At 40.8% G+C, this 144,179-nt stretch overlaps 3 protein-coding genes across 5 annotated transcripts; all 3 read right to left on the reverse strand.

Annotated features, from left to right (window-relative positions):
• Window positions 1-32,985: 32,985 nt before the first annotated feature.
• On the reverse strand, window positions 32,986-64,712 carry LOC134630419 (homeodomain-interacting protein kinase 3-like). Of its 3 annotated transcripts, none has more exons than XM_063477692.1 (18): window positions 64,643-64,712; window positions 58,567-59,603; window positions 58,174-58,365; window positions 57,833-58,014; window positions 47,266-47,389; window positions 45,229-45,348; window positions 44,565-44,651; window positions 44,236-44,420; window positions 43,923-44,085; window positions 43,576-43,702; window positions 43,344-43,435; window positions 42,989-43,143; window positions 42,535-42,696; window positions 42,086-42,454; window positions 41,760-41,921; window positions 41,362-41,636; window positions 38,323-38,471; window positions 32,986-37,243 (listed from the first exon to the last, which is right to left on the reverse strand). In XM_063477692.1, the coding sequence occupies exons 2-18, from the start codon at window positions 59,599-59,601 to the stop codon at window positions 36,713-36,715; spliced, it is 4,110 nt and encodes a 1,369-aa protein (XP_063333762.1). In that variant the 5' UTR covers window positions 59,602-59,603; window positions 64,643-64,712; the 3' UTR covers window positions 32,986-36,712. The 3 variants fall into 3 exon arrangements, with proteins under 3 accessions (XP_063333762.1, XP_063333763.1, XP_063333761.1); XM_063477693.1 differs by lacking the exon at window positions 64,643-64,712 and adding an exon at window positions 63,115-63,463 and having other exon boundaries at window positions 43,576-43,699; XM_063477691.1 differs by lacking the exon at window positions 64,643-64,712 and adding an exon at window positions 63,115-63,463.
• Window positions 64,713-65,899: 1,187 nt separating this feature from the next.
• Window positions 65,900-75,277, reverse strand: tcp11l1 (t-complex 11, testis-specific-like 1). Its single transcript, XM_063477694.1, has 10 exons — window positions 74,991-75,277; window positions 74,478-74,627; window positions 72,146-72,278; window positions 71,948-72,068; window positions 71,633-71,853; window positions 71,223-71,359; window positions 69,717-69,886; window positions 69,431-69,612; window positions 68,026-68,198; window positions 65,900-67,920 (listed from the first exon to the last, which is right to left on the reverse strand). Exons 2-10 carry the CDS (start codon window positions 74,617-74,619, stop codon window positions 67,697-67,699), a joined length of 1,503 nt encoding a protein of 500 aa, XP_063333764.1. The 5' UTR covers window positions 74,620-74,627; window positions 74,991-75,277; the 3' UTR covers window positions 65,900-67,696.
• Window positions 75,278-80,040: 4,763 nt separating this feature from the next.
• Window positions 80,041-84,936, reverse strand: LOC134630542 (DEP domain-containing protein 7-like). The gene is made up of 12 exons (XM_063477892.1): window positions 84,870-84,936; window positions 84,347-84,532; window positions 84,095-84,236; window positions 83,903-83,998; window positions 83,453-83,634; window positions 82,839-83,037; window positions 82,547-82,749; window positions 82,309-82,470; window positions 82,040-82,182; window positions 81,763-81,888; window positions 81,080-81,155; window positions 80,041-80,252 (listed from the first exon to the last, which is right to left on the reverse strand). Exons 1-12 carry the CDS (start codon window positions 84,934-84,936, stop codon window positions 80,041-80,043), a joined length of 1,794 nt encoding a protein of 597 aa, XP_063333962.1.
• Window positions 84,937-144,179: the final 59,243 nt, after the last annotated feature.

Genomic DNA, 144,179 nt, shown 5'->3' on the forward strand with positions numbered 1-144,179 from the left:
GTCTATTTGGTGCATTTAAACCCCTGTTCCTCCCTGTCCTCATCGTCTGTTGTCTTCATCTCCATTATCAGTCATCATAATTTTACCCTCTCTGTGCAAGTCTGCAAATTTCTTTATTAAATCAAAGGATTCTTAAATTCATCAAGTCTCTCTGTGCCTGGGTCCTCATGGCAAAACATGACATGACTGTTTTGTACATTTTAACACAATTTAATCCCCCATATTTGTGAAAGAAAAGCAAAACACTTTTTTGAAAAGTCTGTAACAAAACCATCAAATCTGATAAAGGTTATTTAAATGCTGCTAAAGAAGAATGGATTGGAATTTTAAAAAAAATACACATCCTAACCTTAATTACTGCGGGAGAATAATGAATGATGCTCACAGTGAGTAAAAAGTAAACAGTGCATTTTTTGGACAGAGATTCACTTTTAAAGTGTGTGTATAATATAATACAGACACATAAAAAATACACTCCAAAAATAGAAGAGTCCTCGAATTTACAAAATATTATTAAAAAGTTTTAAAAATTGAGACACCTTGGCCTATGGTACAATGTATACAATGTATGAAAAGATCTTTAGTGCAGATACTACTATGGCTCTGCAGATTTTTTCTTTTATTTTAACCTATGTCGCCTCACCTTGAGGTTGGCAAATCTGTCTATCACATTTTGGTGGTCAAGTCTCTCAAGCATCTCTTTCTCAACTGACATCACAGCCAGGTGCTGGAGTCTGCTTTGACCCATGGTCCTTCTCAGCCAGGTATGGAGCTGACTTAAGACACTAAAAGACCTTTCACAGCTACAGCTGCTAACTGGGTTTGTTAGGGCAACCTGAATAACAGTTTTCAGTGTGGGGAAGATCTGATTATCCAGACGATTGTACAATGTTAACATATCTGGAATCGCACCAGCCTCACCCTTGAGCTTCAAAAAGTTTTTGGGAACCGTGACTTCCTCTGACTGAAGCTCAATAAGGTAATGCAGTGCCAGGGCTGACAACCCACTTTGTTTTGCAGATTCTGTATAGCAGCTTTAATATAGGGAGAACACAACTTCCAGATTGTATGAATAAAATTAGTTGGGGTTTTTTTCTTTGCCAGTTTAACAGTTTCTGTTTTGCCTGTTAGTATTCCCTGTCTGTTTTCTTACCTGGTTCTTCCTGACCTTGTACTTTATCCTCATGTTCTCCTCTTTCCTCTCTCCCTCTTTGGACTGACAATCATACACAAATAGATTGTATTCAATTAGATTAAAAAAAAAAAAAAAACTATTAAGATCACTGTTAAAGGATTTTTATATGTATTCTGCTCTATTGTAGTTAAAAATCCCTAGTTGTTTAGCTTCATTTAAATCTCCTATTTTACTGTGTTTCATGACAAAGCTTGCATGAGGAAAACTACCACAGAAAACCTCACCCTTGCTGAGATAAGCTTGACCAGTTACTATTTTTAACAGTTTGAGAATGTTTCATGCTTATCACCTTGTAAGGAGTCGTTTTACACACAGGGGCGCCGACCCGACATATTTTAGGAAGGAGCAGTGTATAAATAAAGAGGGAACTGATGTCTCAGTGTGAGTCTCCACTGAGATCACCCATGTATATACATGTTTGAGTTGTGTCTTTCTTTGCTTGCTGAAATGATTCTTTGACATATTTTTTGGTCCTTCGAGCCGGATAGGAAATAACAACTGTTTTGTTGTGACTCCAAAGCAGAGATCTACACTGATTCCTGACGCCGTGGGGAGCCCGCACTGAAGTCTGTCGACAGCCCTCTCTAGGTAGAGGTGAAAGTCCAGAAACGTTAAATTCGGGTTCTGGCCAGTGTTTTTATCAGTGGTCCACGGCGGTGGGATTCAGTGGAACGATCTAACGAAACCGGCTGCAGCGACGTTTCAGTAAGGTAAAGAAACCCACACGTATACACTCGCGTAAAACGTTGTTCGCCTATAGCACGGGCTGGTAGAAAAGTGCAGGGATCCAAAAATAGGTTCGCCACCGCACGGGCTGGTATAAAAGTGCAAGGATTCGCCCGCCTGAAGGGCTGGTAGACTGATCCGCTGAAAGGATCTGCGCGACTGTATATTAAATGTTTGTGTTTTTTGTATGTTAAGAGTAAATCATTTTTAACAGCACAGTACGCTGCTGGATTACTCTTTTGTTACTGTCATTTTGTTTCCTGTCAGTAGCCAACGTACTGGTGAGTAGAGGAGAAAGGTTGTGTTCATCACGTAAAACTGACACCGCTCCACGAATAGCGTAGGAGTAGAAGGGCGTGTTAGTTACCACTCCTGACTCTAATACCAGAGACGGCTCTGCAGTTTTGTTGTAATGGGTAATAAAGCTACAAAACTCACTGCTGACGAGCAGTGGCTAGAGAAAAAATGTCCAGGCGCCGGACAAATTAGTGCATGTAGATGGAGGAATCCAAAGAAAACCAAATGTCCCACGTGGGAAGGAAAATGTAGTCCCTCCGCATTAACGCAATTAAAAGAAACTCCATATCAGCAACAATTACAAAATGCATTTCTAAATGGCCTTCTGCCACCTGTAAAAGCGCATGTAGAAAAGTATTGGGTAACCATGAACATCGGATCATTGCCTGATGCATTGCAATATGCAGAACACGCTTCCCGTGTGCTAAAGAAAAAAGACAAAGGGAACGTTTTCTCTGTGGATCCTGAAACAGGATTCATAGCATTTGCAGGCGGATATAGGGGACCGAGGCAGGGACAGCAGAGGAACAGGGGAAGGAGAAGAGGAGGTTTTAGAGGTGAAAACAGAGGAGGCGGATACCGTGGAAAAGGAGAGAATGACAGGGAGAGAGATAATACTTGCTGGAACTGTGGCAAGGAAGGACACATTGCAAGATATTGTGAGGATAGAGGAGAAAAGCAACAGGATTGACTAGGAAAAGCAGAAGAAGAGGAACAGGCAGGGGGCGACATTTTTAACATAGAACAATTAGTTCTAGATTCAGAGTACAAACAATTATTCATGTAAATGGTCAGCCTATGACCATGCTGTGTGATACTGGTGCATGTCGAACAGTCCTACATGAAAAACCCAAAGGATTAAAATTTTCAGCAGACACTGTAGTTGTAAAATCAGCCTCAGGGCATACAAGTGTACAGCCCCTCACAGAACCATTGACATTGGAAGAAAGGAAGAGTGGTAGAAAATGCAAAAACCAGTGTATTTACGATCCATCCTGCCCAGTTAATCCGTTAGGAAGAGACAGTTTAGAAAAATTTAAAATAGGAGTAGTGCCTAGAATGAATAGAATGCATGAAACCAGATAATTCACACGAAAGTATATCAAATAATAAAATATATAAGGTATATTGAGGCTGTGTCATTGTTCAGCCAAGGAAAGTGTGTCTCCAGCTTGGGTAAGGGTGAAACTGCAGATCACCCCCAGCCCTTGATGGATACATAATAAAATATATATGAAATATTATAATAGACTATTGTATATTTGTAGTATAGTAGTATATTGTAATATACTATTGATGTTATATAGAAATAAGAGAAAATAATTAAGAGATAATAATATTAATAATAATATTAATAATGACATAATGTTAAATTTTTTAAGAGCAGAAGCTGCATGATATTAAAGCTCATACATGCAGCTGTCTGTGAGCTCAGTTTTTTTCCTCACACTTCTGCTTTGTTTCTGACAGCAGTTTTTTCTTTTTCTTTTTGTGTCCCAACTCATGTGTGTAAAGCGTTCATGCCATCAGCAATTTGTTTTTTGTTTTTGTTTGATTATTTTGTTGGTATGGGAACAAATTTGTGATCATACTTGTGGATCACAGTGACACATAATGATTAGGCATATGATTTGCTGATGCCTAGTTTTCGAGCTGTGAGCTATGAGCTGTAGGCAATGCCAAGTTTTCTTTCCTAACTTAAAAGTTTGAACTATGTAAGATAGGGCTGCACGATTTTGCATAAAATGAGAATCACGATTTTTTTGCTTAGAATTGAGATCACGATTCTCTCACGATTTTCTTTTCCAATATAAATATTTATTGCATTTATTAACTGCACATCAATTTCGTAACAGTTGAAACTGAACATAAAAACAATAAATAAACATAAAAACAATAAATGCCTGACATTTTGTGGTTGCCGCAAAATGTTGTACTGCTTGAAATTCCGTCTCCACCGTTGCTGGACACTGCGTGTATAGAGCAGGTAGTGCAACAACAGAAAAATAGTTGCGGGATGGCACTGTGTAGCGTTTGTCTGGGGTGTTGATCATTTTCCTAAATCCCTCGTTTTGCACAGTGTTGATATATCTTTGGTCAGGTGATAAGTAATAGCCTCCGTAACTTCTTTGTGCCTGCGGGAGTTCGACGTGTATAGGGAAGCGCTGTATAAGGTTCCCGTTATTGATGTTTGGGTGGTTGACCGGGACGAATTTTCTCCTGTCACTTTCTCGTCATCCCTGATGTGTCCTCCGTTGTTTTTTCCCTGCCAATTTGAGCATCACGGCACAGCTTCTGTATCACGTGGTGTAAGGCTCCGCCCTTGTCATTTGTTGAGCAGGAAGAGGGAGCGCTTGTTTTCATGCAGATTACGTCCCGGATCAAAATGCGGTACAATCGTCGTCGTCTTTTTTTTTCTTTTTCTTTTTTTTTAAATCGTTGTCATTTGGAAATGAGATCGCACATAAGTATGAATCGAGATCGCGATTTTTTTAACGATTAATCGTGCAGCCCTAATGTAAGATGTGTGAGATGTCTGAATTCTTTGAAGAATAGAAATTGCCTAAAATGCCTTAAGTAATAATGTAGTGTTGCATCTACAAAGAAGAAGAAGAAGCATACAGTATCTTGAAACTAGCATTACAGACAAAATATAAACATTCACACTGATAGCCAATATGTCTACTCTGCAGTACACCATTTTGCAAAAATATGGCAGAATAGAGGCATGGTCACGTCAACAGGACGCCCGGTACAACACGGAAATCTTCTGAAAACCTTACTAGATGTAATTATGTTACCAAAACAACTAGCCTTATGCAAATGTGCTGCACATCAAACAGATGTGTCAGACATAACTAAAGGAAACAACTTTGCAGACAAAGCAGCTAAAGCAGCTGCAAACAAAAAGTGGACACACTGACACTTGACACCCCCACACAAATTCCACTGGATGTTTTGAGAAATGAACAAAAATCGGCACCATTACTAGAGCAAAAGAAATGGTTGAGGTGTGGGGCGACCTTACAGGATGATCTGATGGTATGTCATGGAAAACCAATACTACCGAAGTCTTTACATAAAACAGTAGCTCTTGTGACACATGGAGTTACTCCTGTGTCAACAGGAGGGATAGTATAATTAGTTAAAATATATAGTATACTTTTCTATACTAAATTTTGACTTCGGCAGACTTCGGCAAAAGAATTTATAAGGCCATGCATGATCTGTCAAAAGCATAATGCACAAGGTAACCTAAGACCAAAAAGAGGTCATTTTCCTGCACCACCTCACCTATTTCATACTATTCACATGGATTTCATTGAGCTAAATGAAAGCCAAGGTTCAAAATACGCCTTAGTGATTATAGATGTGTTCTCAAAATGGCCAGAAATTTATCCTGTAAAAAAGGCGGATGCCATCTCTGTAGCAAAATGCCTATGCAACCATTTTGTTCCAACATATGGCATACCGTCCCTAATAAGATCAGACAATGGAACAAATTTTGTAAATGATGTGATTAGCAAGGTCTCCGAAGCATTAGGATTTAGTATAAAAATCACTGTGCCTACCATCCACAAAGTGCAGGGCTAGTGGAAAGAACAAATGGCACTATCAAGCAAAGATTAAGGAAATGCATGGAAGAGACAGGGAGACCATGGCCTGAATGAATAGATCTAGTGAAAATGTGGATGAGATTAACACAAGGTTCACAAAAATTGACGCCGTTTGAAATAATTCATGGAAGACCTTTCCCCCTACCAATAATGAGTGAACCAGTAAGCAAATCAGCTAGAGAGACCACTCTAGCAGAGTGGATGGCAAAGCTACTAGAAAATAAAGACATTGTGTTGAACAACAAATTGCCGCATGACTCTTCTCCAGTATCTTGCAGGTTGAAGCCAGGTGACTGGATCCTAATCAGGGTACTCCAGAGGAAAAATTGGAGCTTACCCCGTTGGGAAGGGCCATACCAAGTGCTTTTAACCACACCGACTGCATGCAAGATTGCAGAAAGACTATCCTGGATTCACCAAAGCCACTGTAAGAAAGTAAGTGAGAGCATAGACTAAGAGACGCCGGCGCCCCTGCCCTCTGGTGATCCGAAAGGTGGAGGAAGGGCTGATTGGGTATATCCCGCCCTTTGCTTCTTGCCTTTGGTCTACTTATCAGAGGGGCCAGGTGCGCCAGGTCATCATGAAGCTGCTCCTGGTCTCACTAACCCTAGCGGTGCTGGCTGCAGGATGCCTCCTACTATTCGATCTGGATCGCAGACGTCACCAGAAGAAAGCTTGGACGCATGATAACTCACACCACTATACAAAGACACTTCCAATGGCACCTGTTGGATGCAGCGAATGGCCTGGCTATGTGGTCAGCGGGCCTATTTCACTCTCCCTAAGAACTGGACAGGTACGTGTGCTCCGATCTTCATGTCCAATCACACATTCAAGATAACCACCGACAACCAATCATACGCAAGAAGGAAAAGGTCAACCAGCTTATCAGCTCCAACAGCACATGACCCAATATGGGGCTCTGACATCCCACAGGAATTCAAGCTTTGGACTACAGGACAGAAAGTGCTGCATTCACTCTTTCCGTGGGTAGGCACAGGGAAAAATGCGCTGAGGATCGAGACATTGAACTATCGATTTGGATTGTTCCTGAATACATCATGTCGAGTCAATGACCAGCAAAACGAGGGGATAGATGCCCTGCGAATAATGGTTATGCAACATCAAGTGGCGCTTGATATTGTGCTGGCTGAAAAAGGAGGATTATGTGTACTTTTTAACACCACCTGTTGCACTTACATACCTGACAACATACATTCTAGGAACATGACGGATGCATTAAAAGTTTTAAAACGGCTTCAGAATGTGCAGTCAAAGGAATATGTAGACGGGGGTACAGATTGGTTGAGATGGTTGCTAAGTGGCTCGTGGACTGCTTTGCTGTATAAAGGTCTAATATTCATAGGACTCTTACTTGTATTATTCTGTGTATTCTCCACATGTATTCTCCCTTGTCTCAGGAAGATGATTTCTAAAATGATTTCCACATCATTGACAGCTTATGTTTCTGTACCAATGGATGACAAAAATGATCTGAGTAACAGTGAAGATAACTTTGAAGACGAAGATGTTTATGTGTAAGAAGAAAATCTTAAAGACGACCTGTAAAGCTAGATTGCAATATAAGTAACACATAATGATGATATGTTTGAAAATGCTAGGAGCAAGAGAACATGTTCTGAAACAAAGTGTGAAACGTGTTGAAATGAGCTAAAACAGGAGGGAATGTTAAAGGATTTTTATATGTATTCTGCTCTATTGTAGTTAAAAATCCCTAGTTGTTTAGCTTCATTTAAATCTCCTATTTTACTGTGTTTCATGACAAAGCTTGCATGAGGAAAACTACCACAGAAAACCTCACCCTTGCTGAGTTTGCTGAGATAAGCTTGACCAGTTACTATTTTTAACAGTTTGAGAATGTTTCATGCTTATCACCTTGTAAGGAGTTGTTTTACACACAAGGGGCGCCGACCCGACATATTTTAGGAAGAAGCAGTGTATAAATAAAGAGGGAACTGATGTCTCAGTGTGAGTCTCCACTGAGATCACCCATGTATATACATGTTTGAGTTGTGTCTTTCTTTGCTTGCTGAAATGATTCTTTGACAATCACATAAAAAAAAGTCCTCTCTCAGTGTACCTTCAACCAAAAGGCAAATAAGCAAACCACATGTTCATCTAATAAAGGATATAAATAACATTATCCTTTATTGATGGATCATTTGATCTTACACTTTTACCTGAATGTGGCTCCTTTTTTTGAAAAAACTTCCTCATATCCATTATGAACCTGGCTGTCTCTCTGTACACACAGACATACACACACAACAGGAGCTATAAGGTTAATGGGCATCCAGTCAGTTAGCTAGTTAGTACCTTGGGTTCAATATCGGCACATGCACATATGACAAAATAACCAGTTTCTCTCATTACATTTCAAACAGGACAGTGGTAACAGCACCAGGCTACGGACAATGTTAAGTTTTAGATTTTAAATAGGCTGTATAAATTTCAATGGGACCAACAGGAAGGTCAAATATCGCTGATTTTACTACAAAGCAGGATTGTAGGGTAGCAAACATAGTCGGGAAACACGTTTTCAACCCAGCAGGTTACCTGGATGCAATGTTTTTCAGCTAAAAAGAAACATGGCCTGACTCCTACCTAACTATATAAAGACTAACTGAAGGTTAAATTGAGCTAATATGTCCTGTTTTAAGCCAGACGCTTCCACCTCCGCTCCGCTGTGTCTCAGCCACCATCTCTCTGGCTGCAGCGGAGCTAGAGCCAGAGCAGGGAAGAGCCGAGCTGGAACAAACCATTTTGGGAGGGAGGGGTTATCTATACTTTTGTTGTTAAAATGTTCCATCTCAATTACTGTATGCTTTTTATATTTTTAGTAGTGTGTCACACAAACAGCAAATATTGCCAAAAAAAAGTAAGAAATCTTTGGGGGTGCTTTGATTCAGCACCCCCAAAAATGGGCTAAAATTGCCCCTGACTCAAATTTAGAAAACACAACTTTCTTTCTTTTTAAATAAAGCTCTGACTTGTATTATGAGTATGAGTCTGTGGTCTGGGAGAGAGTCCTGTAACTGTCTGAAATTGAATTCAAATCCTGCTGCTCACATACAAGTTCTTAAATAATCAGGCCCCGTCTTATCTTAATGACCTTGCAGTACCATATCACCCTATTAGAGCACTTTGCTCTCGCACTGCAGGCCTACTTGTTGTTCCTAAAGTATTTAGAAGTAGAATGGGAGGGAGAGCCTTCAGTTGTCAGGCCCCTCTTCTGTGGAACCAGCTTCCAGTTTGGATTCGGGAGACAGACACTATCTCTACTTTCAAGATTAGGCTTAAAACTTTCCTTTTTGCTAAAGCATATAGTTAGGGCTGGACCAGGTGACCCTGAATCCCCCCTTAGTTATGCTGCAATAGACGTAGGCTGCCGGGGATTCCCATGATGCATTGAGTTTTTCCTTTCCAGTCACCTTTCTCACTCAGTATGTGTTAATAGACCTCTCTGCGTTGAATCATACCTGTTATTAACCTCTGTCTCTCTTCCACAGCATGTCTTTATCCTGTTTTCCTTCTCTCACCCCAACCGGTCGCAGCAGATGGCCGCCCCTCCCTGAGCCTGGTTCTGCCGGAGGTTTCTTCCTGTTAAAAGGGAGTTTTTCCTTCCCACTGTCGCCAAAGTGCTTGCTCATAGGGGGTCATATGATTGTTGGGTTTTTCTCTATACCTATGAAGCGCCTTGAGGCGACTTTTGTTGTGATTTGGCGCTATATAAATAAAATTGAAATTGTCTGCAAAATACAGGATATAAAGACCAATGTTGGGCAATTAATTATATAATTACTTCTTCAAAAAAGTAACTGAGTTTTGCAAACAAAGTTTTTTCCAGCTGTTTACCTAAAAAGGCAGCCAAGGCGGGTTTTTTAATAAACATTTCAAAATATTTACAGAACAATCAGCTGTTCTGCATCAAATTTGATGCCACACAAATTATTTGTGCCGCTCCGAAAATAATTTCTGTCCACTATGAGATAAAGGAGAACAACAGCCTGATACCTGCAGGCCTGACAACAGGAGATGTATCACTCCTGTAACACCTGTAACATTCAGCAGTCGCCTCATTGTTCTGACACACACAACAAAACTATTGACTACACTACACACTAACTACACAAGATTTGCGCTAAACGTTGCGAATCTCTCACATCTCAAAGCACCGCCGTCACTCCTAAAACTTCCCCCCCGTTTCTTAACAACTTGCCATATCGTTTTTTTGATTGGTCGACATGGTACTTTTTTCGACCAATAGGAAAGGGTGGGGTCTTTTGGTTTTGTTTTTGCTCACAAGCGGAGAGCACTTTCGAGCGTTTTTTCTTACAGAACGTTTCTTCCCGCAGTAAATATAAACAACGATAGTATTCAGAAAGAAAACCAAATATTGCAGATATTTTTTATCATAACTCTGGTTTTACGTGGCCTATCAACACAATTTAAAAACCTGTATAAAGTCCACACTTTTTCCGTCAATTGTTACGTCTGTCCTGCTCACATCTCGGATGATTGTACACGTTGTCATTAACGTGGCTTCACTTCACATCAGCAAAGCCGCTTTGCTAGCTAAAACACCGGTGTCGGCACATAAGGACGCTGTCATAACCTGTCAACCACGTTGATTAGCTGCGTATATACGAATGTGAATCACATTATTGGCTGGACTATGGGATAAGGTGGCATCGTTCTAATCCCATACGGGAGCAGCCAGTCACTTACTGACTAACACTGCAAAACAGAATTGTTGAAATTTTTTATTTTTATTTCAATTCAGGTTAGATTTTTTTTTTGTGCGCAACGCAGACTTTCTGTGCGCAGAGACCGTGCCAGCAGTGCGCAATTGCGCATGTGCGAGGGAACATTGGCAAACACACAGCCCATCTGAACCGCAGTTTATTGTTGGTGCTCACAGCTCCATGGGTGACATTTGCAAAAATGTCAAATGTCCTGTCGCTTTCCAGGAATAATGAGTCAGTGTGGCCAGCCCCAGTGAGAACAGTATTAAAAATATCTTTTCAAACTTTCAATTAAAGTGACTCAAGAATAATTATAATAAATATGTCAGCCTTCTGCCAAGATGTACACTGTAGCAGTATCTGGGAAAAGACAGTTTAAAAAAAAGATAAGGAATAAATGAGCTTCAGCTTAGATAAACTCATTTTCCTTCTGAGGTACCAACCATATTACATCAGACAAATACAAAGTGAATATGCTTCTTGTTATAATTAAATGCAGCTGCAAATTTATTAGAACTGTATTATTCATCTGTTCATATTTGCCATTATGGAAAGGGAATAATGTCCCATGAATATTACAATATAAAGTAAGCCTACTGGACACGATGCCAATGTAAAAGCCCCAAAATGCACTGCAGTGGTGTAATAATGTGAACATTCAGTGCAACGGTTTGGTGCGGTTTCTGTGTTTGAATGGCAGGTTTCCCTGAAATGTGGTGCAACAGCGGGCAACAGGCATGTAGTTGTTATTTCTCTGCTTTAGTGGCTACGTAGGAAGTGCTACACAAGTAGTGCCAACATGTATATAAACCCTAATTTTCATTTACATGGCTCAGGACCTAATGAATCAGATGCCACTGGTGCAATGCGTGGGAAACGACAGAGTGCACCTCTGTTTCTGTATTTTGTACAAATGACAACCTCCAGGTCTAAAAAGCAAAGGTAGCACTGAAGCACCAAAAACTGCAGTTCCTCTAATGGACTCTTGAGGGTGGCTCCAAAAGTGAGTGGGGAAAAAACTCCTGTGGGAAAATATTAAATGTTATCTTTAAAATGTGTGTTTTACAGCGTGCTACAAAAACACAAGACAGAAATTCTTTTACAAATAGAACTTGTATTTTGTATTTTTGAACCTCTTCAGCCGCACTAAGTGCTGGATTCTCCATCGACTCGATCAAATACTTTTTAATTATCTGGGTCGTCCAGTTTTTTAATACCGGGTCCCTGTCTTTTAGTAACATTATCAAATGTTTGTCTTCACATAAAAAAAACATAACTATGATAAACTATGACAAACCCATGACTGACAATGATAACTAAAGGTAAAACTATGACTAGATGACATGAGGGAAATTGGCAGATGAACAGTAAGAGACAAAGCACTTAAATACACACATGAGGTGATCAGGGAAAGTGGAGACACGTGAGGAAACAGCTGACTAGGATGAACATAATGATGCACAGGAAATGTAAATAAAACACAACCACATGAAAACTGGACTTTCAAAATAAACAGGAAAACATGACAAGACACAGGCATGACAGCATTAACCAGGCAGACCAGAAACATGACACATAAGACACGATAAACAGCAATGGGAACTTTAACACATGGGAACACCGCTGACACACATGAAGGGAAACTAAATACAATGAACAAAGAACATATTGGACACTCTCAAAGTAAAACAGGAACCATGGAGACGTAGACATGACACACAGGTGAACCTGATAAACCATGAACTAAACTGCAAACTAAACATGGCTGAATAACTAGATAACTGAAAAGAAACTGCAATACAGATGAAATAACAAAACAACATGAAACTCAGAAACACTGGGTCGCATGACCCAGGACCATGGCAGGTAAAAGGTCTCATGGAGAACATTTAACTTCTTTTTTTATCTATATACAGGTCTTTGATGCGGTCATCAGACACCACGTTGCCACGTGCTCACACACTCTTTAACGTCAGCAAGATCTGTTACTAACACCAGATGGTGATTTTTCCTCCGGTATTGGAGATATATTATCCTTAAACTCCTGTAAAAGTGTTTGGGAGATTTTTTTTTTTAGTTTCTGGTGGTTGGTCTCCATCGTCTTGAGTTTTTCTTCTTTCCGAAGAGGCGATCTTTAAATATTGAAATTACCACTTCTTGGTGCGGCTGAGCTACTGCTAGCGCAGTGATGAAAAGATTGGGTGGAATATCCAGCAGTTTCTTAATGTCTTTGAAAATTGCTTTTTCAAGACTTTTGAGCTATGAAGCTATGAAGAGTCGCTGTTGAATCTCCTCGGATGGCAACACCTTTTCCTCTCTTGAGGCGCGTGCAATCACAGCATTTATGAGCTGTTTAACAAGCAGCTGTTGTTCCACCAGCAGAGGTTCCACAGTTGCATCATCAGAAGGGGCAGTGGGCTCACTCTCACACACCTCAAACTCCAGAGAGGAATCATTCTTTTTGGAGTCCTTGGTGGGCTCAGCCACTGGTCCACACCATCTAAAGCCAGAAAGCTTGAGTTCATTTAATGAGACCTTGTAATGAGAGTTTTGTACAAAAATATTTTCTGCTGTTGAACACACACTAACTATTCCCAGCTGCTCTTCAGCAGAAAAAAGGAGCAAGAGTTATGACAACTGCAATCCCCACCATGAATTTATCTGGACTGCACTGAGGTGGTGTACATTTCCATATTGCATTAACTCCTCCTTTAAAAACATCTCACAGGAGTTAGTTTTACTTGCATTACTTGTTTGTACTTACTAAGTACTTCAGGAAAATCTCTGTTGCATCCACTCTGAGGAAAATGGGCAGGCCTCTCAGTGCTGCTGTCTTTCGGTGGGACACAATGTCGGATGTCTAAAGAGTATTCAGTGGAAAACAAGCATTTCAGTTAGTATAGTAGCGTGGTGTACTTATACACAGTGCAAAATCAGAACTCTTATAGTAATGAAAATAAAACACAGGTCAGACCCAGCAACACGTAAACCTTAAAAAAACAACAACACCATGTTAACATTTTTTCTTTCTTTTTACAAATTAAATAAAATACTGCCAAATAAGAACAAAGCAATGACTGATGACATTTATTTTTACTGACATATCCACTGATGTGTTTTGGCAGAAGCCAACATCTTTTTCTGTTTCTGTTATAATAAAAGCATACTCTCCTCTAAAAATGTCAGGTAAAGGAGGACTTCACTTACATGTTCATCAAGTTTGTCCAGGAGGTCTTCCATCTCCTCACAAAAAGCTCCCTTCTAAGACCGGTACAGTTTCAGCAGGCCAGGCACAAATTTGTCAAGGGATGCAGTGAAGGTCCCCAGGAGGTCTTTGCTTGTGATCCGATGAAATTCTGCAAATATCTAAACAACACAATCACCAAAATATTGTCATTTATTTAGCACAGAAAATTCCTGCGTAGCTGTCTTGTGCAGTCTGCACCATGTTACATGCCTGACTGTTATCAACAACAAAACCTACTTCAAAAAATCTCTCCTGAATATGTATTTTGCACAGGAATAGAAACACCCTCCACAAAACCCCGTATCAGTATGCAAATACATACTATGTTTTAAGTTGCACCGAAATCTGTGACCAATCAGATTATTTCCCTAACCATCTCAGTCTATAGAAGTTCTATTTCCAGCACTAAAAGAAAAAAAAATAGATGCTAAGTCAAAATGATGAGATTGACTTTTTGTTTCACAATTCCGATTTAGCATGGAGACTCTTTTCTTGTACTGGCAGAAACATTCAGGGTAAGAATTTCAATGTAACATTGGCAAGGGCCTTGAGTGGAGTGGTAGCACAAGATATAAGAAAGTTGGCTAATGTGTTACAGCAGCAAATCCTGTACTACTTCAATAATAGTCAATCTAGTATAAATCATGCCCAATTTGAATAATAATTAAATTATAAATAAATTAGGACACTCTTACCTCCTCAGAGGAAAACAGCGCAGGCCATCTCTCCTGGACCTCAGATATCATACGGTTGACACTCCATGACCTCTGCCTGAGAGAAAATGTTTGCAATAATGAAACATTTCAATATAACGTAGGAAAAAAACGAAAAACCGTGGAATTGTACAAAAAATCAATACTCCAGCAACAAAAAGGCTCTCAAAACAATATAATACTTTCCACAGGTTTGAAGGATGGGTCGGGTATATCCTGCGTGGCCCACCCTATGCCAGAATTCATAGCACGGCTCAGCCGATTCTAGTTTCCAACAATGGCGGCAGACACTTAGTTTTAATATTACTCTTATTAATCTTTCTGGGTCACAAAATAAAGTTTTAATATATTTTCAGGCAAGAATGTAGCTGTGCAAATTTCAAATACCTGCTCTTTATTAAGACACCACATATTTGCAAAAGTGCTCCTACTTTTTTGGGGACGTCTGTTACCACCAGCTCGATAGCTAGCTGGGGATTCAAGGCTCGCTAGAGCCGGTGTTCTGATTAACTGGCGTCACAGATCAACTGGCGTTGGTCGAACAGATGTGTGGCAGACTTGTTTTTCAGGAGCTGCTACCGACAAAACAGTAAATAAGCGGGTAGAGGGAGGTTTGGAGTCTTCTCACACCCCCGGTCTCTGCGGCCTGCTGGAGCGGGGGGGCTAGGAGGAGGAGTTGGCCGTCCGACTGGGGTCTGGGGTGTGGGGCCTCCCTGCTGCTGCAGAGTCGGGGCAGTCTGCTTCTCCCCACTGCAGGGAAAAGGGTAATACCACCTGGGTCTGGGTGCAGTTTCCCCCTCCAGGGGCAAGGGTACCTAGACCCGGTTCTTAGAGTACGCTTGGGGAGTGTGATTGTGTGTACAGCGTCTCTTTATGTCTGTCTCCACGTTGGTTGAGTGTGGAGTAATTGCCTATGAGAGCATGAGGGTGGGAATGGATGTTTGTATTTGAGTGTGCCTGTATGTCTGTGTCTATATGTCAGGTTGGGTATCAGACGCCACCTCTCTGGGGACATCTCAGGCCCTCCAAGGTTAGGAGGCCTATCTCCCCCCACCACTTCCCCTGCCGGTGGCAGACGCCCTCAGACATTGATGCGTTGGTGGTTCTTTGTGTCCGGGGGTGGGCGTCCGGGTACACACCGGCTCACTCCTTGGTGGCTGCTTATCGGGGCCTGGAACCTGGGGCTCGCTCGGGCCACTTCGGGGGTGGGGTGCCCTCGGCCTCTCGGCCTGGGGCTCGGTCACTCAGGCACAGCTGGCTGCCAGCGGAGCTCACGGGCACGTCACTGCAACCCCCCCTGGCTTCTGCTCCGCGGCTGCTGAGTGATCCCTCATCTGGGACTCTCCTCAGCTCTTTCTGGGACAGTGGCGCGGCTGCCCCTCTGTTGGTCTTCCTTGGTCTCTTGTGTTCTGGGCGCCTCTGGATGTCTGGAGTTTTGATCTCCTCCATACCTGCTTCATGCCCTGGAGGATGGGACTGTGGCCCCCCACACCCTCTAGCAGATCATTACATTAAGGAACCTTTTAAATACAAGCGCGCTCATGCTCACAGGTGTACACACAGGTGATCACACACACAAACTACACCCTTTTTGGCTCCTACCTCAAAGCACACTGTGCGCTGTCGATCTTACGTGCTGCACAATAATGTTTAATATTAAGTATGTAGTGTTATATTCCCATATATCATTGTGATGTTGTTTATTCTATTACTCTCGTTTTCTTCTGCTTGTTTTCTTTTTTCTTTCTCAACAGGTGATCCAGGTGATCGATATATGTATTTTTTGTCTGCTTATTTTGTTGGTTTTTGTTTTTTGCCCTTTATCCCCGTCCCTCTTCTCCGCTGTTTTTTTTTGTTTGTTTGTTTTGTTTTTTCCCCTCTTTCTTTCTCCCTTTTCTTTTCCCCTGTCCCGTATCTAGCAAGTAAAAAAAATAAAATAAAATAAAATAAACAATAAAAGGTAAATCAAATGGACCATTACGGCAAGGCTGGGATGGTCCATTTGGTAAAGTAAATCCGTTGGGCATCTTTCTTCGCCTTTAGACAATAATTCTGATGGCAAAAGAACCAAACGGGACAGGTTTAAAAACAAAAAAAAAAAACAAACAAAAAAAAAAAACAGTAAATAAACACCAAATTAGGGCTGGGCGATATGGCCTAAAATCCATATCAAGGTATAATTTGAAGTATGTGCGGTAACCATATATATTGCAATATATTCTTTTCTTCTGTATAACGCATTTTACACACTATAAGGCACACTTAAAATCCTTTAATTTTCCCAAAAATCGACAGTGTGCCTTATGTATGAATTCTGGCTGTGCTTACTGACCTCAAACCGATTTTATGTAAAACACGGCGCGCAGAAATCTGTCAAAAATGTTTTAGTACGACTTTGGTAAGCTATGAAGGCGCAACGCTTGATGGCTTGCCGGAGCATTACGGCTGCCGTAGTCAGGAGCCTTGTGAAGTGATCTGGGTCCAGAACTCTGTCTGCTTCAGGTTCCAAAGGCAAAAGAACACTGCAGCATCACTGAGACCTAAAGACTGTCTAAATCCTTTCATCTTTAATAAAATGATCAGCGTTGCTGCTTTAACAGGGGTAACAATTAAATTTAACATTCAGGCATCCATGAAAACAGATTTATTAAATTCAACTGAGTTAGAAGTTAGCAGGAAATTAGCTCGCTAGTTTCCACCTAAACATGATATGCCATGTTCTGACTGAGAGATTTCTGAAAAAATTAAAACGTACAGTAGTGACATTTCTAGGGTTACTGAAGTCTGACTAGCTGGTATATAATGATATCCTACATTATGCCCAGGCATTGCATCTTCCAACATGTTTGTGGGTCAAGTGCCATAGGTAGGGCTATGGCACTTGGCCACAGGTGGCAGTAGTGGACTGAACTCCATTTGAGACTGCTCCAGCTGCTATGTGATAGTCAGATCTGCTAAAAATTGCAGATCATATGCACGTTTTGGAAATAAATCAACTTAACCTTACTTAACATTAAAAGTAAACATTTCTAGCAGTTCTCCAGACTCAAAAACAGATGACAAACCAACCGACACACCTGAGTCACTTTCTTAAATGCACTCAGTCTCACTGGCTCTGTTTATTACTAATCACTGTGTAACTGCTGTAAATTGACAGTAACTGCCATGTCTTACAAATGTTTGTGATGTTATTGAAATCATCATGAATGAGTGGTGATTTCTATAACTTTGTGTATATAATCTGGCATTTCTCATTGATGTAGGCCAAACATAAATACATAGTACCATTACATTTATTTTAAAGGTTTATTTGCAAGACAAAAACAGACAAAACAAAGTTCCAAATGTATTGTGCATGAAACGAATTCAAACGTGGCGTTAGAGCCAGGTGTAGATGTGCGTCACAAGTTAATCTGGCTATGGCATTTGGCCACAGGTGGAGCTAGATGACTCGACTCCATTTGAGTGCACACAAAGTAAACTGCACGCTTTAGTTGTGCAGTGAAAACGCTGTATATAACAACCAACTCTAAAATGTTCGTTTGCAGAGAAAAGACACAGGCAGACTATGCTAACGACATGTGATGTTACAACACTAGTGAAATATTAGTGTCATATATTTGTTCAAGATGTTTTTCTTATGGGCAAAAATATTAAAATCACGATGAACAGGGGTGGTGATTCCTATGGCTTTGTGTATATAATTTGGAATTTTGTACAAATGTAGGCCAATAATAAATACATGATATAATTTCATTCATTTCAAAGGTTTATTTGCATGACGCACAAACAGACACAATTGAAAGGTACAAATGTGTTTGTGCATGAAACGAATTCAAACGTGGTGCAGAGGAGGTGTGTCACCAGTTGATCTGGCTGTAGGCTATGGCACTTGGCCAGAGGTGGCGCTGGTTGATTCGAGTCCATGTTAGTGCACACAAAGTAAACTGCACGCTTTAGTTGTGAAGCAAAAACGCTGAAACCGGAGAAATAAAACGTGCGAGGGGAACGATAACGACGACAAGAGTCTCCGGATCGTTTACTCTTGCTGTCCTGTGAACAACACCGGCGTGGAGTTAATTGTTTGCTGTTTTCGCAATCGCGTTGTGCATGAGGATATCGCCAGGTAAACTCGCCACATTTTTAAACATGCTGTTGTTCAACAGCACCAAGACTGACAGAGTGTTTAACTCTCATGACTCACATCATGAGATGTGATGCAGGAGAATGCTCCGTTCTGTTGTTGTTGGACCTGACCTCCGCCTTTGATACTGTGGACCATTATATTCTGCTAGATAGGCTGAGACACTGGGTGGGTATATCAGGGGCTGCTTTGGACTGGTTTGAATCCTATTTGCATGAACGATCCTTTTCTGTGGCTACCTCTAAGTACAGTTCATCTTCTACTTTTCTTGCCTATGGTGTGCCACAAGGTTCAGTTTTGGGGCCTTTATTGTTCTTACTGTATTTACTTCCTCTTCAACACTTATTGAGCACTTTTAAGGACATTTCGTATCACTGCTATGCAGATGATATTCAGTTATATATCTCCTTTAAGCCCCATGATGTTTCCAAGCTACAGATTTTGCATAAGTGCATAGACTCCATTAGATGTTGGATGGCTGGAAACTTTCTTCAACTAAATGAGGAAAAGACTGAAGTTCTTGTTTGTGCTCCTAAAAATTTTGTACCTAGTGTTATGGAAAACTTGGGTCCACTTGCTACATTTGCAAAACCGTCTATTAGGAGCCTTGGTGTTAGTATTGACTCAGCTCTGACTTTGGATGCCCATGTAAAATCTCTGGTTCGCTCCTGTTTTTATCACTTGAGAAACATTGCTAAGCTGAGTCCCATTGTATCGCGCTCCGAATTTGAAATTGTCATTCATGCATTTGTTTCATCTCGTCTGGACTATTGTAATTCTTTGTTTACTTGTTTATGTAAAGCCTCTTCGGAGCATCTGCAAGTTGTTCAGAACGCTGCTGCAAAGCTTCTGACCAAGTCCTCCAAGTACTCCCTTGTCACACCCCTGCTGATTCAGCTGCACTGGCTCCCCGTTAAATTCAGAATCCAGTTTAAGGTTTTGACCTTGACTTTCAGGGCTCTGCATGGACAAGCACCAACATATATAAGTGAACTTTTACATCCATACATTCCCAGCAGGTCCCTGAGGTCATGTGACCAGGGCTTGCTGGCTGTCCAGCACACGAGGCTGAAAACAAAAGGCGACAAAGCTTTTGTAACTGTGGCCCCCAGATTGTGGAACTCTCTCCCTTTGAGCCTGAGATCTGTGGACTCAGTGGTCGCTTTTAAAAAACAGCTAAAAACTCATCTTTTTAAACTTGCTTTTGGTTGATTTTTATTTTTAGGTTTTAGCTTCTGTGAAGCACTTTGTGATTTTTATCTTGAAAGGTGCTATATAAATAAAGTTTTACTTACTTACTTACTTACTTTAAGTTAACCTCACAAGTGTCACAGATGACAGATTTGGCGGGGTTTTTTTGCTGGTTTGTCGGTAGCAGCTCCTGAAACGCAAGTCTGCCACACATCTGTTCGACCAAATCCAGTTAATCTGGAACATTCGAGCCCCCGCCGTCCTTCGCTTCTTAGGTTAAACATGATATATAAGTCACTTAGATAACTTAAAATTATTATTGTTTGACTTTTTTTAGTGTTTTACTCGGTCCATCCTCCCGGGTCCTCCGGAGGATGCAGCCTAGGTGCTTGTAGAAAATCTTAATAACACACGTAGTTAGCTTACCTGCTAGGGCAAATGGTCGGCAGCTCCCGCAGCTGTCCAAAAAACTCGTCAAATAATACACTCCAACTGCAGACCAGGTGAAAATCTGTAATGCTCGGAAAATTGTGATTTAAATCCAACGTTAGCCACGTTTGTTCAAATTTTCTTAGGCGGTCTCAGTCCAGAACGCATCGACAAACCACTATCGCACAGCTCACGTCTTCTCAGGCTCAGTCGAAGGTCCGTTTGGTCCAGTTCAAACTTGTTCAGGTCACATGTGCCAGTCATCTACGGGGTTTCCCGCTGCTTCCCAATTTGACTCAAAAAGTTTGCTCAAAAGGTGATAATCTATGCTCTCTAGACAGTCTTAGTTAGAACAGCAATGGAAGAACTCTTCCACGGCATGCATTTTTAATTTCTCTTTGATATTTGGGCTGATTGGGACCCGATGAATGTAAAAACAAAGAATTACCAGATTTTTCTTTTCTTTTTTTTACCTATTTTTTGTTTTTAAGAAAAATGAGAGCCACATATGAAGATATTCATTTAAAATTTCAATAGAACAGTAGCAGTATAAGCAGTCGTAAGTGGATATCAGGGCCTTGTAGTGCCAGATCTTTATTGGATGACGACTTAATTTCAGAATTTAAGAAACAATGCATGTGACTGAGGCCTGATATCAGCTTGGCATCCTTTCATCTCTCTAGCCTTTTTGTTAATTATGCCTTACCAAAAACGTTTACAACAGAAAGCACAATCTGTGGTTAGACATTGAAACAGCTGTTTACTCCCCAGATGTTCCTGCGTTCTAAAAGAAATTCCATTATGATGTATGTGGATGTATTGTGCAGGCACTTTCTCTGCTTCGCCCTCTTTGCTTGCTTTATCTGAGAACATAATCTGTTTTCTTTTAACTTGAGGATTTGTGTAAATCTGGTATACAATCCAAGTGTTGTCTGCCCCAGATTGAGAGTTAAAGTTTGAGTCACTGACAGTAGTGCTTTTGTCTGAATTTGTCTGTTTGACTGATAATGGACAAGCTGTTTGAAAATATGATGTGAAATCACTTAATTAACCTGCTGGATTTGCTAAAAGTTAAAATATTTTTACTACTCTGGCTAATGGGTTTTGTACATCACTCTTAACTTATTAAGTGGCTATTAGTGAGGGTCATGATAATCAATTCAGTTGAGTAATGGGTTGATTTCCAGAAAAAGAGAAAAAGTCAGTGAATACATCCGTAGGTTTGGGTGTAGGCTTAATCCATTTCTGAGAAAACTGGAAAGCAGAAGTGGTTATGGAGCTTCACTGACGTCTGACTTGGATTTATCCAAAATTCAAGTAATTTCCAGTCTGTTCAGCCTGTTTTTGTGTAGCACCAAGGTAAGCCTGGATGTGCTTCTGGGTTCTACCTCTAATGAAAACAGATGAGTGTAAATTGCAACCATTGTTTGTAGTTTGCTTCCACCTACTGAGTGAAAAAAGAACTGAAGCTGTAAAAAGCAAACAGACAATAAAAATGGTAAATGGCCTGTATTTGTATAGCGCTTTATTTAGTCCCTGAGGACCCCAAAGCGCTTTACACATTCAGTCATCCACCCATTCACACACTGGTGATGGCAAGCTACATTGTAGCCACAGCTGCCCTGGGGCGCACTGACAGAGAGGAGGCTGCCGGACACTGGCGCCACCGGGCCCTCTGACTACCACCAGTAGGCAACGGGTGGAGTGTCTTGCCCAAGGACACAATGGCCAAGACTGTCCAAGCCGGGTCTCGAACCAGCAACCTTCTGATTACAAGACGAACTGCCAACTCTTGAGCCATAATCGCCCAATAAAGTCAGCATTCCTAATGATAGGCTTTATTTTGTTCAGTTTCAGTTCACTACACAGCTCATCACTGTTTTCCCTTTACTTTTTGATATAATAGCTTTTTAGTAGTACTGATACACATATTGTTAATTAATTACTGCCATTTTCTTCCATTAGAGTAATTTTATATTTCTTGAGCTGTGTAACTGGATTTGTTCAAACATAGAGGTTTAATGACTCAACAAAGGTCCTGATATTGGTAACCTGTCAGTTGTAGGTACTGAGGGTCATTCAGATGATTTCCAAAAGTAAATAAAACATGTGGCAAATATAACCACCATGACCTTTAAAACTAAAGAAATGTACACAATAAGGAATAATAATTTCACTTTCTTGTCCTGTTCTCATGTCCATCTGATATGCATTTTTATGCCCATTTACTCATCTGTCATTTCAATAAACACACCATCTAGAGAGGTTTTAAAGGACAAGCTGACATTAAAAAGAAATGATGAGTTTGTGCTTGCAGGTCACTGTCCTTGTGTTGATTTCTTTCTTTTTTTTGCGGACTGATTTACCTTTATTAACATTATTAATTTCCATTTTAAGTGTATGCAGTAAAACAAGAACACCTGTGTGTTTTATTTTTTCCCTTATCTTTACCTTCTTTGTTTTAAATACAGGACAATCTAAGTGTGGGACCTGAACCCAAATCACCAGGTGGGTACTGCACATGTTCTTTCTGTATAACTTTTTTCATTGTACTATTAAACTACGTGTGTTAAGCCTTGCTGTTCAGACAGATCAGATTTAATCATATTGTACTGTTTTCTGAATTTTAGTTTTGCAACCTAAACTTTTAATCAGTCTTTGTTAATGAGTGAGAAAAATACATTTTGAGTCTATTTATGTTCTCATTTGTGCATTTAAACTGCTTAACTGCATATAGCTCCATGCAAACAATGAAATCATGTAATATCTATCACCCCCGGTCTTGCTGATTTGCATTGGTTACCCATAAAATATTGTATTGAATTTAAAAAATTGTTGCTCACCTTTAAAATTATAAATAAATTAGCCCTTAGCTATCTTGTTGATCTCCTTGGTCCATGTGTCCCTGGGCGAGCCCTCAGGTCTTCAGCCCAATTACTCTTGGCTCAGCCTAGATCCAGACTTAACTCTAGGGGTGACTGTGCTTTTGCCCTGGTTGCACCTAACCTGTGGAACAACTTTCCCATCGCTATCCATGCGTCAGACTCCACTTTATCTTTTATATCCTGTTTAAAAACTCACTTATTTAACCTAGCTTTCCATCTAGTTAGTGTCCCTATTTTATATTTGGCTCAATTTTTTATCTATGTACTTTATCTTTTAGCTATATCTGTTCTTATATTCCCTTTTATTCCTGTATAATTGTGCCCTCAACCTCCTGACATATGTGGTACTTTGTTAATAGTCTTTTATTTAATCATGTCTTTATTTTCCTGTTTCTATTGTAAAGCACTTTGGTGTACTGCTGGTTCTTTAAATGTGTTATATAAATAAAGTTGTATTGTATTGTATAGTCTCAATAAATTGTCCTCCATCTCTGCATTTTTTTTACATTTATTAGTTTCACTTACAATCAGAATGAGAATCAGAATGAGAATACTTTATTGATCCCTCTGGGGAAATTATTTTGGTTACAGTGCTGCAGTACAAACAGTAACAAAGACAGAACAATACACTGAGTAAGAAATAGCACTATATATATATATATATATATATATATATATATATATATATACATACATACATACATACATACATATATACATACATACATATATACACATATACATTACAAAAAGGGTGTAGCTATTGCAGTATACAGTGTGTTAGATGGAGGAGTTGTAGAGGGAGATGGCCACAGGCAGGAATGATTTCCTGTGTCGCTCAGTGGTGCTTTTTGGTAATCTCAGTCTCTCACTGAACGTGCTCCTGTGACTGACCAGCATGTCATGGAGTGGGTGGGAGGTATTATCCAACACTGTTTTTATCTTGGACAACATCCACCTCTCCGACACCACCTTAAGGGAGTCCAGCTCCATCCCCACAACATTACTGGCCTTATGGATCAGTTTATTGAGATCTCAAATGTAACAAATATGCGATTTAACCCTCCTCTGTTAGTTAGTGAAACAGACTTGAAAATGGCAGGGCTTGTGGTGTCTTAATTAACGGAAAATAAGCTTTTTCTTCTTAAAACATCCATGAGTCAAACGACCAGCATGGAATAGAAGTTAAAGTTAAAATCTTTAGAAATGTATTTTGTCTTTAGGGTTTCTTAGCTTTCCATAATTCATATTTTACTTTTCTTCAGGACACTGACAGTGTTGAACAGTGCATCTGTTGCCATCCTCACCATCCTACAACATGACGATGCCGATACGTCTGTGCGAGTCTATGCAGTCGTGTTGCAAGGGGACATCGTGCTACATAACATTCCAGACCTCTCTACTGCCTTGGCACACCTCTTTGGCCTTCTGTATGCCCTCAACATTGATGATCCAAAGCAGATGAATTATACATTTGAAGCAATTCAGGCCATCTTTTCTTGAGCTCAGTGGCTCTCGATGCTCACAGCGCACAAGGTCTCTGGAAACAAAGCTTTTGCTGTGACTGTTAATGGGGAAGCCAGACATGACTTTAACTTGTGTTCTTTAGCCTGTTCAAGTGGATTGTTGTTGAGAAACAGAAACAGACCAAGAACACAAGAAACAAAAAAAAATAACCTGGATCCCAAACAGGTGCTGAACGGGCTCCTTGAACCCTCCAGCTGACGAAGCGAGGTTCACATGACATCGTACAGTTATCAGTCCAGAAGCAAACAGGTGTTAGATGTCCCGAGGCAGGGGCCAGTTCATTTACTTCAAGACTCATGTTGGCTGCCATAATAGGCTTTAAAATAGAAAGCCCTGTTTCTCCATTCACAAAAGACTTCATCCTCCTCCTTTCAGTCTCAATCAATGACAAATCTTTACGGCCTAGATAAGCTGGGTCAACCACAGGGAAAACAAGGATTACAATATTGCCCACAAAAACATGACTTAAACCTTCATGGATAAGCTACTGGGCGAACAAGAAATATTCAGGTATGAATCTGGTTGATAACAACTGAACAGCATGATAGCGGTAAGTGGTACATTTACTTGGAACCATGCTTGAAGTGGACCGTAACTTAAGAGTGTCATTGAGAGTGTATGGAGAAATGGGTACAGATAATGCTGTGCTAGCACCCTTAGCTGAGACAAGTGACATTTCAGGCTGTGTGCTGGTGGTAACAATATCCTTTGAATTCAAAACCCTGTCTAATAATGTGCTCACAGAAACACAGGAGAATTGTGTCAAGTTAACTCCATGAGGGGACAACATGTTCAATAACAGTAGAATTGGATCCCCTGATCTCAGCCACAATCTTCTGATTGGAGGTGGCAGTGCTGGAGGTAATCAGTCCAAAAACACCCTGCTTAAGATTCTGAGGAAAACAGAATTCAGGTTGGGACATTTCACAGTTCATGTTACCATGATTTGAATCCATATTGTCATCTTCAAGTTTCAACTTGAGTTCATGATCAGCATTTTCAGTTCATTGAAAATAGGAACAGCAGGCAAAATGTGATCACACATCATCTCACACTCAGTCTTTTCATACTTTATTTCATGACCTGCCTCCTCTGAAATATCCTTACTTGCTATGAAAGCACAGGGGCCTTCTTCAAGTAGCTCATTGGTGAGCAGAGCAGACTCATGAAGGGAGGCGTTAGCCACAGATAACTCAGTCTTTCATGGAACCCCAGGCTTTGTTGCGTATCTGATGGACGAAAGCTAAACCAGTCAACATCACTGAAGTTGCAGCATTTTTACAAACCAATTCTGGTTCATCCCTTTCATTCAATGATCCGCTTTCGCCCTTCTCTTTCTCCGTCACCGCCATGCTTTTTCTCCCATGCGCGCACGAAAACAAAGGCACTGCGCATGCGCGTTTTACCCATATTCTATCGCGATATTTCATTTTCTTATCATTGCCTAACATTATACCAGTATTACCGTGAACGGTATGATATGGCCCAGCACTATCTACAAGGTTACTAGGTTTGTCCATGATCATCTTTGAAGCAAATTCTCTTGGCTATGGCTCGGTTAGCAGTGTATTACTCAGCCTAATGTTAGCGCTGGCAAATTCTGAAACTGCCTTTATTTTCGCTAACAGAAACACATGAAACAGGGGATTCCCCGGCCGGCTTAGAGGCTGGACAGTCAAACACCTGTTCGGATGTCGGTGACAAGAACACAGGCTGAAACTCTCCCGTGCGTTCCGTGTGGGTCTCACTCCTTGTTCATAGAAGCCAGACGAACAGACTACACCATTCTCAGTACTAGAGTCAGCCATCTTCACACTATGAGTCTCCTTTAACTTTGACTCTTGAATCTGTAATTCTGAATCTAGTTCAGCTTCTAATGTTTCAATGGAGGCTGGTGATGAAAGACTGCATTCACTCACCCATTCATTCACTCATTCACTCATAATACATCAACATGGCTGGAGAGCTGATGGTAGTCATATACAGTCTGTATAAGTGTGGTTAATCCAATAAACATTTGTAAGGACATGGCAGTTACTGTCAATTTACAGCAGTTACACAGTGATTAGTAATAAACAGAGCCAGTGAGACTGAGTGAATTTAAGAAAGTGAGTGACTCAGGTGTGTCGGTTGGTTTGTCATCAGCCACTGGTTCAACTTGATGGAAATCTTTTGGTGCAACCGTAAGAGAGAGATCTGCATAAACAAATACACCTAAACTTCAATAAACTGAAGAAACACTGTAAAGAAGAGCCGAAATTCCTCCACAGTGATGTGAAACAGTAATGAAATCATACAGAAAACCACTGCTTCAACTTACTGCTGCTAAAGGTGCTGAAAGTTTCTCTGTGCTGCTGTTTTACAGGAGTCACTTGGGGAACATTTTCAGGACCAAACATCTTGACTTTCAGTCCTTATTGGCCATGCTATCTATGATAGAGATACAAAATCTATAGTGTTGCTGGCTAAACCTGAACAATCAAATTGAAAATCAAATGTTCAAAATGTAAATTTGGTGACAGGTTAACGGAAAGCTTAAAACATTTATTCTGACAGGGAATTCGTGTCTGAGATTTGAATATTTACCCTTAAAGGGCTGTTTTCATATATGGAGGCAACTGGATTGTGAAACTGAGTTTCATTTTTGGTTAGTGCATCATCATAATTATTCTGGCACCAAGCAGCGATGTGACTTGTGGACTACTGCAGGCAAAAATAAAACTTCCGGGCCTTCTTTCAAAGTAAAAGTAGTTGTGGGAACCTGGCAAATGTTTTGTTTCCATCACCATTGGACAAAGCTAAAATAAAAAAATGAATAAAAAGAGTGGATGGTGTGCTGAATGAATGATAAAACCACTCTGTGAAGACAAAACAAAGCTATAATAAATGTCCACGTGCACAGACATGCACACAAAAACTGCGTGACTCCTTGCTGGCTGTAACTCACCGCGCGTGATCACCTGTAATGTTCTTTAATAAGACAGACATGTGACCATTCTGATAGCCGTCTGTAACACAGAATCAGAATCAGAAAGGGTTTTATTGCCAAATGTTGAGCAGGTTTACAACATTAGGAAATTGCTGCGGTACTTAGTGCAAACATACTGTTATACAACTCTTAAATAGACATAAAAATAAGAATTAAAAGTGCTAAGAGGATAGATATGTACATGAGTGCAGGTGGTGATCAGTGCCGAACATGGAATGATGCAGTGAACACAGTGTAGGGTCATGTGTTAGTGGTGGGAACAGTCATATGGTTATTGTTCATGAGTCCAACAGCAGAGGGGAAGAAACTGTTCTTGTGGCGAGAGGTTCTGGTGCGAATGGACCGGAGCCTCCTGCCTGAGGGGAGCAGGTCAAACAGACTGTGTCCAGGGTGAGAAGGGTCAGCTGTGATCCGAGCTGCACGCCCCAGTGTCCTGGAGGTGTACAGGTCCTGCAGAGATGGGAGTTTGCAGCCAATCACCTTCTCAGCAGAGCGCACAACACGCTGCAGTCTCTGTTTGTCCCTGATAGTGGCTCCAGCGTACCACACGGTGATGGAGGAGGTGAGGATGGACTCGATGATTGCGGTGTAGAATTGCATCATCGTCCGTGTTGGCAGGTTGAATTTCTTCAGCTGCCTCAGGAAGTACATCCTCTGCTGGGCTTTCTTTATGACGGAGGTGATGGTGGGCTCCCACTTCAGGTCCTGGGTGATGGTGGTACCCAGGAAGCGGAATGAGTCCACAGAGGTGATGAGGGAGTCAGTCAGGATGATGGGGGGGAGTGGGGCTGTGTGCTTCCTGAAGTCCACAATAATCTCCACACAGTGGGGCTCGCTTCACATTCTAACTTTAAACGAAGGATTTTTAAAGTATTTTTAAAGTATTGAAAGTATTCGGTGTGGGTTAAAGCAGCGCACCAGCAGGCCACAAAACTTTCACTGAATCACAACAACTGAGGATCGTCGCTGTGCACATAGCGGTTGCTAGGTAGCGTCATGTCGCCGTCATCCCGGATGTAGGCGGAGCTCAGCGCTAGAATCCCTTTGATCCTTTGATGTCTTACGTGACGTCGCGTTAGAAAATTCCTTAAATAGCGGTTAGTTACCCATTTAGTTCAGTAAGAAGAATTAATGTTTCGCAGCCGAGCGCATCTGCTAACAGAAAGCATCAATACAAAAACAGACATGAATCCTTTGAGTGAATGTAGGGAAACTATAAAATCCAAAATTAGGGACTTCTTTATGAACATATCAGAAGACCAGTGGCGTGCACTGAAAACAGGGTGCTCAGATGAAAACACCAAGCAGGCACTTGGCAGGTTTGCATCGGAGTTGTTTAGTATCACCATAACTGAAGTCATTCCGATGATTAAGGACTTTGAGGGTGGTGTCGACACAGTGGAGAGTGTCAACTCGGTGGAGACAATTTTACAAGGAGTCGGGGAGAAACGGAAGCACTGTGCGTGCTGCCCCCATTCGTGCACCCAGCAACTGAATCAGGAGGATCCACAGTCAGCTGGTCTGGAATCCGTTTCAGAAGTAGCAGAGGGGCCAAAAAGTGGACCAGTGGCTGAGCCCACCGAGGACTCCAGAAAGAGTGATTCCTCTCTGGAGTGTGAAGTGTGTGAGGCTGAGCCCACTGACCCTTTTGGTGATGTGACTGTGGAGCCTCCACTGCTGGAACAACAGCGGCTCGTTAAAGAGCTCATAAACGCTGTGATTATACGCGCCTCAAGAGAGGCAAAGGTGCCGCCGTCTGATGAGATGCAACAGCAACTCTTCATATCTCTGTGGGCGCAAATTAAGGAAAAAACTATTTACATAAAACGAAATACAGTCAAAAGTCTTGAAAAATCAATTTTCAAAGACATTCAGAAGCTCCTGAAAATTCCACCAAATCTTGTAATAATTGCGCTAGGAGTAGCTCAGCCGGACCAACAAGTGGTAATTTCACTATTCAAAAATCGCCTCCTCCGAAAGAAGCGAAACCTACTAACAAGGTTATTCGCATGGTGTAGAAAAACTCAGGACGATGGAGACCAAGCTAAAAATATCTCCCAAACACTTTTAGAAGAGTTTAGGGAAAATATATTTCCATTACCGGAGGAAAAATCCCAATCTGTTGGTAGTAGGACATCTGATGATGCTGAGGTTAAAGAGCGTGTGAGCACACTAATTCATGATGTGCTCTCACACGCACACACGTCCCACTACAAACCTTCCATCAAACTGCACAAGCAACTCTTTGACAACGTGGTGTCTGATGACCGCATCAAAGACCTCTATATAGGCAAAAAGAAATTAAAAGGTCTCGATAAGGCCATTTACCAAGAGCTCCGCGACAAAACATTCTGTGAAGACAAACATTTGATAATGTTATTGAATGACAGGGATCCGGTTTTGCAAAACTTGACGATCCAGATAATTAAAAAATACTTGATTGAGTCGATGGAGAATCCAGCCCTTAGTGCGGCTGAAGAGGTTCAGAAATACAGGTCTTCTCTGGAAATCTGTATCGAGGACTTGGTGAAGCATGTCGTCGAAAATGCCGACTCACCCTGCTCTTCTGAAAAAGCCGATGCCATCGCCAAACGGCTGCTCAGTAAAGTTTGGCCTCGAATCAAAAGAATTCAAATCCCTGCCAAATATGTACAATTGCTCAGTAACATGGTCTACACGTCTCTCATAGAGAAATGGAAAGACCCAGATGTAATTCTGACATTCATGTCATTTGACCACAGATACATTCATGAGCTCATTATTCAGGTCTTCAAAGAGAATGCTGTAACTATACTGGAAAGCCAACCTTTCATCAGAAGCTTCTTTTCCTCTGTGGGTCGAGCTACGGGGTTCGCACACAGACAAAACAAAATTAATGTTGTGTAAGCAATCCATCAGGATTGCCTGTAAATATTTGTGTAAAATCATTTGGACAGTTTAAGTGTATTAGTTGACATCAAACTCTTTAAATTGGCTAACAAGTCATTTTAAAAACTCCAGGACTGGCCGAGGCAGATGGCCGTCCCTCACTGAGCCTGGTTCTGCCGGAGGTTTCTTGCTTTTAAAAGAAAGTTTTTCCTCCCCACTGTCGCCGAGTGCTTGCTCAGAGGGAAATGTCAGATTATTGGGGTTTTGTTTTTTGTCAACTAATACATAACTTATCTTATTGGGTACTCTAAATTGAGTCTATTAATTTAGAGTGCCCAATAAGATGAGTTTTTATTAATTTTATTAATTTAATAAAATCCTAAAAAGATTATATTGTGACTATTGCATGTTTCATTGTCACACAAATGTCTACATTTTTATTTCGTGTGTTTGTCATTCTACTCAAAATCACACATTTTAGTAGCAACTATTGTACATGGCAGATGTTTTACTCTGATTGCACAAACCTTATGTAGGAGTAGGTCACAGATAATAGGTATTCATTTGTAAATTTGACTTCTGACCTCGTATTGATACAGAATGACAGGATATTTGTATGTAAACTATAATGTGATATGTAGAATCCACATATATTGGTATATAATTTCCCAGATGTTGCCAAAACAAACAATGGCAGTAAGGAACATAGCTCTAAATAACATTAGGATCTTTTAGACCCTCACTATAGTTTAGATGAGAAATCAAATAGACAGGTCAGAGGTCAAATGTGGCATTAAATCCTAATGCGGTACATTCTTATGTTGACAATACACACCACATTTGTAAGAATCAAAGGTATAAGTTAAATTATAAGGCTTTTTATATGGTGTTTCTCTAGGAAAACAGTTAAGATCACATAGGAAGGCTCTTCTTTGTATCTGCCAACAGAGGCGTTATGGTCACACTTTCCTTAAAGCAAGAGGTTCAGCTGCTGAAAGCACTTGAAAGCACCAGTTTCTGGATCAGCACCCTAAACAGAATGATCAAACTTTCAATAACAAAAGAAAGTAAAGTATCTGTGTGATATAATCTATAGCAGACAATGGTTCCCATGGGTATATGGTGCAATTCCTGGGCCTGCAGTCACTGCACCTGCCCAAAGTCTAAGCCGAAGCCCCCCAAATAAGCCAAAGGTAGGCTGTAACATTACCTTCCTTTCACTTTTTGACTTGTATTTTATGAGTTGCTGAACATTTTTATTCCATGCCTGTGAAAAAAAAGGACTCTTCAGTGAGGAATACATAGCTTTGCGACAGGCAGCAGGTTTACTAAAAAAGAATGATACAGTCTTTTTTACATTAAGGCATGAGTCACCATTTTTGTAAATCATGTAATGCCAATGAAAGCTGATGGGCTGCATCATCAGCAGTTTTGGCTTGTGTAAAAATTACCGTATCATGAGCATACATATGAAGTGCCAGATCTTTATTGGATGACCACTTAATTTCAGAATTTAAGAAACAATGCATGTGACTGTGGCCTGATATCAGCTTGGCATCCTTTCATCTCTCTAGCCTTTTTGTTAATTATGCCTTACTAAAAATGCGTACAACAGAGAAACAGCAGGCTTAAAGGTAGTGTTAGGGACTTTGTTTCAGAGGGAGGTGGGCGGATAAAGATAGCATCAATACCAACATTGGCATTGTATCAGATTGATACAAGTGTGAGAGGATCAGTACTTTGATTACTTTCACTAGAGACAGGCACATTTACAGTCCAACTATCCATCTTCTTCCACTTATCTGGAACTGGGTCGCGGGGGAGAGGTCTAAGCAGAGAAGCCCAGACCTCCCTATCCCCAGGCACCTCCTCCAGCTTGTCTGCGGGAACACCAAGACGTTCACAGGCCAGCCGAGAGATAATCTCTCCAGCGTGTCCATTTACATTCCAGTCTCCAAAATACCCATTTTTAAGATACATGAAAATCTGTGATTTATTCAAATGTGTTTCGAATTTGCAAACTAATGATGAGTAATCTGATAAATCACGACACACTGCTCTCCCCTACATAATCGGTGTAAAGTATCAGGATCAGCGCTGGAAATACTGGCCCTGTGTTGAATTAGTATCGGATCAATGCTGCAGTATTGCTCTGCACTAATTTCAGACACTGGATGAGCCAAGAGGCAGCACAAAGGCCAGTATAGAAGAAATGAGGAATCCTGTCAGTCAGGCCAAGCCTTTGTAGTACAGTTCAGGGATAAAAATATGGAACTAGAAATGAGCACAATGAGTGCACTTTAATATGATCCCAACAAACACATTTTGTGTTTTAATCCCTTTAATAAACTTTCACGAATCATCAGTGTACAATCAGAGGCAGACACAGACTGAAGCAAAAGATTTCTTTTTTAATTCCAAGTGAATCTTGACATGGTACACCATCATTTCATAATTTGACACTCACCAATAAGAGTCACCAAGAAGGAACCCGCTTTTTGTGACAAAGTATATACGGCTTGGTCACACTGAAATTCACTGAGAACTAGAGGAGGGGCGAGGGGCAGGAAAACGACTGCAAACTGGTAAGACACACATAATTATAACCAAACAATTATCATTTCCCCAGTCCTCAAATTGATGTATATTGCACAGTGCAGTTGCTACATGTCACACTAGTGTAGCATTTAAGATAAAAAATAAAACCAAAATGAAAAATCAAAGCCACACAAATCTACACACATTTAGAACAGTAACAGATTCAATTTAGCAATCATGTCTACATAATTGTGTCCAAGTACAACAAATGTTTACCCGATAATTTCATAGGTGCCGTACAAAAATTCATGAGTTCACACTGCTTATTTTTCAGTCCATATGAGACATTGAGAGGATGTTTGGTAGCTTTGATATAGCGCCAATAAAGGCAGGCCTGGGGGTCCAAATTTTAGTGTTAAGAGTGGAGCCATTTTTTGGATTATTGCTTTTTTGGTTTTGTTTTTTTATCAGAGGGACTCGTTAATTACAATGCCTATAGGAGGAACTCTGTCACAGAAAGTTCAGCTTTCCCCTTGTGTTTTATTGGTGTCCGAGCAGTCCTCAGGCCTGCTCGAGGATGCTGAGCACCAAGTGCTTTTGGATCCTGGGCTGTGCAACCCCTCTAGTGCCTTTGAGATTGTTAACCTCAAATGGAGAGGGAGGGGGGGTTGTGGCGTGCGATGTTGCTGAATTTGGTACATCTCATCACCTGTGCGTGGCTGACAAACAATACACACAGGGGCTGCACGCCACAGGATTTAAAAACTGATTTTCCTTGGAGTGGAGTACATGTTTCGGTGCAGTTGCACTCCAAGCCAAACTGCGCACCATTGCGCATCACTTAAAATTCATCAACGCGGTAGAATAGTAGACAAAAAAAACAAACAGGATACACCCATTAATTAAGCAACATAGCAAAAACCAATATGATGTAATACAATAAGCAGATCAGGGTGGGATAACTTTGGAGCTAAACCTTTGAATATTAATTGATAGATAAAGCCTTTTGAAGGAACCCCTGACTGAAACACATGATGTCTGCCTATGGTAATAGCTGCATATCAACATCCCAATCACAAAAAAAAGAAAGAAAAAAAAAAGCTGTGCAGCCAGCAGAAATGCAACAACATTTGAAAACCACAAACAGATGTTGAGTTCCACAAATACATTCACTGTTTGAGAGTAAAGCTTTGCATTTGTGTATGTTCAGGCCCTATGTTCTGGAGTACTGCACAAATACGGTGAGCACGATGAAACATTCCCTGACTTGAACCTTCTTAGGATTCTGTGAAAAGAGGGATTGTTTTTAGACGTCATGTCGGTCTAACAAACAAACTTTGGATTTTTTTTTCTTCTTTTTTTGTGAAAACAGGATCTGATCCCGTTAGAAAGAAAACTAGTCTAAATGCGTGACTGCTTTGATATCGATGCGAGACGTCATCTCTCAGCCACTTGTATGAAGAAAGGCACTAGTTGTACAGTACAAATAATTGCGAATACAGTCCGATAACGCAAATAAGAAGAAAAACGATAATACGTCAACAGCACACAGAATCAAAGAGTGAATCCAGCCTACGTTTGAAATACTGATGCTAAATACATACGCACAAAAAACCCCAAACACACACACACACACACACACACACACACCAAAAAGCAACTGAATTTAAAAAAAAAAGGGAAAAAAGAAAAGGAAAACTCATAACTTCCATTACAGCAGTTTACAATCACTTCAAAACAACAAAGCCAATATACAGAGGCACTAGCATATAGAGTAGCATTCAATATACTCTAGGATCAAAATAAACCCCACTTCTATTGTATCTAGCTGTCAGAACTACAATACAAGAGCGAGAATGCAGGCTAGAATGAGATTAATCCTCGAAATTCACAGCTACGAAGTGGCAGATAATCAGTACATAGCAGCTTATTATCTAATACATTCCAAAAAACAATTTGCCAAACACAGCTCAGAAAAAAAAAAAATAATAATAATAATAAAACCTCAACCGAAACACTCAAAATAGAGATCTCACAATATATTCCAATGTTGACAACCGCAACAAGTATGCTGGAGGTGAAAAAGAGAGAAATATCGTCGACCATGCTTCAGAAATTATTGAAAACAAACAGTCTTTGGTGCTGATTGGAGTAAAATACCAGCTGATATGACGGGTAAAGACACAGCTCTACTACACGGTGGGGGGAAAAGAAAGTCGAAAAACACTAGACACACACAAATCAAGGCTATGCATCCACCCTGAAGGAATGTATCAAATCTGACAACAGGCTTCAATACATGGACCAAAAAAAAAAAAAGAAAGAAAAAGGTTCGCCTCACATGAATAATTTCAAACGATTATAACTCTAATACTCGATAGCCCAGCAATGATACTGTAAGTTGATAGGTTATTTCAAACACTGAAAAGCAGTTTAAAGTAAAAACATAAAAATTCATGTTTTTTTAAAGTCTATGCCACTCCCAAAATCTAGAACGTAAAATGCATTAATGCAAGTCTAGCCTAAATGCCAAATAATAAAAACACAGCAACCCAGAGTCTATCTAGATTGTATTGCAGTTACAGTAAACAGTGACAATACTGTTATGAATTAAGTATTATAGTGAATAGAAAACGATTATCAAAATATCAAATCACTCTTTATGTACATAAAAAGCTCATTCAGTCAAAGCCCTATGTGTGCAGCCTCTAGCTAAAAGAAATCCATAATCTGACTTAGAAAGCACACCCAAGTCCAACGTTTGCCAATATTATTACATAAAAACAAGGATTAACCTCATATGTATCCAATAAGCCCACCTTATTTAAACTCTGTAGGTTAAGTGCTGCAAGACTATTTAAATGTACAATCTACTGTATAAGCTCCTGAAGTAACGTCAGAGACACTCGTTTTAAGGCACTAAGAGAGGGCAGCAGTACAGTCTGCCCGAAACAAAGAGGGGGTGGGGGGCTATCAGCGGTCGTCAATACACACTGGGATGGCTTAACAAACACAATCTGACCGGCTTGCACATGCTACAAGGCAATAAGGATAAAGGGGGAGGGAGGCTGGGCCGCCTGACAGCAACAACTACTGATTTCCAGCCGTGAATTAGATCATACTCTCTGAACAACAACCACTGATGGGAGGTAACATGCAAAGGACACATTCTTAATTAAAATTTCCTTATTGTCATATGAATTAATTCACTCCCGTTGCGCTCTCTTTAAAGCTTTGCGGTTTTAATCTATTATTTCCTCCGTTAGTCGATTTCACGGAAAGTCTTTCAGAGCTCAAGATGCTCCGACAATCAAAACATAATCAATGAATCGGGATTACAGGCTGGGAATTTCTTTGTCCTCCGAACTTTAATGTCATCTTCGGCATTGTTACTTTTTTCTTACTCGGTCTGCTATGATACGTTGTTTTCCATCTTCCCATCTTCTTCTTGCTCATCTTCATCATTACATGCGTCCATTTTGTGCTCTGCTGCTAGCTCTCCCGGCCCAGGTTGATGCCCCTGTCCACTTCCCGTGGCCCTTCCTGACCAGAAGGTACTGCTGTGGCCCCGCCCTGCTCCTCAGATATAAGAGAACTGGGGGTGGTGGCTGAGCTTGGTGGGGCTCAGAGGGAAGCCTGTGTAGGCGGCTGGGGAGGCCATGTAAGGGTGAGGAGGGGGCGGTGGAGGAGGGAAGGGAGGTTTGAACTGGTGGGGGTGGGCGGCATATCCAGGCTGGTGGTGCGGGTGGATGGTTGGGGAAGGGAGGAGCCTGTGAGGGTGGGGAGCGGGGTGTCCAGGGTGGTGAGGGTGGGCGCTGATGCTCAGGGTCACCTGGTGAACTATAGCGCCTCCTTGGGGGTGGGAAAGACCGTAGCCATGCTGGAGGAGAGGGGGAGGAGGTGGGCGAGAGGGCAGGATGGGGTGGGGATGGTGGGCGGTGGTGAGTGGGCCGCTGGGAGGGTAGGACAGCAGAGTGTGGGGGGCGGCTGAGGTGTGTGTGGGGCTGAAGGTGTGCGTGTGGACAGTAGGGGGAATGTAGGCGTGCGGCCGCAGAGGCCCATAGTTGCCGTTCCATTCTTTGGTGCTCTGGTTTGAAGCGTACGGCTGCACCTGAGGGAGAGGACAAACAAAGAAGACTCATTTAACACCAGGCGCAACTCACACAGGAGCAGTTTGAGACTTCTGATATATGCTCAATGCTCTTCTCTCTCAGAGTAAGACAAGAACACTGACATTACTCGTGTCTCTTGCTGTGAACATGAGCTCATAGCTACACAGCCTAACGGTGCTGCGTTTTCCACTCCACTAAAAACCTCTTGTTTTACTTTCAACTGGCAGCAACAAAAATCAATATTAGAGATTACTGATTTAGCTTTTTGATTCACAGGTGAACTCTGGGTGATATCTGGGCATGTTGGAAACCATTACTGGCCTGAACGGACCAGCAGCCAATCAACTGGCTCAACAAGTTTTTTTGCTGGCCCTAAGCCACTGGTTAAGTCATTTCATGAACAGAGATTGGAAGAGCTCAGAAAAGGGAAACAAAAACTTTCAGCACCTCTTTAAGTAATCCATCGCAGACAAAGTGTATAAACAACACATTGTCTTTTAATGTAATCTATGCTGTGAACCATTTCTTGGCTGAAAGCAGAAGCGTTCAAGTTTTTGCTGGTACGCGGCGACGCGACCCCCCCCCCCCACACACACACTAAAGCTTCAGAGATGCAGATTATGTTATCGCCACTCAGAAACAGCAGTTTCCTGGTAAACAGTGGCAGCATAAAAGACAGATTCTTGAGTATAAACATACAGCTGACTGCACAAGCTGACAATATCAGAATCAGTATATGCCATTAATCCTTGGGGTGGGTTGTTTAACTTTGTAACATGCACTCAATTCAAATCGGGAAGAAAATTGAAATTTACAATTGACTTAGTAGTCAATTAAAATCTGCCTCACTATTCCTTTGAAAGTTCACTGGCTTCTTACAAGTTAGTCCTGATCCCTGGTTTTCCCTTCCAGCTGTTCACTGTTGTTACAGTCAGCCTCATAGACAAACACACAGTACCACATACAGAGTGTGGGAAACACAGAGTCCTCCTGGAATGATCTCCTCTAAGTAGAAGCAAACCTTAGTTCAAACCTGTTAACGGTCTATATATTAACAAGAGAAAGGACACAAACTGACCTGTCCAAAGCCCAGGGGGTGCTGCTGCCCAGTCACCTTTTGCTGTCGGGACAGCAGGGGGGCGGATGGGAGGAGGGGGATGGAGGAGGGAGTGCTCTGTTGTCCTACGAAGCTGCATCGCCCTTTGGACCGGGACCAGGACTCTAAGACTGGAAGAGACAGAAGACACATTATTCAAACAAAAGCATATACAAAGCCAAAAACAGACTCCAGGTTTAGTCTGTGTGACTAAAAAGTAACAGCAACAACCACAATGACTTCAAACAAGAATGCACACCAGAGTGACAGTAGGTTTACTCTGTTTAAAGAACATGAAACTTTTGGCATCTCAAAATGTGACCATTACTAATTTAAGTTAACATGACATATTTTAACCTGTCATGACTCAAAATGTTAAAAAAAAAAAAAAACATACAAAAAAACCCTTACTCCTGGATATATGTAAACAGCTGGGAATCTTCACATACAACACAGAACCATTAAATAGATAAGAAAATCCATAAAATCAGGCAAAGGGAATAAAAGACAATGGACACTCAGAAAATGTCATCTGAGCAAAGTTGATCCTCAGACTCTGATCTGTATCAGTTTTTAACTCACTGCACAATTAACACATTTATAATACATAATTATACTATGGGAATAGAAATTGATCTGAAACTGATCTCATGGCAGTGTCTTAGGATAACTTTTGCTGCACAGCAAGAACCAACGGCAAAAACTCAAGCTCTGGTCCAGTACCAAACCAAATGCATCCTCCTTTCCCCCTCCGTACGTAGGATCCAAAAGAGTATCCTGTCCTGTCTTTATGTAAACCTTTAGAGTCTACTGTAATATAATGTGGATCACTGATGGAAGACTCTACGCAGATTTAAAGAAGAAAAACTTTTCTTGAGGAACGTTTCAACTCTAATGGAGGGAAAGCCATAACAGAGGCCAAGGGCGTAGATTTGGTTTTGGCATTGGTGGGGACGGGTGTTTCAACCACCGAACCCCGCCCTGTTTCTTTTTTTTTTTTTTCCTTTTCGTCTTTGCGTCTTGATAAAAAAGGAGAAATATACTTGCCTACATATGCTATTCTACATGCTATTAAACCATTTAAAATTACAATTCATAGTTTTATATGTGAATTATATAATGTTAAATTACTATTAAACAAATGACTGACTAAGTATTTTAGACTTTAGTTTACTTCAGCCATATTCCACATAAATCAGGTATCATACAAAAATAAAAATAGCTTCAAATACAGTCAAGACAATAAAAGAATATAACTTTAAGGACTTAAATGTGGGATGGAGCGATTTCGCAGGTCTTTCCTCCCCACTGCTGTCAGACTCCACAACAAAGACTTTTGCAGCTGATCAAACACACACATGTGCAATAAGACGTTGAAAGTTGTATTTTTACTCAGGTGTATATAACATTTGTATTCTATTTTTATCCTAATGTATATTTTATTCTATTCTGTTCTGTACAGTTGTGTACAGTATATTATTCTTATTGTATTCTAATTTTTGCTATATAACTTTGCACTGTCCACTTTCTGCTGTGACAAAACGAAAGGTAATCTTATCTTAACACGATTACTTCAGTTATAGTACACCAACTTCTCTTATACATTAGCTCTAAGGGAACACTAAATGAACTGGTGGTTTTTGTCCATAAAACTCATCTGAGATGACCACAAAATTATTATTCTGTGCTTGATGTGCCTCACCTTTGGCCCTGGCTTTTCCCCTCTGACTGGACTAGGACATATTGCCTCTTGATAAAATAACACATTGATTCGTGCCATATAAAAAGTGAGACAATTCAGATTCTTTGTCAAATCTACACTAATCAATCAATTTACATCAGCAGCCAAACAATTGTAGTGCAAACTGCACTACAAGGTGGAATATTTGCAAAATCATGACTACCTCATGATATTTTGTCTCAAAAATTAACCCTATGAATATGTCAGTGCCACTGGGATGAAATTATTGTGTCACCAACATTTTAACGTTAGACATAATTTTAACAGCCTCTGTAAACTAATATCCTGGCTTGCTCGAGGCTGCCGTTTTTTCTGACAGTTTCAATCAAAATTAGAAATGTTGCTCTGAGACTGGGAGAACTAATAGTGCTGCTTGTTGTGCAGTTAGTGTCCAAAAGCCGTAATTCATGGTTGCATACAATTTTAGACTGATGTGGGCCAAAGCCTAGCATAGCCTGTAACGTTATTATGACGGACACATTTCATGAGCGAACTTGGCTTTAAGTGACTTAAAGGTTTCTTTGAAAAATACTTTCTTATATGCACGTTCTTCCTCTTTGCTACCATCCTCCTCTCAGCGCAGGTTTGCCGCTGCTGAAACTAAACAGAGCTCCCTTAAAGGCACAGCCAATCACATTGGCCATATTTGTCACATGAGGTCGGACTCCAGTAGAGAACGTAATTTAACTCTTTCTGAACCGCTGGGTGAATGAGACGCTGACAGATCCTTTTTTTTCTTTCTATTGTTTTTTTTTTTTTTTTTTTTTTTTTACAAGAAGCGATCAAATTATTGGTGGGGACAATTCAATAATCGCTGGATATTGGTGGGGACGTGTCCCCTCCGTCCATGCCAAATCGACGCCCTTGACAGAGGCAATGTTAGCATTGCCTACAATGGATGCATCTTTTGAGGTCTTAGACTAGAATAAAGTCTTCTGCTGTTGTCTCTTGATCACCTGTTAAAGCCTCTATGACCCACTAGGGGGCGGTAAGCCCCTACTGCTTCCAAATGACCTGTAAAGCAAACACCACCAAAGCACAGGTGACAGACCACACAACTGGGCCAAAAACATGACCACCCCCACCCCACCACCACCACTATTTCAGGTGGGTTGTTTAAAAACTCCACTTTTATACACTTTTTAAGGAAAAAAAACAGTTCAAAGCTCTCTGCACTTGTAACAAAAAACAAACAAAAAGATACAATAAAACAAAAACAACCTCCGATTATAATTATACACATAGACAAACTTCGCATTGAAGAATCAGTTTTCACTGACCGTTTCTCTGGACACGCTCCTCTATCCCCTGAGTGTTGTTATTCTGCACTCTCATTGGTGGAACTACCATTGTCTTGATGCCACGTGGGCTCCTGCCCTGCACAGTAGGCGAAGGCTGTGTCGCTACTACAGCAGCCAAAGACGGGTGGTTGTTGTGGTTACTGTTGTCAAGGTAACGATAGGAACTGTTGCCGCGAGGGGAAGTCGACGTGTCGGATGAGGGGGAGCCTTCCACTGTGTCACAGCCGCTCTCGTGACCATCATCCTCAGACATGCTGAACAGGAGGGGAGGGACAAACAAACATAAAGAAGATTCAAGCAACTGCTACTTAAAAGTGTTTTCAGTGTTTTTCTGTTGAGCAACTTTTTTTTAGTTACTGAAGGATGTAAACTGCTACCTGTTGGCTCTCTTGCATGGTGAGACTGAAGGGCTGGACTGAAGAGAGTTGGAGGCAAACGAACTGGTGCTGAGGCTGCTGTCGGGGCTGCTCAGTGAGCACACTCTCTCCATAGACAAACTGGTGTTTCCGCAAGCCTCACACACACACTTCTCTTTGCACCTGAGGACACGTTTTTAAATTTTTTTTAGTCTGAAATAGCCAAATTTAGAGGTAGTCTCTTGTATAATGCAGGGACTTTCACAGAATGTTGTACATGAAGCTGACATGTTTTCCCTCATAAGCAGGGTGAGCTTGAACGAGTTCATTTTCCTGATTATACTCACTCATTCAGACGGCACCTCAGTGGTTGTTCCTCCCCACCCTCATCCTCTGCATCTGTCAGATCACTGCGGATGCTGATAATGCTGGGAGTGGGGCTCCCGTCAGTGTCGGCCATCAGAACCCCCACATCTCGCTGCCTGAGCAAGTCCGACTCTCTATTAGCGTTCGTCGCCACCTCTTTGAAGCAGCTCACTTCCTCCTCTGCATCATCATCATCCTCATCTGTGTTTTGAACTTCTGGTTGCCTGGTTTCCACTAAAGGCACCTCCCTTTGAGGCTGCTCCCTTCCTGCCACTGCCTGTTCAACAGCATCAGCCATTTTGGGGGTCCGACATCCAGTGATGTGGACGTTGCTGGAGTGAGACAGGTTCCTTTAAACAGAATTATTTCATAAATGTTTAATATATCAGTGACAGAGAATTTAAATCGTGCACAAGGAGCAGAATCCAACCTGTTGTGAGTGTGCCTGTTCCTTTTATTGGTTGGCTGTGGCCACACAACGTGAGCTATGCCGATGTTGATCGGCTGATGGGCCGAGAGCGCTGGCATCTGATTAGTCAGGAGAGGTTGTTTGATCACTGCGTTATAGTGGCTGTTGTGTGGACGCACTTTCCTGTTACAGATTTTAAGAGTAAAAGGTGTAAGAGAAACATGAAACTCCATATTTGGGTAAAAGCATAAAGAGAATAGAAAACATGCTGTGACATGATAAGAAAAACAGTTACAACTCATGACAAGAACTCCAATAATGATATTTCAACCCTGCTTTGCACATGATTTGGTAATTCCCAAAAATAATCTTATCATTTTTGCACACATGCCAATAAAGAATTTGACAGAAAAATGTTGACCAATATAAGTCTTGCAAGCAGGGACTTTCCCCAGACTAAGTCTTTGTGACTCACCCCCAGTCGCTGATCCGCTGCGGTCCAGCTGTGGTGTCGTTGGTTAGGGAGGATGGTGGTGGTGGTGGTGGGTGAGAGGGAGGAGGCCCCACTGGAGTCATCTGCTGCCAGGCTGCTGGGACAAGGAGCTGCTGCCCTCGGTTAGACCAGGCCTGCTACAGGGACAAAGGAGTCAAATCATAGATGTTATGTAATCTTCTTTTGATCTCCATTGGCGTCAGAAGTGGTTTTTGAGGAACTGAAGCTTTTACTCAGTGACGCATCAGCAGTAGGGCGACGGGAGCTGAGTTACTCAGGGTGTGTCTGCCACTGCTTCTTTAACAGTTCAACTTATTGTTGCATGTACAGAGCTTACCTGAGCTATTACACCAGGCCTCACAGGTAAGGGTTGTATAGGTGCCTGAGTTGCCATGGGGACAGAATAACCTGCTGGCTGATTAAGGTTGCCTTAAAAAACAAAAAAATTAAATTAAATTAAACTGTTACACAATAACTAAATTTTATGCCATTTTGGTAAAGTTACTTCTTAGAAAATATAAAATGAATGTTGTGTAACTGCCAAAAGAAGCTATAAACAGTCGATATACCTTGCATGGTTGGAGGACAAAGAAGGAGGGCAGGTGGGAATGAGTCACTGCACCCAAACTGACCATTTCCGGTTGTCAGAGCTATCCCCGGATGCAACACTGATGGAGCCGACTGGGTGATAGCCTGCTTCAGATACGTGTAGTTGACACAGACGCAAAGGCAGAGCAGAGAGCAGTGGGTGATAGACAGAAATCAGGTGAGAAGGTAGAGGAGAAGAGAGGAAATGAAAAGGAGCGGTGACAAAGAGAGACAAAACAAAGGTTAGCCATGAAAAGAAGATAATGACAGCGGTGCCAGTGAAGTCAATGTGACAGAAATATTTAATCCCAACATAGCACATTCTCACCTGAGTGTGGATTGGTATGTTGCTGTAGCCCAGGAGGCCAGAGGAGGCAGTGGGAGCTAGAGGTGGTCTTGAGAAATGAATGGTGTTCTGGTTGAGAGCGTCAAAAACTGCATTGCTGGACCGAGTGTGGCACATGTCCATGATGCGGAAAGATGACTGCACACTGGTAAGGGTGACAAGAGAAGCTGTATGTTTGTGGTTCACGAGTACATGATGTATTTTTACCATGCCGGTGTGCTCTAAGTTAGACAGGAGAAAGGAAGCACACAGGAATGTGAAAATCAACACATCTTGTGAGCTGTCGTAGCCTTACTGGTTGCTGTGAGGGTAGTCCAGTAGATGAGTCATAGTGAGGAAGGGGTGACTGAGGACACTGGTGGGAACAGTCCTGTCCTCGGCATCGATCAACAGCATGCTCTTAAGCAGAGACACAAACTCCCGCCTGTCTGCCTTCTCTGCTTGCATGTCAGCGTTATCATGACTCAGCACCAAGTTCACCTAATTGACAGAACAGTCACAGCCACAAACTTAGGTTTAAATATATATTTTGTGAAGGTAAGACTTGTATTGTATTGTAAGGTGTTTTATTTGTGTCTGGTGTGGTTTGAAACGATCCAAGTGATTTGGTTTATAAAGACTCACGTGGGCTATGTCATCCAGACAGCTGAAGATGTACTTTCTGGCCTCTTTGGATTTAAGTCCTGTCTCTTTCTCATGCTCCTCTGTTGTCTGGAGGATGAACAGGAACATGAAGATAAATATTTCAGACACATAAATGTAATATGTTAAGACTTTTGTATAAGCAGGGGTTTGCATCTCTGTGTTTTGGAAATTACCAGTGGATTTGTTTCAGAGATGAGGGATGAAAGGTTGGAGTATTAGACAAAGTATACAAGCAGGGAGAGCAAACTATACACGTCAGCATGCAAATCTGGATGCGCAACTTGTTCCAACTGAGTTTTGCTGGAAAGTACACGTACAGATAAACACTCGGCTTACATTCATTTAAACTGTATTTAGAGTCAGCTCAGCAGGTAGTCTAAACACAGTTTCACATTTCCTTCGGCTTTCCTCCGGGTTTGCCGGCTTTGTTCTGTTTGGAAAAGATCATGCAGCTGTTTCCTATTGGGAATGTACTGCCACTTCTTATTTTTCCCTGACTGCAAGGATCTTTCACTTGACTTTTTTTTTTTTTAATTGTAATGAACAGTTACTGACTTTTAATGACGTGTAGTTGGCAGGAAGAGGCAGACATTGTGTTTGTGTCATATATGTGTCCATTTTTGTAGGATCTGAATGCACATACTTTTAGTCTCCACGATGCATAGGGAGAATCTGATTCTTTGGAGAAGAAACGAGAGGTCTTGGTCCCCTTGTTGAGCAGCTGTTCGGGAGGCAGGCCTTGAGTCTGAGAGATGTACCGGATCTGAGCGGTGCAAGAAAGCAGACAGGACGCAGTGAGGAAGAGTCAGAGGAAGGAAGAGGAAGAAAATAACAGGAAAGTCACAATCAGTCACAACAACTTACATAATCACAGCATAAAACCACACAACATGATCATCATGAATGTAATGAATTTCACCCAGTTTCTATATTAGTTTAAATCAGCTGATGCACTTTGATTGTGTAAATATGCATATGACTGTTCTTTAAAAAGAACATAAGGTAGACTGAAACACTTTCTCCAACATGTACCCCATAGTACAAGTTGGAGAAATGGTTGGAGAAACCATTTTATTAATAACAATCTTCACCCACAAAATGTAGTCAAAGGCTCAAATGTTAAGCGACAGATTCAAATGTTCTCAGTCCATGTGTAAGCAAGGATGGCCACCGTTTACCCTTTTCGTCTCGCACTAACAAGTCCAAACTTTCTTTGTAGTTGACTGCAAGAAATCACAAAGTTTAACACAGCTGAATCATGTAATTTCACAATGTTTTTATTGGGATGTGCAGGCCTCTATCTGATGTTTATTTAATGAGCATGAAAATCCATTTCTATTTATCAGCCCATGCTTACTTTTACTAATTTGTGAGAAATTTTAAAATGCCACTGAAGGTGGGATTACCTTCACAGTGTGATAACAGAGAAGTAAACCATCTTGCCCAGATGTAGGCTGTCTTTTACCAAGACTGGTTGAGCTGACCCCCCAGGCTTGATTAAACATCTTAAATACTACGATACTCCAGAAATTCCATGGAAAACACAAATCCTACAGTAACAATTTTACAGTGTGTATATGTGTACATGTCGTGTCTACGGCCTAGAACAAATACACTGACTTGCCAGAGAGCACTGGACTGAGAACCTGCTGATGGTGCACTGAACGCCAACCACACTGTCTATGTGTGCACAAGTGTGTGTTATGTGTGCACGTGTGAGTGTGCGCACTTGTCTACCATCAGGCTTATGTTTATAAATACATTTTGCTGTGTAGAGTGGAACTGCAGTGAGCCTTGGCATAGGACAGCATGCTTTTGGGGACTCGATGTGCACGCGTGAGTGTGTGTCCTGGCATGGCCCTGTGATACAGAGCTGTCAAAGCTCAGCGGAGGACTATCAGCTACTCTCTGACTGATGACAGTTCAAAGCATTAGCTGCTTCTAGAGGAACAAGGACCTCCAAAAACACTGAGGAACACACAATAAAGCAGGGCCGATTTTAAAGAATCGATTGCTTTGTTTGGCAACCAAGCAATCGATTCTTTAAAAAAACAAAAAAAAAACAACTACATTTGATTATTTGATGTTTGAAATTCATGTCAAAACACAACGATGTCCAACTTTTTTCCCTTCAAATTTCTAAACTTATAATGGCCTTCATTCTGGACCTCGATGAGTTGACTATGGTCAAATGCTGGATAATCCTGCACTAGTCTGTGAATGTGTTATGGGCCTGTTCCCATGCTCCCTCTCCCTTGCCGGGGGACTCCATTTAGGGTCCCTGTTGTATAGTTTAGATCGCCCAACCCTGTGGGAAGATAATCACACACTGCCAGGAACAATTTCCTGATTCACTTAGTCCAGATTAGTATTAGGTGGATTTCATCAAGGATTTGTTGGACCACAGTCATAAAGCAGGAGAGAGATTGGGAAGCAACAACAAATGAAGTTTTAACTGTGTAATAAAAATACGTTGGGCTCCTGGGAAAACACAGCCAAGAATGAATTATACACACTAAATTTATTTTCTGCAAAAATGGGGTTTAATTTTATTAAAGAAAGTCTTATTCACCTTATTCCGCCTTCATTTATGAAAGGTCTCCCTCTTCAGGCTTTCTGTCCTTGAGAGTGTGCATGTGTGTGCGCGTTTGTGTGCGTGTGTGCGGGAGGGGAAAGTCACCTGGTCGTACTCCAGCGCTCCAGGGTAGAGAGGCCAACCCAAGAAGAGCTCAGCTATCACACATCCCAGCGACCACATGTCTATGGCCTCACAAAATGGCAGGCCCAAAATAATCTCTGGAGCCCTGCAGAGAGAAAAGAGAAAGAAAAGGTTACGCCTGGGAGTTGGTCACCAAGTATAATCACAAACAGGTCATACTGACACAACCCAGAGAACAACAAAATAAGTATGGATTGACAAGAGTGGAAAGGCTGGGACCGCTGCAGCTTTTGTTGGATGGAGCTCAAAAGAGGTTGAACAGGAATGTTTATGGGGAACAAAAAGGTAAAACAGCTCAGCAGACACCAAGCATACACCCAGGGCATTAAAGACAGCCCAGGGACTAGTGGATGAGAAACTTGCACTTCTGGACTTGTCTGTTTAGTTGCATAATTAACCGTTACATTTAGAACACAATGAAATGTTCTGAAACTAAGACTGTTGTGGCAATGTGGGAAGACAGAACCATGAAAACCATTCAAGAAAAACAGATTATTGTAAGAACTTGGCGCAAAATTGTTATTTGTTTGGAACAATTTTCTGGTATTTCAGCAAAAAGATCTCTTATGGCTGGTACCCATTTTTAGCATCATTGATGACAGAACTGACCTACAGGATATAAGGACAAAATCTGATTTGCCCTGGCATGTTTAACTAAGACATGGTTAAAAACTTTGTTTCAACAATGAATCTTTCTGTATTATACATAAGGAACATTATGAATACCACCATGCTGCCTGGTATATGACTGTCAAAAAGGAACCAGTTACTGTGTTGTCAGCAGGATATTCTAAGAACTTAAACCAAATACTACATCCATATGACGTGCACTCATTCCGGCAACAAAAGAACTAAATCTCTTTCAAAGAATGGACTTTGCCACTTGCGCAATTTACTGGGTCTCGTAATCTTGCAGTAGTTTCTTGAGCCGGTGGAGGAAAACAATGCTCTATCAGGCCTGGACACAGCAGCTGAGAAACACTGCTGCAAACAGCAACCACTGCTGTGACGACCACAGGGAAAATGACTGTTGCCAAGCAACAACTGGACGCAGGACAATAATGTAACTGCATTACAGGGTGATAAATGGGGCCATCAGTCATCGCTCTGTGTGTACATGTCTGTGAGAGTGTCTGCTTGTGTGTAGACACACAAATGCATATGTCAAGTTCATTTTTACAGAGCCCAGGCTTTCTGCCCTCCTTGGCTTGCAGGAAATTACACTTTGCCATTTCCCATTGCTCATTCAGGAGGAAGAAGTTCAGTTATGCAACACCAAAAAGAGCCTTGGGGCAGATGGCCTCAAACATTTACAGAACAGTCCTGTAGCAGGGACTAAGACGGTGATTGTGGGTTTCCTTGTTCTAAACATGCTTTAAGTGGTTGATTTTATCTGACAAACCAAAAACCAACCATTTTTCAAACAAACAGAAAGGCTAATAAAATACTTTTAAACTCTTTACTAAAATAATGTATTTTAAAAAAATGATTCACACTTATTAAAACAACAAATAAAAATAGATACATAAAGTCCCTTGTTGAGAAACTGCAGTCATAACATAAGACAATGCTGGCCAGCTGCTCAAGATTACAACCAGTGTATTATTCTGATGTAGGAAGAGGAAACAGTGGTTCTTGTTTTAACTGTCATCACACCCATTTGCTCCTGCTGTTTCCTTAAAGTCAAGAACAGATCACACGGTAGCAACTCAATGCATTTAGACATGTACACACAGTCAAGTTTAAACTGAGCACCAGAAAGGGGAAGAAAGCAGAGTTTAGTGACACTGAACGTAGCAGTGTCCCACAGCTGGTCTACTGGGATTTCCCCCAACACAGCCATCTCTAAGTTTTACAGAGAATGGTCTGAAAAGGAGAAAGTACCCAGAAAAATGCTTTGTTAATACCAACAGAGAAAAACTTCCAGACTGTTTCATGCTGATAGGAAGACAACAGTAACTTTGTATGAACTCACCAAAAACTAGACAGTACAAAAACATTGCTTGGTCTCCTGAAATCTTAGTTTTTGCTGCAACATCTGCACAAGCAACATGAGAGTGTGGTGCCATCCTGCTTTGTATCAACAGGTCAGTCCAGTGGTGGTGTAATGCTGTGAAGGTTATTTTCTTAGCACACTTTGGGCCCTTTAGTACCAACTGAGCATGTGCAAATGTGTAAATGCCTACTTGGGTATTGTTGGAAACTATGTCAACAACATAACCATCTTCTGATGGCTACTTCCAGCAGGATAATATGCCACGTCACACAGTTCAAATCACCTCAAATTGGTTTCTTGAACATAATGAGTTCACTGTACTCTAGTGGCATCCACAGTCACCAGATCTCAATCCAATAGAGCACCTTTGGGATGTGGTGGAACAGGAGGTTCTCATTATAAATGTGCAACAGACAAATCGTCACCAACGACAGCTTGTTCAAACTATGCCACAAAAACAAAACAAAACCAAAAAAACCCCAAAAAACAAAATCAAGGCAGTCCTGAAGGTAAAAGGACTGGGGTGGCTGTAGCTCAGGTGGTAGAGCAGGTCATCCACTGATCGGAAGGTTGGTGGTTCGATTCCTGGCTTCCCCTAGTCTACATGCCAAATATCCTTGGGCAAGATACTAACCCCAAATTGCTCTCCGATGCATCCATCGGAGTATGAATGTGTGTGAATGTTAGCTATGAAGCACTTAAAAAGATGTGCTTGTGCGAATGGGTGTGAATGGGTGAATGCACAAGTTGTGTAAAGCGCTTTGAGTGCTCAGATGAGTAGAAAAGCGCTATATAAGAACCAGTCCATTTACCATTTACCATCTGTAAAGGTACCAGTAAGTAACTGAAAAGTCTGTGGTGACTGTATATATTCTTAGCTGCTATAAAATCTAGAGTCAGTAGTAATGATTTACAGTAATTATAAACTACCCAAGTTTTGATACCAAAATGGTATGGTAAATGGGAAAGACTCCATTACACCTGAAAGTGATTCCTTGAGGCTGGCATTTTGAAACAGAAGAGTCAGTTTCAAAACTCAGTTCAGCTGTGCATTACAGGCCTATAGCAAAAATAAACAGTCCACATGCATATGGTCAAGGGAGAGAGGGACACACACAAAAATAAAACTGAAGAGAGGAGCGTGTATGTGCGCGTGCATGTGTTGTTGTTGCCCCCAGAGCAATAGCGGCAGCCTTACAGATCTATAAAAGCTCATCACACAACACACAGCTGACACTCCCGCACACACCCACAGGTGTTTGGCAGGCAAACCAGGTTCCAGAACTAACTAGTCTCACTAGAGAGCAGCAGCTACGACACGAATAAACAGTGCATACAGTATGGCAACACACTGCTGCTGTGTTCAGAGAACAGAAATAACTATGGACACACACTCTCTCACTCTCTCTCTCTCTCTCTCTGGACACGTGTTTAATTGATGTTGATGTGATGGGACTTGGTACAGGACACGTGAACCCTGTGCTTGAACAAACTGCAAGCAGAGCTGATTCATCATGATTACATATCAAACAACTCCAACCTGATTACTAAACCTAAAGCGTGAGGCAGCATCTCATGTTGCAGGAAGCACGTCAACCAGAGCATCAACATTTGAAAGGAATGATCACCTGAAAGGCCTGAAGCATGTCTTTGCTTTCTGTTGCATTTTCAAAATGTTTGTAACAATTCCTTAAGACTAACCGATCTTTGCTTCTAATTTGTAAAAAACCCAACCAAACAAACAAACTTGTAACTAATATGAAGGCGACTCAATGAGTTCTCAGGCCACACCTATTTACAAACATGGATGCATGCCTGTGATTCATTTGTGACAACAACTAACACATGCTAACATATTTTTGCTACTTCCTCCTTCCATCAAGCATCTACGAGGCCATATTTGTAATACATGCACACGCACACTTAAAGCCATACTACTCACACAGTTGCTTTATCCTACCCTAGTGACAATATGTACACAATTTCTGAACAAATGTGTGGATTGGTGGGGAGGAAATTACCCGACGCTGGTCAGATCTTGGACTAAAAAAAGTTGGCTCAAACAAAACTGACAATGAGGTGATCTGTGGCCAATCCAGTACACTGTGTACTACACCAAATGTCAGCAGCACAGAGGTTGCTAGAGGGAAAGCTAATGCGGTATAAAATAAGCTAATGAGCAAAGTGACAGCAGCTTGGAGGCATTTCACTTTAGCTACACCAAGTTTTTATTTGTATTTTGTAGGAGTTTTTTAAACTGCAAAACTGTGGTCAAATGAGTTGACATGACTGACTGGTACTCGACATAAGCAGATATCATCAGCCATGGTAAAGGTGTGGTGACTTTATGGCAGACTACATTACAGGATTAGTAAGGAGGAACAACTAACAAATAAAATGACAATTATATTATTTAGTCATCCAGATCAGCCTCAGATGTATTGAATATCGTCTCAATGGCAGCTACCTGACATTTATTTACCTGTTCACATGATTACATTTCACTGCTTTGTAGAATGTAACCACTATCATTGTTTTACTTCATTAGCATATAAACACCACACTAATTTGCACTTTGATTTTGTTTATTATCTACACAAACTGCATTTGTATGTGGCTGATTATTATAACGCTCACACTAACACAGTAGCCAGTGTTTATAATAATATCAATAGCCATAACAACAAAACTGTTCTTATTAGCTTATTAGAAATATAGTGTAACAGTTTAGTTGTGTTTAAGTGTAGCTCTGGACACACCAGTTTCAGATTTTTGTACAAACAGCTGCTTCACCACACAGTAGCATAAATAATCCATCTGGAGTCCCCAGAAAAATCCATAAGCTTGCCACACAGACACACAGCTACGCAGATTAGGTGTGTGTACTATCATATCATATAATACAGGTGTACAATTTTACGTGATAAAAAACTGACATATCACGAAATCAGTGTTATAGAAATGCCGTGTGTTTACGTTCCCTAGTATCCACAGAATGTGATAAGCCCAGGCATGTCAAAACGATGATTTAATACCGAAAAAGGCAGCTACTTAATCAACCTCTAACAAAGCACAGTACTTTGCAAAATATGCAAGAAAGCCGTTACTGCTAAAGGAAGACACAACAAATTAGTTTCAACGAAGGCTAGAGATGCTGGCAGCTGGTGATGCGAAACCCAAAAGTAAAGAAATCGCTTAACCAAGCATTGCTGGAGCTGGCAGTCCATATAACAGGAAGTGGAAACGGTGGACGGAAATGACTGGTTAAATGGTTAAAATAACTCAACATATGGATACTGCATTTTGAAAAGAAGCTCAAGATCTGCCCAGGACTCTATCAAATTTGACCTCGACGAAGACACATCTGAATATCTACATGTACAAGATGTACGACACTAGGCGCCAAAGTAAAACATCACTTCTGTGGCAAAGACATCACACCTAGCTGAAGGAAGCCTACACACCCTGCCCCGATCTGTAACTGTGCTAAGATGATAGCCGTCTTTACTTCTACCTGAGCTGCTTAGCTGAATTATTCACATAGCCCAATGCTCCATTTTCACTGTGGGAGGTGGTTTTACGTCAACAACCCCCACAGCACAGAACAGTCACCTCACCAGGCCCTGCTGTGTCATGCTACTATGGCAACACCACATAAGCACATGATGAGCACAAAGGTTTCAGCTACGACTGTCTAGTTACAGAGCAAGGCTTAGGGGAAATCAATAAAGTTCAAGTTCATACCATCACCCTCTCAACTCGAGCACGGTGCTCACTACCAGATAAACCCAAACTATGTTGACGCCGACAGTGAAAGATGAAATAAAATGTACACACTCACAAATTATGTAAAATTGATGTGATAATCTTTATAAGAATATAATTTCCGATCCTATAAAGTCTATCCAACTTGAATGCATATTCCTTTACAGGCTTTTGAACATGCAAACAGGAGGATCAAAAAACCCAACCTTTAATTACTGGACATGCTACCACTTGAACCACAGATTACCCAGTGAGTCATAAGTTTTGGTGAAATTACCAACACAATTAGCAACACCATCCAAAAGGAAGTTCAATGTAAATTTACACAAACATTGCTAATAACGGCCCAATATAATATCTCAAATCACAATAATCTTCCTTTACTTGTTCAAAAGTCTCTGTATAAGGTTAAGATGGACAACACTGAAACTATGCTATTTTTGTCTATAAATGCTTGTCCGTACAAATTTAGGCTAATCAATCATCCTAATCAAATTACATTAATGACTTGTGTCACATCATTGTTTGTTATGCAACATTCAGGAAGGATCTAAACTGGAGCTGGGCGATATAAGATTTTTTCATATCACGATATGTTTTTTTCATTTCAGGCAATAACGATATATAACGATATAAGCCAAATAACTCTATTTCTAAGATTTAAATGTGCCGTTGCTCACAAGTAAAATGTGAAATAATCAGCAGCTTGTTTTGATTTAAATATTTATTTCCCATAATAAGTTCAACAGGGTAGATGTACTTAAGGAACATGAGACTTTCAGATAAATAAAGGCAAATATTGCAAACTACACAAAAGGCAGCCGCTAAAGCGTTTAAGTTTCAAAATAGAACAAACAAAACAGACTACTAAATTGTCAATTCCACTTAGAAACAAAATTTTAATTCTAAAAATAAATCTTACTTTGTTTTACAGAAGAACAGACAAAATTGACTAACTTTTGTCAATATCAAATAAACTGAGAACTAAAAGGAAATTCTCAATCTCTCCTTGTTGTATAGCTTAGCTTTTCAAACAGTTTTAACAGTGACTTTAGTCTGACAAAAGCCCAATGACGAATTAGCGCTTTCAGTCAGAGATTGAGCATGCACCGGTTTATTGTATTTCCAGACTTGCTTTCGGCACAATTTACAGTGCGCGCTACTCTGTTTTTTGTCAGACTTGAAATAGCCGAAATACCTTCACACTATGGAACTTCTATGGCCCTTCCGTTCGTCAATCTCTCCGGAATTGGAACCATCACCTGTTTTCTCTTCGGTAACCTTCGGTCACGCTCTCGGTTGATTATTCTCTAGTCGGCACGCTCATTTCCTCCATTACCGGGGCGGCACGGCGGCTGGCTGCTTCCCAAACAAATACACATGTGCGGCTTGGCACTTGTGCTGTACGTAACAATTCACGTGACATGACGCTGCGGCTGTGATTGGTTCGGCTCTGCGCTACTTAATTTGGATTGGCTGTTCTTCTTCTTTTCTTTTTTTTTTTTTTTAAGAGGACAAGAGAGACAAGGCCTATCGCAATAGTTTAATTTTTCTATCGAGAAAAAGGTATTTCGCAATCGTTCTATCGCCCAGCTCTAATCTAAACTAATATCCTAAATGTGATAATTTAATATATTAAAAACTCAATGCTAGGGTTCTTTTTGGGGGGGATGTCCATCTTTGGTTTTCAGTCAGCACTGTGGAACTTTAGCTCTGTTGACTGAAATGATACTGAATATTAAATAAGCTAGTCACAAAAGGCCTTAACTTTACATTTAAACAAATGTACTTATACAAGCAGTTATGGCTATGCTATTTGTCTGCCCTCACTTTGACATTAGGTGATATGTGAATGCCTTGAAACTGTAAGTTCTTTTCAGTGAGTGTCTAATGTGATTTATGGTCAGTGCTCTCAGCACTAGAACTAGACAAAACACCAATCTGTTCATTTTTTTGTGGATAAATATAGACTCTTTGTCATGCCAGTAAACACCAGGAACAAAACATTCATACTGGGCCTCATTAAAATGCCCTCAGTTTTACTGCCATTTTTGGGGTTTCTTTGTGTTTTAAAAATCTGAATTCTCATCAAAGCCACACTGTTGGCAATGCCATTATCCACGGTGCTGGAAAATCCAGGGAAAACCCAAAAACATTAAGCAAAAAAGCAGAAAAAAGAAAAATCCACCCAACCACTGTGGTGAGGCTGTATCTATTAAGAGCTTCGCTATGGTAACAATACAGCACAGGCATTATGTAACATGAGCATGGGAGATGATACACTATATCCTTCAAACCACTCTCCACATAACCTCACTTACAAACAACGTAACACTCGCACAGAGTGAGCTGACTCATTGAACTGGGTCTTGTATAACAGCAATAAGAAGCAACAGCTACTTTCATCTGCTCCACTATTAACACGTATAGGAAACAAAATGCACTGCAAAATATTATTATGACATCTCAGTTTGAATACAGACAATTCCCCCAACCAAGCTGACATACATGCTTACCAGTGCACAGTGCACAACTAGCATATGCAGTACCAGCTATCATCATGGCTAAGCCAACTCCTCCTCACACAAGCCCACTATGGAAAGGAGGTGGGATATACAGCAAGAGAAGAAAGCCATGAAGTACTGGTTTATTTAAAAATAAGACTTCTGTGTCTGGAGTCAGCATATTCTTCAACCATACACCACCAGCTAAGATAAGGGTCAAGTTAAAAGGTACAAATCTCAACATACAAACGTTGAATACTCAGCAAAGCCCCTCTGTGACATTCATGTGGCATTATTGTTAGGCATGTTAGGGCACATTTTATATCCAGGCTCAACAGCTGTTCTATAGACGGGGCACCACATAGGAACACACCCAGACACACACAGGAATGTCTGAATGTTTTTTCCTGGATCTAAATGTGGGTTTTCACATACCACATTCTTCACTGGCCTGAGTGACCTCTCTGAAATCCACCAGCAGCCCATTTTAACTGCACTATGATCTCACTTTTGCTGCTTCGAGACGAAACACACACACACACACACACACACACACACACAATGAACGCACGTTCTACACAGTTAAACAGGTCAAATGAGGAGCAAATCCTTTATGTTATGTAACAGCTGTAGCTCCACACTAAACCTCAGCTCTGGTAGAGGAGGGGGCTGGGGAGTGGCTAGATTTCTCTAAAATAGAGAAGTTGCACAAAGCTATTGGTGGAATGTTTGTGCTCTAAGGCTCACAGTTTTACATTTACATGTGCGAAGTTTCTTCACCTCAGGAAACCCAGACTTTTGTATCCCCATTTCAACACCACTACCAGAAACGCTTCTGAAATAACTGATAATGTGCTACGTTCCTTACAGGGCAATAAAATCAGAACTGCAGAGAGTGTAATGTTGGGTGTGTGTGCTCCATTAGCTGCTGACATACCCCTTATCCCAGCAGCCTCTGAAGAATTGCACAATGAAGAGTTTGCAACAGTTCACCCGACCCAAATGACCTGCTTGCTGAAACTTGCTAGTCAGAGCTGTGATGAATGAAATTGCCAGCGTTCTGTCCCGTGATAACAAAAAGGAAATACTTTTGCTTTGGAAACAAGCTTGGATATCATTATACGTGTCACAAACAAGCCTACGAGTCCACAATGAGACGGCTATATACCAAAGAGAGACAAGGTTGTTTTTTTAGTTGACCTTGTGGTCTACTTTGTTTTTAAGTACAGAAAGTCCTAAATTTATTGTGTCATAATGGGAGCATATAAGCTTACAGCTTAACAATTTAATTAAGTTCTAGATTTCAGTTCAACAATGCGTCCTGAGGTTGGGAAAGCTGTTTCATAAGCACGTTCTTGCTTTCACCGAGGCCAGAAAGACAAGCCAAATATTTCATGACGCTGTTCCTCATATAAACATTTCAGTTCCTCTGCACATTATGCAAGATCAGCCAAGTTAAGGGCGTGATGCACTGAGAACTACTCAGATGTACATCCAGGCATGTACATAAAAATGCATACAAATAGAGAAGGGGGAAAACAGCTCCCAAGACATGTCAATGAACTCCCAATGAGAGTGTGCAGGTTGTTACAGACCACGTCATATTACATAACAGAGAAGGCCTAAACACACAATGCTCAGGCAAGACCTCACTAAGCCCTGTGAGAAACACGGAGAAACACACAAACAACCATTACCCATGGGAATAAGTCAAATCACTGTGCTAGCATGTTATGAAGACAAATACCATGACATTTCACCTCGTGACATATCTGATCTTCCTAAAAATATTCTACCATGTGAAGCTTATTCTGAACACTTTGTACCACTGGAAACCAGCTGGGTTCAGTCTGATGCATGCACTGATAGTTTTTTTTAACATATTTAGGTTTTTTTTTGACAAATGTGAGTCCTATTCAAAATTTTTAAAAGCCCATAATTACAGTAAAACTAAAACTTTAATTGTCACATTACAGGAAATAAAAATGTTTACCATGAACATTTGTCTCAAAATTAAACATCATGCTTCTCTTAGAATACGGCAACTGATAACACTGCATTAAAACTACTGGGAGTAGTGAAGGCTGCATTCTGATCTACAATAACAAAGCAAGTTTACACAGCAAATTATTTTAGAACAGCTTCAAAATGTCTTTCAAAGTATGAACAGGAATGCCTATCATATCACGCCACACCCATTGGTGAATGACTCCCATGAGTCTTGATGAATGATTCAGAATTGAGTGAATGTGAAAGCACTCACCTGTAGTATCTGGACTGCAGATAAGTGGAGCAGACAGCCTTGGAGACATGGCTGGCTGAGCCAAAATCAATGACTTTGACTCTGTAGGGTTGTCTGGATGGGTCAACCAGCATGATGTTCTCTGGCTTCAGGTCGGCGTGAATCAAACCCAAAGACTTGAGCTTCTTTAGGGCTGTTGCCACCTGTAGGAATTAACACAAATACAAAATATGATTCAATATGGTGCTCTGCATTTTTTAGCCCATTAAAAACTAGGTGTGCCAGCTCTAAAAGCATCATCATACAGATCATACTATATGTCCTGTATCTTGTGTGTTTCTATGCCAGAAAAGCTGTTTTACCTGCTGCAGAATAGGCCTGATGATTTTGAGTGGCAGTGGGCTGAACTTGTTCTGTTTAAGAAAGTCATACAGATTTTGCTCCAACATCTCAAACACCAGGCAGGTGTGGCTGCGGTGCTGGAAGCACTCCAAAGCACGCACCACATTGTGCTCCTCTGCATTCTCACTGCTCAACCGTGCCAATATCTCAACCTGGAACAAAAGGAAATAACATAGGCTCAGACTATCAGCTGTTAAAAGATTATGAGAGAGAGGAAAAAAAGCCAAACTGAACTGTTTCTGTTGTTCGGTTTTGGTGTGATGCTGCAACAAAATTGTGGTCATGCACAGAGCAACACAGCAGCAGATTTCAGCTAACACACTGACAACAGACAGTAATTCACAGTTCCTCACCTCAATCTGTCCCTGACGCGCATAAGACGGATGGTTCTTCAGTATTTTAACAGCCACCACTTCACTCGTTCCCCTCTTCCAACACTTTACCACCTGGCCAAAGGTGCCACGACCCAGAAACTCCAAAACCTCGTAGCTGTTCTTCTGGGAACACAGAACCTCATGCTGAACTAACTGGTAGTCACCATCTCCTGACCCAGCTCTAGTCACTGTAGCTCCAGCCACTGCCTCGTTACTGCCATTTGGCCTGATTTCAGTTCCATCCACCCTGATTCCAATGTCTGTCACACCTTCCACCCTGTTGTGTTGAGCAGGCATCCCTCCACCTCCTAATCTGACAGTGTCTGCAAAGTTCCCAGTGCTGGTTTGCAACATGGCCACCGGAGGAGGAAGTGAAGGCAGAGCAGATACCTCCTCCACTATCTGCATGGTTCCGACACAGTTGTTTCCGTGCAGTTGTTCTCCACTTTCACCTGTCTTCTTTTCACATCTCTGGATGGCAGCTGTGTCTAAAAGTTTGGTGTATCCTCCTGGCCTCGGTGCTCTTCTGTTTCTACCACCGTCCTCTTGCGTTCTGATACAGGCCCTACTCAGCAGCCCACAGTCCAGGCCTCCTCCTGCTGGAGTACCACCACTGTCCCTATAAAGCCTCACTTCCTGTGGACCTCTGCCTCTGCTCTGGCAAAGAGACTGCTGATCCTGGGTCCGAGCTGGACCTTCTCCTAGGTTCTCTTCACTCTGTATTCCTGCAGTCTGCAATGCCCACAGCCCCCCTTCTCCGAGTTGTATTCCTGCGTGCAGTCTCCCTGAATCAGCCCCGACTGAGGATGGGACAACGTTGTTGGGATATGCAATACCGTAGTTGACTCCGATCACATAGGTTTTGGGTGGTGGTCGGTGCTGAAAGGCTCTGCTGGTGTTATTACTGCGGTGGGCTTCACCTATATGTCTGCTGGTACCACTACTGCTGGTTCCTAAGGCACTTGTTTGAGCTGAGTGCATTTGTGATGGGTAGACCAAGACTTGTGAGGCCATACCTAAAGAACAGAAACACAAGCCACATGAATCATTTAAAGCATGGCAAAACAAACTCACACCAAAATGCTACATTCAAAAAAGTAAAGAGTAAAGAGTAGAACCAAAGTTTTTTCTTCTCCTTCACCATTCTCTCGAGCCAAGATTTTAAACAAAAAGAAAAAAAATACCAAAGGACACCAGAGCAAATGCACATTAACTCATCATTTCACCATTACAGGAAAGGGGAACTGGCCTCCTGAAATGAGAGACGGGGGAAGCCCGCTGCATCTCTGGCCTGTCTCTGCATGCTATACTCAAGGGTCAGTTTCACACAAGCAGAACCACACTGCAAGCAGTACTGGAGGGGAAAATAATCCACCATAAAGGCACGATGAGTTATCAACCAGTGACATTTTACAAATATGGCAATGATACTGAAGTAACAGTGCTTATTTAGATTAGCATCAAAACCAAAATCAGAAGTAACACCATCTGTAAAAGAGGACGCTGAACTGTAGTAGCTTCTGCTTTACTTTATGGCCTTTGCAACGCTGTAGTCCAAATGATCTAACAACGACTCTTCGATTAAGGCACACCTCACTCCCAAATCCTAGAAGCATATTATACCAAAACATGCATTCAAGCAACTTACACGATGCAGATACTCATTTATACTGAAGGTCTTCATGTCAAGCACTCACTTTTCTATTCAGTGCTTTCTACTTTAGGTAGTTGTCTATTACTGATGTTCATGTATTAATGGAAACATTTGTTCAGCATACAATGTGATCTAAGCTGTAAAAATGTAAGAGTTCACGTTTCTAAAGTCAGAACACTGTGGTATCACACCAGGTGTATACTAGCTAAAGTGTGATAACATGGTTAGAAACAAATGTGACACAGTGTGGGGGTCATGATAACCGTGTATTGATAGTACTGAAGTATTAAATATTCATGTCATGCCTATAGCACAAATAGGCTTTCTCAAACTGTTTTTATGCTTTTGTAGAGTTACAGTTAGACTCATCACCTCCATCCACTCGTATTTCAATTTTAATTTCCCAAAAAAAGACAACAAACACATTCAGTTATAGAGCCGACTAAAAGAATACTGACTTTTTTCTTAAAGATTTTCTACAGATATCTTTTTTGGTGAGTTTCTTTTTTACCAAAATAATTGTGGAGTGAAAATTTAATACTGTGATAGCCCCGGAGCACAGTCTAAAATGTTTATTAATGTTAGATGCTTTGTTGAATTGGATTACATGTTTTAAATCACAAATCACACTGACAGTATAGACCAAGGTTTAGGCCAGTTTTCTCAGGTGACAGTTCAAATCAAATTCAAATTAGATGTAGACCTATTCAAACAACATGGATGTGCACTCAGTGTTCACAAAAAGACAGAAAGGCAGTATAATTTTATGGAAATCTAAAGCATAAATTTCACTGGTGGTTTTTATTGGTTAACTGAATTTATAAGAGATGGGGTATGGGCAGGAGGCTTTTTTGGGGGGAAAAGTAATTCAACTTGTAATTCAAGTTGTCTTGATAGAATTAGGACTGTTCCATGACCACTGGGCTCTGACCAGCCAGTATCAGGTTTCTTTTAGACTAGATCGGGTGAGCAAGGACTAACTGGTGGAGCAGTAGAATAAGAAGAGGGTCTCACCACACTGAGTGGGGTTGAAATCAACCAGGTAAGACTACTGTGGCTTGGTCCGTTTTCATATCTGAAAACAAACAGCAATCTTTTATTTAATCCTTTATTTTCTCTTCCAAGCTGGAAAAGTACCTAATGCCCCCATAGCTGAACAGGGATTTTTGTTAACCCCTAAACTCTTTTAGGTGAGCAATGTCCATCTGTCCCACAAAACGGTTAAATCATTGACTGGAGTGGACACATTAGGCCGAATTATTAATTATTCAGACCTTAATGAAGTACTGCTGGCATTACTCACATCTCCCTGGAAGTTAGGAATATACAAACAAAGGAAACTGATTATGCAGCCAAAGAACAAAAATGCTTGATTTACTTTTACACCAAATAGGATATGATTAGAGAACAGTGTCAGCCATGATGTAACATACACATTTTTTAACATCCCATTGTCTAATGCTACACACTACTATAAAATATTTGCCTTCATTTATTCTTTTCCTGCAACTTTCCTTTCATTGCAGCAAGTCTGTACACCGTGATAACAGGCAGAGGCAAAGACTGCAGCCATACTTCCTGAGTGCCCGTGTTTGGCTGGGTTACATTGGGACTCAGGTGATTCCAGTTTGACGCTCATGAAGCCGGTTGCGTTAAGCACAAAATTTCATTCCAAGTGCCAATGTTCACAGGAACGCAGGTTGAGACAAGCAGAGGGGTGTGCCTCAAAGTCAACATTAAAATAAAACACACCTCTTATTACCAGCAGGGCTGTTGTGTTTCACTAGAAAACTGCTGATGGACAGTAACACTTGCAACCACACTTTTCTCTCTCAATATAGATCTGTATTCAGACTCTGGTTAACAACAATATTACTCAGAGCTGAACTGAGCTGGCAAATAGCTGTGGAGTGTGGCTGTAATTAAAATTCTTGCTGACATCATTGTAGTCTAAAACCAAACCCATATTTTTCCACTGCCTCCCTCACCGCTACCTTTCTTCATTCAACAACTACAGCAGCAAATTTAGCAAACACTAAAAATAATCTGATGGTGCTACAGAAAAAAAAGGCAAAAGGCGACACCACCATATGGCTGATGGTAACATCTCCACCTTCCTATGCTTGCCAATATGTCATTCCAGTCTCTGGGGGCCACCGACACAGCCAGTGCTGCTCTGCCTTCTCACTGCCAGGCTTAGGTAGCCTGATATCCCCACAGGATGACGAGACCCAAGCCTGAAATAGAGAGCCACGACACACAAGTGTTTGCGTGTTTGTATGTGCTCACGGGTCCAGCTAGCGTCCTTTTACAACACCCCACAGTTTGTTACTGATCAATCTAGAGAGGCATGTTAGCACACGGGGAGGGGTGATGTGTGCCTGGCTGTGTGTGTGTGTACGTGTTTGGGGGATGGGCAACACCAGCCGAGACACCTGTTGGAACTTATAAACTGACAGGCAGCAAAGTAATTTACTCAAACTCACTCAAAAATACAAGTGCGAACTTTTACATGCGTTATAACTTTACTAAGGGACAAAATGTGTCAAATAAAGTCGTTTTTTCGTACATAACTTTTTCAAGTTAGCATAAGTTAACACAATGCATAGCTAAAGTTACTTAAAAATGAACACACATAAAAGGGCACACTAAAACCACACACCTGAATAGCTACCGTGTGCCCTAGCTCTAATTAAGCACGTTTTATCGCCAACAGTTTCCAGCTACAGGGGACAAATCGAAGTTAGCAGCAGTTAGCAAACAAGCTAGCCATGAGCGAAGTCCTGTCAACGTTAAAGGGACATAAGAAACAAACACCAGCGCAGCACACAAAGTCCATTTGACGCCCAGCCTTGCCAGATAAGGTGACATACCTTCAACAAAACCAGTAAATCGTATCGCTCAGGGTGTGAAAGAGCTGGCTAGCAACGAGGACCTGCACCACAGTCGATTCCTGCAACGGTGCTGCTCCTGCTGCTGCTGCCATCTTGTTCAACGACGAGGACACACCGAGCGACTTTTCGCACATTTGAAGCACTAAATAACGCAAATAACTAGCTATTGCGAGAGCCCGACGTGACCCATGGTTTCCACAGCCGTCTCGGGTTTCGCCGAACGTCACTCTTTTGCCTGCTTAGGACAAGGAATCCGTGTTTCTAAACTTTTGCATGTTAATACGCCTCGTCCCCGACGGAGATAGCTGCTGGCGGGCGGCTAGCTGTTGCTGCTGGTTCGGTAGCTTGTTGCTTCTCCGCATGTGTGGAATGTTGGGGAGGGCAGAGGGAGGGGACAGTAAAATAATAACAGTGCTGTCTCCATGAAACACTGACTGAGCTGCAACGTTTGATTTCTGTTTAGATATGCTAGAATTAACACTTGTTTTTAACAATCTGTTCATTTAATCATCTTTTGAACTTTATTACAGTACTATAAATTTGTATCCACTCAAAACAAAGATGCTTTGTTTTTACACGCATGGCTTCATCAGCCCCCATATTCACCACAAGTCAGTTGATAATGTTTATACTTGTTTTAGCTCATTCTAGCTCACTGTGCTGGCATGATCCCCATGTCTAAATAAAACACTCTCTACCTGAGCAGTGACAAAGAAAATGGCACAAAGGACAGTCGGTGGCATGTAATAACACACCAACACAGGAGTACTGGTTGCTTCTGGTTCTCTGGTCCTAAATTAAAGTTGCCTTTTGTGTTAGCTGTGATCAGCTGAAGCTTCTGTGTGCTGCTATTTTTGAGTCTCTTTAGGGAATCAAACTGAATCGCTCATCGGTAATAACTGGATTGCACACCAAAGTGATAAACACAACACTCAAAGATGTTTAATTGTTGTTTAATTCTTAAATAAAATGTAAATCCAAATGTTTTGTTTTCTTCTCCATCACATCCACAGTTACTGTGCATACAGCTGGGGGGGGGGGGGGGGGGGGATCAGATCACATGTATATTGATGCAGAATAATTGAAAGCAATAATTGCAAGTGTCATTTTGCACATTACTTCATAATACTTTGCAGAATGTAGCTGCTAATATGTGGTATTAATATATTATTGGATTTCAGCTGCTTTGTTCAGTGTGGTCATGGAGTCCAGTGAGTGTAACCATCATATTAGGTACACCTGTTCAACTGCAAATATATAAGCCAAATAGCATTGCATTGTAGCAACCTGCTTTTCAAGCTGAGCATCTGAATGGCGAAGAAAGGTGATTTATTAAGTGACTTACTAAGAGTGTGACGTGGATGTGGGTGCCAGAGGGGCTGGTCTCAGTATTTCAAAAACTGCTGATCTACTGAGATTTTCCCACAGAGCCATCTCTAGGGTTTTGGTAGAACGGTCCAAAAAAGGGAAAATATCCACTAAGCAGGAGTTCTGTGAGCAAAAATACCTTGTTGATGTCAGAGGTCAGAGGAGAATGGCCAGAGTGCTTCAAGCTGATAGGATGGCAACAGGAACTCAAATAACCAAGCCATGCAGAACAGCGTCTCTGAATGCACAACTGTCCAGCCTTGAGGCAGATGTGCCACAACAGCAGAAGTCCACACTGGGTGCCACATCTATCAGATAGGAGCAAGAAACAGAGGCTACAATTTGCATAAGCTCAACAAAATTGTAGTTTCAATTTATGCTGTGACGTTCAGATGGTAGGGTCTGGATTTGGCGTAAACAGTATGAAAACAAATGTTTTTGACTAACTTTTAGAATATTTGAATTTAATTCAAATATTGCATGAACTCTTTGGGAATGTCAGCCCTTTTCTTTCGTTAGTCCTTCCTCTTGAAAGGTTTAAAAGAAACTGTAAAATCTAAAATCATAGTGTATAATTTTAGATATGAAGATTGTTTTTAATACATGGCTGAAAATCCTTTGCAGTCAATGACTGCTTGAAAGTGGAGCTCATGGGCATCATCCAAACGCTGCACCACCTCCCTTGATATGTTCTGCCAGGCCTGCACTTCTGTTAACCCCCTTAAATTAAAGCTGAAAAATTTTAAAAAATTATAATTGTCCAATAACGTTCAGAGCTTACTCTATGTAGATTTAGTAGTAATTAAGATTACGGACAAAATGGCAGCCAGACAGTCATAATATAAGTGAGACAAGTATTATTGGATTAACCAAAACACACCCCAGTGCAGTTCAGGACAAGACAATGCATGTTAGCGTTACAACAGTGCGAACTTAGTCAGCTCTAAAGCATTCAAAGTGCATGCTCCCATCATGCTGTTGCACTTATTTCTTGGTGTCTTTGTAGACATGTTCAAAAACATTAAAATAGTGGTCATTTACTGAAAATTGCAAATATAACTTAATTCAAACACACGCTGTTTTGAAGAATAAGTACAAGTCTCCCTCTGGTTAGAAACTGCTCTTATGCAAGTATTTGATTGCACGCTCTTTATTGCACAAACGCAACGCCTTGTACTGGTTTTTAAATTGGAGATCTGGCGCCACCTACCGCTATATAAGTGCATTGCATGCAAGCGGCCTAGCGATACAGAGACGAATGCACCAAATCTTATTGGAGTTAATAAGGAGAGCTATATTATAAAATCTTTAAACGTTTTATTTCCCTCACAGTGTTTTTGATGAACGCAATCAAGCTCTTTGATGTGAAGATGGATTCAAAAATAAACACACAGACTGCTGTGTGGGACGTAACGCTTTATTGTCATGTTCAACGAACATTCAAAGTGTAGTCAGTGTGATCAGTCAGTGTGTTATTCATTTGGGGAATGGCTGACGTCATTCTGCCTGGAGGAGTGAAACAATGTTACAACCAGCTGTGTGGTAAGTTGTAAAATATGCACGAGAAAAGCCAAACCCCAACGAGAAGTGCTTATTAAAATGAAATGTTCCACCTTCTTAAAAACAATCAAAAAATCAATACGTAAACATCAGTTAAATTAAAATAGTTTGAGTTGGTCCACAACACAAGTCCCTTAGTAAAAATCACAGTACAACATATAATGCAGGTTATTTTCATTTTATCTAATATGCTGGAAACTATCTCACTTACTGCGGGTACAAAAAGTCTACACACCGTTATTTCCAACAGATAAATGGATCCTTTTCTTTTTCTGTGAGCAGGTATAGAAGAGATTCAGATCATCTTTTTGTTTGTTGGTTTTTTAAGTCCAACCTTTGGATTTGGGGCTGGTTCTGGTTTATCATTAAAGGAAACTAATTTACTTTATAGTGAAGAATTTGTTTAGCAGGGTTGTTGTACGTATTTCTGAAGCTACTGCAAGGAGTCCCCTGTCTGTTTAAAAAAAAAAAAAATCCACTAGTACTTACAGATGCATGAACTAAATGCTACAAAAAGATTAAGGTGTACAGTTTTTGTACCCTCTGTATCTCTTTCAGTTCCAGTGTAAAAGACAGCATGCAGGCATTTGCTGTCTTGCTCATTCTTTTACTTGTGTGAGCTACACAACTGCTTAGAGTGCCAGTTAAACGGTGCCACGAGCAGCAAGTTTAAAAAACGTAACGTACTGATGCTTTCTAAATACTTTAAGGCTTTTACCCATCACATATCTCACTGAAGGGGTCAGCTTTGTCAACTCATCAAGAAGCTCTCTGCCAGTGTTTTAGAAGAGCTCCATCTCACCTGTCAGGAGCTGACAGGAAGGAGCATTCAGGCAGATTCACTAAAACACTTTTTTTTGCCACGAATTCATTTTAAAAATGCTCGGTGACTTGTTTATCCTGAGTAAACAGATTCCCTTTCAAATATACTTACATGACCCTTTATAAGCAGAGATTGTGGCTTCTTTTTTTGAGAAATGTAATAAAGCAAACACATCTGTGAAATACCATAACATCTCCTGGCAGCTCCTGACAGGCGGGGGCAGCACTGGAGCTTGTTGGATGTTGGGGCGAACTTCCTAAATTAGGAAAAAGGATTGTGTAAGAACAGGAGACCTGGGGGTTCAATTGTAAAGTCAGCAGTTTAATTTGCTGGTAATGACAGCAGCTAACTTCTTTCAGATCCTATAACTTCCTACTTTGACACACTTTTATGATACATACGTTGACACTTTATCTTCCTGAATTCTTTTTTTAATTAAATATTGCGCAAACTAAGTCACAAGGACTCTACCACGTATGGTAAAGATGCAGAATACCCCAAAATATTAGTTCTGGGTATTAAACTATTCTGAATGATACCCTGCCGTGCTATAATACTGAATACAGGCTCATCCAAGACAGCTGCTAATAGGTCACAAATATGAGGTTTGACATTTTTCCAAGCAAACAACTTTGTGGATTAATGTAACTGAGATGTGAGTCTATTTTCTAATCGACTTGGTTTACGGTGCATACTTCTCTGGGCACCTCCCTTGACTGTTTTCTTTAAATCTTAACCGTTACTAGTGAGGGGAAACTGCAAAAAACCACAGACCGCTCTCCACATTTCTCTTCTCCCACCCTGCAGAGTTTATGTGTCTGTGCCGGGACTCTCCCCTGGTGCCAGTATTTTCTGCAGGGTCTTTTGGTAGAATGGGGAGAAGACCAGCTTGTTGTAGTTGACAAGGCGACTGAAGTGAACAGCAAGCTCTTTTAGCTCCTTGCTGACTGGAGCCAGACCTCCTGGGAGAGGAGGAGGGGTCTTATGTTGGCTGGACTCGAGGGAAGCCAGAAGGTAGTTGTGAACCCGAGATTCTGAGAGGAGAGAAGAGAGTTTAACTGTCGCTGACAAACACCTTCACTGAACTGTGCACCGCTGATGTTGCCTCTAAGGAAGTCATCATAAGTAAGTGCTCTTACCCATCAGTATGCGGACTGTGTTGTCTGGTTGGATGGCGGCGGAAATTTGCCCCTTCAGAGCGCTCTTTCGGTCAGCTGAGAATGGAGAGTAGCCATGCTGGCTTAGACACTGACTCAGCTCAACACACAGTTTCTCCCCAATGGTCGCCAAGACCTCCTGTGCACTAAATGAACTTAGGACAGACCAAAAAAAGCTTTCGTTTTATAACAATGCAAGTTGTTAAGTTAATAAGCGTCACAACAAAAGCCAAGCTTTATGCATCGTCAATCCATAGTTTTCAGTCATGTAACTGACTCGCTACCCTAGTGTGCAAAACCTTACTCCATTATGATGGCTAACAGTGGACAGTCGGTAGTATTGTGGGACAAAAAGTGCTTTTTTTCCCCATCTGTCTTGAGCCAAAACTTCTTGGATTTTTTTTTTCCAATAGAGAAAAGCTACAACCTTTATTATATAATAAACTTATTTTACTGATACAATTAACTTTACAAAAAAAGCTGTATGTAATCAGTACTTCATAGCCATCTATCAAACACTATGCCAGGGGGTTCTCAGAAAATTGTAACTGCTTTGGCCTCTTGCTCTCATGTTCATAAATTAAGCCAATTTAGAATAAATAATTAACACAAAGCACATCTTTTAAAACTGTTGGAAAACACACAAACTCACAGAAAGGTTCCAGTTGACCAGAAAGTTTAAACAGAGAAACTTTTTACACTAAAGCACGACCTCAATCTCACCCAAAATACTGCATTTTTTCATTTCTTACTGCAGGGCCAGGTACACTTTTTCATTAAAGACTGTCACCTAAAGGTGAGAATTTTAATAAAACTAACTACATTCTGATTACAAATACCTCCTTTAACGCTCAAGCACAGGCCTGCGTACTGTACCTGTGTACTAAGTTAGATCCCTATCCCCCCATCTGTCATGTCTATAAAAAACCCCCAAAAAACCCTTAACATAGTGACAGCAAAGTCCAAACTCAGTGTATTAAAAAAGTTGTCCAGAAATTAGTGGTCCATCTTTTATATACAATTCGTGGAAACAACACTACTCTTGTCTAAATGAGGCTAAACTAGTCACATCACCACATCTGTGAAACTGATGGAATCTACAGTGTCTCTTTTTATTTTTGTTGAATTCAGATCAGGCACATTGCAGAATATGTCAGCATGGGACCTTTCCAGAGAAAGTTACCTTGAAATTCAAACTAATCCTAAGTCATTCAATTTACGCATTAATGCAAGTCAAATTAAATCCACTCTGGCTCAGTCATATTTATCCACCTTTGTTTATTCACATAGAGAATATTTAGTGCTTGAGGAAGTGAACTGAAAGAAATGAAGGCAAATTTGGCCACTGTAACTTTAAATATATATTAAAAAAAATCTTTATGCTTACGGTGTATGCATGTCTGCAAGCAAGATGTTAACAGTGTTTTTGAGGGTCTCCATCAGTCCTGGCAGGCCTGAGATGGCCTCCCCAGTTGTAGTGTAGACAATGAGCAGCACAGAGGAGAGAAGAACCAGCTGTTCAGCCTCCTGCTGCATCTCCTGGAATCGAACCTGATCCATCAACACCGTCTGTAGATAGAAGTAGAGGAGAATTTTAGGATGAAGAGTACAACACAAGAAGTGAAATCTAAACAAGCACTGAGATACAATGAACCAGGATTGATTGAGTTTACCTCCGGGAAGGGGTCTGAGTCGTGGTCCCACCTGAGAAGGCGAAGATAGGCATGATTATGAACACTGAGGGGGTGGAGTGAAGAATCAGATGCAGCACCACCTGTTGCTGCTGAGTCTTGCAGGCTTTTTACTGTATCCTCAAGCCATTTCTCAGTGAAGTCTAAGGCATCTGAAGGAGAAACGATCATTGTTATTATTCAGTATGATAATAGCAGTACTAGTCAGCAGTATTACATCATTATAGAATATAATACGGGAGTCTATAAAGATATTTTCAGTTTTCTGTATTGTTAAATGTAAAAGGTTCAGACTACACTAGACAGAAGGGCTAACATACAAATATTTTGAGTAGATAGGGGAAAGCAGAGATGCACAGTGGTATAATATGAATTATTTAATCTATGTGTAAACACTGCATCAAATCAAAGCTGTTGCGTGTTGCTGAAATTCACCTGATTTTCAAAAAGTAAAACAAAGAAGTGGCATTCACACAGGAGTGACTACACCCCTGTGCATCACGTGCTTTTTAAAAGCATTCAATCGTTGTGTAACTTATAACTGCAGTATTCGTAGGTTGACAGATTGAGTATTTGCCTTTTGTAAAAAATTAAAAATAAATACGTTAATAAAGCAAACACTCAAATTTGAAGATGTTTGGTTACAGAAAAATACAATTTTGTATCCTTTCTGATCTTTGGATATCTCACAAACAGGAATGAGCAATTAGAAAACAATGGACACCACAAACTGCATATATAAAACACGCATGTAACTGTCACAATGTTGGCTTGTGAAGTCAGATTGCAAAGCCTCAAGCGTTTGTTCAGGTTTTGGCGTCCAGATGCCAAGACCCTCACTGCCTGATTCTGATGAGGAGCATAATGAATAAAATAAAGATGATGTTGTATTTAATAGGACTGGAACCTAGATGTTGAGCTGATACAGTCCTGAGTCACAGAGCAAGAAAACTGAGGGCCATATTCCAACAGAAATCCACATAACCAGTCTTTTTGAGTCACCCATTGCTGGCCAATAAAAAGAATACAACCTCAGTGGAAAGTCTGACTTTGCTTCACTTTTCACATCTGGAAGCTACATCCATGCTTTATACAGTCTGTAGTACATCTTATTAGAGCTGCAGTGGCCTTGGAGAGCATGCAGCTCCTACAGTCATGTTCTGAATGACAAATGGGCAACTGTTTCAGTCTTGCTACAGAGGTAATCAGTAGGTATCACAGTACTCAAGATGGTGCAAAGGACATTGCACAATGTTAACCTCTATGGAGGTGTCCAAGAAAAAAAAAGTAATTTATAGTTAACAACAATAATACAAATGTACCAGCTAATGAGAGATATGTTTTGGGGTTCTGTATTTCATATTGCAGGTGATTAGTCTGAATACAGTAGAATTAGACACTGCGGGTTTTGTGCTATTTAAATAATCGTATGTAATGTTTAATGCTAATAATGCTCATAACAGTCAATATGAAAGTTATATCCCTTACTTGGTTGTTTCTCCAAAAACTCCTGGAACTTGTTCCTCTCATATTCAACAGACTGTTGCATCAGATGTGGTCTGATGCTGCTCAGGGCAAAGTTAGCCATGTCCACCTTCATCAGGTCCAGCACTGAAAATATGGCCCTAAAACATGACAGATGGAAAAAAAGGGCAAACTCTAAGCACCGATGATGAAATATACACATTTCATGACAAGCCAAACTTTTAATTCAGTCTTGGTAAGTATGGATCTGTACTAAGAAGTTGTTAATAGTGCCTTGAGTTATAATCAAAGAACAGTCGCTCTTATACAAGCTGAGAGCTGCATGGTCTGATGGGAATGAAATTACACAATCTAAAAATAAACCACAGCCTGGAACATGCAGAGCTAATGATGACCTGTCTTCCATGGCTTACTTGAGCAGAGGCACAACTTCGGTGATCTGCTTCAGCTTCTGGATGTCCTCGTCTCTGCTGGGGGCGCAAAGTGAGCCCATCATCCACACAATGAACTGGGACAGACGACCGATGTCAAGAGCTCCATTTTCAGCTTGCTGCTGGATCAGGGGCAAGTCCAAAACCTCCTCAATCTGAGAGCGCAGACGACCGTGGCCTGGTAGCAAGAAAGACAGCAGTGTCTAAAAGAGGGGAGACGAGAGGTTAAAAGAGGTTGGTTAAATCTTGAGAAGGCTGATTGAAGAATACAAATTAGTGCAGGCTTCAGCAACTCACCTCTTTGATCTCAGCCAGAAGTTTGATGGCGTGTTCATATGACGGTGGATCCTCCTTCAGCTGGGCTTCCAAACAATCCCAGAATGCTTTGTGCATGATCTCCTTCACTCTGCGCTCCAAACTGTTCCAGAACAACATGCATGCTTTTATATCTGCAGCAAGAAAGAACTCACACTGAGGAAAAGATCCAGTCCTCACCTTCCTTCAGGAAGCTCCGCAGGTTTGATTTGAAAAGCCTGGTTCACCATTATTTCATGAGCCAAAGCCATGTTGGTGACTCCTTTAGCCGTCTCCATCAGCTCCTCCACAGAGACAAACCTGGGTGGGCTGGCTAGAAAGAGAAAATGTATATATTTTGTACACAATTACATGTCATTTTTTTAAAAGATAAAGTTTCCTTCATCTGGAGAACACAGAGCTCTTCCGATGCCAGCAAACTGGATATAAACTCATTTACTGAGCGCATTATCTCTCACTTCCAAATGGATTTAGTGTGAATGTTTTACAAGCAGGCAACACTAAGTGCAATAAGCGTTGATCTCCTCAATTCATCAGTCAGAGTCTAAACAAAGCTCTCTGTTCAGCAGCACACCTGCCTTTAAGCAAAGCCTCTAACATTGTGGCTCACGGCCATGAGCAAAAACAAAAAGTCACAATGTTCCACTCTCGTGAAGTCATCATCTGCACAAATCTAAATCTGGGAATAAACACATGAGAACATTTTCTACATCAGAACTGACAAAGTTAATCTTTTTCCGTCTTATACAAGTCCAAGCTGTTTTTAAGTGGACAACAATGTGTCACATATTTAGTAGTACTCATGTGGATATATGGCTTTGGAGGAGTGTTTTGTTTTGAGGTTTTTTTTTTTTACATTTTCGAGGGTTAGCATCCTCCACAGCTGGAGCTAGAATTGATGTTTGGACTTTCCAGACCCCTTTACAAGGTTTTTCATGTACACCGGGTCACAGTTTACTGTGTTCAGCACACAAACCAAATAATATTACCTGCCAAGCATCTTAGAAAGCATGGCATTTTAATACAGAACGCACAACCAGGCAAAGTAGTCTGACAAATTTGGTGTGTCCAGGTTTAGGAAACCTACCAATCAATTCATAACCAATTAGTTGTCATTACTGGGAAGGTACAGCTGAATCTTCAGAGGTGGATGGTGTATATACTGCATGGACAGTGCTATAACTGCTAATTGCAAATGGTTGTATACATCTATCATTCTGCTTCTTTTTGCAACCTACATTTGGCTACCTCTAGATAAAAATCAGTCAATCAGTGAATAATAAACCCATCACACAGCCTCACTGACATGAAGTGTCTCTGTACACAGTTCTCACAATTCTACATATTGACTCACTGGCAGTGACTGCAAGAGTCAAATTGGTCAAAACAAGCAAGCACCACAGACAAGAAGATTTTATCTGCCAACGCTTGAAGGCATGTGCCTGTGAACTGAAGCATTCATGGTCTGACTCCTGTGGTCAAAAACAGGGCGAAGATCACATGTTTGAACAGAAGAACTGAGCTGTTCTCACAGCATGCAAGAAGAAGGGGTCAGATCCCAACTCCAGCCAGACTGCTACACCATCTGTGCTGCCTCTTTCAGGACATATTCTCACATGTATGTAGAAGGTCTCACAGCCAACATGTTTATGGATGACCTACCCTCAGAAACACAGGCCTGCAGGGGAAGCAAAGGCCTGAAATGACAGTGAGCAGCAGGAACCAGTAAATCTTTTTTGAAAACGTACTTTTAGGTAGAGATGGGCGGATCGATCCAAATATCAACAGTATCGACACCAACGCTGGTATCGGTATCAGAGCAGTGACAGGGTCGATAAATGTATGTATATATAATTTTTTAATGAAAAAATACACCTCAAACATGCACTATGAACAATGTCTGAACCTGTGTGTTGATTGTCACATCTATTTATAGCCTATAGCACATTCAACCAACAGAAGCTGACCCAAAGTGCTTTACGGGTGGGCACATTTATATTCCAGGTTTCAAAGTACATGAAAAGCTGAATAGTGTTTTTTGTTGTAATTACTAATTATTGCAGTACGTAATCACAATCACAGTAAATCACAGTGATTTAACAAATGTGTTTAAATTTAGCAAATTAATGATGATTCATCTCATAAATCACGACACACTGCTCGTCACTAAATAAGGTGCCTTTACAGGTTTAAAAGTATCGGCATTGGTATCAGCATTTACTTGGTATCAGATAGATACCAAAATATGCAGTATGACAGCACTACTTTCAAGGCTGTGCTATTGTTCGGTTTTCATTTCAGTCACATGACAGGCTGTGACACATTTAATCCAGATCACATTCATGTGTTTAGCCAGTTTATTCAGTTGAATTAAAACAAAGTTTCACAGAAATTAACCAGGAAGTTTAACAAATCTGATACTTTTACAAAGTCTCTGTTATACGATCATGATCTCATTAGTTAATGAGCAAGCCTGCAGACAGTACTGAACAGTTAAAATAAGCCCGATCACCTTGTGGAGTGTTGCCTCTGTGAGGACTCGGAGTGTTCGCCCGGACCCTCTTCCTAACCGTCTCCCCAGAAGCCCCCTGCCTCTGCTCCTCCTTCGACTCCTTGTCTCCTCCATCCTCGATGTGGTCTGCCTCCTTTGGCATTCTGGAGTCTGCAGGAAAACAGGTGACATGGAGATTTGAATGTGCAGGGATTTGAAATCTGAGTCTGCTTTCAAGAGCCCAATCACTATGATACAGCCAGGTCTTTGTAGAAGGGTGTATAGCAGGGCTACACCAGGAAGCAGTGGCTGTCATGTGAAAGGACCTCACTTAAGAGCACAAAGAGAAAGAGATGTGCAGATTTGTTTCTGTGGTGCTCAAATGATGACATCATCTGGACTGGTAGAGGATGAGAGAGGGGAGGGGGGGAATCCGTGTGGCAGTGCGATGCTAAGACTGAGGAGGTGAAGTAAACAGAACAAAGCCTCATGGGTACTGTGGCTGTCCTCGCAGGCTTCGGTAACGGTACTAACCTTGTCCTCGGCAGCCCCGGGGGGAAGAGACGCGTCTGATGTGGAGCTCAACTTATCTAACGTTAGCTTTATAGTCAGCGTGAACGCCGCTTTCTGTTCAACAATAACAACACAACAACAAAGCTTTATGACACCGCTACTCCTTCATAACCCAGACACACGTTTATTCACAACTTCACCGCCGCCAGGCACCGCGCTCAGGAGAAGAAAGGCTTTGGTTTATCCTCGGAAACTCCAGCTTTTTTGTTTACGTCGCAGCCCTCCTCTGACGGGTTGCCGCTAATCAAGAGACGCTTCCTGGATTGGGTGGGGCTAACGTGACGTAACGGCCGAGCCCCCCTCCCGCACGCACACACATACGGACACAGCGGCAGAAACATTACATTTATTAGGGCCCGAGCACTGAGAATGCGAAGGCCCTATTGTATCTGCTCCGTTTCTTCTTAGTATTATTGTTATTTCGGCAAATGAATTGGCTTTTGGAGGGCTTTAACATGCTCAAAAACTCATGAAATTTTGCGCATGCGTCAGGTCTGGTGAAAAACTTCGTATTTTAATCGTTTTACATATGAGCATTGGAAAATGGCTCTGGAGCGCCACCTACGCGTTATTAAATGAAGCCCTACGAACACATAGTTTGAGCTACATGTATGAAATCTGGCACACACGTGTATCATGCCAAGACGAACAAAAAAGTCAGTGGGACCACTGACGCAAACCCAACAGGAAGTCCGCCATTTGGATTGAAGCTGACATTTTGGCTCTAATTTTGCCATTTCCAGGCCTCGTACTTTTGCGAACTCCTCCTTGGGATTTGATTGTATAAGCTTCATATTTGGTCAGTGTCAACTACACACCTGGGCCATGTTAAATTGCGGAGCTTTTGAGTTTTCAGGATAGGGTGTGACCGTGGCGCCATGGCGAATTTCGATGATTCGCCATGAAAGTTTTATTGCCTCTCATTCTGTCATACATTGTCCGATCTGGACCAAAGAGGACACATATGATAAGGCTCCACCCCTGAACATATTTCAACTGCCATATTTGACATCAGTGACAGCGCCACCTAGTGGGAACAGGAAATGTCATGTTGTCTGCAACCTCAAATTTCTCCAGGAAAGCCTTAAGGAGTTGGTCTTGGGTTACAGTGAAAAGTGTGAGTTTTCGTGAAGGGTGTGACCCCAGCAGCATGGCGAGCATTGATGTCTCGCCATGAAGTAAAAAATTAGTATAAGTCAAAGAAATCCAGTCTGATCAGTACCAAACTTTACAGGCGTGATGACAGACCTGCCCTGAACAGATTGATGTGCCCATTGTCAGGAATATGCAGAGCGCCGCCTAGTGGGAACAGGAAATGTCATGTGTTTCACTTTGATATACTGTTTTTCACAGGTTCATCAGGTCCACCTCAAAAGAGGTGAATATTAACATCGGTCCCTCATGATGCTTCAGTGAGAAAATTATGAGTTTAAACTGAATGGCGCACCCTGGTGGCAAGGCGGTTCACCATGAAAGATGAAGTCGCTGTTGAGGAGCTTGGAAAGATAAAAAATTTGGCCAACTCCTCTAATGTCATGAAGGCTTTCTTGTTATGTGGTAATTTTCATGGAATATTGCAAAATGGCTCAACAGCGCCCCCTACAACATTTAACCCTGGAGAACCCATGGGGTCAGATCCGACCCCATTGGTTTTCTAGGGAACCCATGGGGTCAAATTTGACCCCATGGGTTCTCCAGGGTTAAAAACATCAGTCCCTGCTCTGTGTTTCATCTATGATTTTGAAACCTGGTAAGCTTATGTAAGACATCAAGATGTACAGAAAAGTCTCTTGGAGCAATATCCCAAATCCAACAGGAAGTCAGCCATTTCAAAATTAAAGTGTGATTTTGGCGACATTTTCCCCTCTTTTCAGGTCTCGTACTTTGATGAACTCCTCCCAGGGATTTCATCAGATTGACTCGATCTCCAGTGCAGGGAGTCTAAAGACCTTTGTGATGCGAAGCTTTTTACATTCAGGGAAACAGGGTGGTCATGGCGGCACGTGGAGTTTCAATCACTCGCCAAAAAGCATTAATCTGTCACTCAAAAACAATGTCCAATCTCTCCAAAACTTCGTATGCATGAGTCGAGAGCCAAGCTCGGAAATATTTGATATGCCATTTGTCAGTAATGGTTAGAGCGCTACCTAGTGGGACGACTATAATCATCATTGAACGAGATGAAATTTTAGCTGGTGGCATGAATTCCATCAACGTGACATCAGACACATCGGACATGCTGGGTGTAGGTGATGGGCGTGGCTCGATGCCCTGGGGTGCGAGGGCCCTCATAATGCTGCTTGCAGCTTTAATTTGATTGTAATTGTCTAGCTGCTCAGATGTGAAGAAGAAGAAGAGTTTCCTTCTTAGACGTTTCCACATGGATTTGATTTCAAAAGAACAAAAGTAAATTTTATTGGATTTCTTCTTCGGTAGACAATAACTGGCCTTCCTATACATTCCTATATATGGATGGTAGAAATACACAAGAATGTTACAAAATATCAGAGAAAGGAAGTGATGAAGTACAAATATTTTGTTACTGTACTTAAGGGGAATTTTCAGGTATCTGTACTTTACTTTAGTAGTTTTTGTCAACCATCTTTTTACTTTTACTCCCTACATTTTTAAACAAATATCTGTACTTTCTACTTAAAATTTCAGAACAGGCTCGCTACTTTAGGTTCAAATGTCAAACTGGTTTGAGCCTAAATGGGGGGGTCTCACACAAAGGGATGAAAGAGCAAAAATATAATTTATAACGCTATATAAGACCTATGTTTTACTTACTTTGAGTACATTTCAGGGCTTGTACTTTTTCACTTGAGTAAAGAAGTTGAATCAGTATTTTAACTTTCACTGGAGTATTTTTTAACACAAGTATCTGTACTTCTATCCAAGTAAAGAATGTATGTACTTTTGCCACATTTGCAAAAGATACACTTCTCACCTCATTGTTTGAAACACCTGTTCAGCTGATATATCTAACTAGCCTGCACCATGGCAGCAACTTAATGCTTTTAAGTATGCAGACACGGTGAGGAGATGCTGCTAAAGTTCAAACTGAGCATCAGAATGAGGAAGAATGGTGATTTAAGTGACTTTGAATGTGATATGGTTGTTAGAGCCAAAAGGACTGGTTTGGGTATTTGATAAACTGTGGATCTATTTAAATGTTTCCCACATTACCATCCATTATATCTAATATTATATCCAATTTGCTGCACAATGCAGTGGAATGCCTTTTGGAAAAGAACAAAAACATACATGCTGATTGATATCCGACGTGTTGTGTTATGTTATGTGTGACAGATTTACAGAAAGTGAGCATTGTTTTTGAGCAGGTTATTTTAATGCAAACGCACTTCATTGTTATGAAAGTTTGAAACCATCCCCTCAGGTTTTCAGTCAGAGAACTGATCTACAGCAGAGAACTGAGGAGTGTGAATGAGTGGTTTCGTTTTTATTAAACTCTGTAACTGTGTCAAAGATTAAACAGTGTTTAACCTACAGCTAGACTAACAACTGAAAGAAAAAAAAAAGAAAAAAAAAAAACCTCTTGAATTATTTAAACAGCTTAAAGTCTAACAAATATGATGCTTTCCCTGAGAGTAGAAGTTCCCAACATGGCCACCTCAGGCTCTCTTCCAGAAACCAGGGCCCGTATCCCTAAAGAATCTTTGTGCAAAAAGTGGCTCCTAGCAGCCAAATTCTAAGAAAATTCTCAGAGTCATGACGTTTTTTTTAGAATTTCCCCTAAAAGTGACACGATAATCCCAGTTAATATAAAAGCTATTCCTCAAGATTCCTAGCGCTTAAAAGGGCTCCTAAGGCGAGATCTGCTAAGAGCAGGGAAGAGGACTTTTAGTGGCTTAGGAGTTCCCCTAAGCAGCTGCACAAAATGGCCAACAGAAGAGGCAGGAGAGATACCTTTATGTTCGTTCACCAACTGGGCCAGCAACAAACCTTGCTCCTCAGTCCAGTTCGGCTTGCGAGTCCTTTTTTTCTCCATTTTCTGCGTTTGTAGGATATTTGTTAACAAGCCTTTATAAATAGACCAGCCAGCAATCACAGACATTGATAAAAGCTGAGCCGTGTTACCCTCGTTAAGACCACACTGGACTTGTAACGTTGTGATTTCTACTTCATTAGGGACAGCCCCTTGAGATAGGCCATGTTGTTTTCAATGGGGTCCATATGGGAGTGAAAGTACAAAATATGCCAGCTAGGATGTTGATATGAGCAAATAAGACATGAATCATTATTTGAACAGGGTGTAATGAGTTTAAGTTTTCACATATTTTAGATTCTAATGTTAGGCTATAACCCCTACAGCTTACTATTCATTTTCCAGATATTTTCTTGAATGTGAAATATTATTTACAATTACAGTCAGCATAAGATTAGAGTGTATAATTATGTTTATTGATTTGAGGGTACATCCTTTGCTCATTCTCACCAAAAGCTCATTTCCATCAAACTTGTAGGATCAACCAATCACGGCTTTTGAAATGACTCATACCTAGCAACGGGGTCAACCACACCTCCTCACTAAGATAGGATTTTCCATCCATTCCTTGCTCAGAGTTCACTGAAAATGTTCTGGAATCACTTCTAAGCTAAAACTCCTGGCAAGGAATTTTTAGGTTAAGTTAGGAGCTCTCTGAGAGGATTCTCAGAATCTTTAGGGATACGGGCCCAGTTCATTGGCAGAATATACTTGCAAAGAGCTGAATGTTTCACATTTTACAGAGATGCATTTGAGATTTTGTAAACAATTTATTGACATTTTATTCAATAGTAAATACATGTACATGCTTTAGTATTCTTCAATATTTATACATTTGATATACAGACAAACTTACTGTCAGTCAAAAATGCGTCTATGGAGAGGGTTAACTTTTGTATAACAAGCAAGTAAAAGGGAAAAAAAACAAACAAAAAAAACCCAAAAAAAAAACAAAAAAACCACCCTAACTAAAGAAAACAGCAGAGACAAATCTGCACAGATCTACAGCACACTGAAGGCAGAGTCACCAAAGTACTGGTTAAATATTTCTGGGTGGGAAAGGTGAAACTGTCTAAGAAGACGCTTTTTCTCCTTGGCTGAGATCTTGGTATCCAGGTGGATGTTGTTTAAGAGGACCCACAGCGCTTGGTTGGTGGTGGTTTTTGTAGAGCTTTGTAAAGTGTTCCTGTCGATCTGCTGACAGAATGTAGAACCTGAAGAATTGGGGGGGGGGAGACCTTTTAAAGGGAATAAACATTGCATAATTGCCAATTTAATATAACTACAGACCTCCAGTCTCAGCTGGGAATAAAATGATCTGGAGATTCTGCCACCACTGGGGGGCAGTGAAACATCAATAACCTACACATGATGTAGACCAATTTATGCATTACAACGGACGAAGAGAACAACAATAAAGAGGAAAATTAAATTAAAATTGATTTGAAGAGAAATGTCTGGATATTATTTAGTTTGTTTTTTCTGCTGATTGTGGTCTCCACCAGGGAGCATCTGCTCTTTAGCTGCATGACCTCTTAGACTAACTGGCCAGAACAGCTATGACAGATCCACCAGTGCTCATTTTTCTTAGCAGAGAGCTCCACTCTGTGGAGAGGAGGGAAATCTGCTGTTGCAGATATTCAGGATGCCATGCCAAGAAAATTACTGCATGTTGAAGAAACATTTCACTCCGTCAGTAATTAAAGATTTTTGGAAAGACTGTCATATAAATATTTCATGCTTTATAGATGTGTAGTAATACACAGTCATAGTGAGAGAATGAATAACATCAATACCATTATCACCTGAATTTTTTCAATTTGAGTTATTTGATTGAGAATTTTTATTTATTTACTTATTTACTTATGTGCGACCTGTTCGAGAAAGACTTCATGTTAATGTTAAAAGATAAAAGTATTTTATTTAATTACAGATACCATTCCTTTTTTTGCAGTGAGATGGAATTGTGCGATCTGTTCTCCGTCTTAAAAGGAAACTGATGTTTTGTGTCATTTACCAAAAGTAATCAAAAGCCATTTACCCGTCACATCTGGCTGTTTCTCCTGTACGAGGCAAGCCAGCTTGTCACTCACTACTTTGTGCAGTGCCCCAGGTATCTGGAGCAGAGAACAAAAAATATTTACAGAACAAAACTGCACATAATCCATGCACTGAGATGCTGCTCATGTAACAAGCACCCCCCCAAAGAAAAACACTGTTGGAAGAACAAGAACTGTGTAGCTTTACGTTTGTATCTAACCCATTCATATTTTCCCCACACTGTCTTCCTTTGTAATATCTACTGCTTTACAGCACCCCAAGCGAACCTTCGAGACACATTCCCATTTACATCGGTGTCTGCTGTGTGGCCACTTGTGTACAGCTTTTTTTATAATTACCATCTCTTCTACTACAAGTCAAAAGGGCCCCATGCAAACACATTTTAAGTTGTTGGACAAGCCGCAGATTTATTTAGCAATGGTTACCAAAGAGAATATTGTAGATAAAGTAACTGATTACATTAAGGATGGCCAACTACAGTAGGTCATCCTTAGCAGTGGTTTGAGTGACCAGATCACAATGGGTTTAGTTCATATGTACAAACATTTCTTGCACAAATCTTTGATCAATTTTTTTCCCTGCTTTCTTGCTGCACTGGGGCAAGAAATCAGGAAAAACATCATCACCACTTTCTCACAACACAGACCAAAAGCATTCTATTACCTTGAAGATTTCTTTAACATTGCTTAGCATAAAGACCAACATAAGATCTTCTTTCTCTTTGGAGAGAGCCTTGCTGTGTAGGATCGCCCTGGAGAAAGACCTCTTCACTGCCAGCCTGTTCTCAATCTACAGATGACAGAGAACATCATTGATGTCAGACCCCCCCCACCCCCCTCAAAAAAAGAAAAAGAAAAAAAAAAAAGCCCCAAACCAAAACACGGAAGTGTGGCCTTCCCCACAGAGAATAAAAAAAAATAAATAAATAAATAAAACTCACCTCCTTGTCCACTTTAATCCCATGTGGGTCAGCTGCCAGAGACATGAAGATAAGCAGCCTACGGAGCTCATCTCTACAGCTGTGCGGCAGCAGCTTCAGACACAGTTGCAAAGCCTCGAGAGCCTTATCTAATTGAGCATTTACTGAAAAGGTGAGAGAACGAAAGAGACAGTTGTGCTGCAAGTGGTGAGGTTATTAAAAATTCAGCATCTTTGGAGGAGAAGCAAGCGTGGTTGGAGACGCGGTAAAAATCTCACCAGTGTTCTTACCGAGCAGCTCGCTGATGGCTGTGTAGATGTCAGTCATGTGCTGCGGCAGAAGTGGAAGCCTGTTTGTGTTGCTGTAGTGTTTGACCAGAGTCCCATATAGAAGCAGCTTACACTGGGCCAAGCCACTTGGGGAGAGATGTGTGTGCTCTGCACTGTCGTCACCTGAGTATTTTGAAGCTATTGTTAAACATGCCATCATTTGCAACATAAGCTATACATGTCTCTCACCATAGCTCACCAGTGGCGTTTACATGCTTTACCTGATTCTGATACTCATCATACCACTTGCCTCTTTCTTGGACGCTGAGACCAGCTGGTTCTGGGTCACAGCTCTCATTATTTTGAGGGAAACAATGAGGCAGCTCCCTGCTGAGCTCCACTACCGGCTGGTCAGGCAGGAAGTCCAAACAGTCCAAAGCTGCACAGAGCCACTCATCTTCCCTGAGGAATGAGGAGGAAACAGTGCAAGTGAGATCAACACAACATCAAATTTATAAATAAAATAAAGATTTTTAAAAATCCAAACTTACTGAGAGTCTCGGAAGGCTTTGAGGATCTGTCGGTCCAGGTGGTTGTTGCTGTAGATCAGATCTGGGTTACTGTGTGCCAGGTTGGTTGGAGATGGAGAGGATGGGCTCTGCCTGCACTGAAGCACGCCTTCCAGCACAGGGAGCTCCACCAGGTTTAACAGCCTGAGCAGGGTCTGCTCCTGCCACACCTCATCCACCACTACAGGAAAGAGTCAGAGGAACCAAGCTCTAATTGAATTGCAGCCTGTGCAGGTGTATTGCTGCCTTTTGTCCCCCCGAATGCAGCCTATGATAGGATTCATGCTGTTAAACTACATGTGTAATGTTATTTGGCATAAAACATTGTCTGATAGACGCATATATTGCTCAAAACCTGAATAGATCATTCAGCATTAATGTCAAATTAACAGATGTGCAAAGTTACTCAAACCATGTGAATGAATGTACTCCGATTACCCTCAGAGATGCCGGATTGTGGCTGATCCAGCTATGTAGTACAGATTTCCTGCTTGTCCTTTGTATACCACAGCATTATGTATTGCAGAAACATTTGATTTAGTTTAGTTGTCCAGGATTGCTTTAGTGATGCATACGAAAGAAAGATTTGTGCTCACATGATTGTGGTAAACCCGTGTCTGTCTGTACCCTGCACGGACTCAAACTCAGACTGTTCATCGGCAGCTCCAATGATTGGCTGCTAGTGGCAGGAGCATCTAGCTGGCTGGAAGCATGAGTGAAGAGGACTGGGGTGGACATCTCAACAAGCGATGCAGGGGGACAGGTCTGCTCTTCCTGCCTGAAATGCAAGAAAAACAGATTTCAGGGCACAGTAAATTCAGACCTTGATGGATCTACGCTACAAAAGAATTCAGGCAGTCCCAAAGGTAAAAGCAAGGTGTACCTAATAATATGGACAGTGAGAGTATACAGGAATATTTATTATTCAATATTTAATTCATAAAATATTCATACATGAGAAATTTTGACTTGATGCCACCTTTGGTTAGATGTTTTATATGCAGTGTGCCTGTAATACAGATAAATAAATAGTTTAGAGGCGATACCTGTCTGAAGGAGCGCAGGTGAAGAACTTTTGGATCCCATTCACAAGCACACCTTTTTCCAACTCATCTACTGAAGGAGTAGATGTGCCTACAAACCTGCATGTTTATATGAAATGTTTAGGGAATGCCATCATAGATAGACATATTTAACACAAAAAAAGTTATTTAAAGAATTTGTTTCATGTATCCAACCTGTACAGAGCGCTCTTGCTGTCCTGAAACACATCCCGTTTCCTGTCTTTTCCCAGCACTTTGGTTCCCACCGCCTCAAACACGCCGCACTCCAACAGCGCCTGGCACACACACACCACTTTGTCCCGAGATATGATGGCACCTTAAGTTTAATCAAACAGAAGGGCCGAATATCATAAATAAAATGATCTCTAGAAGGTGAAGCTATGGGAATAAAACAGCATCTACAAACCAACACTCAAACACACACACCCTCAAAGCCCTTCGCTTTAACAATGTATTCTGCCAGTACATCCACACCCTCTGAGCCAAGGAAACAGTCACTGTGGGATTTCAGGAGGACTCGTCTGCGCTTCACAGTCACAGTAGACTTCAGGTGGGAGATAAGGCTGCTCCACATGGTGGGAGACTGGACTGGCTTGAAGGCCACACAAGGAGCTTAAAAAAAAGGCACATTCAGAACAAACTCTTAACATATTTTACAGGCAAGTTGTGCAGGGCACGATTAGATATATGCAAAAGGACAGAAGAGACCTCTTAAACACCTTTATAGGAATATATATCTTTAAGAGAATGAGGGAAAGGAGAGAAATCAAGGGTTGCGGAGGAAGGTTAGACTAAGCACAATAACGGAAACCTTAAAAATGACGACTGCCAAATCCTTTGCCACAGCTGTTTGTAAGTGTAGCTTTGCAACGCTTGCTTAACATGAGAGAAAAACAATCAGATCTCAGTTCAGGCCTCCGCCAGGTGCAAGCACCTGACTGAAACTCACCTTGATTACGCACACACAATTTCTCCGCAAGGTTCAGCGCCGCGGCTCTTTCTTTTATTGAAGCCATGCTTCTGACTGATTACAAAGAGCTGAGAGTGGGCGGGTATAAAAGCAGGAGGAAGCAATCAATGAAAGCGCCTCCAACCAAACAAGCGCCCTCTCTGGCGTTTGTGTGCAGCGCTGTAATAAAACCGCTAGAGGGCGCTAGTCGCTTAGTCACACAGAGACCTCTGGCTATGGAGGTCTTCAACTATGTGAACTTTGTGTTTTACTGACTAGCTTTCATAGATTCAACTAATGAATGATGGGAACCGATCTTCTGATCCTCTGCGGAGTCATTAGCCATAGCTTTATCAACACTTTATTAAAAAAAAATAATTTATATAAAAGCACTAAATGATTGAGTGATCATTTATTTTAAATATCAAATTAATTTAAATATTTAAACAAATGTTATGCATTTTTTTCTTCTCCGTTTGAGTGCCTGCAGGTGGTGTAAGTAAATATTGACCATCTGCCTGTGTCACATTAGTATTGTGCAAAAATAGGACATCTCTATTAAAACTCTATTGTATTAATTTATGCATGCATGCGTTTTATTTGTGCATTATATATTTTATAGAAAACTACTGGGATATTTAAATTTGTATTTATATCTCTTAAAGTTTTTGAACATTTTTGAGAATCTTCTCAGCATCTGTCCAGTGCGCTTCCTGTAGTGCGCCATCTTGCTTGCTGTGCTAATTACTAAAGGTAAGGTACTGTATATCAACAGGCAAACATTTTATTTGAAATACTTACTTATGGTAGTGCCTATTTTATTTCGCTGTTAAATTAGTGTACAAATATGTATTTCAGCATTAATATGGAAATGTATGTTTAAACTGCAGAGTCATGTTAGCTACAACTAGGTGGCTTTAGCAATCATTTTTGCTAGGCTAAACAGTTTGTGCTTATTCTGTTAGCACGGGAGTTTGATAACACTGGAAATACCTTTAGAACAACGGTACAGTCACAGTAAAAACTAATCCTCTGCATTTATTGTGTTGTTTATCAACATATCTGGGCCTTAGTGTTTTGCTAAGACCCAGATTATTAGTTATCTTCAGGATCATGATAACTGATTTTGGTACAGTTGAACCTAGAGCAACATTAGTTATCATAATCCAGGAACACCACCAATATGGGCACATCAGATACACCTGATATTGATAAGTCTTACACTGTCAGCTTTCTTCTCTGGCTTCAAACAGACTAAACTTTATTATTATAGTAGCTCTCTTCTAGTCTTACCAATTAAAGTGCTAAAAGTGCTTATCACATTCATACGGTACTTTTACTTACACATAACCAGATTTGTGTATCCTGATTGCCAGTATTAGGGTAACTGGATCCAGAAAACAGAAAGGTATCCTGGGTTCTCTGAACTTGTTTCGTAGTGCAGGGCCAAGGTCTTAAAATTTGATAAATACAAACTCAGATGAACTACAGAACAATAACACATTTTTGAGTGCCATTATTGCTTTAACAAAATTAAGCCAAAATGCGCAAGTGGTGTCTAAAAATTTAGGTACACCCTACTATTGCTAATCAAATGCACTTTATGAATTGATCATCAACAACTGATGATCAGTTAACATCTGGAGTATGTGTATGTTAATCCAAGGAAGAAAGACACCAGCAATGATCTTAGAGAAGCAATTATATCTTCCCACCAATGTGGTAAGGGTTATAAAGCCATTTTAAAATATTTTAATAGTCCTTTTTTCAACAGTGACGAAGTGGAAAACATTCAGGACAGTTGAAATCTTCCCAGGAGTGGATGTCCTAGCAAATTAACCCCAAGATCAGATCAACGTTCAGAGAAACTGCATAAAACGTAAGAGCTTTATATCAGATCCCACAGGCCGACTTTGGCATGCCGTGTTAAAGTTCATGACAGTGCAATTAGAAAAAGACTGAACAACTATGGCTTTGTCTGTTGGACAGTGTGCTTTTGTCTTGTCCTTTGGACAAACAAGAGCAAAGTGGAGGTGTTTATCCATAATGTACAGCCTCATTATGGCAGTTCAGGAGATAGAGCCGGTCATGTACAAGTTGAGAGATTGGTGGTCTCTTGCCCAAGGATGCCAAATATCCTTGGGCAAGATATTAACCCCAGGTTGCTCTCTGATGCATCTATTGGAATATGAATGAGTGTGAATGTTAGATAGAAAGCAATTGCCTAGAAAAGGCATTTCATTTCATTTAGTCAACCAGGAAATCCTCTGTATACCTAAAATATTCTAGAGTCACAGGTGAGGTCATCTGTCGGTCCAAATTGGGTCATGTAGCAGAACAATGATCCCAAGCACAGCAGCAACTCTACAACAGAATGAGTGAAAAAGAAAAGAATCAAGGTGCGTCAGTAGGTTTAAGTCCAGAACTCAGTCTGATTGAAATGGTGTGCTGGGACCTTAAGATACCTGTATAAACCAATCCCACAAAATCCAGTTAACTAACATTTCAAAGAAAAAGTACACCAACATTCCTCCACAATGATGCGAGAGACTGATAAAGTCATACAGGAGGCCTTTACTTTTAAGCCATTGCTACTAAAGGAGGTTTGACAAGTGCTTGACTCACGGGGGGTACGTAGTTTTTCACACATATAAATAAGCCCACAGTATATTACAGCATGTGTTGATGTTCATTTGAGGTTGTATTTACAGAATTAATAATAAGGTATGATTATTGATACATTCTTTTAAATTCTATTTTATTGGAAGGAGGACAGCATACTTTGATAATGTTTAAATCTATTTTTCTTATTAGTTTTCCAATTTAGAAAGAAAGACAAGCCGCTTCAGACTTTAAAAACACAATATCCCTTTTAAAGTCAGAAAGTTTGGCGAGACATTTTACTGGTCACACGAGGTCACTTACTTTATCATATCATTAACAATGTGACAGTAAGCCAGCATGAAAAGAAAATAAGTAGAGTTTATCAGTTTAACCCGTGCATTTCTTTTACTTGACAAGGTAAAATAAAGAAGCTAAATTGTTGTGTTGCAGTAGTTGGCAGTATCCGCACTTGAATTGCATGTATTACAGATTCAGAGCTTCTTTAACTTTCTTTTATGGTTGTATTACAAAACAGTTACCAGCATAACTCACACAAAGATAATACAAACTTCATGTTACTTGACAGAAATGTTCCATTTTAATGGCTACGGCACTTCTTTTAATTTGTCCCTTCATGGCTTGGAGGTGGTAGTTAATACCTGCTCAACTAAATCCCAGGAAAAGCAAATAAAGACACTGCAGTTTCCTCCCCTCCTGCCACATTCACACATACACATTCAGGCTGTGCACATAGTGCGCCAGGAGAGCGACACACTAACGCACGCTTGCACAAATCCCCTCCCTGCTCAGCCGGGGGTCACAGTGTCAGTTTATGATAGTAGCCAATTCTAGCAGGGATCATTTAATTCTCCAACATGATTGATACTAGCGCAGGTTAAATGGGAGAAAAAAGGTCCGTTCTATTAAGAGATCATTGGCTAGTGGAGACCTCCCACTTAAATAGTTATATTTTCAGTAGGTGTGTGCTTGCAGTGTGTGTCTGTGTGTGTCACTCAGTTTCTTGGTTATGTTGAAGGGACAGTTGCAGAGGACTATCCACAGGTCAAATTAAATAACCTAGGTAATTTAAAAAGCATTGACAGTGCAATTTGTCCATTCAGTGTTATTGCTCTGACCCCTATTAGTGTCGATGGGCTGGTTCATTTGAACCTGGATGGCTTATCGAGGTGTTATCTTCTCATTGCAATGGAAGCGGTGTAAAACAAAGAAAGAAAAAAGCCCTAACAGTCATTTCAAAGCCATTAGGTCAGACTGCAGTGATTGAGAAGCATTATGAGGCCTTAATGTTCTTCTCTATTATTTCTCCTAAAATCATTTAGGGGTAAAAATTGCAGATGAGGAAGTAATTATAAGCCTATAAGCTCATAAGTGGAAAGGCAGAGATGTTACTGCTTATTAAACCGTCTATTCTATTAACCTTTCCAACAAAACGCACCCCACTCCCACCCCACCAGATTATCAGGCAGAAGAGGCCCAGTGGGACCTTTGGCTGCCCTGAAACGACTCGATGGATGTTAGCACAGAGTCTGAGACACTTTCCACCCACACCACTGTAAGTTACTAATTTTGACAGTGCAAGGCAAAGTAAATAACATCCATCAGCTGGTTTGTTTACTTGGTGAAAGATGAGATTAAAATACATTTTACATGAATGATATTGTTTCAATCTTAGCTTTGTTTGAGATTTCGATCTTCTTTTTCAGTTTGGAGAAGATGTGTTGGAACATGAGCTGAATCTTTCCAGCTCACACTGTCAGACGGAGAGCGGGGGGAACATCTTACTACAGCTGCTGGAATTCAAAACCAATCTACTCGAAGCCGTACAGGAGCTGCATATTCGGAGGGTAAAGTTGAAGTTGTAACCAGTGTCACTGTGAAGGCATTATGGTACTATCTCCTTATAGTTCACTTTATTTTCATTTCATAATCGAAATCACGTCCTGTGTCATGGCTCTGGTGGCATTTTTCTGTTTCTACATGGTGGAAAAAGATGTAAGTACTTTTAAAAAAAATGTAACAAGTACATAGACCAAGGATCATCGGAGACTGCCCTGTAGCCCTTTCGTAGGCAGTGGTAGTACTGTGTTGAGTGTCATGCCTTGATCCCTTTCTCCATCTTCTAGTATTAGCAGTAATTAACAGCAGCTTAGCGACAGAGTTCACTGATTCCTAACTTTAAAAAATCTACCAGCTCCAAGCAAGGTTCATCCATACTTTTAATACTGATCACATAAATTAGCAGAACATTTCATATTAATTTACCAGATTAGTGCAGTGAAGCTATTTTATTTAAATAATATCTGAGCTGGTTGGTACTAGAATGATACACGATACTGACTTACGCATAATTTCAAACAATACTAAAAGCAAAGATTTATAAACAGATGCGTGAGCACATGCTTTGTGTCAACACTGGTCATTATTAGCAGCGGCTTTCTGGAAATTACGCTAGCTCGTTTAGGTTTGGAATTGGCTGACATGAGAGCTGTTTGAACTTTGAGGTGCCTTGTTATGTGTATTGTCTCTAGTATTGCTCACTTCCTCTATTCCTCTGTATTATATCACCATTTCCTGAGTAGAACTGAGACACTAACGGCTCTGTTTGGCTGAAGAGCAGCGTAATTTTACAAAAATATTGGTTATGTTGGTATTAGAGCATCCATAGAGAAAGTGCCCCTTTGGCTATGTGGATTTAACCCTGCTGGATATGATGCACATTACGTCAAGAAAGAGGGGAGGGGGTCATATAAGCCTATTAGCCCTTAACCAATGAGCACAAAGTCAATTTGTTTGTAAAGAACTAACAAAAAGAATAAAGCTTTCTCCCCTCCAGCAAGTACTTTAAATCCGAGTGTGCTTAAAGGTTAGAGGAGCAAAAATGGGATGTTGGTCATTGAGCTTTTATTGTTATAGTCATGTTAACTTAGACACAGACATTAGATGATATATCAGTCTGTTCCTCCTCAGGCACTGCTGTTATCAAAGTAGCACTTTGTAGTTGTGTCGTTCATGGAGGTGGGAAGGTTAATAGGCAAGAGGATGTCATGATGGAGCTGGACATTCCTGAGCAGGTCAAATTCCAGCACTTTCCTTTTTTTTTAAAGCAGTGTAACCAGCTGCTTTAGTTGGTGAAGATGAGTCATAAATGGGGAAGAACTGCGAGTAAGAAAAATTGTCACATTACATGAAATGCATGTGATAGTGTTAGTGTGATCTGGAAACAGTGTCAAACTTTTTCCCACAAACTTCCAAATGCCATTTTTTGTTTTTAATGCCCAATAAAAGGTGACCATTCAGAACAGCAGTAAAAATGGTAAAAAGATGAAAAGCCATAGATGAGATTGTGCAACATGGCTTTTCGGCCTTCTCTTGATACACAGTTACCTGTTTTAATTTACATGGATTACTGATCTTAGAAAGGCTTTGCTGTGCATTTAACACATGCACTCACACATACACACAGCAATTATTCCCTGGTGGAAAAATAACAGCTTTATCTCCTGTGTACTCCTTTTTTCTTTTTTTGTGCCACGCTGGTAGCATACTTTAATAGGAACTTATAAAATAAGCTCGCTGAGTTAACCGGCTCCCACGTACACATAAAAAAGTCCCCTGGATATAGTGAGCACTTGACTTTTACCTGCCTTCTCCAAGGGAAGAGGGAGGATAGGGATGGTTTTCCACAAATATCACCTCCCTTCTAATGTTCCCCCATCGCTGACTGCTTCCACAAAAGATACGCAGGACTGAACCAAAGAAACTTAAAGCACTTTGCAGTTTTGGCTTAACTCCATTGGCCCACAGAGTGAAAAAGATGAAGATATTCAGACTGAATCCCACCTTCTTAGTCACAGCTGTCCCGTTTAAATGTTCTTATCAGGTGTTTCCTGGTTGCTTGTCTAATTGTGAACTTACCTGAGAGTCAGTTTTTTTGGTTTAGGATGCAGAAACCCGCTTTGAGGATCAGATCAGTAAGCTGGTGTTGGAGAAGCAGGAGATGGAATGGGAGAAGGTACAGCTGATTTTATTTAACAAGTAATATCAAAGAATAGATGAGATCATCAGTAACTTTCTTCTGTCTTCCCTTTCATTTGCAGGAATCCCTACAGCATCGAATTGAATCGGTGACAAAGCAACACACTGAGTCACTCACAAATCTTAAGAAACAGGTGTGGTTTTTATTCCTCCATTTTCATTTCTAAACAAGACTTTTAACAATGTATTAAAACCTTTCCAAATAATTTATTATCTTTTCTCAAGTTTCAGGCCAAATTAAGAAACACAGAGGAGGAAAAGGTACAGAACTCTTATTCCCCCAAACATCCCCACGATAGAGCATTTTATTCAATAAATGTCTTTAGAGGAGAAGTAAATTTACTCATCTCAGTTGCACAGTTTTGGCCCTCGGAGTGAATTCTTTTGTGCTGTGCTTTGGGCTTTTATTGCTTTTTTGACACTCAAAATGAATTTAACATTTCAGGGGAAATATCAGGTCATTGCTGAGTTAAAAGACAAGGAGATTAACAACTTAAAGGAAGAGCTGAAGTCACTGCAGGTACTGAGATGTTCAACATTCTTCTTTCTTCTCTATCTCTGTTTTTATTGTAACATGCACACCAGCAGCACCTTTTATCCCTTCTTTATTAAAAATAAGCAAGATAGCACAGTTTAATCGTTAAACTGTTCAGAGAGACAAGTAAATAAAGAAAAGGCATGCTCGATCAGAGTCAAGGGTGCGGGGTTCTGGTGCATGAGCCTGGCCCGCTCTGGCTCCCCTCTGCTCATCTTCAGACTTGACACCACAGAGGTGATAAACGGTCGTACTCACGGTCTAACGCACTTTAACAACCCAGCCGTGTTACAGAGACAATAGAGACCGTTTTTGATATTCTATCTGGGAGACTCTGACTGCTGTGTTTGGATAAAATGAAGCCCGTTTGTGTTCAATCTTGTGACACGGTCTGGTGGATTCTTTAATTTAACACATTATCACACAAGTGACAAGTGGCACTGAAGTGATTTAATTGCCATGTACCTTGACTTATCTGCACACCACTGGTGTTGTATAGTTCAAGTAATGTGAAATATAAAAAGATTCATACACCAGCTATTTTAATTCTAGTAGAAAAAAAAATTCATATTCATAGTAATGTTTAAATTCATGCAAATGATAAATGGGGTATTATTGCCCCCAAACTTTACCTTTAGGACTATTTTTTTCTGTATTTTGGGGCAAAATATTTTGTTGTTGTTTATTTTATTTGTTAAGAATAAAAAAGGAAACTGTGTTTTCTCCTGGCCTAAGACGTAATTTGGACAAAGTCAGTGTTTTTTTTGTTTGATTCGTTGTTTGTAGGTGGAAGTAAGTATACAGTTTAAAGAAGCAAAAAAACCACAACAATTTGGCAAAATGAGAAAACATCTGGTGGCCCTATCCAGGGTGTGACGGCCTCTTTGAGTCCTGTCAGTGAGGCGTTCATTGTGTAATAATCTATGCCAAAAATCTATAAACGTGGAGGGACTTAATCACAGAGCCCGTAAAGACAGTGTATTTGAAAGTGAGATGTCTGCATGACATGATGGCAAAACAAAACATTTGGACATGCAGATGCAATTCCATTTTAATGTTTTATTAAGAGAGTTACAGTACTGAAACAAAAGCGTATGTTGAGATGGGGCTTTCTGTCACATTACATGATCTTTATTTGGTAGAATTTTTGCATTTTTAAAAGACTGTAGATTCAATTTATTTCTTTTTAAATATGTTTTATGTTGCTTTTTTTTTACCTGAACATGTTAAGGAAGTCTTTGCAACACAGGCTTCAAAGCTGAAATGTGAAGGGATTTTTTTTAACTTTGGAATAAGCAAGACTTGCTTTAAATTTCACTCAGTTGCTGCTGTTATTAAAATGTGCCATCTTGATTCCAGATGTGTTGAAAACTCATGTACGATTGCAACATCACTTATTTCTATTTTCTGGAAGCCGCTCTCAAATCGTCGTCCAAAAACAGGCTCGCTGATTTTCTTTTACTTCTGTCACACAGTTGCTGAAGTACAACTTGGAGAAGAAATCAAGTGAGCTGGTAAGGAAGGATTTTTCCATTTATACAAACTGTTGACAGAAGGTTGGTGGGAGGGGAGTAAAATTAAAAGAGGAGGATAAGGGAATGGTGCTAAGGAGGGATGGGTTTAGAGGGGAGAGCTCATCAGGAGTAACGGATAGGGAGTGTGTGACACTTTGAACTGCCAGCACAGCAGAGAAAATATCTCTATTAAAATATTTTATAACTGGGCCTCGCTCAGTTTAACCTTCTTCGCATGACGGTGGCTCAGCAGAGTGAGAGGGAGTTGTAGAGCTCTGGTGAAAGGAGAGTCGGACAGATTGACTGAAGGGAGTGAGAATGAAAGAGAAGGGAGTGAGTGAGAAAACGGGAGAAGGAAAGAATCTGCTCAGCTTGATACACACAATCAAACTGTAATGGCAGTTTGAAGAGCGATAAAGCGCTCTGAGGCATGAGCCCACTTGATTCTTACATCCCACTGAAAGAGGCAGGCACTAACTCTGTCAAAGCGTGATCCTCATTTTACTTGACAGCTGTTTCCACTGTCGTATGTCTTTATTTTGCAAAATAAGCTAGCTCCTTTTGCTGAGCCACAGCCGTCAATCTGCTACAAGCTGGTAATAAAGGGGCAGCGTGGTGGTGAATAGAGGGTCAGTTCTGGATTTGAACCTCCTGGTGACCTGTAGTCGTTCTGTGATGAGTTTGTTTGTTCTCCCTGTTTCATCCAGAAGCTCTAGTTTCCTCTCACAGTCTAAAGACCTGCATGCTACATTAACTGGTGTTTCTTATTTGGCTGTAGGATGTGAAAGTGTGTCACCTGTCTCTGTATTGCCCTGTGATGAACTGGCGACTTGATAAGTCTTTCTCTTAAGCCCCCAAGGTGGATAAGTGGTTAAAAAATGGGCAAAGGAAGAACTGGAGTCAGGGTGAAATAGCTAGTCTGACCCCTACAAAAGTAAAACAGATCTGCATATGGGCATATCTGATTGACCAATTTACTTTTAAGGGGGAGGGGAGAGAAGCTGGGGATGGGCAGGTGGTGGTGGCTTTAAAGCCTCAGTCTAAGGAGTTTTGCTGTCACCATTTATCATTTGAAACCAGATCTAACAAGTGAGGGGCGGATCAAACTGAGAAACCGAGGGCCCTCATAGGTTAGAGACATGTCAGTCACATGTAGAACCATCCTCAGTGATATACAAACAGTCCTAGGATCTGTGTCCATTAACGGGCCAGGTCCTCCTCAACATATTTCTTCTTGTCTGTTTTAACTGTGGCCCCTCCACAGGAACAGAAACTGGCCTTACAGAGCCGGACAAAGGACGGCCACCTGAGCCAACTGGGAGAGGTGGAGAAAAGATTCAGTGCCTTGTCCAGGCAGTGTGCCATAGTCAAACAGGCCCATGACAACCTGGAGCAGAATGGTAATAGATACTGAAAGACAGATATATAAATTAATGTTCTTTGTATGTTGATCACTCTAGGCTTACTAATGATCCCATGCAAACAATTATATGCACAAATCAGATCACGCATTTCACATATGTGCCGCTTCAGTTTGTCATTGCTGAGTGTTATTAGGTTGTTTTCAGCAGAAGAGATTCTGGTTTGTTCCCAGTAAAGCCTGAATTCTCTCGGTTATAAATATAATAAGGTGCTGGAAACAGTTCACAGGGATCCTGGTACATCGTGACTTGATACAGTAGTATGTCTCTGCTCATGCAGAATTTTCAACAGCACATTAATTCCTGAGAAAATCTTCCTTCACATCATTCATTTCACTTTATCCTCGTCTTTGTTTTGGGGTCAAGATCTGGGTAATGCGCAAAGGTCACTGTCATGTTTCTTTAAATGCTCCTCTAGGAACACTTTGATAAGAGTAAACTATGAAGACATCTCCCAGGTCAGCAGTGAGGTTTAGTTTAGCACTGGGTTGCTATCTAGAGGCTTTATGTGAGCCAAGAAAATATTCCCACACCACCGACACCAGGCAGCCTGTCCTGCTGACACCAGGCAGGATTGATCCATCACATTATTTTCCTGCTCTTTAACTTTTTAACCTTGCTGTCTACTTATCTAACATACTTTCCTCTTTTTGCTGTCAGCTAAAGGTAGAGTTTTTGTCAATGAAGCCCAGATGTAGTCATGTTTAGTGAGACGTGTGTTCTTAAACTGACCTTTTGCACAACACCAGCCTCAATTTTTAAGCCCAAGAGGCATTTTTTGGCCAAAGATTGGGATTATTTTAGTGTCTGTTACAATTAGCGGTAAACCAACAGCAACGGGAAATCCATTTCATCTCATGTCCTGTGGTTCATTGTTTAGTTTTTTCATTTAATTTGTGATTTAGATGGGATCCCTTCCTGTTTGCCCTCATGTATAAGCTGTGTATGTTTCATGCTGTACTATGTGTCAATTTTCCAGTTGATGAAGCCATGAGAATAAACAAGAAACTGACTTCTGCTAATGAAAAACAAGCAGCAACGATTGTGTCACTAAAGAAGGTATGGGGCCAAGTGGTCTAGCATTTAGATTGTTTGAGGCATTTTTGTGATTTTCCTTCTAAACTTTGTACCATTTGGCGTTATCAGTTAAATATCAGCCACTAAAATATATTGTTGTTTCAAACTAGAATATATTGAGGGTACTATTTGAGTTGTCCAGTGGCCTGAGTAGTTTGTGAGGCATCAGCTTGACTAATCCTGTGATTCTTATGGTGTCCTGTCAGGAGTTGGATGAAATCAGTAATGAGCTCAGCAAGGCCAAGATGACTTCAGTTAGACCGGCCAAACCCTACAGTCCCACAGGCAGAGAGCAGCATATACAGCAGCTGCACCAGAAGCTAAAGCTGGTAAATGATGGTCGTTAACAGAAATCGTGTTTTATTCTAGCAATTCACAGCAAAAAGATCCCAGGTTCAAATCCAATTCTGTGTGAAGTTTGCATATTAGCCCTGCAAAAGTGTTTGCATAGTACATGGGATAAGCTCCAGCCCCACTGCGACCCTTATTTAAATAAACAGAAGAGGCTAGATGGATCGATTGATTAATGCTGAAAAATATAATCCAGTTCTGACAAAGACAATATTTATTTTTTTGTATGGTTAGGAAACTGAAATGAACAAGAAGCTAAGGGAGGAAAATGCAACTGAACTAGCAGAAAAGCAGGTAAGGACCTGGAACATGACTAAATCTAGACAGCTTTTAATGTTGAGTCTCTTCCTTCAGTGAAATTTTATGAACGTGATTGTTTTGGGAACTCTTTTGAAGTATTTCCACTTTTTATGATGTCAAGGTTCAAATAAACCAAAATCAAGCCCGGTAAGTTTGTGCGCCATTATTGTGTTTGTGTCTGTGTGTGGTTTAGGAGGTGATACGGTCTCTGCAGCACACCCAGCAGCTGTTGCTGAGTCAGACGCAGACAGTGAGGAGAGTAGAGTTGGAGCTACAGACACAAAGACAGACGTGCGAGGTCAGAGTATTTCATCCTGTACTATTTTGTGGATGTAACTCTTCACATGTATACATGTTAGCCAAGACTTCCCTCTTGCCATGCCTTGGTAGCCTTTTTCTGAATTGGCTTCACTTTTCAGACAAGGAGGTTACATCTGTGTATTATGGGTTCACATGTAGTACTTTTTAAAAATAACTCAGTCCCCTTACAATTGCTGTCATTCAAAAAGTGGATCAGCCTAAAAAAAACTTGGTTCTTTTTGCATTCGCGTTATAATAATGAGCTCATTTGAAAAGTGACTTTACAGAATACAGGCAAGTGAAAAGTACTTCTCACATACCTGTATTCTGCACTAAATTCCTACCAAAGTTCCTTATCTTCATGTAATGGTAAGATGGAGAAAAAGTTTCTAGGTGCTCTGGACAGTTCCAGTTTGATGTGTTCTTCAGTTCCTCCTGCACACCAAACTAACTCTGATTCAGCTTTATTATTATTTTCAAGGGCAACTGTTTTTTGTCTGTTTGCCTTGAGCGTCTCATTGCAGTTGCATGTGATCTGTCTGTAGTGTCTCTGCAGACCTAAATTACAATCCCTGATGATGGAACACATGTGAAGTTTGCTTTAACAGATCAAAAGAGAGAAAACAGCTAATATGTGTATCTGTGTGCCCGGCTTGAAATTACCTCCACCAAGGAGTTTCTGGTTTGAAGGCATTTGTGTGCATGTCATTCTGTCTGTAAATACAATAGCTTGAAAACTTTAGAATGAATTCTGGTGAAACTCTGTAGGGGTGTAGAGTGGAGTCTACACCCCATTAAAATTAGGCTGACATCCATCGAGATCTTCAAAGTCAATGAATTATTGATCAAAAGTTGACGATGAACCTTATAACCTAGAAACTATGCTTCTCACAAGTGTGGTGTGTATTGTCAACATATACAAAGTACTGTATAAAGATTTAAAATATGTCACATTTGACCTCTCACCTCTCCTTTAAGGTCAATAGACTGATCTGAAGATCAGAGAGATAATAGTGATACTTAAAGTTACTTAAAACTATGTTTATTTTTGCCATTGTTTGTTTTGACAACATATAGGCATATAGGGAATGATATGTGATATATATTGACATATCGGGATTCTAAACTTTCACAAATTGTCTTTTGTATTTAGAACTAATTAAAATTCCATCGCCTTTGTTTGTTTTTTGCAACATTTACAAAGTTATCCTGGATTGTGGGGATTATAAATTTTACATTGTAGTTTGGATCCAAATATCATGTCACATTTGACCTCTGAACTTTTATATTTTTTTCAAGGTGACCCCAAAATGTTTATCTTTAACTCTTTACCCCCTGAAAGCTGTCTGGGAGCAATCCTTGAAGCTGTTTTCTGTTGTATTTCGGCCTGCTTATAGAACAAAATGACCGGGCTTTGCCACAGAAGTTAGGGAGGGTGATATCTGCCTCTACCACTTGGAAAAAACCATTCTGATAGTCGTCAAACCACAACCAAATCACTTTATTAATTACACTGAGGTGTCAGAAATCATCAGTGGTACAGGGGAGGTTGTCAGATATCATCTGTTTGAGTTAAGCAAAATATTGACAAGCGAATGAGAACGAGGTGTCCAGTTAATTAAAAATATACTGCAGGGAAATACTATATAATAAGCTCATGTTATTCATGTCCATTTAAAAATCACTACATATTAGTATTTACCTTATTTGTGTAATCAAAGTAAACATCTGTCATGCTAAGTAAATAGTCCCCAGAGAGAGAGCTACATTTTGGAGTGCTTCTTGTTTATTAATGTGTTAGATTGGATAATTATGTCCAAATACACATTTCAACCTTGATCACACATTTATTCAGTCACATTTATATTACTAGAAAAGTGTTGCATAGAAGAAAAGAATAGAAATGTAAAGTGTAAATCAGAAAAAATAGCACATCTTAATCTCCTGATTTATTTTTAACTGGTGTATTCATGTTAACTATCATATACTGTATGTAGTACAAATATTGGTAAGCATCACTGGTAAGCAAAATTGATTTAATAATAACAAAGCTTTTTTTGCCTACAGGGAGAAAAAATTAGCTCCAGGTGTGTATTTGTTTATCAATAATAAGGAAGAAATAGAAGAATTTATCTTGTTGATTCTTTAAAATTACAGTCATACATTTAAGCCACATTTAACAAAAAATTTGGGGCAAATGAAATTTATCCTTACAGACTCTGGACTTTAAAGTTAGTGCGATTTCAGTCCTTTTATGTTAGAATACTTTAATTGGTTTTTGTGTGCAAAAACAAAAATAAGTGCCAAACTTATAGTAAAGACATGTCTGTTACCCCCACTTCACCTTTGTAGAAACTTCCTTTTCATGTGCGTTGGAGTTTTGGCTGATCGAAAATGTGATTTATGTCTCCAGATAAAACCCTGCACCACCCATTGGTCCCACACAGATCAGAAATTTTTCAGGGTCTATTTAAATGATTATAGAGTAAATTTATGCAAAGACCAAAATGAATGACAACCATTGTTCCTTCCCATAAATTTGATGAATGTGATGTTGTATATCACAGCATGTACATATGTGAATATAGTCGGCTCCACAACTGAATGATAGTGTGTTTATTCTGCATTTATAGCTTTAAAGTTTATTGTTCTCTTTTCTTCTCTCTATACCACCCCCTCTCATTTTAATTCACCTATTCATTAATTTATTAAAATCATTATCAAAATGACACAAGCCAACTGATTTGTATTAGCAAGAAGTCCTCTCTCTGCCTGCCCTGTTTAGAACCCTCTGTTCACATTAAATAAACACATAAAAATTTAGTATTGCACTAAAACCCCATGGGTGATTAATTTTACTGCAGGCCCTTAAACAGGAACATGAGGTGATGGGAGAGCAAAGCAAGGCAATGGAAGACAAGGTGGCCCAACTGATGGAGAGCTACGCTGCTTCCAAGACCAGCTGGGACAAAGAGGTAGAAGAAAAACTGTGCTGTGAGAGAAGGCAGTGTGATGATAGTAGCACATATTTACAGTGTCCGTCAGGCTGGACTCTTCTATAGCAGACTTAATGTGTATATGGGAAAATGCCAAAAAATCATACAAGCTCATTTAAAATCACATCTTTCATTTGTCTGCGTGGGTAAACAGAAGACGAAGTTTCTGGATCGCCTCAAGACACAGCAAGAAGACCTTCAAGCACTGAAAGAGGCTTATGATGATCTTCATCAGAAACACGCTGAGCTGTCCTTACAGGCCAAATCACATGAACAGCACATACATGAAATGGAGGTATGTATTCCAAAAACACACGTAGGGGGATTACATGTGTCGTGTGAGGCAGGAGTGACAGATGGGTACGGGGGGGGGGGGGGGGGGGGGGGGGGGGGGGGTTCTGGACTGTGATGCCTACAAATGACACTGTGATTTGTAGCAGGAGTAGTGAACAGGTGAAAGAGAGCCTGGAGAGGTGGAGGTATGCTCTGGAGAGAAGAGAAATAAAAGTTAGTATAAACAAGCAGATGTAACAGGGATGCTCCAAGGAGAAGAAGCATTGATGGCGGATGAATTTAAATACCTGGGGTTAACCATTCAAAGCAATGGGCAGTGCACAAGTAAGGTGAAGAAGAGAGTGTAGGCAGGGTACAGTTGTTGGAGATGAGTGTCTTGGGTGATTTGTGAAAGCAAGAGTGAAAGGGAAGGTTTGCAAGATGGCGGTGAGACCTGCTGCTATAGAGACAGTGGTGCTGAAACAACTCTGTTTTTACATGAAAAACTCATCACGCAGACTTTGTACTACTCAATTGATAAGTTTATAGTATTTACAGCGGACCTTCACTTTTTTCTAACAATATCTGTACTGTTGCAGTGTTGGATGATCATATTAAAATTGAAAAATAACTAAAATGAAAAATTAACAGGTTGTGTTTTCAGCATTTTTGACAGAAAGTGAAATACATGTGCTGAATTGCAGAACATTAAATACTGCAAAGCGGTCCTCTCATTTATTGGACAAACCTTTCAAAACAGACCAGAGTCAGCACTTGAGCATTCAGGGATAAAGAAACCAGGAACAGAGCTCACTATAATATTTTTCATAATATTCTGATTTACAGCTATGGGAATAATGTTAATAACAGCAGGTGTAGCTGGTGTATAGTAGGTGAGTTTATAAGAGAAACTGTCATGTGAATGCGTGCATGTTTATTTTTCTTTGCACAGGTAAGAGACAGCAGCCAGACACTCAGTGTTTCTACCCATCCCACCTCTGTGGAGGAAGTTAGAGGCGAGGAATCTGTGAGTGAACGCATCTCCAGATCTAAGCTTCCCGGCTTTGGCAGTCAGCAGCACTCGGTCTCCTCTCAGGCCAAAATTCCAGACCGTCTGGAGGACACAGCAACTGGGACTAAGATACTTGCCACTGCAGAAACTGAAGGTCAGCACACTAAATATAAACATACAGACGATAAATATGTTCTAAGACACTATGAGACAGTCATTTTCTTATTTTTTCTCATGTGCGTTTTATTCTCTTTCAGGTCAAAAAGTCCCAAAACAACAGTCACAAACAATAAAAGAGCCTTTAAGCCACCTAAAAATGCCCAGTTGTCCACTTACCATGAATTCTTTCAGCTCGTGTACTTTTTCTGGGACAGGAGCCACAGAGGCCATAACACTGAACAAAGGGGTTAATAACTCGAAAAGTGAACACAACCCTGATGTGCTTTCAGATCTAACTAATACTGCTCTCTCTGTGTCTGATGATGATACCCACTTTATCAGAGGTTGCTGTGCGAGTAGTATAACTGCATCAAACTCCGATTACAGCTCTCTCTGTGAATCTGCAGATTTACCAACAAACATGAAAAATAAAGGAGACAACACAGGAATGTATGAGAAAGAACATGAGGAGAAGGACAACGGGAAACAAGGAAATAGCCACAGAGAAGAAGAGGAGAAAAATACAGGACAGCTGAGGAATAGGGAAGACGATCAAGGAGAAGATGTGAAGGAGGGAGGACGTGCTGGAGAAAAGAGAGGAACAGCCATGGCACAAACAACAGATAGAAGAAACAGGCGAGAGGATAGTGAGGGGTCAGCAAAGGATGCTGAAACAGAAACAAACGATAGAGCGGATGGAGTGAAGGAGAGAGAAAAGACAGCAGTGCAAACACAGATACGAGCCCAGACGATTACTGATATGACTGCTGAAAAGAGCCACACACTGCAGGTCATTGACTTCATGGGCGCTGAGCCGCCTGTGGATGTCTGTAAACCCTCAGACTTCACACAAAGTCTCTGTCAGAAAGTCAGTGAAAAGGATGCTGAATGCAAACATTTAAAGATCCATGGTGAGACTGGAAGAGATGGAGAACATCAAAGTGTTAGCTCTGAACAACAGGAAGTTTCATATTTGTGTCCAAACGAGGTCCAAAGCTCAGACGGAGACACAGAATCACTAAATCAGCCTCCCACTAAAAAAGCAGGGGAGCTTTCTGCAGGACTTTCTGAACACCTGAATCAGTCGGGTACCTCACAGACAGACGATGCCGCATCAGCTGGTCACTCAAATGGTTTTCACAGCGCTGAAAACTTGGGATCATGTCAGACACATACAGAAACACATACTCCTTCTGATGTTATTTCAGATATGAAGCAAACAGATGAAAGCTTTGATGTAACTGTGAGTGAAAAACTGGCAGAACCTGAGCAGCTGCTGGAAAGCTTAGAGCAGAAAGATGGGCAGCTGAATTCTGTGGTAACTGTTAAAGGAAAGGGTGATCCAAGTGTAGAGAACAGAAGAAAAGATGAATCAAGTGTAGATACGAATGTCTATGAAACACCTATGGAAGAATCCCACTTAAAAGATGGCAATGTTAATATTACGATGGATGCCATAACCCTTGATTCTGAGGTAGAAACCAAACACATGAAAAGTGAGCATATAAAGGATACAGAAGATACAAAGAAGACTAAAAGTGAAACAGATCCGAAGCTGCCACTCATTACAAGTCAGGGTCACAAGCAGCCTGAGTTAGGAGAGAAGCTGCTGAGTGATTCTGGCGAGTCGTCTCTGCCCAGCAAAAAGACTTACAGGCCATTATTTGAATGGGCCGGTGCCGAGAGAAGAATATCAAGCTCCAGAACAAAGTCAGATGTCACCATAGTTCACCAGCCAGTCCAGGTATTAGAATCAAAAGGTTGTAGCGTTTTCAAGCTGTGTGATGAAAATATTAACAACAGTTTCAAAAGTCATGTGATGCTCATACAGGATTAACTAGCTACACTAACCTAGAGAAGTGCAGTTAATTTTAGTTTGTAATCGTAACAATTTTTTGACATTCAGATGTGTATATGCTTTAAAGCTGTGGTTAATTTTATATCAGTTAAACTCTTGGTGTTTTTTCCAGGGATCTTCTCTGTCTGAGCAGAATACAACTGCTGGATTCCCAGGACATCCTGCCAGCACAATAATACCCAAGCCCCTCAAAAGCAAACACGACAATGGTGGTGGTTTATCATTTCACTAAGGAGCACAGAAACTGCTCTGATGCATGACTAGGAACATCTTACACAGTGAATTCATTGTCCGTCTGTGTTTCTTACCATTACTAATCATCATTCATTCTTGCTTTCTTGCTGTTCTTGCCATCTCACCTCATTCCTCTTAGTCCCCTTGGTGATTATGAGGGCGTCAGACCTGTTGAATGCCTCCAGTGTCTGTGGGACCGCACCTTCCTCGAGGAGAAAGCAGCAGGGACTCTGGGAAGCAATGCAGGAGACCTGCAGAGAGAGAACAGCAGCAGATACGGTCAGTTGTTAAGTAGGGAATTGCTGGTACAACACTTTAGAAGGTGGTTCATTTATAACTGTGAGAGTTAATAATCATATATGTATGTCACAGAAGTTATTTTAAAATAGCTTGTAAAACACTAGTCAGGTGATAAAGCACAGCTCATGATTTACATACCTTTACATTTGAGAGCTTTATTGATGAGTCCTCACTGTGCGAGCTGCACTTTGGAAAATTTAATTTCAACTACTGAAGCCTGTGTCCAAGTACATTTCATCACAGTGAAGCTTTAATCGTGTTCTCTAGTACAAGTTGATGTTGAGCAGCAGGAAATGGCCACAGTGTCGTGTTCACATAGAAATGCGTGTCCCCCCCCCTCAGAGGACATCAGAATGACCGTTATAAAAGGGTTTTCTCTGTCGAGGTCATTGCTGTTCCACAGATTCAGAGCTTCATCATTTTATAGAATGTGTCTGAGCGGAGCCCACGGGAAATTTGAGCTGGAGCTTGAATGAATATACCCGTTACAACAGCCTGACATGTCCTCAGAGGAACTAGATATTAAAATGCTCTTTCAACATTTTTGTGGTCCTAGACTTTTAGAATGTAGGAGAACTTGTTTAACAGACTACGCAGCATATCTGACAAAGATTTCAGAGGTTTCAAACTTTCCTGCTCTTTGATTAATGTTCGGTCAGGTGTTGACCGAATGGATGTGGCTTGATGTATGTTGAGCTCATAGACAGCCAGACAGACAGAGAACAAATGACCTGTGGAAGAAAAAGTACCTAATGATGCCTGGGTACCTCGCCTCTCTCACTCACTCAGTCTCTGGTCTCCACTCTCGCTCTGTCTTCCTCTCTCACTTCATCATTTGTCCCTCACTCACTTTCTCCACCCTCTTGCTGTTTCACTTTTTTTAATTCTGTTTCACTTTTTCTCTCTCACACACTCCCAAACTCTTTTGTCACCATCACCGCACTGTCACTCTGTGTTTTATACAATCCAGGTGCTCGCAGTTGAGGGAGATGGGCTGCAGCATGACTCGAGTATGAGGGGAAAAAACAAACTCATCTGATAGTTTAACAAATTGTAAAGAAGACCAAAGCGAAGAGTTCTGGCTACTCTCTCTGGGCTGGATATAGATACAAATATCAGTTGTTGCTGCTTATTGTCTGCCCTGAATTTGTTTATCTGTCTTTTCTTTTCTTATGAAGGAATTAAGCATTGAACTGAAATTTTTGTACCAAAAAAAGACCAAATCCTGATTGATGGTGATAGATTCCTGCCTTATAGGTGCTCCAGGTTGATCACAGTCTGTGGGCTTCTGCTTGTCCGCTTGATTTTCAGAATTGGCCATAGATTGCAGATCTGGGGAGTTACTGGGTTGTGAATCCACATTGTTCATTTGATATTCCACTTTATCACTTTATCAGGACTAGATTGCGATCACTCAGGATTTGGCCTAGAAGCATGCCACAGAGAACTGAAGGAGAAGGTTGAACACTATGAATACTCACTCTTTTCATACATTTGATTTATTTGCCAGTAATAGTCCAAATCCTATAGAACAATGTTTGTGTTTCTTATTTACTGTATTATCGCAAACTATTATATTATAGAATAAAAAATATGCAACACAAACTTTGTGTGACCACAATCACAGCTTTCTCACAGTGGATATTTGGTGATATCTACTGTTTGTTGTCATTTTTATGCAGGATGGCAGAGCTCCTCCGCCAAGATGTTCTTTTCCAGCCTCCAGCACAGGCAGCAAACTGTCATGGCAAACCACTGCAGAGTGAGTATGTTTGTTGTTTAGAAAGAAGACACCATCATTTGAACCAGAATAAATGATCCATTCGATAGAAATTGTTCAAGTGTTTCTTATTTTCAAATTTGAGTAGAAGCCTGCCCTACAGGTCAAACCCATAACTTCAAGCACTTTATGGAAACTTAGTCAAAGTAAATAAAAAATAATCGGCAAATTTCATAGCTCATATTTTTGTATCTACGCACCTCAATGAAAATGTTCTTTACTAACATTTTGGCCCATTCAGTAGTTAACAAAAGTATTGACAAAAAAACAACTTTTTTTTTGTTTTTCTTGGTTAAAAATTACATTTTAGAAGTTATTTTAGAAGTTTTAGAAGTATTCTTATCATCTTATTCTATTCCAGCGTTTTTCAAATTTTTGCTATGTAACTTTGCACTGTCCACTTTCTGCTGTAACAAATCAAATTTCCCATGTGTGGGACTAATAAAGGTGATTTTATCTTATTATCTTATCTTAAACATTTTCATTTAAGTGCATTACTTCAGTCTAATGGTAAGGAGATGTTGTATAGCTTCGTTTGAAATGTGTATTATTACATGCGTAATAATATGATTACTGACTACAAACAAGTTCATGCTAGTGTTTTCTTTGAATCAGGTGTAGCAGAGCTCCTACCTTAGCTGCAGGTCCTAGTTCAGAGTCCAACTGGGAACTCTCCTGCTCCCAGGACAGGGACGACCAACAGGAATCATTCAGGGCGCAGATCTCCAAAATCGAACAGTTCCTCGAGACAGAGAGGCTCCGTCTGCCCAAAAGACAACGAACTGAACCAAATCTGTAGAAACTGCTGGTCGTCTTTATTTGCTGTCCTAGGTGAGACATTGTGTGGCACACGTTTGACAGTTATTGTAAGCGCAGGTCTAAATGTTCTGAAACACGATTGCTTTTTAGTATATACATGTGTTACTGATTCCTTTGAACTGTATAGTTTCTTCTAACATTGCTGTTTGAAGTTTAAAGTTTTTGGGTCAAATCATTAACTCTTCACTTTATTGTTATTTTAACATTTCTGTGCTTTAAATGGAAAACTGCAGAGTTTGTGTGTTTGTTTCACACGTGTGTATTTGTATGTTTTTAAGTGAAGAGACGAAAATAAGATAAGATAGCCTTTCTAACTGACAAATATACAATACTACTACTGCTACGTTGGTAAGATTTTATTTTATTACACAGTTGCATGTGATGAAAGTAATTTTAAAAAGGCTCCAGTGTCACCAATGTAAAAATCCAACATTTCCATTCTCTTGTAATTTAATTAAATTACAGGGTTATCAGTTGTTTTCAAAATATTGTATACAAAGACTTTAGATACACTACAAGTTTCTGCAGCCTCACTGACACAACACTGACTCATCAAACCACACAAACAGGACATCAGTATGTGTTGCATGTCTTTTACTGGAAACATTATTCACAGTAAATCATGCATTCACAGCAAACAGCTGGATAAGTAAGGACCAAGAGCGCTGTTGCCCATTAAAAAGGTTGGGAACATGCTAATTAACATTAATTAACATCATAGCCAATCAGTGTGGCATGTCTCAGAGGAGCTCTAATTGTGGAGGCACCTTTGGTCTACACCATGTTGTTTCTGCTGCTGCTGTTGTTGGAGGCAATTACAACTCGGGACACTCTGGTTCGACTGTGTTTACACCTATTAAATTAACAGAAATAACAGTTCAGATAACAATTACCACTAAATACCCCAACCCTAATTAACCAAAAATCAATTAGTGAACATACAGTCTAATTAACACGTTCTAACAAGCCTCTCGTTAACTTTATGTTCCCTGTGAGGATGATGGCGGAAAGAGCATATGGCCCCACAAGAGCATGAAGCAGCTGACCACACATGTTTGGATTCTCATTAGTCTGGTTGCTGCTTATGTACTGTAGACGTGTGGCATTTGGCTTCAGCTCACTCGCCTCAGGTTAGTTTAAGTGGGTTTGAGAGTGTTGGACAAAGAGGTTTTTGTAGTATATAGACTGTCTAGATGCGAGTCAACAGAATTGTATGACACTGCCTGAGAGCATCAGTCATATATGGCTAATTGTTTTGGTTCATAATGTTAAATGGACTGATTCTTATATAGTGCTTTTCTACTCTCCTGGAGTACTCAAAGCGCTGTATACAACATGCCACATTCACCCAATTACACCCATTCTCACAAGCACTGACTCTAAACTAAGTGCTTTTCTAATGACATTCACACACATTCACACTCCCATGGATGCATCAGAGAGCAACTTGGGGTTAGTATCTTGCCCAAGGATACTTGGCATGCAGACTGGAGGAGCCAGGGATCGAACCACCAACCTTCCGATCAGCAGGGGACCTGCTCTACCTCCTGAGCTACAGCCACCCCAAATTAGATTCTGTCTTTAGCCTTTAAATCCGATACACGGGACTTTGAAGCACATAAAGATATAGTTTTGCTTTCATTACTGTACTTTGACACTATACTGTGAAACATAGGTTAGCAAAAGTTAACCATTTGGCTGTGGTAATTGACCCTTATGACACCCCCACGCCCCAGAGCATGCCTACCAACAGATCCACAGCAGACCTTGTTGAAGTTATAAGAAAAGACTCGAGCTTTCACCATATTTCTACTCGCACGCTAAAATTAACAGCTAACATTTCAGTGGTGGTAAAATGGCTCAGCTTGATCCATCTTACTACACTTACTGATAATGAATACGCCTGAACCTTAATGCACTCATAAAGAAACCTGGAGCATTTGAGTGGCTGTGCCCACCACTGCTGACCCTTATCCGTATTGGGAGGACGGGAGATGATGGGAGGAGAAGTGGGGGAGGTGTGGAATATAAAAGAGTTAATTTTAATGCACTCGTGGTCGCAAAAACTCATACACGATCTATATTTCTCACTCATACAGTTTTTGCCTCTCCTCTTTTACATAAGCATGCACATGGCCACATACACACATACAGTCTCTGTTATGAAGTGTTGGCACTTTGAAACAGTCAATTACCCTCTGGCTAGGGAGGATACCTGCTGTTAATTACTGCTCAGTGTTTTATATGGAGCGTAAATAAAGAGACCGCTGACATTCACATTCCATCAATGCGTCCCCCAGCTCACACTGTATTGTGTGTGTGTGTTATTTGAGTTTAAAATAACCCTTGTGAGGTAGGAACCATGGGGAAAAAAGCATTTTGGAAAGAACGGGTACAAATCCTCCAACCTGACCAAAAAGATATGCTGTTTCCCAGTGAATTTGCCTCATAAGAGTAAATCCTGAAATAGTATCCCTGCACAGATATGCAGTATAATATATGCAGTTAAGATTTTGGTTTATAGTAATGTTGAGCTGGGGTTGGCAATGGCAACCTTCCATTTTAAACACAATTTTTTTTACCCTTCCATCTACCCCAGCCTCCTCCTTAGTCCTAAAACACAGTAAGTCTTCAGTCCCAAATGTGAATGTGATAAACTTCGATGGGACATCAGTTTTTAATGCATGTTGACTGTACAGTGATAATAACTATAATGAATCAGGGCCATGATACATGTCTATTATTGTTTTGTTATATCTCCCTGTCATTGTTATGAGTTATGAGTTGGTCCCCCTGAATTCATCCCAGGTTATCTTTAGTTGCAAGCTCAAAATAGAGGCAATTATACACTGTACATAGTGGGAAACATTGGACCACTACTTTGAAGCCACAACTAAAGGTATCATCATCTTTCTGTCATATTGGTAAACTTTTAATTTGTGTTTAGTAGAGTGAGGTTCTCGAGCCAAAAATGCCATTCATACGTCTCCATATAGGGTTTTAATTATGAGCCATAATGTTGTAGCCATCTAAAGTTGACTTACTATATGCTTCAAAACTGGGAAACAATGATATGTGTCTTGTAGAAATTGCCATAAGATATCAACAACCAACCAATGTGATGTCAGCCAAAACATCTACTATATCCATAATCCTAAAGAGAAGCAAATACATCTCTGATTAGTGGAGGTCACTGTTGCCATGGAAAATTTTAAACGTGACAAAAACTTCAGAAACTGTAATAGCAGTGATTGCAATCAGTTGATGAAGCACTGTACTATATCGATGACGGGGCTATATATATTACTTTGCTACACACAAACAGCAAAATATATTTAAAAAATTCCGGTTTTATTTATATAGTGCCAAATCACAAAAACAGTTGCCTTAAGGCGTTTTATATTGTAAAGACCCTACAGTAATACAAAGAAAACAGAAAAACCCTTACAATCATAAGACCCCTATAAGTAAGCGCTTTGGTGACAGCGGGAAGGAAAAAAAAAAAATCTATTTTAACAGGAAGAAACCTACAGCAGAACCAGGCTCCAGGAGGGACGGCAATATTCCGTGAGCAGTTGGGGTGAGGAGGGGAAGACAAGACAAAAACACGCTGTGGAAGAGAGCCAAAGATTAATAACAACTAATAATTGATATTATTATCAAAAGTCCTATTGTGCAGCGCTGCAATAATGAAAAGAATTTTATTTGAAAAAGTTGGAAATCATTATGGGATTTGCAAAAACTTTTGGGATGAGTAGCTCCTTCACTGTTAAAAGAAATTATTCACACAGTCCTGTGTCTTTGCCTTTAAAAAAAATCTAAGTCTTTTTATGGTCATGATTCAACTGGTAGCTGGCTGCTTTAGTTCAAGACAATCAACGGGTTTCTTTGCTCTCACTGGTAGTAGCTTCAATTGCTCGCTTCAAAGTTGAGAAAAGTTTAACTTAGGACAACACTGGCGGTTATTTCATCACTTTCTGTGGTCTGTCGCCACCACGTGTCTTCTAGTCACTTCCTATGTGGATGCTCCATAAAGACATTTGTATAACAGGCTAAAAAAGAGGCAGATAACCACTACTGTGGCACAGATATAGGCTTATTAGTGCATACAAATACATACAGGATACAAATTAAATTAGGGCTGCCACGATTAGTCGACTAGTCACGATTACGTCGACGATCGTCGACGACTAATTTAATAGTCGACGCGTCGTTTGAAGCTTTGTAAGATGAAAAGACGCAGGAATAAGTGTATCAGGGCTCTAGAGTGCGACCAATTTGGTCGCAAATGCGACCAAATTTTTCCGTGGTGCGACTAAAGAAAAACATTTGGTCGCACCGGTGCGACCAACTGTTACCAACACTTGGTCGCACCTGTTTGGGTAACAAAAAAAAAAATCTCTGCAACTCCGTGTGGTCAACAACAGACACACATTATGCCCCTATCGTGGACTAAACCAATCAGAGATAGTCAGGGGCGGGACCTCTCTGATTGGCCGTGGTCCAGTGGAAAGTGCAGGTAGAAGAGGGAGGTGAGTAGCTTTAATAAGGCGATATCAATTCATTAACGGATTCCACACAAAGACGTAAACACAGAGCGACCCGACGCATCAGAATCAGCTTTGTCTTTCTCGGCTTTCTCACCGGACGGCCCGCAGACGGACAAGCTGTCGGAGCTTAGCGATTCTGATGCGTCGGGTCGCTCTGTGTTTACGTCTTTTTGCGCTGATTCTGAGCTGCAGGTTTTGTCTCTCCAACCAAAATTCGCCGAGCCAGCAGCAAAAGAAGCAGCAAACTACGCTTCACATTTGATCAATGTCGTCATGAATTCCCTCTGACTTTTGCTGTTTTGCTTCCCCACGATAAAAATTACACTTCCTACACAGCTCCCTGTGTGTACTTCAAGAACAGTTTCCCGTCTCAAATCTGTTTTCTGGATTATTCATTCGCTTATTACCCACCAGTCTACCCTTGTTTACAGCGCTGTCTTTTTCTTTTTTCATGTAAATGACGTCCGACAAGAGCCTAATTTCTGCTGTTCAATACTGAAGAAATTTAAACTTCTTAAAATTATGCAAAATTGCAGAATATTGCAGAATATTTTTAAGGTTATCTGTTATAAAAAGCCAGACCAGGAAAATCTCCTTCATGTTTTTCTGTGTTTTATTGTCAGTTACTTTGACACAAAGGCATCTGCTGTGATGTTCACAATTCTGATGAAGTCTCACATGTATCAGTAGTGATAAATGATCAGAATTATAATATTTCTGACTGTCTGAGGCTAAATTGAATCGAATCAGGACTTTGAGAACCGGAATCGAATGGATTATAGAAATCAGTGATGATACCCAGCCCTAGTGAGCAGCCTAGGCCTGACAGAAGTGGATGTAGCTGTGGGTAATAAGAAAAGATGAAAAGAACTATTGATAACTTTTGTGTTAAGTTAAGGCCTGATCCGTCTGAAATTCATAGCCAGCTCTGACACAGTGCCATCAATCTTTGAATGCTGAAAAAGCACAGTGTATCCAGAAAACACACTTCATCCTGCAATAAATGCACTGCCCAAGTGTCCCCTCTCCCCACTGCCTTTCAGCAGCAGGCAGCAGCAAACAGGTCGTCAGAGGAGGCCAAGCTGATGATTAAGTTTAACATTTTCTACAATATTGACAAAGCAATTTAAGCACAAGATTGTTAGTTAATAATTTAGAAATGAATATTGTCTGTATGGACTTCCCCCCAAAGAAGGTGCACATGTAAAACTGCGGTGTTAAGCGAAGCGGTTGAAACATTTGAGTGCGCCTAACTTTTGTGCCGGTACGCCTAACTTTTGTGCCGGTACGCCTAAATTTTTTAAGTTAGGCGTACCGGTGCGCCCATGTCAAAAAGTTAGTCTAGAGCCCTGTGTATGTAAGAGTGTAATAACGGACTGAAACAGAAGATGGCAGCACTGCATGTACAAGGATGCCAGCTGCCGTTAAACCCCGAAGAAGAAGATGTTGTGTCCCAGAATTCATAGCGCGGCCCTGCTCAGTTGTCAACAATGGTGGTAGCTACTTAGTTTTAATATTACTCTTATTATTCTTTTTGGGTCACAAAATAAAGTTTAACATATTTTCAGGCGAGAATGTGTCAGTTTGGCCGGCGGTCATAGGTTCTGTCCAATAATATGGAGTAAAATACATCCACTTTATTAAAGAAGGAGCATGACAACAGCACAAACACTAACCCCAACTAAACAAAATGGCTTCCTTTTATACTCTACCTTTTCAGGTGAGCATTCGGGAATAGCCCAAGTGTGGGGGTTAAACTAATCAAAATGAAAACATAACCCTCCACACACACAAACATACAATAACATTAAAGCACATCACAAACATATACATATTTCCAACACTTACTATAAACAAACCAATAACATAAGCTACACCCATTACTGTATAAATTAAAACCCACTTTAACCATACTCCCTAACCTGGCACACTGGTTTGCTCCAAGAGCTCTTAAACAGGTGATTGAGCCACTTCCAATCTTTTGCTCCACATCCTGCAAGAAGCAACCCAGACAGGTGAGTACCTTTACAAGTTCACATTTCGCATAGATTTAGGTTATTGACAAATGATTAACTGTAAGCAGCTCTAACTTTGGCTCTTCTTTGACGCCGGTAGGATGGCCAGTCCCACTGTCTCATCACCGTTACAAGCTGTCCATTTAATTGTATGTCAAATAACCTAATAAAAAAAATTCATAAGAACTAATGTGTTTTTCCTTTATTATACTAATTTAAATTCCCAACCCATCAATCAATTACTAACAATACCAACCAGGTAATGGAACCCCTGGTCTCCATTACATTTCCTCCCCCTTCTCCTTAGACCACTGTACTTCAATCTTCATACATACGTGAAAGACAGTCTGCAACACAGTTAGATTTCCCTGGACGATACTGCACTGTGAAATCATAAGGTTGCAATGACAGATACCATCTTGCAACACGCATGTTGATCTCCTTCATCTTGTGCAGCCACTGAAGGGCACGGTGGTCTGTCTCCAGGGTGAAACGTCTGCCTAGAAGATAGTACCTCAGTGACTCAACTGCCCACTTCATAGCAAGACACTCCTTTTCCACAGTGGAGTATCTAGACTCTCTGTCCTGAAGCTTTCTGCTGAGGAAAACCACTGGGCGCCTCACTCCCTCCACCTCCTGCAGCAGCACGGCTCCTATACCTACTCCAGAAGCATCTGTCTGCAGTGTGAAAGGCTGAGTGAAATCCGGGCTGTGTAGAACAAAATCACTTGTGATGGCTGACTTAAGGTCAATGAAAGCTCTGTCACAGTCTTTTGTCCACTTGACCTTATTCGGTGCCGACGCTTTTGTCAAATCCGTAAGAGGTGCTGCCCTCTCTGCAAAGTGGGGGATGAATTTACTGTACCAGCCCACTAAGCCTATAAAGGCCCGCACTTTCTTCTTTGTTGTAGGGACTGGATATGCATGGATTGCCTCCATTTTTCCCACCTGAGGCTTCACCTGTCCATGTCCAACCACATATCCAAGGTACTCCACCTGCATCTGTGCAATCTTACACTTGTGAGGATTGATAGTAAGACCAGCAGACTTGATTAGCTTCAGAACACGTCGCAGGTGAGCCACATGCTGCTCCCAGGTCTGACTAAATATCACAACATCATCTAGGTATGCTGCAGCAAAGTCTGACACATCCCTCAAGACCTGGTCCATCACCGTTGCTGGCGCACCTTGGAGACCAAACGGCATCACCCTGAACTGAAACAGCCCAAACGGGGTTTTGAAGGCTGTCAGTTCCTGTGCCTCTGGAGCAAGGGCCATCTGCCAGTAGCCCTTGCTTAGGTCAAGAGTGGTAATGAACTTACTTCTCCCCACCCTTTTCAAGAGCTCATCAATGCGAGGCATTGGATAGGGGTCAAACTTTGAGACAGAGTTGAGATATCTCAAGTCAATGCAAAACCTCAATGTTCCATCCTTTTTCGGCACCAGAACAATTGGGCTGCACCATTCACTCGCTGATGTTTCAATTATCCCAAGTGACAACATTAGGTCGATTTCTTTCTTCAGCTGTGGCACCAGGCGTTCAGGAATCCTATAGAATTTTCTACGGGGTGGAGCATTATCCCTCAGGTGGACTTTATGTTGTACCAGTTTTGTAAAACCAGGTTTTTCTTGGAACAAACTTGGATCAAGGAGAGGCCTTAGATCTCCTTGCTGGGAGGGCTTAAGATGAGTCAGTGACACTAAACTTGGCCCTGATTTGCCCGTTGGAAAAAACTGTTCTCCCTCTTCTTCGTCCTTGACTACTCGAACAAGACAATGCTGATTTACCTGCTGCATGGACTGCGTTGGTAGTTGCTGCTGCTGCGTGGTGGGCTGCTGCCGCTGCTGCGTGGTGGGCTGCTGCCGCTGCTGCGTGGTGGGCTGCTGCCGCTGCTGCGTGGTGGGCTGCTGCCGCTGCTGCGTGGTGGGCTGCTGCTGCTGCTGCAGCTGCGTGAATTCTTTTAACAGGTTAATATGGAAGACCTGATGTTTCTTCCTCCTGTCAGGCATGTACAGCTCATAGTTAACATTGCTGAGACGTTTTGTAATTTTGTAGGGGCCTTGCCACCTGGCTAGCAGTTTGCTGTCTGTCGTAGGAAGCAATAGCAACACCTGGTGTCCTGGTTGAAACGTCCTTTCCCTGGCCTTCTTATCATACCAGGTTTTCTGCTTGTTTTGAGCCATTTTCATGTTTTGCTGTGCCAGCATTGACATTTGTTCTAGTCTCTCTCTCATTTTCAGCACATAAGCTATTACATTATCTCCATCAGGCTCTGGATTCTCCCATTGTTCTTTCAGCAGGTCGAGTGGACCTCTCACCTGACGGCCATAAAGCAGTTCAAATGGTGAAAATCCTGTAGAGGCCTGTGGCACTTCGCGATAGGCAAACAACAAATATGGCAGCCACTGATCCCAATCTGAGCCAGTCTCTGTTACAAACTTGCGCAGCATGTTCTTTAGTGTCTGGTTAAAACGCTCCACCAGTCCATCTGACTGGGGGTGGTAAGGGGTGGTTTTAATACCTTTTATGCCAAGTAATCTATATACCTGCTGTAGAAATTTAGACTGGAAATTTGTGCCACAGTCTGTCAGAACCTCTTTAGCTATACCAACTCTAGAAAACAACTGTAGGAGACAATTGGCAACCTGTCTCGCTTTCACTGATCTTAGGGGGAAAGCTTCAGGATAACGAGTGGCATAATCACAAATGACCAAGATGTAACGATTACCTGATGAACTTCTCTCGAGGGGCCCCACTACATCCATTCCTATTCTCTCAAAAGGTGTTTCTATGACAGGCAATGGCTGAAGATGGGCACGGGCCACTCCGTTATTTAGGGTGAGCTGACATATCTGACACGACTTACAAAACTGCTGTAGTTCAGTGTACATGCCAGGCCACACAAAACGGCTTGCAATCCTATGTAGAGATTTGTGAAAACCAAGATGGCCTGCCCAAGGTATAGAATGACCAAGTTCCATGACTTTGTGTCTTAGTGCCTGTGGTAATGCTATGGCTTCAGTCTTGCCTTTACACTCATAAAGGACACCATTTCTCAGCACATAGGTTGCATCTGCCAACACATCTACTTTCCCTTGCACCTGTCCATCAACCTCAGACACCTTATCAAACCAGGATTTTAATGATGGATCTGCCTGCTGAAGTGAAGAGATATCTGGTGGGATATCAAGTTCCAGAGGGAGGTTGGGGCTCTGGTCTACACCCTCTAACCTGGATGAACCCCTAAATTTGTCTCTTCGTCTTTGCGCTCGAGATTTAGCTGGTTTTGTTGGGCTTACTTCTAATTCTTCATCATAGAAAGGTAGCTCTTTCAACGGGTCATTTGCACTCTGAGCTCTTGTGATGATCAAACTGGGGATTGCACTTTCTGGCTGGGCCTGCAGGATAATGTCTTGCTTCTGTAAGTTGTGGTCCTGATCTACATGAACTGTATGCAAATGTCCCGGAACTTCATTAGACACCAAATCTAGCAGTGTAGGTATATCTAAGCCCAATATCACTGCATATGGTAGTCTGGGTGCTAAAGCCACTGGCAGGAGAAATGTTTGGCCACCTACAGTCAAATACACCTCAGCCATGGGATAATCCTTCTCATCACCATGCACACAGCTTATTTTAGTCCTTGTGTCACTCCATAGCTCTCTTGGTACTAGACTAGCCAGAACCACTGACTGAAAGCTCCCTGTATCTAAGAGTGCTTCTTCACGCTGACCATTAACAAGCATAGGTGCTGTTCTTACTGCTTCATGATCCGGACCTGGCAATGTGGGTCTGGGGGCTGAGCACAAAAGGGATGGCCTACTTTGTGTTGTTGCTGGGCAGGTATACTGAGTGTGGCCTATCTGGTTACAGTGATAACATCTAACATCTGATTTTGAACCTGAATGTGACTTTTTAGTGTTACTTTTACCAGAAACAAAATGTCTACTTGCAGGATAACTTCTACTCTGGCCTATACCACCACTCCTTACACCCCCATCAGACTTACTTTGTCCAGTCACAAAGCTGTCCCGGCCAAAGATGATTCCTCTCGAACCTGTTCTGGCAGAGATGAAGATTTCCGCTAGCTGTGAAGCCTCCTCTGCAGATTTGGGGGCACGTTCCCTGATCCACACCTCCAGATCTGGGTGGACCATCCTCAGAAACTGCTCCAAGATCATCAGTTCAGAAATGTCTTTCACTGTAGATTTTTCAGGTTTCGCCCATTTGTAAAACGTGTCTTTTAATCGCACATAAAGTTCTCTTGGAGTTTCACCAGGGTGAATATCCAGGGCTCGAAACCTTCTTCTGTATGTGTCAGCAGTTATTTCATATTTAGCAAGAATGGCGTCTTTTACTTTATCATAGACTTCCGAATCAGCAATGTCCATTAGCACATAAGCACTACGTGCTTTACCTGTGAGCAGAGGTACGAGTCGAACAGCCCATTCTTCTCTAGGCCAACGGCAGACTTGAGCCATTCTCTCAAAAGTAGTGAGAAAATGCTCAATATCATCAGGAGTGAGTGGCAACAACTTGGGATCTCTCTGGTGAAATGGTTCCTGTCTTGGCAGAGACCACATCTGCTGACCAGTCAGACTAGGCCCCTCATCAGGTTCACCTCCCTCCTCGATTTGGTTGTCCTCTTGTTCCTGCTGCTGTTCTGTCATTTCTTTTACTTGAACTTGAATTTGCTGAAACTGGTGTTGCATACTTTTCCATCTTTGTTCTTGTCGGGCTGATTCTTTGTCCATTCTCTGATCTCTTGTTGCTTGAGACTGCATCAATGATTTCACCAGAGCTGTCATTTCATCCAGTCTATCGCCAGGTTTAGCTCCTGCTTTAGCCACTGGATCGGCTGTAGCACCTTCACCATCCTCTGCCATTTCATTACAGTCGTTCTTCTTTCCACTTCTCGTCATCATATTTACCTCATTCATTAGAGGCAGCACTCCTGACACCACTTGTCAGTTTGGCCGGCGGTCATAGGCTCTGTCCAATAATATGATGCGAGACTGGAGTAAAATACATCCACTTTATTAAAGAAGGAGCATGACAACAGCACAAACACTAACCCCAACTAAACAAAATGGCTTCCTTTTATACTCTACCTTTTCAGGTGACCATTCGGGAATAGCCCAAGTGTGGGGGTTAAACTAATCAAAATGAAAACATAACCCTCCACACACACAAACATACAATAACATTAAAGCACATCACAAACATATACATATTTCCAACACTTACTATAAACAAACCAATAACATAAGCTACACCCATTACTGTATAAATTAAAACCCACTTTAACCATACTCCCTAACCTGGCACACTGGTTTGCTCCAAGAGCTCTTAAACAGGTGATTGAGCCACTTCCAATCTTTTGCTCCACATCCTGCAAGAAGCAACCCAGACAGGTGAGTACCTTTACAAGTTCACATTTCGCATAGATTTAGGTTATTGACAAATGATTAACTGTAAGCAGCTCTAACTTTGGCTCTTCTTTGACACCGGTAGGATGTCCAGTCCCACTGTCTCATCACCGTTACAAGCTGTCCATTTAATTGTATGTCAAATAACCTAATAAAAAAAATTCATAAGAACTAATGTGTTTTTCCTTTATTATACTAATTTAAATTCCCAACCCATCAATCAATTACTAACAATACCAACCAGGTAATGGAACCCCTGGTCTCCATTACAGAATGTAGCTGTGTAAACCTCAAATATCTGCTCAGTTTATCAAGACACCACATATTTTCAAAAGCGCTCCGACGTTTTCGGAGACGTCTGTTAACCACTAGCTCGATAGCTAGCCGGGGGCAAGGCTCACTAGAGCCGGTGAGAACACTGGACTCCCGGCAAATCATTTTCAAACCCACCGCCGTCTTTCGCTACTCAGGTTAAACATGTAATATAAGTCATTAGATAACTTAAAAATGTTATTGTTTGGCTTTGTTTTTTAGTATTTTATTTGTTCCTGAGTAAATCGGTTTGGCTGAGAAATAAAGTTATAGTTTTTACACAGCTGAATAAACGTCAAGCAGACAACTGGTTATCAGAAGTGTGAGATGCTCGAGAATATACTCCGGTGTCCTGTTATATTTTAGATAGCAAGGAGCAGACTGAGTTTATTAAACTTCACTGAAACAACCTGCAGATTTCATTAAAATTTAATAAACTATCATCTTGTCTTTATTTTTAGTCAGCACATACCTTAAACACTTCAAGCTGTAAGCTAATGATGGTTATATAAGAGCAGATGCATGCTGGTGCAATAAGCTGTACGTTTTACGTCCAATGGATGCATGATCTGATTAGTCGACTAATCGCAAAAATAATCGGTGACTAGTCGACTATCAAAATAATCGTTTGTGGCAGCCCTAAATTAAATTAGCATCTTACCGATACCAGATTAAAAACAAATCCAATATTTGAGTTTCTGCAGCAGTTATTGTTTTACTTGTTTACACTCTGCTTGAGTTCACTTGGATCAGCTGGTTGTTGTGTTTGTGATGTTTCAAATATGTGTTTCCAACAGCAAAGGTGTCTTTGGTGGACAAACTGCAATGTCAACGCTCGTAACATGGTTGAAGAATGTTTATCTCATCTCTTTGTTACTTTTTCAACCTTAAATTATCAGCCGATATAAATGCTAATACAAAAAGATTAACATATAGCTAATATCAGTAATCTTGCTGGCGGTATTGGAGGTTGCCACTTGGTGCAAAGTAAAAAGTGGCTTAATCACACACACCTCCACCTTTACCTCCCAAACTGTGGCCTGTACAGTTAAAAGAAAAAAAAAGACAGAAAATGTAGTCAAGTTTAAATTCAACCCTGATTTACAGTCCCATTTATTGAAATTCTGTACATGAGAAGGGAGGAAAGCTATATATTTGCCAATCCTCCAGCTAAATGGGTCTCACCACCACTAAACATTGCTGACTGTCCTGGGGTTACAGGGCCATGTTTTGTCATATTATACCTCTTTGCCTCAAAAGCCATCACAGTAAATCTAGCCGGGAAGTCGTATTAAACAGTGCAGTAGATGTCTGCAGAGACGGACGCTGAGTGCAATCCTGGCACTCTGAGTGTACTCTGCAGTCTTAAAGGGAAAAAGTGCAGCTGCTCCTTTGGCCCTGTAAAAATACTTAAATGAGCAGATTATTATAGAGAGAGAGAGTGGCTTCGGCTCCTCTTACCTCTTGTTACACTCTTGGTAGAATAGAACTTCCTTTTTGTATTTTTCTATATATAGCAGCTAATTTTTAGTATACTTCTTACTTAAATAAGAATAATTAATGTTAAATGTGGTTTGTCCCTGTTTTAAATAACCCATTTGCCAATCAGAACATCTTATTTTTTTTGCTTTCAATAAAATCTAATTGTATAGACCTATGGTGACCTACGGAGTGTAAATAGCCACAATTAAAACTGTTCCTCTGTTGTAAATGGCCCAAAACTCTACAGAGTGTTTTTTTTTTAAGTTTCTCTGTCTTTTTTAGACATGAAGAGTTTGCTTTAATTCAATTTCTCACTCAAAAATCTGATGATTTCTTTGATTTTAGGGACTTAAGTTTTTGCTCTTGAGCTTAACTTCTTTAGAAGGCTATTACTGTGAAAAGCGACCTGTTAAAAGTCAGTATAGTAGTCAATCTACGCTCCTTTCCACACCTATGGTCACGAGCTCTGGGTTGTAACCTAAAGAATGAGGTCGGCTGGACTTAGTCATTCACGAAGGACCCGAAGTAGAACGACTATACCTCCACATTGAAAGGACCCAACTGACTAGGATTCCTCTGGACACTTCCCAGGTGAAGTACTCCGGGGACAATGGGGGATTACCAGGACTCGTGTTGAGACTACATCTCTCAGCTGACCTGGGAACATCTCAGTGTCCCCCCAGATAAGCTGGAATCTGGGAGGACACTGGGGTGAGGGAAATCTCAGAATGCTGCCCCCGTGACCCAAGCCATGGTAAGCGGTAGAAAATGGATGGATAGATAGATATATGCAACTGTCCTTAAAGAATTTTCCAAATCTAGAATAAAGTAAATCTTATCCAGTTTAGGGTCACAGGGGAGCTGAAAGCTGTCCCAGCTGTCATAGAGCAGGTCGCCAGGCTGTTACAGGCCTAATGGAGAAACACTCACATTCTCACCTGTGGGCGGAAGCTGGAGTACCTGGACTCATATAAGCTCCACACAGAAAGGCCTCAGCCTACATTTGAGATGCTAAGAGGCATTAGTGCTAACCACGGTACCACCTTGCTTCTAGTTTAAAGCTATGAAAGTTTCCCTTGAGTATGGCCTATGAGTTTGTAAACACACTAAATCAGTTAGGTACCCTCTTAAGCAGCTGGACACATCAGAGGAATCAGTCATCAGTACAAAAGAAAACAACCGACATTTAAACTAAAACCTCTCAAATGTTTTACTGTTTTCTTCACATAGTATTTCTTATTCTTAGGTTTGAAATATAGTTGTGCTGTTTGTCTTCTGTGGTTTCTATCTTTGTGCATTTTTACTGCAGTGAGACCTCGCGACACTGATAAATAACAGGCTTCACCTTTCCTTAGCGGGGCTTAGCATGACTGAATGCACTCCTAGTCTCTCTGAGAGTGTGTCCTCAGCTGTGAATCACTTGTCTTCATCATACATCTATGGTATACACACACACACACACACACACACACACACAGATGCTGCTCTCGGCTTTTACCGGCATGGAGAGAGCAAAGCAGAGAAGATAATCTCTGAAATGCTGACCTGCTGTCAAAGGTCAGAGGAGTTGAAAGGTCGCCCAGCGCATCATTTATAGGCTCTTAAATTAGACTGGCTCTTACGCTCTGGCATACTCTCCCTTTCAAACTGTTATCAGACTCTACAAGTTATGACTGTGAGATGTGCAGATCGGTTTAGTTGGCGATGGGTCCAATGGTAGAGAAGAAAGAATGCAAAGAGAACAAAATACAACAAAACAGAATACGAAAAGACAGATCGAGGCTTTTGGATCTACCAAACATCTTGATTGGGGTCTTATTTTTACTTTTCAGATATAAATGACATATTTTGTAAATGAAATTCATGTAAAGTAATTAATGTGTAAACTAATAAAGGGATTGCGGAAAAAGTATAATTTATTCTTTGACTGCTTTTAAGCACACCTTGAATCTTCTTTATCACATTTTCTAGAACGTTTCTTACAGATATTGCTAACACCTGCTGTTTTCACAACATTACATAAACACAACATTGTATTTGTGCCTTTTTATTTATGTTTTTAAATGTCGTTTATTGAATAAAATTCATAAGGTCCTGTGGTGTGGTTTAACTACTTTTTAGACAGTAACTTATCAAAGCACTTTCTGATCCCTTAAAAAAAATCTTTTTTTAAGGTTAAAAAAAGAGCTAGAGGCTACAGTTTGTCCCATAATCTTACCATTTCATGCAGCCCAATTTTATTTATGTAGCACCAAATCACACCACAGCTGCCTCAAGGCACATTATATTGTAAGGTAAACCCCATACAGTAATACAAAGAAAACAGGGAAATCCCCACAATAATATAAACCTCTATGAGCAAGCACTTTGGTGACAGTGAGAAGGAAAAACTCCCTTTTAACGGGAAGAAACCTCCAGCAGAACCAGGCTCTGTGAGGGGCGGCCACCTGCCGGGACGGGTTGTGGGTGAGGGGAGGAAGATGGGACAAAGACACGCCTGTGAAAGAGAGCCAGAGATTAATAATAACTAATAATTAATGCAGAGAGATGTATAAACACATAGTGACTGAGGAAGAAATACTCAATGTATTTTTCTCTTACTTACGAAGAAGTATTAATGCCACTTTAAGAAAAAATAGGACATACATTTTTTTTCGTTATTATTATTATAGTTGATTTTTAGAATAAGGTTGAAATTTATAGATTCAAGTTGTAGTTTCAAGTCGAACTATCTACCCTCTACAAAATTTCTTGTGTAGTTGACTTCAGAATCAGTTTGAGTAATAAGGAAATGATTTATCTTTTGTGAGGTGATGAATGTGATGATAACTATGAGGATGTTTCAAAAGGTAAAAACACACAAAGTTGGAAAAGTTGGCTGGATTTGTGCAAACTTATTTAGCTGGCAATAGACATAGGCTGAGATATTGATGGTTACAACCTTGTCCAGTAAAGAGGGAGTATGGTGCATCATAAGACAGCTGATCAAGTTGTTTCACTAACTCTTGCTCTACAGATTTTTCAGAGGGTATAGCAGTCGTGGCTGTAGTTTGACAACTTAATCCCCTCTTTATTCTCAAAATAGTATTTTGACGTTGTCTAACATTGAAGCTTTGTGTCTGTAATACTCTGTTGTAGTCACTCACAGAACAGAGAAGAGTAGTAGTCGTGTGGCTAGGGGAGCTCACTTCATGAAGGAGTAGTCTGCTGTCCTTGATGCTACCGTTTTGGAGTGAAAACAAAGTCAAGGGGCTGTGAAGAGTTGCTAAACCTAGTGACAAAATGTTTAGGTTTGCAAAACTGAGGAGAGATGAAATGTAGCAATCACTGCTCCGGAGATGTCAGGGACTCCAGCTGTGATGTGGCATAGAATTCTACAACAAACACTCAAAGTGAAAACCTGCCCAACAAATTAATCTCTGAATAGTGGAATTGGTTGAATAAAGCTCTAACCTAAAGGTTACAGTTAACATAACGGTTGCTCTACAGTAATGCCACCTGACGCCTTTGCACCTGTCATAGTAACCAAGACCACCAAACAGCTTCTTATGTCTGTTATATGTGAAAAAGTGTATATGTCATTTTTTAGGACATTTACTAAACAATTTGTTCCCTAACATTGCTGTTGAACGGTGTCCATTAATAGTGTAACATATAATCAACTGTTTGTGTAAATCGGTCACTTTAAAATCATTTTTAACTGATGATGATTTGATGATTTCAGAGAACGATGTTACACATAAAAGAAGCTAAAGCTACACACTGAGTATTTTCACCAGAGTTGGACAGATCCACCGCTGACAGGTCTCTTGCTGTTATTTGCTTATCAAGCTGAAAATAAAATACTACATGACGAGAAAATCAGATGTTGAATAATTTGAGCTGCTGGTGGAGTTTTAAGAGGCAGTAAAAGCATGCTCGCACCTAAACTTCTCTATAATTTACTTACTACCCCTGGAAATGTGGTAGAGTCACGGGCAAAGGGGAAAACAGATGAACTTGAGCGATGTAAAGAAAGACGGGATGAAGTGAGAGATAGAGAAGCCAGCCAGGTCTGTGATACTCTGTGGACTGTTACCAGCTCCAAAATTATCTTCACGGAGGACCACCATGGCGGCAGACATACGTTTCTGATTTCCTGAGAGGGCTTTAACTTCTTATGGGTACATGGTCCTCCCACAGACCAACACTGTCACTGATGCCTATATATCTACAGGAATGTGCGCGTATGTTGCAGCATGCGTACGTGCTTGTCTCTGCACGTGCACGCCACTCTGGAAGATGAAGCCATTTTGTAATTGATGGAGCAGGGGCCTAAATCTAGGCTCTGGGTCACACAGACACACGTGTGCAGATGCACACACACACACACGCCATGTTAAGTGTCAAGCCTGGGAGTCCCTCCCTCAGCGGGTTGCTCGTGGTCGGTATTGCAGAGCATTTCTTTTCATTCCAGGGGATCCTATAAACCTGTCACAGCCATGATGTCTCTCTCTTTTTCTCTCTCTCTTTCTCTCTTTATTTTCCGCTTTACAGCATCCTTGTCTCTAAATCCCAAAAACTAAACACAGCTTTTCCGAGATTAGAAGTTCTGCATCTCACTTTCGTACACACACTTCCCCTTCCCTCTAAATCGTCAGCCCAGAGCAACCTGCCAGCTCCGTTTTGGTACAAATGTATTCAACTTCAAAATGTCAGGCCTTGGAGGTCTATAACAACCCCGTGTGTTTTCTTCTTGTTTTGAACGTGAAACTCAGCTTGAACTCATAGATAACGGTTGCTATGTTTCACCTTGTTTTCTTAGATTTTGTTTCAAATAGATGGGACCTGCGAGGCTGAGACAATAAACCCAGGGTGTCATGTAACACGTGATTTGTGTAAAGTCCTGGCTGAACGTTCATGAATTTTAACAGCGCGCATTAAGCAGACAAGTATTATCAGAGCGCGGTGAATAACGCAGCGTTATGAGGAGAGCGGGAAGGTAAAAGGTGCATCTGTTCATATCTGTCAAGTCCTAGACACGCAAGGCTAACATAGAGGCTATGCTGTAAGATAGAGCATCTCTCCTTCTGTATATAAACACAGTCAAATTTACCATAGTGAGACTAATTCTCTGGAAGAGGTTAGGTGAACCATTGGGTAACCACAAAGCACCTCATGGTGCGCACATGCAAAAAAGCAGCTTTGTGGAAGATCCTGTCATTGCAAATTCACTAGTCTTCTGTGAAAGCTCTTTATGTAGCATTTACATTTGTTGCTGGTCAGTTATTTCTGTTGTTTGTTAATGTCTTAACTGTCTTGTTAAACTGCCATATTAACTAGATTGCATAATTGATTCCCTACAAAAATACAGACTAATCATCCTGTATTCGTGTCTGTATGATCCATCATTTTCTCCGATGTTAAACCAAATCTATACTAAAGAAGTCATTCCATTTTTGTTTTATTAATTATTTTTGAAAAGGATGTAAGAGATGTTGCATGTTTATTTCATGGGATAGATGTGTAAAACATGTGAAAGATGGATGTGAGGTACAGTACCTGCATTCTTTCTAAGCAACCACTGGGGGGCGACTCTTCTGAATCTCATAACATCTGGAGCTTTCCTTTTCCTGATGAGTTTACTGTTCTGGTGGTTGATTTCAGGCCTTATTGTTTGCTTTTAAAATTATGGGTCCCATCAGTGTTAAAAAGGAGGATAAACCTGGTTATGCTTCGTTGTGTGATTGACTTGTTGCTGGCAACCCGTATCCATCAGTTTTTCAGTCACATCCATGCCTTACAAATCACTTCAAGTCTCAGGTTGATCCTTCACACCGGGGCTTTTGTATTGTCCACATTTGCACGTTTTGTTGTCTGTAAATATGACTTTTGTGTTGTTTTTCCTCTGATTTTTCATCTGACGACTGCTTTTGTGCTGACAGAACATCTTACACAGGTCTCGTTTCAGTGCTAGACGTCATCCCACTCACTGCCCCATTAACCACTCTGATACAGCTCAGCTCTGTTTGTTTTGATAGCAGAGCAGCGACACAGATGAATGTCTTTCTCTATTATGATTTCATTAACAGAGACAGTGTCATTTTCCCACTCTGTGCAGCTCATGGCCTCTGTGGTTTTCCATGGACTAGTCTGCCCAGAGACCCACTGCCTTCTTCTGCCTCCAGAGTGGGTTACTGGGGGGTAAGTCTGGATGACCTCCCTGGTATACTGGAGGGGCAAGACCCAGGAGATAAAATGTGAATAAAAGGACAAAACAAATAGAACCAAAATGGAAATTTTACGATCTCACTCGAGGGAAATAATTTATTCTCCTCAACTGCCACAGTTTAAGTTTGAACAAGGTCAAAGCCATAAATATAAAAATGACAGGGAACCAGGCTCTGTGAGACTACGTTTAAAGTCCATGTGTACGTGACAGTAACGGTTTTGACCTTGAGTTGTGATTTTTTTTTCTTCAGAATACTATTTGACTTGACAAAAATCAGCTCAATGCCACAACAGAACAGAAATATGAATTCACAGATCCATTGGACCAGAGGTGTCAAGCATCGGCCCGCCATATCTGACCCCCTGGAAGGCTTTCTAAATGTGAAGGGCGTGCACAGATTTTGCACTTTTAACTGTTTTTTTTAAAAATAAGTTTTATAGATTTTTCTATTGATTAAGACTTCCCTTGTTGCCATTCATGCAACACCAAATATTTTAGTTACTTAATAGAGAAATGATTAAATGACAGAAAAGTTTCCTTTTTCCAGTATCTACTATATCTAAAAGAAGAACATCATTATGAATATAGCTGCCATTGCCTGGTCAACCAGCTACCAGAGCTTTTTCTGTTATTTTACAATTTTATCATAAAGAAAACTGAAATGTATTGTTGAGATTGCACTTCTTTTTCTTACATTAATATATGTCAGGGATTAAATGTAAAGTTAGACACCTTGAAACTCACAGAAAGTGGAGTTTCACTGGTCCGGCCCACTTAAGGTCACATTGCCCCTTATGTGGTAGTTTGACATCCTGCATTCATCAATCGGAGCACTACAGAGTTACAACATCTTGTACAAAATGCCAACATTAAGGAGAAAGAGATCCACAGTGTGTTTTTTTGTCCTGTCTCTCTCCCCTCACCCCCAACTGGTCACTGCAGATGGCTTTCCCTCCCTGAGGCTGGGTCTTCCAGAGGTTTCTTTCTCTTAAAAGGAAGTTTGTTCTTCCTACTTTTGCCAAGTGCTTGCTCGGCAAAAGTAGGGGTTCATTTGATTTTTGGGTTTTTCTCTTTATTATTGTAGGGTCTTTACCTTACAATATAAAGGACCTTGAAGCTACAGTTGTTATGATTTGTTGCTATATAAATAAAATTGAATTGAACTTGATTCAGGCATACTTTTGTGTCATGTAGAATTCAGTCTGTACACTCTGTGCGAATCTTTTAAAAGTGGTCATTATGAGCTATGAAAAGGTTTCAATATGGCAGTAAAAACACCTCAGACAGTATACAAGATGGACATAGCTGCTGTGATGTCACCCATCGGTTGTGAAGTCCCACTTAAAGCCTCAAACATTTTCCCCATTATCTTCTTCTTGGTGTTTGAAACTGAATGTGTTGAGTGAAGGTGTGGATCTGACTGCACAACCACACACTCTAAGTTTCAAACCACAGGCTAACAGACTAATGAACTGTGACTGAAAAGCCATTAGCCATTGGGGACGTCCTGAAATGTGCATGTCCTGAAATGTACACAACTAAATCAGTCGGAACTGATTTAGTTGTGTACAAATGTTTCCAGTAACAACCACAATAGCAACAAAACTTTTAAACTTCCGCTCAGCCTTAACATGTCGATTGTTCTTTTTTCTTCCATAAAACAACCTTAAAATCTTAAATTCATATAAAAAAGTTCAATTTCCTGTAGAGCCTACATTGTAAAGAAACATAAGTGATGTGGTTCAAATACAGTTGTTCTGTTACTTGATCATTTTTTGTTCTTTTATACTTTCTGACCATTACGGTTGGTTGCAATCATAGCATGTCAAAGCAACGTGTCTGCACGTCCTGCGACGTCATTAATATGCAACACGAACACTACAGAAAAGGTGGATGTCGAAGCAAATATATACTTGCTGCTCGGTCTGTAGCTGTTCGTCACACTCGGGGAACACAGTGTTGTTTTTTGTAGCCATTTTCTTTGTCGCCGAGTTTCAAACATGCTGATTTTGATTTTCCTGAATGAGACGCTCTCATGACTCATCGAGTGTCGCTACTGACCAGCCAATCGGTGGCATGTAGTCTGATGATGTCACATTTTAGTACCTGTTTGAATCATTGGAATCCTGGCCGAGCAGGTACTAAACAGTACCTTGTACCTAATGGAAAAACCTGCAAGCCTTGCCGAGTCGATCAAAGTAGGTACTAATGGAAAAGGGGCTTTAGTGATCGTCTGGCAACCTCCGGCTGTGAGGAAAAAAATCTGCATATATGTAAATGTGTTGGTGAGTGGTTGCAGGAAGAGACTGGGTCAAATCAGTCAGAAACTGGGTGCTGCACCAAAAATCTGCTTGTGACTGCTTTGGTTGCTAGCAGATAACCACCTGCATCTGTTGTTTGTGCGAAAGATGCAGACTTGCCTGTACTCACCATTTTACTCTCCGAGCTGTAGTGTAGCTACGCTAGCGACCAGAAGCCAAATGCCAACTCATTAATGAATACACACTTTCCCCAGTTACCAAGGTGTCACTGACCCTCTCTAGGTTTGGGTGACTCGGGCTTTAGCAAATGATGCCAGGAACCACTCACACCCAGTCAGGGAATACATATTTTTCTCTGTACAACTAACCGGTTTCTTGGCCTGTTTGCCTGAGCCCTTAGTTGAAAGTTCTGTTGAATTATTTATATGGGTATAGAGAGGACACAAACTCAAAAGAACAAGTCAAGTCTTGGTGATCCTGTCCTCAGCAAGAAAACAGGCAACACAAACAGGGCATGGAGAATGTTTGCCATCAAAATAAAAGATTGTGCCTTAGTGCTGTAACCAAGTTTTCAGAAGGTGTAACTTTTATTCGAATGGTCTCTGTTTCCTGTTTAAGTGTGACACCACCTTAAGTGTGACACCAAGACAAAACAGGAATAAATTTTCTTAAATTGTTGAAGTTGTTAGGTGAGAAAGAATTTTTCATTCCATTGTTGCTTTTCAATAGTTGTACCCCACACTCATACTGAGGGTTGTTATGGTTGCATATTACTCACTGCTACACTGCACATCTAGCGAAGGGGAGCCTTGGCTGTAGTGGAAACAGAAATGCAAAACGGCTCACGTTCACTAATCCCCATCAACTCCTCCAGACCTACAAAACATTACGGTTGGCCCCCACTTATCTGCTGTATTTAAATTCGCAATTCCTTATCCAGCCTACAGTTTACAAATGAGCACGAAGCTGCATGCTTGTGTTTGGGAGAGGGCTTTGTAGATAGAGTTTACAGCCGTGTGGTCTAAACTGTTTTTATTGTAGAACTCCGTGTTTCAAGGCTCCTACATTTTTTTCAAGTTTTCTTTTGGTGTTTTGAAGCCAAGATTCATTTTTCTATTTTTGAAGTTTACCATTCTCATTCTGCAGAGCAGTAATTTTAGAAATGGCTCCATGAGCTGATTTACTGATACACAGAGGTCAGCAGTTTGATTTACTCACTTCCTGTAGTGCCTGCCTGTTATTTGTTCTCATGTTTTTTTTCTCTCTCTTAATGGTTTTTCATAGCCGGTAAACATTTCTCAGTGAAGATAGCTGTTTCCCCCCCATGTTGTCTAATTGATAACTCTTCAGTCATGGAATTTTTATTCAACAATAATTTTCATCGAATTGTGGGATCAAAGAGATAATTGTTACACACACGGTTTTGATAACTAATTGATAATGATGGATAAAGTGTTTTTACTTTCAAATAACTATTTGGAGGGAGGCAATAATGTGAGTCGATAGTGATCTGTTAGTAGTTGATTGATTGTGTTCAGTCCAGCCTGAAATGACCTGTCAGATGGAGGAAAAAAATGAGGTCAGAGGTCATCAGAATGAGATCAGCGGAGCTCCTGCCCACTGCCACTGTGGTCATCTCTCCCTGCGTCTCTGATAAAGGCAAACAGTGTTTGTTTTCTGGTGGGTTTCTGCGTGTCGGAAGTGAAATTGGGCCATCCTCCAAGAGCAACATGTGGAACTAGAAATAGAAGGTTGAGATTTGCAAGGGAGTTCTGATGGAAAGAAAACAGAAGATAGAAATGTTAAGAAAACTAAAGGGAAGCAGAATATCTCCTACTGGGCTGCAAGGAGTCTGCTATTGCTGTGCCGAGTTCAGTAAATGCTTTCAAGTAAAAGAACAGCGGTAACCTCAGTTATCAAAGCTTTGTCACAGCACGAGATACTTACAGACTATGCAGCACCAAAGAACAGTGTTAAAATGATCTATTATTACACTTGATGACTGAACTCATACCCCCCCATCATCGTTCGCTGTCAGCCCATTTGTTATTAAAGTGCTGGAATGTGTCTGGTACTTTATCATGGCGAGCGTCGCTGAGTGGTCACTCTGCAGTGGGAGACCTCATGACCGAGCTACGCTCTCACCCACCAACTCAAAGATGTTGCAACAAAAAACCCAAGAAAAAAGATGCAATCCGGATAAATAGACTAAACTGTAATGAGACAAAGATGAAGATGGCAAAAGAGGCAGTGGTGATGGATTCAGAGTTGGTCTATTGGGCACTAATCTCTAAATGAATGGAGGAATATGTATGTAATATAATGAGCATCGTTTTCTTTTTGTTTTTAACTGCTATGCCAAGGCTGATCTTGCACTGTATTCACTGCCTAAGAATATAAATCCATAGTTTAGGGATTTCAAAATGTGGACAATGAAAAAAATATACCAATATCAATGAAATGAAAACTGGATTTGTATGACTAAAAAGCCATCATAATGACATTGAAATTTATGGTTCCCTAGGGTTAAACTAGTAGAATTTTAGACACCCTATATCTCAGTTCAGATACATAGAGTTTGGTACCACACCTTCATGTAACACGTGTTTGCTTCTGTAAATTGTGAATTTTGACAGAGTAGTGTTTGCGATGCTGATATCACCGTCAGGGTTTTAAGTTTTGGGATGTTTTTAGTTTTCTGTGACCTCATGATTGCCGCTTTTGGATTTTGAGATGTTGTGGTTTTTTTGTTGCATTCTGCCTCAATCTGTGTGTGCTTCCTTGTGGTTCATCTGTGGTTACCTTTTGTTAGATTATTCAGCTGTCCTTGACAGTTGACTGAGATCATTGCGCTTCCTTCTGCATTTTATGAACATTTGCAACTTGGGCTTTTCCTGTATATGTGTATTCTATCAGGCTTGATATTCCTGAAACCAGGTAAGTAGTAAGTAATGGCACCAGTTGTGAGCTGAACTTGTCCTTAAGATCCTAACGGCGTGTGTTTTAATGACAGATCTACTAACCAGTCACAAGTGGTGGTTGGCAGAGTGAGCTGAGTTGGAAGAAGCCATAAACTGCTAAATATCTGTAAAGTCTTTCACAGGACAGAAATCTGTTTGTTTTTGTTTGGGGGGAGGGTGTTTTGGATTTTTTTTTAAAATATGTAAAAATATGTATTTAGCCACAGGAAGGAAAGGAAAGGAAAAATACTCCATATCCTCTGAAATCAGTTTTCAGTCTTCCCTCTGAGGTCTGAGCCAACATAGTTGATAATCCAAGTATAACCTTACATTTTACTTTATAGTTTATATTATATTAGAAAAGATCTTCGTGTGTGTGTGTGTGTGTGTGTGTGTGTGTGTGGGGGGGGGGGGTATGGCTGTGTATAATAGGCTCAGAGCTACACTAGACAATTGTGGTTTGATCCATAATTCTAATGGCAAACATACAGAAAACTTGTCCTGTAGCATTTATAGCCACAGTTTATAATACTAGTTTGGAATGTTGCTTTTTTCCCTTTTCCTAAAACGCTTTGTTGACCAGCCAGTGAACCCAACACACATATAAACACATGTATGCAGTCCTTCCTCTGTCTGAGATCTGTTTCAGTGTTTCTGCCAGTTTACTTGCCAAATGTATCATTGCCAGAAAGGTAATCTGTTCTGGTCTGACTCCCTATTAGCTACTTTATAGTCTCGGTTGGCTGACTGAATCGCGCTCGTTATGAGCAGGTGACAAGGACAAGATGAGGATGGAGGGCAATGCTTGATCCCTGTCACTACAGTCTGGTTAGCCCAGTGTGGAAGGGTGGGGGGTGGGGGTAACATTTAGTTTTCTGTGTTGAGTGTAGCCCTTGCATTAATACTATAAATCTGGAGAACTTTATACATATTACAATATGCTATGTAATCAAGCACTTGGCGACAGTAGGAAGGAAAAACTCCCTTTTAACAGGAAGAAACCACTGGCAGAACCAGACTCAGGAAGGGGCAGCAATTTACCTCGACCGATTGTGACCTCTTTTTTTCACAATCAGTTATGATGTGAAACTTACTTACTACTAAACCTTACAACCAAAGAAGCGAGCAACGATGGAATATTTTATTTTTCTGAATTTTTATTTTTATTTATTTATTTTTTTTGACAAAGGGGGAATTTTTTTTTCTTTCTTTCTCAAGTAAAAAAAAGTTCTTTTCTGAGAAATGTTCTCTCTGCTCGACATTGTTTAAAAACTCATCTGGAAACAGAATTGTGTTACGGGAGGAAAAATAAGATATCAATGAGAATGAGCGAGAGAAAGGAGACGACAGGTGTGTGCACATGAAAACTTACATTCAACAGTGTTATCATTATTAAAAACATGAGAAATCTCTGGCTGCTTCATTTTCCATTTAATATAAGGTACTTCAGAGTAGGGCTGCCACAAACGATTATTTTGATAGTCGACTAGTCACCGATTATTTTTGCGATTAGTCGACTAATCAGATCATGCATCCATTGGACGTAAAACGTACAGCTTATTGCACCAGCATGCATCTGCTGTTATATAACCATCATTAGCTTACAGCTTTAAGTGTTTAAAGTATGTGCTAACTAAAAATAAAGACAAGATGATAGTTTATTAAATTTTAATGAAATTTGCAGATTGTTTCGGTGCAGTTTAATAACCTCCTTGCTATCTAAAATATAACGGGACACCGGAGTAAATTCTCGAGCATCTCACACTTCTGATAACCAGCTGTCTGCTTGACGTTTATTCAGCTGTGTAAAAACTATAACTTTAATCTCAGGCAAACCGATTTACTCAGGAACAAATAAAATACTAAAAAAAAGCCAAACAATAACATTTTTAAGTTATCTAAGTGACTTATATATGTTTAACCTGAGTAGCGAAAGACGGCGGTGGGTTTGAAAACCATTTGCCGGGAGTCCGGTGTTCTCAGCGGCTCTAGTGAGCCTTGCCCCCGGCTAGCTATCGAGCTAGTGGGTAACAGACGTCTCCGAAAACGTCGGAGCGCTTTTGAAAATATGTGGTGTCTTGATAAACTGAGCAGATATTTGAGGTTTACACAGCTACATTCTCGCCTGAAAATATGTTAAACGTTTATTTTGTGACCCAGAAAGAATAATAAGAGTAATATTAAAACTAACTAGCTGCCGCCATTGTTGGAAACTGAGCTGGGCTGCGCTATGAATTCTGGGACAGAGCTACTTCTTCTTCTTCGGGGTTTAACGGCAGCTGGCATCCTTGTACATGCAGTGCTGCCATCTTCTGTTTCAGTCCGTTATTACACTCTTAAATCCTACTACTTATTCCTGCGTCTATTGTGATCTTACAAAGCTTCAAACGATGCGTCGACTATTAAATCAGTCGTCGACGATTTTGATAGTCGACGTAATCGTGACTAGTCGACTAATCCTGGCAGCCCTACTTCAGAGTGCCTACTTTTCATTTTCTCAGTAAGGGACAGTGTACACTATTCCAAACTGATGTGAAGATCTTCCTTTATAATATGTCGGATTATTGGGCAAAGAAAAGAAAAACCTGATCATCAAAACAAGCTGGCTATGAACTTTTACCAAACATTGGCACCCATGAGTCTATAATTTGTTGATATATGCATGACAACAAGCAATACAGCCCAGAAATCCTGCAAGAGGCCAGGTAGACCCCAGGCAGGTCACCAGTCCATCCCAGAGAGCCAGAGTAACAACACAGACACCTGGGAGACCAAGGTCAAAGTTCAAATGTTCTTGCACCTTTCCCCCGCCCCTGCTTTGTGTTTCTCATTTCAACTGTGGTCCTGTTTGATGCCGTGAATCAGAGGTTACTTTGACTGTAGCACAACATCAAAACATACTCCATCAGCACCCAGCTGTTAGATCCCACTGTGGCCTTGACTGGTCTAGTTTCATTGTGTATTCTTTGTTGCATTTCACGCTCGTCTCGGTCCTTTTATCTTTCTCCCTCCTGGTTTTATGTGGTTTTCGGTACAAGCAAGAGTTATCAGTGCCTGTTAAACCTGGTGAAACTAGGGAAGGGTCAAGCATTGGCTGAAGGCACACAGGTTGATATCAGTCTGTTTATTTATCTTTTTTATAGACGTGTTTTACCCATAGACTCGTCTTATCAGACATGAGTCCGTTCTGGTTTTGTGTGTTTATAAAACTGCTGTTTTTGTATTTTTCTCCATGCCAGTGCCTGCATTTCCTCTGAACGTGACCTGTGTAAAGGTCACAGACTACCTGCAGTGTTCCCTCAATTTCACCTAAAAGTGCAGCAATGGCCAAAAAACTTTAATGAGCCTGATTAATGAGCAGTTCTTTTCAGTCTGTTTTAGCATCAGACAAATTTTAGTGTCTGGTGAGTTAAATCAAAGCCATCTCAAGTGGGTCAGATGTTTGGATCTATTTTCAGATGTATATTAACTCATGTCTACAGCTTCAGATTGTGTCGGTGGATTTGGCTGGATATTAAGGAGAGAGCAGTGATTTGTTGCTCTTCTATTCAATGCTGAAAATATACATACATACTGATTTGGAAGTCGTTCCCTCAGCCGTCCGCTCAGAGACAGAGATAGTATCTTTGAAGAATTGTCTGCAACAGCCAGAACATAACTTACTTCGCACAGCCTGCTAAAGCTGATAGCACGCCAACATCTGTGTGTACGTGTGACTGTGTCTGTATATCACTACCTCTCCCTCTGTCCTCTTCTTCACATCTGCTTCAGCAAAAACATCTAAAAAGTGTTCATAGAAATCCACATTTCCACAGGAACAGCGGATACATTAATTATATCTGAACAACTTACAAATAAGTAACAACCATTTATGTTACTTTGAATATCTCGTCTTATAAGAGTGAGATATGTCAGTAGTGAAGATGCCCTCATTAATATTTTTATATAATCTTTAAATCAAATTATGTGTAACACTAAGACAGCCACAGCTTGTTTTGGTTTTTTTTTGGTTTTTTTTGTCTTTCGGCTTCTTGTTTTGTTTTAAAGCACACATTTACATTTTTTTCTCCATTGAGGATTTTATGCTAACTATGCATACTCTACACTCATTCAAGAGCATGAATGGTAAATTAATTTTTTTAGTCTTAAAAACCAATCGACCAATTACACATTCAGCTGTTCATGCACACATTCACTTCAGTTTTATTTATACAGTTTTAAGTTGCCTTGAGTTGCTTTTATTGAAAAGACCCTACAATAATACAGAGAAACACCCAAATCCCCATCAGAACCAGGCTCAGGGAGGGCCGGCCATCTGCTGTGACCCGTTGGAGGTTGAGGGGAGGAAGACAGGACAAATGGGACAAGATTAATAATAACTAATAATTGAATGCAAAGAGGTGTATAAACACAGAGAGTGAAAAAGGTGAGTAAGGAAGAAACACTCATCATGCGAAGCCCCCAGCAGCCCAGCCCTGTTGCAGCGTAACTAAGGGATGTTTCGGGCTCACCTGAACCACCCCTAACTATAAACTTTCATTGGTTCAACACTTTAATCTGTGCTCTCTATGTTATGTGCAGATAACACACATGTATGTTCATGTACTGTATTATTTTAAACAGTCTTCCTTGCCAATTTTTTTGTGTTTTATTTATAATATCCTGATATACATTACAGTGTTAGAAGAGGCCAGTGTCAAGCATAACTTTAATGATTCTTGCTTCTCTGAATTCCAGCAGTTGAGTTATTTCGAGCTGCAATTCATTTTACTATTTCTTTCTGTGTGTGTGTGTGTGTGTGATCACAGTTGGTTCAAGGTTGTCTAAAATATGAAAAACTGAGAGCGCAGCTGGTACTACCACACTCTTAAAGCATTCTGGGACTGCACTTAATGGTTCCATATCCACCATCTGGGGCCGGGCCGTTATTTGCTCCCTGCTTTATCATTTGTAAAGTGGCCGGTGTTTATTCAAATAGCTTCAGAGAGGCAGAGACTTCAGTCTGTTCCAGGTCAGTCTGGTCGAGCACCTGTGTTTGCAGAGAGCGCCTGTCCACTGTGGCTTGTAAATTTGTGATCAGAATTGGCCAAAGAAAACATTATTTGGAGGTCAAAGGTCATGACAGTGGCATTAAGTTCACTTAAAACTATTAATTACCAGTGTCAGTAAAAAAAGAAAGAAAGAAAAAATCAGTCATGTTAGTCTGTGTGCGACCAGTGTGTGACCTTTCCCCATCTTCTTGTGGTTCTCAAAGTTGGAAGCTGGAAGCAGTTCATGTTTAACGAGGTAACAACAAACTCACTCCATACCCACCACCACCACCTCCGGCTCAACTGTGCCCCACCTGCAGTGGTTTTAATCTCCACTCTGAGGCTTGCCGAATACTTTCAGAGGAACTGCTCTAATCTGCAAGTTATCGAACCCCAGGGGAGTTTAAACAGAAACGCGCACACTCCAAAGCCAACTTTAACATGCAAATTGTCCAACCGCCCTACAAAACTGTTGCTGAGTCAGTTTTTTGCATTTAGCACGTGTGACTCATCTTTCTTCATCATCTTGCCTCCCTCTTGATGATACTTCTGTTTTTCCACCGAGGAACAAAATGCAAGTTGATGAATATGTGGTGCACTCCCTGTTGTGTAACCAGCTGTGCTTTACTGTTGCTCTTTGCTCCTTTGCATGACTCTGGATGTGTCTTTGAGAAATCTGCTTTGTTTAGCTGGAGCACAATAAGGCAGAGACTAACTTCTTATTCCGCCTGAAGCACAAGGAGGAGTGCAATAGTTAGCCTAAGACGAACTGCATATATGTACCATTGTATCTCCTTTTGTGTATCTCCTTTTGTGTGTTGGCGTAATTTTCATAAAATTGCATTTTATTAATGACGATTGGCAGAAACAAAGTCATAATGAAAAAAAATGATATCAGTTACCATATTGCTGGCCAGCTGCATGCTGCAGTGCTCATCCTTGCTCCATATCAGTAAATAGCTCAAACGGGAGGATCCAGGGTGAACGCACACAAACACACACACACACACTCTTACTTGCAGCATGTCTGTAGGAGAGCAGGGAGGACACATTTTGGCCCCGGCTAATCCAGACACAACCTGCTGAAACAAAAGAGGGCTTCATACACATAAATATCTGACACAAAGGTATAAAACACACCTGAGTAAACATGAACACACACAGATTTACACAGTTAAATGTTCTAGTTAATTCTGCATGGCATCAAAACATCATCATATTCTTTAAATAAAAGGGGAAAAACTAGAAATGAGTTCTTCATTTAAAGACGCTCCACCTTAGTGCCAGTCTGCTGCGTATGGGAAAACAAAGTATTCCTCGGGTCACTGGAATCTCTGTGTTTCTAGAGAAAACATTGGGGCTAAGGTTGTCGAGTTTTCATTTGAAGATAATTTGTTGTTCGTGGAGCAGGAATGTGTTCCATTGGCCGCGGGGGCCATCAATCTTTAAACCAGATTGGTCGACTGGTCAGATGCCTGAGAGTTCCTCGGGGATAAGAGGCAGCCATGTTAAAGTGGAGAGTGAAAGTGAGTGTGATTCTTTGTGTGAAGAAAGAAAAAAGAACAAACAGGAGAAGAAGAAAAAAGAGGGGACGAGGTAGAGGAGACTGACCTGAACATGTTCCTGAGACTATCCTGTAGCGCGCTGCTGGCTTCTTTCTCAGCCCGAGTCCTATCAAAGATCAGAAGGCTTATCATGATGGATCAGAGGACATTTATCAGCAAAACACAGAACAAAAGATGCAAATGTGTGTTTGTGTTCGTCACTGAAGCTGAGAGGACTCTCAGACTGTGAGAATGTTAACACCAAAGATTACAAGAAGAGTGACCTCTGAGTCCACAAACTCACGTTGGTTTAATTTAGGGCCTTAATGGACAGCTCTGATCATTACCTCTTGATAAATAGAATACTAACACTAAAGATGGCTTTACTCATTTGGCTGATAAACGACAACTGACTGAAGTAAAGATGCTGTAATATTAATTGCAATTAAGGGGAAATAAAGAGTGATTTTATTATTGTCTTTTCAATTCTTTATGTTTGGTCTTTGAGCCAGTACAAAATAATCTTTCTTCATCTTAAACTAAGCTGTGACGCAGCCCCCTTAGTTCATCCAGTGTCCGAAACAAGCTGCTTTAACTCTCCCTTAAAGACAAGAAGAGATCCTCTCTCATTTACATCACAGAGATAGAGTAAAAGAAACAATAATTAGTCTTACTCCCAAAATATGAATGTGAATTATGAATTGTTATCTCAGTTAGCAGCGGCAGCATCTTCTCCTGTGTGGCTGTGTGAACACAGAGGAAGAAAGAAACGAAGAAAGAGAAACACTTTTAGGAAGTAGCCTGCGTGCCACTTACAGGTTCAGAAGAGCTGTTGCTAGTTTGCTACCTAATCTTAACATAAAGTTGCCTGACCTCCTGGTCCCATGTCAGAATAAAAAATAAGTTACACATGTACATGTACACGATTCACTTAAATCACCAGTTACATGTGCAACATGTTTTGAATAAGAATAGTCTTGCTGAAGAACAGAAATGAAAACATCAGGTGGGAACAGATGATGCAGATTTGAGCAGAAGACTCCAAACAAAAAATATGAAAGTCGCCTGATATTCAACCAGAATTATGAACTCATTAAACTTTTCCCAAATAAAGACATTTCTACCATAAATCAGGGCAGAAAAGATACAGGTCACTCCATGATACTCCAGCAAAATGCAAAAAATGAAGTGTGTGACGCTCTAAATATCCTGGTGGGAGATGGATAATAATGAAAGTGTAAAAGAAGGGCATGGCTAACCCTCTGCTGCTAATCATAGCATGCATTTTTCTAAAACAGAGACTGTTTCCCCCTATCACCTCCTTCACCTTGAAAACGCCGCCTAAAACAAAGGCATCTTTCCGTAGTTCTACCGCTCAGTAGGATAAAACATCCTGTAGTTAAGATTAAAACTAGACTGCATTTTTTTTTTCTTAGCTCCATTATCAGGCAGTTGAATCTTTGTGTCGCAGTGCAGTGGCTATATTGTTACGGTCCAGCCATGCATGCACACGGAGGCAGGACTCCTGCACCCAATAAACTCATCATAACTCAAAGGATTTTTCAGCCAGTTTTCAAGTTGTTGTCGATGACAACACTGATAAAGATTGTGACTTTTCCTTTAGAAGGAAGAAATGAGACAAAGCACATGGGTTTTCTTACCTGCGTCTTATTTACAGATTATTTACAGATTCACGTATATTTTGCTTAGAGGATAATGCACAGTCACACGGACTCACACTTCAATACTGAGCCATTCATTTAATTCCCAACATGTCAGCCACAGTTTGCTCTGAAACAACATAAGCCATTATAATAAGAACAAAAACTAAACACTAAAAAGCGTGTAATGGTACTAATGATGTAGCAGGGGCTCGCCTTTCTTTTGGTGACAAACTTTAGGGTGGGTAATTTGGGATAAAACTCCTGGATTTGACTGTAAGTCAGTTTAATGTTCTCTAAAGTGATGGAAACATGACTCCGTGTGTGTCGGCCTGCACGTCTGGATGAATGCACATCTACTCCTCTTTCCAAGACTCTTGTTGACGGCTGAACAAAGTAGTCTGACGCGCCGAATTCTCCTCATGACAAGCACTTTTAACACCGCGCACCTCCTGCCTCCCTCATCCTCTCCTCCTGCTAACCTCCCTCCCTTGCTCTCTCTCTCGCTCTCTCTCTGTTCCTTGTGGAGTTGAAGAGTTGAATCGTGGGTCAGCAGTTCTCTTGCGCAGAGAGCCAGACTAGATTTCCAGATGGTGAAGTCACCATCTATCTCTCCTCATCAGCTTAACACAGATACACCCAAACTCATACAGCAGGCAGCCACATTTAACCAGTGCGCAGAGAGTAAACAACAACACACTGCTGCTGCCTAACCATGTCTGTTTACTCTGATGTACAGAGTGTTAAGCAAATTGAGACATGTCAGTGCTATAATTGGTTCCAGAGGAGGAGTGTGATGGGAAGAAAAGTGCTGAGTGGACACTTCCGTTAAGAGGGGGGAAAACCCACTTTAACTGTGATACTTTAAAGCTTCAAACTGTGTGTGTGTTTGGGTCCACTGGTGGCAGTTTGCCAGCATCTCCGGCCTGCAGAACATCCATTTGTCTTCAAAGAGAAGAGCAAGCAGACTAAAGAAAATACAAATACATCTCAAAATCAAGACATCATTTTAAAAGTTGGACATCTTGTTTGAGAAACAAGGTGTCTTAATAAATGCTGAAGACTAAATGCGTGCAGCTGTTTGGCACCCAAACATCAGCTTCCAGTGGCTTTGGGAACTTTGTTTTCACTTCTTTTCTCGTGTTTGTGTCCAGATGTGGTCTGTTTTACGCGAGGATGATGAGGAGAAAGAAAATGTCTAAGTTCTGGAGAAGCCTGTTAAAAATAAACAGAAACTTACTGAAACTGGTGTCTGGTACTGTGTGTCCGTGTATGAGCATGTTGTCATGACAACAAGACAGCTGGCAACGCCAGGAGTATCAGTCAGAGTGAGATAGCCATAAATAGGCGGCGGTATCGCCGAAGACAGCACAGAGGGAATCTTAGATTTTAATGTATGTTTGGAATATGTGAACGCTGGAGCTGAGAGGAGGCAGCGGTACTATGACGTGACTCTTTTCATGTTGGCTCCAGACTTTCTTAGTCTGGGCCAGGCAAAAAGGTCAGCACGCTGAGTGATTTCAAGCTTTACAGTCAAATAAAAACAATGCTGATGACGATTTTTATAAATATATTTAAAATAGCTGTTTGATTTACATGAAGCATGTCGGTCACATTATTTAGATGGAAAGGATGGAAGGAGACTTCAGAGATGTGGCACATCTTTTTAACGGAGTGTTCGGTTAAATCCATCAGCACGAAGATGGAAAGTAATTTCTATCTTACACTGTTATGCAAATTCTAGAGGTTGAGGTCATCGTGATAAGCAGTCCTCCGGTTGAGTTCTTGAAAGCTGCTGCCGAATAAGCAGGGGACTATTAAGTGTGCCAGCAGGACCAGAGCCAAGGGGTGGCCACTGCTCTCACCACCGTTTGGTCACCTCCCAAACGGGAGTCAGTCTCCTTAGAGTTATATATTAATATGTACAACTTTACAGAATTAAGCAGCATGTGTACACACTTCCTGCTATGGATCGATGTCCCCTTAATAACAGCTGAATTTCTTTGTCAGATATCCATCCAAATACTGGAGATAAGGGTATGAAGCTTTGATTGACAGGCATAAAGGCTTCGATTATAGACATAAGTATTGCTGTTATTCCCTAACTGCCAGTTTCAAATTTAGCAAATATGCTCCGACCTTAGTCAGCAATTTAAAAAAAAAGAAAGAATAAACACTCCAACTTTGCGAGTGTGATGCAAAGAATAACCAAATAAATGGACTGTGCTGCAGACAGCAAATGAATGCAGAAAACAAACATTAACATTAGTTTCTGTTTAACAATTTGGTTTCAATCTTCCATGGCATGTCTTCTATCCTGTCTTCCTTCTCTCACCCCAACCGGTCGCAGCAGATGGCCCCGCCCCTCCCTGAGCCTGGTTCTGCCGGAGGTTTCTTCTTGTTAAAAGGGAGTTTTTCCTTCCCACTGTCGCCAAAGTGCTTGCTCATAGGGGGTCATATGATTGTTTTTCTCTGTATGTATTATTGTAGGGTCTACCTTACAATATAAAGCGCCTTGAGGTGACTGTTGTTGTGATTTGGCGCTGTATAAATAAAATTGAATTGAACTGAATTGAATTGAATTGAATTTCAGGCTGGTTACACCTATAAAAAATTCGTAGCTTTGCCAATAAGTGCCAGTCAGTCCTCAAACCATGGCAACAATGTGAAACTCAATTTTCAGTTAAATCCTGTTAGTGCCAAATCACAACAAGAGTCACCTCAGTGCACTTTATATTGTAAGGTAAAGACCCTACAGTAATACACAGAATTCAATTCAATTCAATTTTATTTATATAGCGCCAAATCACAACAAAAGTCGCCTCAAGGCGCTTTATATTGTACAGTAGATAGCACAATAATAAATACAGAGAAAAACCCAACAATCATATGACCACCTATGAGCAAGCACTTTGGCGACAGTGGGAAGGAAAAACTCCCTTTTAACAGGAAGAAACCTCCAACAGAACCAGGCTCAGGGAGGGGCGGGGCCATGCTGTGGAAGAGAGACAGAGATTAATAACAGATATGATTCGATGCAGAGAGGTCTATTAACACATAGTGAGTGAGAAAGGTGACTGGAAAGGAAAAACTCAATGCATCATGGGAATCCCCGGCAGCCTACGTCTATTGCAGCATAACTAAGGGAGGATTCAGGGTCACCTGGTCCAGCCCTAACTATATGCTTTAGCAAAAAGGAAAGTTTTAAGCCTAATCTTGAAAGTAGAGATAGTGTCTGTCTCCCGAATCCAAACTGGAAGCTGGTTCCACAGAAGAGGGGCCTGAAAACTGAAGGCTCTCCCTCCCATTCTACTTTTAAATACTCTAGGAACAACAAGTAAGCCTGCAGTGCGAGAGCGAAGTGCTCTAATAGGGTGATATGGCACTACAAGGTCATTAAGATAAGATGGGGCCTGATTATTTAAGACCTTGTATGTGAGCAGCAGGATTTTGAATTCACTTATGGATTTAACAGAAAGCCAATGAAGGGAAGCCCAAACAGGAGAAATATGCTCTCTCTTCCTAGTCCCTGTCAGTACTCTTGCTGCAGCATTTTGGATTAGCTGAAGACTTTTCAGTGAGTTTTTAGGACATCCTGATAATAATGAATTACAGTAGTCCAGCCTGGAAGTAATAAATGCATGAACTAGTTTTTCAGCGTCACTCTGAGACAGGATATTTCTAATTTTAGAGATGTTGCGCAAATGGAAGAAAGCAGTCTTACATATTTGTTTAATATGTGCGTTGAAGGACATGTCCTGGTCAAAAATGACTCCAAGGTTCCTCACAGCATTACTGGAGGCCAAGGTAATGCCATCCAGAGTAAGAATCTGGTTAGATACCAAATTTCTAAGATTTTCAGGGCCGAGTACAATAACCTCAGTTTTATCTGAATTAAGAAGAAGAAAGTTAGCGGCCATCCAGGTCTTTATGTCTTTAAGACATTCCTGCAGTTTAACTAATTGGTGAAGACCCAAACAGTTTGACAACCCCCTACGAACAACCGCTTGGTGATAGTGGGAAGGAAAAACTCCCTTTAAACAGGAAGAAACTTCCAGCAGAACCAGACTCAGGGAGGGGAAGCCATCTGCCGTGACCGGTTGGAGGTGCAGAGAAAACGTTCCATAGCTATTCATTTCATCTGCTCCTTCCATTGATCCACAGGTCTTTTGGTTGTGTCTCTTCACTGGAAGCTTCAGTCAACAGCCACTTTATTAGGTACATCTCTGCAACCTGTGCAGTCCGATACAAAATCCTGCGTTTTC

The sequence above is a fragment of the Pelmatolapia mariae genome, linkage group LG7 (genome assembly GCF_036321145.2).
Source record: "Pelmatolapia mariae isolate MD_Pm_ZW linkage group LG7, Pm_UMD_F_2, whole genome shotgun sequence".
Classification (NCBI taxonomy): domain Eukaryota; kingdom Metazoa; phylum Chordata; class Actinopteri; order Cichliformes; family Cichlidae; genus Pelmatolapia; species Pelmatolapia mariae.

What these genes read in the sequence shown, in the direction of transcription:
- LOC134630542 (XM_063477892.1), bottom strand. Translation starts at nt 84,936, where the DNA reads ATGGCTTCAATAAAAGAAAGAGCCGCGGCGCTGAACCTTGCGGAGAAA. An exon ending in CACGGGTTTACCACAATCAT is followed by an intron (nt 83,038 to 83,452) that starts GTGAGCACAAAT and finishes TCTTTCCTGTAG; the next exon opens with TGGTGGATGAGGTGTGGCAG. An exon ending in GAAACAGCCAGATGTGACGG is followed by an intron (nt 80,253 to 81,079) that starts GTAAATGGCTTT and finishes CCAATTCTTCAG; the next exon opens with GTTCTACATTCTGTCAGCAG.
- LOC134630419 (XM_063477692.1), bottom strand. Translation starts at nt 59,601, where the DNA reads ATGGCCTCACAAGTCTTGGTCTACCCATCACAAATGCACTCAGCTCAA. An exon ending in GAGCGCTGGAGTACGACCAG is followed by an intron (nt 45,349 to 47,265) that starts GTGACTTTCCCC and finishes TGCACCGCTCAG; the next exon opens with ATCCGGTACATCTCTCAGAC. An exon ending in ATGCATCGTGGAGACTAAAA is followed by an intron (nt 44,652 to 45,228) that starts GTATGTGCATTC and finishes TTCATCCTCCAG; the next exon opens with ACAACAGAGGAGCATGAGAA.
- tcp11l1 (XM_063477694.1), bottom strand. Translation starts at nt 74,619, where the DNA reads ATGCCAAAGGAGGCAGACCACATCGAGGATGGAGGAGACAAGGAGTCG. An exon ending in CAGAGGCAACACTCCACAAG is followed by an intron (nt 72,279 to 74,477) that starts GTGATCGGGCTT and finishes TTCTCTTTCTAG; the next exon opens with CCAGCCCACCCAGGTTTGTC. An exon ending in GAAGTTGTGCCTCTGCTCAA is followed by an intron (nt 71,360 to 71,632) that starts GTAAGCCATGGA and finishes GTCATGTTTTAG; the next exon opens with GGCCATATTTTCAGTGCTGG.